This window comes from Mobula birostris, chromosome 5 (assembly GCF_030028105.1).
Source record: "Mobula birostris isolate sMobBir1 chromosome 5, sMobBir1.hap1, whole genome shotgun sequence".
Classification (NCBI taxonomy): Eukaryota; Metazoa; Chordata; class Chondrichthyes; order Myliobatiformes; family Myliobatidae; genus Mobula; species Mobula birostris.
Window position 1 is genome coordinate 75,191,457 of NC_092374.1, and position 144,179 is coordinate 75,335,635.

At 42.6% G+C, this 144,179-nt stretch overlaps 2 protein-coding genes across 3 annotated transcripts in view; one reads left to right on the forward strand and one right to left on the reverse strand.

Moving 5' to 3' along the window:
• Positions 1–6,377: 6,377 nt before the first annotated feature.
• Positions 6,378–106,883, forward strand: LOC140197271 (stabilizer of axonemal microtubules 2-like). The gene is made up of 4 exons (XM_072257193.1): positions 6,378–6,452; positions 93,323–93,502; positions 97,485–97,687; positions 104,933–106,883. Exons 1-4 carry the CDS (start codon positions 6,415–6,417, stop codon positions 105,967–105,969), a joined length of 1,458 nt encoding a protein of 485 aa, XP_072113294.1. The 5' UTR covers positions 6,378–6,414; the 3' UTR covers positions 105,970–106,883.
• Positions 106,884–137,938: 31,055 nt separating this feature from the next.
• The window catches only part of LOC140197774 (ADAMTS-like protein 1), a 568,572-nt gene continuing 562,331 nt past the window's right edge, over positions 137,939–144,179 (reverse strand). For both annotated transcript variants that reach the window (XM_072258217.1, XM_072258218.1), the window contains one exon: positions 137,939–141,718. In XM_072258217.1, coding sequence (XP_072114318.1) covers positions 141,612–141,718 — 107 coding nt within the window. In that variant the 3' untranslated portion in view covers positions 137,939–141,611. The remainder of the gene's footprint in view (positions 141,719–144,179) is intronic.

Genomic DNA, 144,179 nt, shown 5'->3' on the forward strand with positions numbered 1-144,179 from the left:
TAATTTCACTCTTGAGCTCCTTCCTAGTAACGATGTAGTTTTCTAGAGCTCTAACAGTATCGAGTTCCTTGAACCTTTCTGAAGCTTTTCTTTTCTTCTTAACTAGATTTGCTACATCCTTTGTACACCATGGTTATTTTACCCTACCATCCTTTCTTTGCCTCAGTGGAACATACCCATGCAGAACACCACGATCCCTGAACATTTGCCACATTTCTGCCGTGCATTTCCCTGAGAAAATCTGCTCCCAAGTTCCTGACTAATAGCATCATATTTCTCCCTACCCCAATTAAGTGTTTTCCCAGATTGTCTGCTCCTAACCCTCTCCAGTGCTATAGTTAAGGAGATACCAGATTGGAGTCCAATTGGTCATTGTAAACCTAGGATTAAACTGTTGGACTGCATCCACACTTCCGTGTTTGACCACTTTTCTGTGCTCAAGAATTACTGCCAGATTCCTGGTACACAAAATATAAAATCAAAAAATGAAATGAAATCATTAGGAATAGGTGACATAGGATCAGAAGATGTAGAATCCTTGTGGGTAGAGTTAAGAAACTGCAAGAGTAAGAAAATCCTGATGGAAGTTATTTACTGACCTCCAACCAATAGCCAGGACATGGTTACAAATTACAGCAGGAGATAGAAAAAGCATGTCATAAAGGCAATGTTACATTAATCATGGGGGATTTCGATATGCATCCAGATTAGGAAAATCAAGTTGATGCTGGATCCCAAGAGACAGAATTTGTGGAATGCCTCCAAGATGGCTTTTTGGAGCAGCTTGTGGTTGAGCCCACTAGGGGATCAATCATTCTGGATTGGGTATTGTGTAATGAACCGGAGCTGATTAAGAAGCTTAAGGTAAAGGAACCCTTGGGAATGTGTTAGAATTCACCCAGCAAATTGAGGAGAAGCTGACATCGGATTTATCAGTATGATAGTGGTGTAGAGGGAATTACAAAGGCATGAGAAAAGAGCTGGCCAAATTTGTCTGGAAGGAGACACTAGCCATACATGAGGTAGCTTAACAAGATAAGAGCTCATGGTCTTACAGGAAAGATACTAACATGGATAGAACATTCACTGACTGGCTGGGTGCAAAGACTGGGAATAAAGGGAGTCTTTTCTTCCTACAGATGCTGCCTGGCCTGCTGCGTTCACCAGCAACTTTGATGTGTGTTGCTTTTCTGGTTGGCTACTTGTGACTAGTGGTTGTTCCACAGTTGTATGTTGTGACCGCTTCTTTGTACATTGTATGTCAACAATTTGGATGATGAAATTGAATGTTTTGTGGCCAAGTTTGTGGATGATACAAAGATTGGCAGAAGGGCAGGTAGTGTTGAGGAAGCGGAGAGGCTGCAGAAGGACTTGGATAGATTAGGAGAATAGGCAAGGAGGTGGCAGATGGAATACAGTGTTGGAAAGTGTATGGTCATGCACTTTGGTAAAAGGAATAAAAGCTTAGTCTATTTTCTAAACAGGGAGAACATTCAAAAATCTGAGGTGCAAAGGGATTTGGGAGTCCTTGTGCAGGATTCCCTAAAGGTTAATTTCCAGGTTGAATTGGTGGTGAGGAAGCAAATGCAATGTTAGCATTCATTTCAAAAGGACTGAAATATAAAAGCAAAGATGTAATGCTGAAGTTTAATAAGGACTGGTGAGGTCTCGCTTGGAATATTGTGAGCAGTTTTGGGCCCCTTATTTAAGAAAGGATGTGCTGACATTGGAGAAGGTTCAGAGGAAGTTCACCAAAATATTCTGGGAATGACAGGGTTATGATCTGAGCAGCGATTGAAGGCTCTAGGCCTGTTTTTGCTGGAATATAGAAGATCGAATGTTGAAAGGTTGTGATAAAGTGGATATAATGAGGATGCTTCCTTTTGTGGGGGAGTCTAGGACCAGAGGGCACAGCCTCAAAATAGAGGGTCCATCTAGAACAGAGATGAGGAGGAATTTCTTTAGCCAGAGAGTGGTGAATCTGTGGAATTCGTTGCCACAGGCAGCTGTGGAGGCCAAGTTATTGGGTGCATTTAAGGTGGAGGTAATAGGTTCTTGATTAGTCAGAGTGTTAAAGATTATGGGGAGAAGACAGGAGAATGTGATTAAGAGGGAAATCGATCAGCCATGATGAAATGGTGGAGCAGACTTGATGGGCTGAATGACCTAGTTCTGTTCCTATGTCCTATTGTCTTATGGTCTAAAATTATCAACTATGTTTTATAAAAATTGTACATAAGTAATGCTGGGCTGAAGTTTCTGTTTCTCTTTCAGCCTACAATTCTCTTGGTTAATTACTTTCAATTAGTCACAGAACATAATAAGAAATGTACATCACAGATGCTGAGTGGCTCCTTAAAGCCCTGTTGGCAAACATGAAAATTTATTTCTAAATCCTCCTCACTACCAAGGGACTTCCTAAGAAAAATGTTTTCTTTCTCCACTGTGAAGCCCAGAATCTGCAGTGTAACCTCAGGAGATTCTGCAGATACTGGAAATTCAGAGCAACACACACAAAATGCTGGGGAAACTCAGCAGGTCAGGCAGCATCTATAGAAATGAATAAACAGTTGGCATTTTGGGCTGAGGCCCTTCATTAGGATTGGAAAGAAAGTGGGGAAGAAGCCAGAATAAAAAGGTGAGGGCTGGGGAAGAAATACAATGTAAAAGGTGATAGGTGAAGCCAGGTGGGAGGTAATAGGTGGAAAATATAAAGAGCTGGAGAAGAAGGGATCGATTGGAGAGGAGGGTGGGCAATGGGAGAAAGAGAAAAGAGAAGGGGCACCTGAAGGGAGGTGACAGGCAGGTGAGGAGAAAAGAAGAGGTAAAGGGGAGCCGGAGTGGAAAATGTAAGCAGAGGGAAGGAGGAGGTGGGAAATTACTGGAATGTAGAGAAATCAATGTTCATGCCATCAGGTTGGAGGCTACCTAGATGGAATATGAGGTGCTGCTCCTTCAAACTGAGAGTGGCCTCACTGAGTCAGAAGAATAGGCCCTGGATTGACATGTCAGAATGGAGATCAGAATTAAAACGGTTGGCCACAGGGAAATTCTGCTTTTTGCAAATGGAGTGAAGGTGCTCAACAAAGCAGTTCCCCCAATCTACATCAGGTCTCACCAATATAGAGGTGGCCACATCAGATCCAATAAAAGATTTGCAGATGAAATGTTGCCTCACTTGGAAAGACTGTTTGGAGCACTGAGTGAAGATGATGGAGGAGGCGATGGACAGGTGTAACACCTCTGCTTGCAAGGATAAGTGCCATGAGGGAAATTGGTGGGAAGGAACAAATAGACAAGGGAATCACATAGATTGCAATCCCTCAGGAAAGCAGAGTGTGGAGGGGGAAACATAAAGATCTATTTGATGATAGGATCCTGTTTAAAATGGTGAAAATTCCAGAGAATGATGCGGTATTCATACAATTTGCTGCCTTTTGCATGTTAGTTGTTTGTCCATCTTTGTTGTTTCATTGATTCAGAATCAGGTTTAATATCAACGGCATATATCATGAAATTTGTTACCTTTGCGGCAGCAGTACAATAAAATATATAATTTACAGAAAAAAATCAGTGAATTACAGTAAGTATATATACATTTATTTAAAATAGTTAAATTACCTGGAAACAGAGAGGCATCTGTAGTGTAGGTGACCTATATATTAAAGGAAACTTTGCCTCATTTGCGCAGTTACAAGCAGTTTACAATATCCCTGCATCTAGTTTTTTTAGATATTTACAAATTCGAGATTACGTTAGGAAATATATATCTAACTTCGAATTTTTAGACAAACATGAGTCCCTGGAGGCAATAAATAAATTTGATCCTGTTACTGGTAGTGCGGTATCCTATTTTTATTAGATCCTACATAATGGAGCTCGGGTGAATACTGCAGGTCTTAAACAGGCATGGGTGGATTAATTGTGAATAGAACTGACAGAGGCAGTCTGGGATGAGTGTCTAAAGAGTATACATGATTGTTCGGTCAACGTCAGACACAGACTTATACAGTTTAAAACAATACATAGACTTCATTATTCCAAAGAAAAGTTGCACAGTTTTTTACCCTGATGTTTCACCAGTTTGTAATAGATGTAAATCTGTGGACAGTAACTTGTCACGTTCATTCTGGTCATGTTGTAAGCTTTATGCATACTGGAAAAGTATTTGTCACTGTTTCTCTGAGGCTTATGGGAAACGGTGGGAACCAGACCCGCTTATAGCCATCCTTGGAGCAACAAGCTCCCTATCTTCAGCCAATAAGTATGAAAAAAAGGCTGTATTGTTTGGCATGGTGATTGCTAAGAAGTTAATACTGCAAATGTGGAAAATGGACTCTGTGCCTACATATGATCTGTGGCTGAGGGAACTGGCAAATACTTTACATTTGGAGAGATTGAGACTATGTAATGAGGACAGAGGGGACATCTTTGAAAGGATATGGGGTCCTGTATTGGACTTTCTTACGGGGTGAGGACTGAGGTTTTTTGGTGCCGTGCACTTCTGCTGTGTAGATCTTACTTTTGCCTTTATATATTTCTCCCTTTTGCTGCTCAATATTTAATTAGATTTTGTTAAGGTCATGGTTTTTGTAGATGTGCTTTTTTTTGTTTTAAGAATATTAAAAATAGGTAATTTAAATAAGTAGTGCTAAAACAGAAATAAAGAAAGTAGTGAGGTAGTGTCCATGGGTTCGATGTCCATTCACAACTTGGATGGCAGAGGGGAAGAAGCTGTTCCTGAATCATTGAGTATATGCCTTCAGGCTTCTGTACCTTCTTCCTGATGGTAGCAATGAGAACAAGGCATGACCTGGGTGGTGGGGGTCCTTAATGATCGCATCTTTCCTTGAAGATGTCCTGGATACTTGTGTTTCTTTGTACTTACTGTGAATGCCCACAAGAAAATGAATCTCAGGGCAGTATAAGGTGACATATATGTATTTTAATTTTTAAAAACTTACTTCATACTTTGAACTTAAAATTTTGATTTATTTTCCCTCTCAACCCCATTCTCCTGCCTTCCCCCTGTAACCTTTAATGCCTCTAGTAACCAAGAAGTTCTTAACATCCATTGTAAGTATACCCAATGACTTGGCTTCCACAGCAGCCTGTAGCAATGAATTGCACTGATTCACTAGATTCTGCATTATCCCTCATCTCTTTTCTAAAGGGACTTCAATAGGACCAACCAGGGTAGGTCTTACGCAGTGAACGGTAGGACAGTAAGGAGTGTGGTAGAACAAAGGAATACAGGTCCATAATTCATTGAAAGTGGGATTACGGGTAGATGGCATCATAAAGGAAACCTTTGGCACATTGGCATTCATAAATCAAAGTATTGATTACAGTACTTGATTACACTCTTCCTTCAGTTAGTCCTGACGAAGGGTCTCGGCCTGAAACGTCGACTGCACCTCTTCCTACAGATGCTGCCTGGCCTGCTGCGTTCACCAGCAACTTTGATGTGTGTTGCTTATTGATTACAGTAGATGGGATGTTATGTTGAAGTTGTGTAAGACGTTGGTAAGGTTTAATTTGGAATACCTGTATTGTGTGTATTTTGATCACCTGCCTACAGGAAAGATATGAATAAATTTGAAAGAGTACAGCAGAGAAAATTTACAAGGATGTTTGCAGGGCTGGAGGGCCTGAGTTAGAAAGAGAGGTTGAATGGTTTAGGACTTTATCCTTGGAATTGAGGATTGAGAAGAGATTTGATAGAGGCTTACAAAATTATGAGGAGTACAGATAGATAGGCTTTTCTTCCACTGAGTTTGGGTGGGACTACAACTAGAGGTCATAGGTTAAGGTGAGAAGTTTAAGGGGAAGATGAAGGGAAACCTGTTCACTCAGAGGTTCATGAGTGTGTGGAATGAGTCTATGGTGTGGGTGCAGGTCATTGGGACTCAGCAGTTTAAATGTTTCAGCAGGGACTAGATGGGCCAAGGGGCCTGTTCCCGTGCTGTACTTTTCTATGATTCTGCGACTCTAATCTTATTAACCTTGTGCCAATTTCCACATGGCTCAGACAACAATCCAAAGATTATTACTCTTTTGGCTCTGTGTTTTACTTTGGCCCCTAGCTGCTCAAAATCCCTCAGCAGCACCTTGCAATACCTTCTGCGTCTAAAGTTTTATTTTAAACGTGCAAATTTAACGTTCAGATTCTTTCTCAAAAGGTAAATTTTTGCTGCACATTTTAGTGATTGTTTTTTTTAAACGCCTGTTGGAACTGCTGAATTTAAATCTCGGATAAAGAATAGCGGTAGCCATGTGACATGCTGAAGTAATGCGCCGTCAGGGCGTTCCTAATTTATCTGTTACTTGGGCGGGTTCCTTAGATACCCTCCGGAATTATAACCAACACAGAGCGCACGGAATGGGCATACGCCACCGACTGCATCCCACACCATGAAGAGAAAATGCATTTGTGAGATCTGCACCTGTGGGTATGTAAATAGTGCAAATACCTAGGAGCAGAAACAATAAAGCAGTTAATATTCAGACCCGGAATATTCTCCCGGTGGAAGTATTGCTAACTGAGTGTAGAGTAAAAATGGTTCAAAATGTGCACGTACATAAACTGGAGCTCCTGCAACCAAAAGATTTGGGTGTACAGCGCGCGCGAGAATTTAGCCATGTGGGTTACTTGAATACAACATGGGACTCACTTTTGCTTTAACCTGTTTTAGGGTTGAAGGTAAAATCCATTATCCGAGAACTACAAATGTTGGATTAAATAGAAAATTTCGAAAGGGTCCTATCAATGCCTATAAAATGTGGTATAATCCTAAGGGTTATCGTTTAATCGATTTGGATAATATATACTGTTTGGCAAGCAGTAAAACTGTGATGTAAGGAAGTGACTTATAAAACATAATACGTAACTATAGAAACGGTGCTGTTTTTATATAGTGTGGCACTTTCACAACTACAGCAGTCGGTGACTAGGGCAGAATACATTTTCAGATGTTATGTAACTGATCAAAATAAAGCTTCAGAATATCTTCTAGTTTATGCCAGTATGAAATCGACACAAGAATAAAGCAAACTCTCGCTAAGCGGCAAATGCACCCTCCATCTGACCGATTTATCATTAGTGCTGTTGATCCCGGCGACGATAATCACCCCACTGGGAAAAATAAGGTACTTTGATCAAGTGTGCTGCATCAGTTTTTGAACTATCACGACGATAACAGTAAGGTAATATTGTACAGGAAGATCAGTATGACGAGGGAGATAGTGGAATCTGATTACCGACAGATGCTCACCGAGTTACATGGAAGGTCGATTCAGACGTTAACTGACATGCTGAAAATGTGATTTTAGAGAAGACCGCACAGTTACACTAATGCAGTGACGGTCCTTTGAAATTGTTTGATCCTCCCTCACTTCCCAAGATCTGTGGGTGGGAAATAGTGTTGTGTTTAACGGTGTGCTTTCTGTTAGCGGGTGATAATCACCATGCCTGTTACCAGATTTATTTCGGTTTCCATGTTAAACATTTGCTGTCTCTGAAAACTTGGTGATCTTGACATGGATGGAATTTCTTTTTATTTTAAAGGGCATAAAATCCTCAACTGACATCGCAGATTAGAGTTTCTCACAAATTAAAATTTTTTTAACATGGATTGAGATATTTTGTATCAACCGTTCTCTAATTTTTAAGCAGAAGACAACGTGGAGTTGCTGCAGAATTGTTCTGAACCATGATCATAAGAGGAGAAAAAAAATTAATCAGCTCATTGTCCTTGAGGTTTCTATTAGTCCCACCTCCTGATTAAATTGTCATGTCTCTTCAAAAATTGCATCCGAAATTCAACATTATATGTTCCCTCCCGACCCTAGTCATCGTTGCTGATCACCTTAAATTTGCATCCTTTGGCTATGGATCAACTGAAAGTACTTTTCCTTATATTTTTAATATTTTTCCTATTTTTTAAAAAAAAATCAAAACCTCTATCTTTCTTTTCTCTGCTTCACTGAGAACAATGTCAGTTACTTAGTTTCCTGAGGTAACTAGCCCTTGGTACAAGTCAAGTAAATTTCCTCTGCACCATTTTAAACGTTGACATAGAAACATAGAAAAAATAAAATTTACAGCACATTACAGGCCCTTCAGCCCAGAATGTTGTGCCAACCATGTAACCTTCTCTAGAACCAGCCTAGAATTACCCTACCACATGCCCTCTATTTTTCTAATCTCTATGTACCTGTCTCTTAAAAGACCCTACTGTATCCACCTCCACCACCTATGCTGGTAGTGCATTCCACACACCCACCACCTTGTGTGAACAACTTACTACTGACATGCCCTTGTACCTTCTTCCAAGCACCTTAAAACTATGCCCTCTCATGTTAGCCATTTCAGCCCTGGGAAAAAGCTTCTGGCTAGCCACTTATCAATGCATCTTATCCTCTTAAACACCTCTATCAAGTCACCTCTCATCCTCCATTGCTCCAAGGTGTCACAGTGAGGCACTGGGAACAGACCCAAATGCAAGACACAGACACTGAAGTACTAGGAACAGGACTTGACTAGAGTAGGGATGTGACAGGATACAGGCAAGGAACAGGGACAAGAACTCAGACTTGGGCTAGGGAAAACGGGAGCAGGACTAGGAAACAAGGCTTCGACTCCAAGCCTGAGACTGGACAAGGACCCAGAACCTGGGTCTTGCCTTAGGCTTGGATCCCAGAACTAGGCAAGGACAGGACATGGCTGGGGCCTTGGGTCTTGAGCTTGGCTGCAGGCTGGGGCCTTGGGTCTTGAGCTTGGCTGCAGGCTGGGGTCTTCAGGCTTGGGTTCTTGGAGCTTGGCTTGGGATCATCCAGGTTTGGGTTCTTGGAGCAACTCCTGGGCAGGACATGGAAGGACAGACCCAACCACAGGGTAACAGTAAACAACCTGTTTGCCCAACAGAGGCAAGGGACAGGAAGAGACAGAACCAACCACAGGGTAACAGCAATCAGCCCAGCTTACCCAACAGAGGCAAAGACAGGAAAGGAGCTCAATCCAGGGTGGCTCTGAGTCACAGGACAGCCTACAACCTTGGCTGGCTACAGAAATACCCAAATCCATACCATGATGACTGCTCCAACAAGTGGCAACAAGGAGTGGTCCTCCAACCAGGCCTAGAGATCACAAATGGTTTTACTAGCTTTCCATCAGCAGGTTGTTCCAAGGGGGACTGACAAGACAAACCAGCAGCTCACACTTAACCCCAAGGCTGCTTATATTCCAAGCCCCAAGATGGGAATCAGGTGCCTATGATTAACTCAACCAAATGAGGGACAGCTGGAAGACCCGGAGTCCTGAGTTCACGGACCGGACCGTGAACCGGAATGTGGTCTTCATGGACCAGACCATGACACAAGGAGAAAAGGCCAAGCACACTCAACTTATTCTCATAAGGTATGCTCTCCAATCTAAGCAACATCCTTGTTAATCTCCTCTGCACTAACTCTAGGTACCCACATCCTTCCTGAATTGAAACACAGTACTCAAAGTGGGGTTCTCTAAGGCCTTATATAGCTGTAACATTACATCATAGCTCTTGAACTCAATCCCATAGTTGATGAAGGCCAACACACTATACACCTTCTTAGCAACACCATCAACCTGCGCAGCAGCTCTGAGTATCTTATGGACATGGACCTCAAGATCTTGCTGATCCTCCACACTGTCAAGAGTCTTACTATTAATAGTATATTCTGTCTTCAAATTTGACATACCAAAATGAACCACTTCACACTTATCTGGGTTGAGCTCCATCTGCCACTTTCCAGCCCAGTTCTGCATCTTTTTCATGTCCTGCTGCAACCTCTGACAACCCTCCAGACTATCCATAACACCCCCAACCTTTGTAACATCAGCAAACTTACTAACCCACCCTTCCACTTCCTCATCCAGGTCATTTATAAAAATCACAAAAAGGAGGGTCCCAGAACAGAACCCTGTGGATCACCATTGGTCACTGCCCTCCATGCAGAATACAAACAATCCCCAACTACCCTTTGTCTTCTGTAGTCAAGCCAATTCTGGATCCACAAAGCAAGGTCTCCTTGGATCCAATGCCTCATTACTTTCTGAATAGCCTCATATGGAGAACCTTATCAAATGCCTTACTGAAATCAATATACACTACATTCACTGCTCTACCTTCATCAGTGTGTTTTGTTACATCCTCAAAAAATTCTATCAGGTTTGTAAGGCATGATCTGCCCTTGACAAAGCCATGCTGACTATCCCTAATCAGATTATGTCTCTCCAAATGTTCATAAACCCTGCCTCTTAGGATCTTCTCCAACAACTTGCCCACCTCTGAAGTAAGATTCAATAGCCTATAATTTCCTGGGTTACCTCTACTCCCTTTCTTGAACAAGAGAACAATGTTTGCAATTTCCTATCCTCTGGTACTTCTCCCTTCCCTATTGATGAGGCAAAGATCATTGACAGAGGCTCAGTCTTCTCCTCCCTTGCTTCCCACAGTAGCCTGGGGTATATCTTCTCTGGTCCCAGTGACATATTAACTTAATACTTCCAAAATCTCCAGCACGTCCTCTTTCTTAATGTCCATACACTCAAGCGTTTCAGTCCGCTTTAAGTCATCCCCGTAATTGCCAAGATCCGTTTCAATGGTGAATACTGAAGCAAAGTATTCATTAAGTATCTCCGTTACCTCCTCTGGCTCCACGCACATGTTTTCACTCTCACTCCTGATTGGCCCTATTCTCACACGGCTCATCCTCTTGCTCTTCACATTCTTGTAGAATGCCTTGGGGGTTTCCTTAATCCTGCTTGCCAAGGCCTTCTCATGGCCCCTTCTAGCTCTCCTAATGTCATTCTTGATCTCCTTTCTGCACTCTTGTCATTTTCTAGAGCTCCAGCAGTACCTAGTTTCTTGAACCTTTCGTAAGCTTCTCTTTTCTTCTTAACTAGATTTTCTACATCCTTTGTACACCTTGGTTCTTTTACCCTACCACCCTTTCCTTGTCTCAATGGAACATATCTATGCAGAATGCCATGCAAAAGTTCCCTGAACGTTTGCCACATTTCTGTTGTGCATTTCCCTGAGAACATCTGCTCCCAATTTATCTTCCCAAGTTCCTGCCTAATAGCTTTTTATTTCTCCCTACCCCAATTAAACATTTTCCCAAATTTTCAGCTCCTATCCTTTTCCGGCGCTATGGTAAAGGAGATACGGTTCTGATCACTACCTCCAAAATGCTCTCCCACTGAGAGATTTGATACCTGACCAGGTTCATTTCCCAATACCAGATCAAGAACAGACTGTCCTCTGGTTGGCTTATCTACATATTGTGTCAGGAAACCTTCCTGAACACACCTAACAAACTCCACTCCATCTTAGCACCTTCGCTAAGGAGATGCCAGTCAATATTAGGAAAGTTAAAATCACCCATCACGATAACCCTATTATTATTGCACCATTCCAGATTCTGCCTCCCTATCTGCTCCTCGATGTATCTGTTACTACTGGGAATAACACATAACACACCCAGTAGATTTATTGCCCCATTCCTGTTTCTGACTTCCACCCACTATGACTCACTAGACAGTCCCTCCATGACTTCCTCCTTTTCTGCAGCCATGACACTATCCGTGATAGCAATGCCACACCCCCACCTCTTTTGCCTCCCTCCCTGTTCTTTTTGAAACATCTAAAGCCTGGCACACTCAGCAGCCATTCCTGCACATGAGTTATCCAAGTCTCCGTAATGGCCACAACGTCATAATTCCTGTTCGAATGCCCGCAAAGCTCTCTTTTTATGCTCGCTTCGCCACCCTGTGAGTAAACTCTTTGAAGTGCTCTGCTCTTGATGCTGATCGGACCTCTGGAATGTCTGAATGCCCACAAAGCTCTCCTTTTATACCAGCTTCACCAACCTGCGAGTAAATTCCTTGCAGTGCTCTGCTCCCGACACTGATCGGACCTCTGAAATGCCATTAGTCCCAAATTATGATGCTGAAAGTTGGATGCAATATTCCACTGAGACCAACAAATGTTCAAGCAGACAGCATAACTTTCATGATGTTGCACTCTATACCACCATTGATTAATGTCAAAGATCCTTCCCCCTTTTTAGCATCTTCTCAATTTGATCTGCCCTTCAAGTGGATTGGATACCAAACTGTCAGCCTAATCATGCCTGTAGCATGATAACACTGACAGTAAAGTTGTCACCACACAGGGATCAATCCTGAACTCCAGTGCTATCTCTGTAACTGCATGGGTTTTCCTAGCTGTTCAGGTTTCCTCGCACATCACAGAGATTAGGAGACAGACGGGATAACTGGCCACTGTCCTAGTGTTACGTGAATCGAAGGATCTGTGGGGAGAATAAAGTGGGATTAGTGTAAATTGAAACTTGACTCAACTATACCTCTTCCCACCCTGCCACATGCAAAAATGCCATTCCCTATTCCCAGTTCCTCCGTCTCCGCCGCATCTGCTACGAGGATGAGGTTTTCCGTTCCAGGACATCTCAAATGTCCTCTTTCTTTAAGGATCGTGGTTTCCCTTCTGCTGTCATCAATGATGCCCTCACCCGCATCTCCTCCATTTCCCGCACTTCGGCTCTCACCCCATCCTCCCGCCAACACAACAGGGACAGAGTTCCCCTTGTCCTCACCTACCACCCCACCAGCTTCCGGATCCAACACATTATCCTCCGCAACTTCTGCCACCTTCAACAGGACCCCACCACTAAGCACATCTCTCCCTCTCCACCCTCTCTGCCTCCCGCAGGGATCGGTCCCTCCGTGGCTCCCTGGTCCACACGTCCGTCCCCACGGATCTCCCACCCGGCACTTATCTCTGTAAGCGCAAGTGCTACACCAGTCCCTACACCACCATTCAGGGCCCCAGACAGTACTTCCAAGTGAGGCAACACTTCACATGTGAGTCTGTTGAGGTCATCTATTGCATCTGGTGCTCCCAGTGCGGCCTGCTCTACATCGGTGAAACCCAACGCAGATTGGGGGACTGCTTCGTCGAGCACTCCACTCCGTTCGCCACAACAGACAGGATCTCCCAGTAGCCACCCACTCCAACCCTGCTTCCCACTCCCATTCAGATATGTCCATACATGGCCTCCTCTACTGCCATGACGAGGCCAAACTCAGGTTGGAGGAGCAACACCTCATATACCGTCTAGGTAGTCTCCATCCCCTTGGTATGAACATAGAATTCTCCAACTTCCAGTAATTCCCTCCCCCTCCCTTCCCCTATCCCTATTTCACTTTGCTCCCTCCCCCAGCTGCCTACCACCTCCCTCATGGTTCCGCCTCCTTCTACTACCCATTGTGTTTTCCCCTATTCTTTCTTCACCTTTCCTGCCTATCACCTCCCTGCCTCCCTTCTCCCACCCCTTTATCTTTCCCCTTACTGGTTTTTCACCTGGAACCTACCGGCCTTCTCCTTCACACCCTCCACCCACCTTCTTTATATGGCCTCTGCCCCTTCCCTCTACAGTCCTGACGAAGGGTTCCGGCCCGAAACGTTGACTGATCGTTTCCACAGATGCTGCCCAACCTGCTGAGTTCCTCCAGCGTGTTGTGAGTGTTGCTTTGACCCCATCATCTGCAGAGTATTTTGTGTTTACGAAAGTCTACCTATGTGAGTCTTGAATCTCTCATCTGTGGGAGAGAATTCCTTGCATTCACGGTCCTCTTAGATAATGGATAATGCATTATCCTGACACTGCACTCCAGTTCTGGGCTCCCACCCTCAGGACATGTACTCCTTAAAACACCCTAAAAATCTAGTTTCAGTTAGATCACCTCTCTAAGCTTCAGAGAACGTGGATCAATTTAGAATTCCTCCTCATAAGAATTTTAATTATTTGCTGACTTATAGAAAGAATGATAGAGTTGTACAGCATTAAAGCCATCCCTTGGTCCACCATGACCATCACGCTATGTACTGTATACTAATCCCATTGGCCTGCAATCATTCTATACCTTTCTCTGCCTTACTCATTCAAGTACCCATCCAGATACCTCTTAAATATTGTTACTTCCTGCCTCTACCACCTCCTCCAGCAATCATTTCAGCTGTCAGCTATTTGTGTGAAAAATTTGCCTCTCACCTTAAAACTATGTCCTCCAGATTTGGACACCCGTACCGTGGCAAGCAGACACTGGCCATCTCCTCTATACTTTCGATAATTTTATATACCCTTATCATGTCATCTCTCAGCCTCCTTCCCCCAGGGAAAACAGATGATCTCTCTTTATAACTCAAACCCTCCAATTGAGGCAACATTCTTGTGAATCTTTTCCACACCCTCTGTAATTACTTGTGTTTAATCTAATTCCTTATGGTAGGACAGGGGTTCCCAACCTTCTTCGCACTGCGGACTGCTTTAATATTGACGATATTCTTACAGACCGACCGATGGAGGCGGTGGGGGAGGTGTTCAGGTTCAACAGTGCGTGACAGGGAATGAGGAAAGGTGCAGCTGACTCATATCGTTTCATATTGCCAAATCATATCATTTCCTCGTGGCCCGATAGCACATGCTTTGCGGCCTGGTACCGGTCCATGGCCCGGTGGTTGGGGACCACTGTGGTAGGAGAATCACAGTATGCATTATTGTTGCGCTGCACTGACTTTTTATGAGCTTTTTTTTCAAGAGTGCATTTGTCAGGATAGTTAAGATGAAATCAGTGGATGTAGTGTATTTAAATATTCAAAACATTCTATGTTAGGTTTTAGGTTTAGGTTTAGGTTTTAGAAGTAGCGGAGCGATGCGCATCTAGCATTGAGAACTAATTAATTGGCCAGGAAAACTAGAATAATTAATAAGCTCAAAGACCCAGTGTAAAAAAATACATATCTCCTTTAAACACTTTCCTCTCATCTCAAAAATTATCCCTCTTGTTTTTGATATATGTACCTATCAAGCCTAAAGAATTCTGACTATCTACCCTATCTGTGCCTCTTATAATTATACCTATCTCTATCAGGTTATTCCTTAGCCTCCTTCACTCCGGGAAATACAAACTCAACCCATAAACTAAATCCTCCAACCCAGGAAACATCCTGGTAAATTTTCCCTGTGGAGCAAATAGATCCTTCCAACAGTCTGGCAATGAGAACTACATTCAATAATCCCTAAACGTGGTCTAACTATTGCTTTGTTGAGTTGCAACATAATATCTCAACTATTACATTCCAAATCCTGACCTATAAAGGCAATCATACCAAATGTTTTCTTCAACGCCCTACTCACTGGCCCTAAACTTTTTCTAATTCTCTTTTTAACAGACTGCAACTTGGAAGATTTCATTCTACCCACAGCCTCTGCATCCAATCTACATTTGACAGGCAGTCTCTTATGCTTCTAAAATTAGCTTCCCCCGATTTAGGATCAATACTTGAGTACAAACCTTATCCCTTTCTATAACTGCATTGAAACTTATACAATTATGATCACTGTTCCAAAAAGAAGTTCTCCAGTGATACTTTCATCCAGCTTCATTCCCAGAGATAAGGTCAAGTACTGCCCTGTCTCGAGTAGGACTCCACATGTGTTCACAAAAATTTCTCTGAGATGCACTTAACAAATTCAATCCCATCTAAACCTTTTGCAATAAAATAATCCAGTTCATGTTGGGAAATTTAACAGCCCCACCTCACTATAACCCTATTGCATTTACACCTCCTGTGATTTGCAAACAAAATGCTTTCCTCTATTTTCTGCTGACCATTGGGAGGTCTAGGATATAACTAACGGTGATCTCTCTTTGAAAGATCCTAAGCTCTTTAGTGCAATAACTCATTACTTTAAGAGGATAACTGACTCCATTACAATTCTAGGTCATAAAGTAAACTATGAGGATGATGTAAGGAGCTTGCAAAGGGATACAGGCAAGATCAATGGGCAAGAAAGTTGAAAGACAATATAATGTGAGAACATAAGAGGTTAATCATTTTAGGTGAAATAATAGAAGAGCAGAATATAGACTCAGAGTCCAATTTATTAGGTACCTCCTGTACCTAGTGTGTGCTCATGGTGCTCTGCTGCAATAGCCCATCCACTTCAAGGTTTGATGTGTTATGCATCCAGAGATGTTCTTCTGCACACCACTGTAATAAAATGTGGTTACTTGAGTTACTGTCACCTTGAACCAGCCTGGTCATTCTCCTCTGACCTCTCTCATTAACAAGGTTTTTTTCTGCCACCGAGCTGCTGCTAACTGGATGCTTTTTTTTGTTTTTCACACCATTCTCTGTGGCTATAGAGACTGTTGTGCGTGAAAATCTCAGTTTCTGAGATACCCAAGCCATCTCATTTGCACCATCAATCATTCCATGGTCAAAGTCACTTAGATCACACTTTTTACACATTCCGATGTTTGGTTTGAACAACAACCGAACCTCTTGACCATGTCTGCATGCTTTTATGCATTGAGTTGCTGCCATATGATTGTCTGATTAGGTATTTGCATTAATGGGCAGGTGTACCTAATAAAGTGGCCACTGAGATTTTAAGGAGAACATCGATTAAGTATTGGAATTCAGGAAGATTTGGTTAAATATTGGTGTTCACAAAGTCTTGACACACATAGTAGGCCACAAAGTTAATGTACAAGTACAGCAAGCAGTTTAGAAAGACAAATTACATGTTAGATTGTGTTGCAAGGAGAATGGAGTGCAAATTATGTGTTGCTACAACCATCAGGATTTGCTGAGCCACTCCTAGAATGCTGTCCAGTTATGGCCTCCTTAGTTCAGGAAGCATTTACTTGCCTTGGAGACAGTGTAACAATAATTTCCTTCATTAATTGGTTAGGTTGAGTGGGTGATTCCATGAAATGTTGAAAGGAATGTTCACTACCATTACAGGATGAGGAATTATACCAATAAATATATAAAATTCTGAATTGGTTTGCCATGGTAAATGCTGGATCATGGTTTCTCTTAGCTAGAGAGTCTAGAACTAGGGGAATACCATATCAGGTTAATAGCTTAACAATTAGGACTGAGGTTAAATGAATTTCTGCACTCAATAAGATGTACTCAATAAATCTACTGTAGAGTGCTGTGGATGTTCAGATGTTTGAAAATACAGGACACACCATGTGAAATTTCCCATCAAGTCCCGGTTAGCTCCAGTTCCCTTCCTCATAAACTGAGCTTGCCAGCAACACTCATGTCGTGTAAGCTAACATTAAAGATATGTTTAAGACTGAAGTTGCTAAAACATTGGCAGTCAGGGGAAACGAAAGGACATGGGAATTGGGCAGGAAGCAGGGATGAAGCTGAAGATCAACCATGCTTTCGCTGAGTGATGATGTGGGACTAGAAGTCTCATCACCAACTTTGATCTCTGATGGGATTTTTAGCTTTCTTATGTAGAGAAATACGCTTGACAGTCTCTACCACAATAAGCAAAATCATATGAATCCATTTATTCCTTTCTTCTAGATACAGTTTTTGAGAAGGAATATCAGCTGGATTTCTTGGGCCACTCCCTATTCTTTAGATATATTGGGTGGGATCTTAACTATATGTTAAAACAAATTTAAAGGCAACTAAGGGTAGTGACTAAATATAGGACTTATGACTTACAGAGCTACAGTATCTGCTTTATGTAGTAACGGCTCTCTTCCCTAAGAAAAGCAATCAATTAAGAAATTGTTTGACAGTTGGAACAGAGAAAAATTAAGGACAGAATAGAGTTTACTGGTAGTGTCCAAGCAACCGTAAATGTAATCTCAAGGTGCATGACCTGTAGAAGTTTAAACATTGACATTTATAAACAGTATTTAATACATTTGTATTTGAAGGGATTTTAAATGTCTGAAATGATGAAAAGTTTCTAAAATTTATGAGACTTTAAGTGAGTCTTAATTGAGTTAACAGTACCATGGTAAAGCAACTGAAGTCTTCATTGATTTTTAGCTTTAAATGATTTTACATTTTAGCTTTCAAAACATGGATTCTCCTTCCTGAGAAATGGGCAGAAATGTTAGACTACCTGTAGCAGGAAATTGCTTGAATTGCTATGCCCTGAAATAGGCACATAATGCCACCATAAACACAATAGCCCAACAGGCATTTTGGCAACTTGCACCTTTGAATCTACGTTAATTTTTTAAAGGAATAGAGCACAAGCTAAATATTCCATCTCTTGGAGATCTGATATAACTCACCTTTGAGGAAATAAATAGAAACCAATTGCCAAAAGAGAGATATAGATGGAATGGAGAATATTTTCAGAGGTGAAGTGGATTTCTGCTTGCTCTTTGCCTTTTTTATTTGCCAATTTATATTTCAGACATGGTACGAGGCACCCAGGTGCTTCACAAGCAGACTGTCGGATTGCAAATAGATAGTGCATCTTGGATAGGGTATTGTTTATGGGCTCGTTGTCCATTCAGAAATCTGATGGCAGAGGGGAAGAAGCTGTTCCTGAAATGTTCATTGTGTATCTTCAGGCATCTTCCTCCTTGGTGGTAGTAATGAGAAGAGGGCATGTCCTGGGTGATGGGGGTCCTTGATGGATGCCACCTTATTGAGGCATTGCCTTTTGAAGGTGGCCTTCATGCTGGGGAGGCTAGTGCTGATGATGGAGATGGCTGGGTTTTCAGCTTTCTGCAGTTTTCCTGATCCTGTGCAGTGGCCCCTCTGCACCAGACAGTGATGCAATCTCTTGTGTCAGTTAGTGAAGGAGAAATGAATTGCTTGGTATTTCAATTACCCAAGTGCTGTATTGATCTCCTCTGAAGGTCTGTGAGAAGATTACAGAATGATGATATGATCTAACTGAGCAATATTCAATTTGCTGTATCTTTGACAACACACTTCTGTGGCTCACATGCGAATTGCGAAGTTGTAATTCTACAAGGAGGAGGGCAGGTTGTTTAGGAATATGCCATATGATCAAAATCATATGTTAAAAACATAAGATCCACAAGGAGCAAGTGTGTAAGTAGGCCAAATGGCCAGTTAGGCCTGCTCTGCCATTCTCTAAGATCAGAAGTGACTGGGCCTTGGCCTCAACATCACGTTCTCACTGCCCCATTGACTTCCTTGTACTTCAACTGTCTGTCAGTCTTGCTCTAAACATTTCAACAATTCTGCCTTCACAGCTCTATGGGGTGCAGAACTGCAAAGATGAAATTCTTCCTTAGATCCATTGTAAATAGCAGACCTTTTATTTTTCAACCACTGCCCAAGATTATAATAAACTTATTGGGGGAGCCATCCTCTCCACATCCACCTTGGTTAAACTGCCCCTTAGGGTCTTGTGCTTCAATGGGATCAGCTCTTAATCTTTTAAGGTCAAGAACAATCTGCACAATTGTTTTATTTTATATCCATCAGCCCCTGGTAAAACATTCTTGTATCTGCGTTTTGTCTCAAATGCAGGAACATTGCTCCTTAAATATAAGGATCAAAACCATATTATACCATGTCTACCCAGCATCCTGGAAAGTTGCATTACAAATTTCCTTCCTTTGTTCACCATTCTTCCTTGGCAGTCCTTAAGGATCAATGATGATTGCTGAAGGGTCTCGGCCCGAAACGTCGACTCAACTTTTTTGCATAGATGCTGCCCGGCCTGCTGAGTTCCTCCAGCATTTTGTGTGTGTTGCTCGGGTTTCCAGCTTCTGCAGATTGCCCCTTGTTTACCGTTGCTTCCACTCCAGTTTTCTGAGTGCCTAATGGAGATTCTTGCATAGGTGGGGCAGGAGGTGGCTGACGGGCACAGACGGATAGCTTTGTGAGGTGGTATGCTCCTTCCACTAGTATGGGGCACCTCTGCGTGCTCGGACCTGATGTAGGGTTTTGACCCGAAATGATGACTATCCTATTCCCTCCGCAGAACCTGCCTGACCTGCTGAGTTTCTTCAGTAGTTACTTTTTTTGCTGTAGATCACAACATCTTCAGTCTCTTGTTTGTAGTGTCTATATGTGGTCAACGTTCTCAATATCACCCTGAATGTTGCTTCTCCCTGTTGAGTGGAGATGATGCAACTCCTCAAGGAGTCTCTGAGCATTTCCTTTAATCTTTTCATTTGTCTGCATGGCACGTCGCAGGGACGGCACAGTAGCGTAGTGGTTAGCACAAGTGCTTTCCAGTGCCAATGATCACAACCGGGGTTCAACTCATGCTGCTGTCCGTAAGGAGTTTCTACATCCTCCCCGTGATTGTGAGGATTTCCCCTGGGTGCTCCAGTTCCCTCCCAGTTCCAAAGATGTAAGGGTTAGGGTTAGGCTTAGTAAGTTGCAGGCATGCTCGCAGGTGTCACTCTGCTAAGTTATGGGCTGGAAGCACAGTGACACTTGTGATCTGCCCCCAGCACATCCTTGGACAGTTTTGTTGTTGCCGCAAATGACGCATTACACTGTATGTGACAAGGAAGGTAATTTAGCCAATAACGTACTGTATGAATTTGGGAATCTAGTGTAGAGCAGTGTGCTTGGTATTGATCTGCCTGACATGGCTGACTATGTCTAACCAAAACATTGATATGAGGCTGGTAGTGTGGGAGGGAACACTGACGTTGCTTCACATGGCTCCATGAAATCATGCACTGTGGGAGCCATTCATCCTGTAATCACACACTGAGAGACTCAGTCATCCTGTAATCACACACTGCGAGAGTCACTCATCCAGTAATCACAAAATGCTGTGATAAGTTATTCTGTAATCACACACTGCGAGTCTCAGTCATCCTGTAATCACACACTGTGAGACTCAATCATCCTGTAATCACATACTGCGAGAGTCACTCATCCAGTAAACACAAAATGCTGTGATAAGTTATTCTGTAATCACACACTGCGAGTCTCAGTCATCCTGTAATCACACACTGCAAGACTCAGTCATCCTGTAATCACACACTGTGAGAGTCACTCATCCTGTAATCACAAAATGCTGTGATAAGTTATTCTGTAATCATACACTGGGGGAGTCAGTCATCCTGTAATCACACACTGTGAGAGTCACTCATCCAGTAATCACAAAATGCTGTGATAAGTTATTATGTAATCACACACTGCGGGAGTCAGTCATCCTGTAATCATACACTGTGAGAGTCAGTCATCCTGTAATCACAAAATGCTGTGATAAGCTATTCTGTAATCACACACTGTGAGAGTCAGTCATCCTGTAATCACACACTGCGAGACTCAGTCATCCTGTAATCACACACTGTGAGAGTCACTCATCCTGTAATCACAAAATGCTGTGATAAGTTATTCTGTAAACACACACTGCAGGAGTCAGTCATCCTGTAATCACACACTGGGGGAGTCAGTCATCCTGTAATCACACACTGTGAGAGTCACTCATCTTGTAATCACAGACTGCGGGAGTCAGTCATCCTGCAATCGTGCACTGCGGGAGTCAGTCATCCTGCAATCGTGCACTGCGGGAGTCAGTCATCCTGTAATCAAGCACTGTGGGTGTCAGTCATCCTTGAATAAGACACTGCAGGTGTCAGTCATCCTGTAATCACACACTGCAGGAGTCAGTCATCCTGGAATCACACACTGGGGGTGTCAGTCATCCTGTAATCACACACTGCAGGAGTCAGTCATCCTGTAATCAAGCACTGCAGGAGTCAGTCACTCTGTAATCACACACTGCGGGAGTCAGTCATCCTGTAATCACACACTGCAGGAGTCAGTCATCCTGTAATCAAGCACTGTGGGTGTCAGTCATCCTGGAATCACACACTGCGGGAGTCAGTCATCCTGTAATCAAGCACTGCAGGAGTCAGTCACTCTGTAATCACACACTGCGGGAGTCAGTCATCCTGTAATCAAGCACTGTGGGTGTCAGTCATCCTGGAATCACACACTGGGGGTGTCAGTCATCCTGTAATCACATACTGCGGGAGTCAGTCATCCAGTAGTCACATATTGTAGGCGTCAGTCATCCTGTGATCACACACTGCTCTGGTTGATTATCCTGTACTCACATATTTCTGTAATTAGTAATGCTGTGATCACACTCTGCTGCCAGATTCAACTTAACAAAATTACACCTCACATTTTCACAATATTTGTCTTTGAAAAACTGATTTCCAAAATTTTATATGGTTTAAAATTTGACATTGTCGTATAAACTCTCAAGGTCATTTAGAAATAAAAACAAAATATAATTGAATTGTTATGATTTTACGGTCCAGTTATTCTTTCTATGTCCCAAAGGCTGCTCTTATTTAAAATCATGGCTGCACTGGTCTTGCAGGTTGTCTGGTGTGATAAGTACTTCCATCAGGATCCTGCAGTGACATGTGGTGTTACTCAGTCTATTTCAGGCACTGCATCTTTATAATGACTTTACTGACTGTAAAGTAATGATGATCCTCTTACATCAGTGCAGTGTCAGGACTCCTTGGACAGTAGGCGGACCTTTTTGTGCAGTGACATTGTGTTAGATCCATATTGGTGTTAAAGGTGTAACGGCTGGTGCATATCAGGCAAAAAAAAATCAAATGCATTACTTGAAGCTTTGAAAAATCATAAATCTTGTTAACAGGTGATTTCAGTCTTGAGTAATAATTCTTCTCCATCATGGATAGTTTCTCAGGACTGAGAGTGACTTCCACTCTAGAGCAGTGGGCACTGGAGTGACAGATGAGGGTAATGTGGGAACTGGAGAATCTGAATCAGATTGGAAAGGAGGTGCCTGGTATAGTGGGTAGTTATGCTTTGCTGCTTCCGCCACTTAATCAGGGCCTCCATGTGCTGTGCTGCATAGGATTGATGCTGTCAATACCAACCCAATCCAAATGCTCCTTCTGTGCCCTTCCCAGGAGTCAATGGTTAGACATTCATGTCCTCACCTAGGTTTTGATGCATTCATGAAATTTTGCCTCTGTTTATTTGATAATTCTCATGACACAGCTAGGAACAGAGTATCTCTTTCAAGAGCTTGCTGTCAGGAGTGCAAATGTCTGAATTTAACTCAAGCCTCAGGGCTATGGAAGTTGGCCTCCACACAGCACATGTTAATGCTGATAATACCCATCGCTACTTGCTCTTGAGAAGATGCCGGGAAACTGGTTCTTGAACCACTCCAGTCCGTGTACTGAGGGCACAGGACTGAGGGACTCTGTGTTCTACTTTTGTTCATCATTCATGTGTCCTTCAAGCGATTGCCATAGGGTTTTTAAAATAGTAGAGTTTTGGCCCAGTGATGATAAAGAAGCAATGGTACTGGCACAAGTCAGGGAGGGTGTGCCTTAGAGCAAGTGGTGTTCTCTTGCAGCTGCTGTAGTTGACAGAAGCATTGACACCTCATTGTTATTGTGCAGCTTGCAGGTGGCAAACCATTTGTGTCAGTTTTCACAATTTGACACAAAATACAGTATATTGGAGCTTGATAGATAAATTAGCCTTTTATAACTAAATTCAATCTTATGGAAAGATGTGATCAAAGTGGAATTGAAATAGTGTCTACGGATTTGAATGGCAAAGAAGCCATTAGTCATCTTGCCATTTTTTTTAACAATGTCAACAGCAAGGTCCTATTTATATTTCCCAGAGACGTGCAAAGACACGGAGACAAGAAAGTTGAATATACTGGTGACTTTGACATCTACCAATAAGCATAATCACCCACGTGTGGATGGCAACAAGACTTGTGGAAACAAACTGTAAATCTGTGCAACCATCTAAGATAACATCTTGGATAATGGTGTTCCGACATATATCAGAGGCTCAACCTCTGCAGAGATGTGTGGGTATGACCTGTGAGCTGCAAACCTTGTGGAGCGACATGTATCTGGGCAGAAAATTGTTACAGGTGATGGTGGTCATGTAGTGCAATTGGCACCCGACTGTTCAGGCAGACCACTTGATGCCGCAGAGAGTGAGTAACACTAAGGTTTGCAAAGTAACTTTCAGTTCTGGTACAAAAGCAAACACAAATGCAAAGCAGCTGCAGCTACTTGGTATATTGCCTTTTTCCTACTTCTACCCCCCCACCCCCCCACTTTCCCTGCTTTTACTGGCAAGGTCCAAGAAACACAAGATTCTCCTGAATCAATTGAAGCCCAAATCCCTTGAAACCTAAGTCAATGTCATGATGATTGAGCCTACCTCTCCTAAGTGGTTGGCTGTTGTGGTAGACAAGTCACACTTGTCAGTTTGGAGCAAGTTTCCTGATGCCAGATTGAAATCTACAATCAGAGTTAAGTCCACATGATCCTTGAGGTATAATTTCCCCTAACAGTGGCTGTATGGACTCTCCATCCCTCTGCTCCTACATTACTTCATTCAGTTAGAGTGACTACACAATTTAAAGCATCAAATTCAAATCTCCTTTTTCAAATTTATGAGGGGTATGGATACAGCAAGCAGGCTTTTTCCACTGAGATTGTGTGGGACTACAACTAGAGGTTTTGGGTTAAAGGTGAAAGGTGAAAACTTTAAGGGAAATATGAGGGGGAACTTCTTCACTCAGAAGAAGTGAGAATATGGAATAAGCTGCCAGCGTAAGTAGTGCATGCAAGCTCAATTGTAACGTTTAAGAGAAGTTTGGATAGATGCATGGAGGACTATGGTCCTAAAGTGGAATAAGGGCACATAGCAGTCATCAGATTTTGGGGTTAATAGAGGTATGGTTGGAATTTGCTACAGAACAGCCAAATGAAACAGAAAATTTTATTGACAGTCCATGAAACTGACAGCAACTTTGAGATTTCCAGGGCAACCTGATTGACCTTGGAAACCCGGGAATTGTTTTCACCGATGTGCTGCATCTTTGTAGGCTGAACTTCATTGTGGAACTCGAAATGGAGACGAGGCAGCATCCAACTCTGCCTTGTGGCCTACTGTTCATGGTGAAGCTGTCCAATTGACCTGCACCAGATCAGAGGAGGCATGAGAAATCAAAAATGCAGATGTTTGACATCGGAAATAAAATCTGAAAATGCAGGAGTAAAAGTCAGCAGGTTAAAACAGCATCTGTGGAGAGACAGAATGAAAGTTTCAGGTCAATGATGCTTCACCAAGTGGCAGAGAGACCTAAATATTTTTTTTTTAAAAAGACTTGCCTGTGTTTAAATCAAAAGTCAATTAAACATTTTCTGAGGTTTGTTTTATTCTGACAGCTAATCAAATACTTAGGCATTTTCAAATGTTTGAGAATGTTTAAAAATGCTTATTTTTTATAATCTCTCCAAAATCCTGATTATTTTTGAGTCCAAAGTGGAAGCACTTCTTGCTAAATCTGGGCTGCATTTTCTCTGCCTTTCAGTTATTTTCCTGAGTTAACAGATAACGCTAATCTTGGCTAATATACAGTATATGATGCCACTGTATTGTTGGTGAGGCCATGGAAATATCTCCCAGTATTTTGTCCAGGTTGGTGTTGGGAGGATTAGTGAAGGTAAGTCCACAAGTTTCCCTGAGCTCACTCATGTCGTTGAGGTTTGGACTTTACACTTAGTGTTTGGTACAGGGGCCACCCCGTTGTCCTCAATTTATGGAAATGCTTTAACTAAAAGTTCAAATATATTATCAAAGTACAAATGTGTCACCATAAACAACCCTGAGATTCATTTTCTTGAGGATAGACTCAATATATCCACAATAGAATAATAGCCATAACAGGGTCAATGAAAGACCGCACCAACTTGGGCATTCAATTAGTGTGGAGAAGACAACAAACTGTACAAATACAGAAGAAAAATAATAATAACAAATAATAATAAAAAATAAACAAGCAATAAATATCGAGAACTTGGGATGAAGAGTACTTAAAAGTGAGTCCATGAGTTGTGGGAACATTTTGCTGATGGGGCAAGTGAGGTTGAGTGAAGTTGCCCCCTTTGGTTCAGGAGCCTGATGGTTGAGGGGCAGTAATTGTTCCTGATGCTGGTGGTGTGAGTTCTGAGGCTCCTGTACTTTCTGCCTGATGGCAGTTGCGAGAAGAGAGCATGACTTGGATGTTGGGCTTTCTGATGGTGCATGACTTGGATGGTGGGTTTCCAGTGACAATGCTTTGTGTAGATGTGCTCAATGATGGGGAGAGCTTTACCTGTGATGGATAGGGCTGTATCCATTACTTTTTGGAGGATTTTCTGTTCAAGGGCATTGGTGTTTCCATATAATGCTGTAATGCAATATATTCTCCACCAAACATATATTGAAGTTTGCCAAAATTTTTGATGCCATGTTGAATCTTTGCAAGCTGCTAAGGAAGTAGAGGTACTGCTGTGCTTTCTTCGTAATTGCACTTATATGTGCTGACCCTCTCCACTTCTGATTTTTTTTATAATAACATTTGGAATTATAGTAATGCAAATATCAACCCAATGAATTGGCAAATAATCCAACCTTTCCACAAAATTTTAAAGCTACTTCATGAGTGCTAATACTTGTGATTCTACAGACTGGAGAAGATTAAGTCTGACAAATGTTTCTTTATTTCGTAGTGATCTGATGAACATCTTTAATCGTACTGCTTTTAATGATGTATTCATAGACTTTGTGAATATGGATAGCAGACAGAATTGTTTACATCACTTTTGAGGTGTCACTTTTAACTGCACACTGCAAAATTTACTCCCCAAGATGTGAAATAATGACAAGAGGTGTGAGAGTCCAGTGTTTCAAAGCATTTATGCTGAGGTATGGCAGGTTTTAACAATTATGAAAATCCCAAAGCACCTTTTGACTTCATAGTCCATAAACAGTAGGTAATAGAAAGTACGAGAAACAGCCTTAGAGACTCCATTTTGAAGGCTGTTGGGCTGTTCTTGGAATTACAAGGCCAGTGTTTGTGTGAAGAGCCTGCGCTTCGGTATGTTTAAGAAAATAATTTGCTTGCCCTGTCTGAGGAATGCAAATGCTAGCTGAGCTGGAGTCGTAACAACAACCCCACACTCAGTGAGAGAAAGATTAAGCAATTGATTGTGGATTTCAGGAAGGGAAAGTTTGGAGAACACACAGCAGTCCTCATTAGGGGGTCAGCAGTGAAAAGCGTAAGCAGCTTCAACTCCCTGGGTGTCAACATGTTGGAGGATTTATCCTTGGCTCAACATATTGATGCAATCATGAAGAAGGCTCTACTTCATTAGAGCTTGATGAAGTTTGGTATGCCATGTTTTCCGCTGCGGGTCTTTGTTGTTGGAGGGCAGATCCAAATACTGTCGTGGGCCAGGCTAGTAAGACCTGTGTTTCTAGATTGTTGAGTGCAAGGCCTTTATTTTGAATGCTTTCATGAATGAGTCAAGGGGAACTTGGAGTTCAGCCTCAGAATGCAACCATACTCAAGCACTGTCCGATTACTGTAACTTTGTGAAACTGGGATAACCTTGATTTGATAGTGGAAGTGGTGCGGGTTTAATAATTATATTTTGTAGGATAGTTCCACTTCTGTGAGAAGCCTGTTGGAGTTGATCACTGTGATGGGAAAAGTTGATAAAAATGTTGGATGGTGATTCACCCTTGCTTTAACATTAGTCTGCACTAAGATTGTGTCTGTTGAGGATAAATGTTTGCAAGATCAAGATTAATTTCTATTGACAGTAAAATTTGAGAAGAATGTTCCACGTTTCCTCTTGATTGATGGAATCAAAGGATTCTCTGACAAAAAGAGCTTTGCCTTGGTTAACAACAGGCTAAGCATTACTTAATGACAAAGAACATCTCAGCCACCGCAAATAAGGTTGAATGTTTGCAGTCTCATTTGAATTTTTGTTTTTGTGAAGTCTTTGATGTTTGTTTTTAATTCAATTTGCATCAATTATTTTTATTTGCAAAAAACAATGTTCCCTTCTCTCTCTTCCTTTCTCTTTGCATCTGAAATTCACTCTTTTTGATTCAAATTAATTCTGACTCATAATACTGTTTTTGCATAACTTAGCATAATTTAAAGATTTTAGTCATATCATGTGACTTTATACTAATAACTTGGCTGATTTGGAAATAGCTGATGGTTTGATTGGATGGATGACAGGCTCTTTGATTATCTGTGTTCTTTTGAGATGATAATAAGAAGCAATTTGTTTGCATTGGAAGTATTTTGATTTGTTGCTTAGATTAGTCTGAGTGGCTTTGTGATGTTGTTATGTTGAGAACATAATTCTCTTGAAGAGGAGGATCAAATGGGTTGGGCATTGCAAAGCTCATGTTGCAATATACATAAAGCCCTGTTGAGTTCACATCACTGTGGGGGATCTTGAAATTCAATGATTGTCACATAACCACATGAAGATTTATGGAGCCCTGGAGAAATCAACACTTTGAACATAAGAAATGGGGGCAGGGGGTGCCACAGTAGTGTAGTGGTTAGCGTGACCCTATTGCAGGTTGGGGCATTCCAGAGCTCAGCATTCAATTCTGATGCCCTTCTATAAGGAGTCTCTGTTCATCTTCCCCTGGAATGTGTGGGTTTTTCCTGGTGCTCCAGTTTTCTCCCACAGTCCAAAGGCATGCTGGGTAGGTCAATCAGTGATTGTAAATTGTTGTGTGATTAGGTTAGGGTTAATTGGGGTTGTGGGGCTGCTGGGGCTAGATGGCCAGAAGGGCTGACTCCGTGCTGTATTACTAAATAAATAAAAATAAAATATGGTTCCTCAAGCATAACTTACTAATCCTTACTTTGCATCCTTTCGTGTGAATGCTGCCTATAAGATGCTATTTGCCTGCAACACTGCTGCAAGTCTTCCATTGCATTGGCACGTGCATGTACTTGTGCATATGACAATTGTAGCCCCCGGTAAGCCTCAGGCTCACTCAGCTCACTTTCGTCCGGGGGAGCAGCCTTCGGCCCCGCCAAACTGGGTAATCAAGTTTGTGTGGATACTGTGTGATATACCCCACACCGCCAAATAACAGACAATACACCATATGCGATTAAATGATTACACTTTATAGATCTTACTGGAACTATGTAATTAATAGAGATAAAATATAAAAGGAAAGTAAAAGGCGCCAAACATCAAAGTTCAACCACTTCGTGCACAACAGTTGGAGCTCAATTAACGGAGTCTTCTTTCCACCATTCGATCCCCTCCTGCCTCCTCGACCCGCTGCCTGGGACCAACCACGGTGGTCAACCAGATGCTCCACACAAGTCTGTCTCCGTCTCCTCCTGAAAAATCTGGGCCTTGGACTCTTGCTCGGGGCCCGTCCCATCGTCCAGTTTACAGCATCGCGTCTCCTCTCTTTGTCCCCATGGCATTCTGACCCAAAGCCCGTGAAAAACAATAGCTTACAGATGCTCAAGAAAGAATAACATCTATCCCAATTGGTTTGTTCCCTCTCTTATTTCAATAATATAACCCAAATAAGCAGAGAGAGAGAGAGAACTCCTTACATCGCAGTTGTTATTACAGAAAAACCATTTTGTTAGCCTTCCTAGTAACATAAAAGAAGAAACCCCTTACACAATAAACGTTGATCCAAGCAAACTTGTCCAAACCTTTGGTCAGCCCTGAAGTGGTTGAGCAGTGAGGTGGCAACCTCGGGTTGCTAAATAACATAGAACCATAGAAAACCTACAGCACAATACAGGCCCTTTGGCCCACAAAGTCGTGCCGAACATGTCCCTACGTTAGAAATTACGAGGCTTACCTATAGCCCTCTATTTTTCTAAGCTCCATGTACCTATCCAAAAGTCTCTTAAAAGACCCTATCGTATCCGCCTCCACCACCATTGCCGGCAGCCCATTCCACACACTCACCACTCTCTGCTTAAAAAACTTACCCCTGACATCTCCTCTGTACCTACTCCCCAGCACCTTAAACCTGTGTCCTCTTGTGGCAACCATTTCAGCCCTGGGCAAAAGCCTCCACATGATCAATGCCTCTCATCATCTTATCCACCTCTATCAGGTCACCTCTCATTCCCCGTCGCTCCAAGGAGAAAAGACTGAGTTCACTCAACCTATTCTCACAAGGCATGCTCCCCAATCCAGGCAACATCCTTGTAAATCTCTTCTGCACCATTTCTATGGCTTCCACATCCTTCCTGTAGTGAGGCGACCAGAACTGAACACAGTACTCCAAGTGGGGTCTGACCAGGGTCCTATATAGCTGCAACATTACCTCTCGGCTCCTAATTTCAATTTCACAATTGATGAAGGCCAATACATTGTAGGCCTTCTTAACCACAGAGTCAACCTGCGAGTCCTATGGACTCAGACCCCAAGATCCCTCTGATCCTCCACACTGCCAAGAGTCTTACCATTAATAATATATTCTGCCATCATATTTGACCTACCAAAATGAACCACTTCACACATATCTGGGTTGAACTCCATCTGCCACTTCTCAGCCCAGTTTTGCATCCTATCAGTGTCCTGCTATAACCTCTGACAGCCCTCCACACTATCCACAACACCTCCAACCTTTGTGTCATCAGCAAACTTACTAACCCATCCCTTCACTTCCTCATCCAGGTCACTTATAAAAATCACGAAGAATAAGGGTCCCAGAACAGATCCCTGAAGCACTCCATGGTGACCAACCTCCATGCGGAATAAGACTTGTCTACAACCACCCTTTGCCTTCTGTGGGCAAGTCATTTCCGGATCCACAAAGCAATGTCCCCTTGGATCCCATGCCTCCTTACTTTCTCAATAAACCTTGCATGGGGTACCTTATCAAATGCCTTGCTGAAATCCATATACACTACATCTACTGCTCTTCCTTCATCAATGTGTTTAATCACATCCTCAAAAAATTCAACCAGGCTCGTAAGGCACGACCTACCCTTGACAAAGCCATACTGACTATTCTTAATCATATTATACCTCTCCAAATGCTCATAAATCCTGCCTCTCAGGATCTTCTCCATCAACTTACCAACCACTGAAGTAAGACTCACTGGTCTATAATTTCCTGGGCTATTTCTACTCCCTTTCTTGAATAAAGGACCAACATCCGCAACCCTCCAATCCACCGGAACCTCTCCTGTCCCCATTGATGATGCAAAGATCATCGCCAGAGGCTCAACAATCTCCTCCCTCGCCTCCCATGGTAGCTTGGGATACATTTCATCTGGTCCCGGTGACTTATCCAACCTGATGCTTTCCAAAAGTTCCAGCACATCCTCTTTCTTAATATCTACATGCTCAAGCTTTTCAGTCTGCTGCAAATCATCACTACAATCGCCAAGATCCTTTTCCATAGTGAATACTGAAGTAAAGTATTCATTAAGTACCTCTGCTATTTCCTTCGGTTCCATACATACTTTCCCACTGTCACGCTTGATAGGTCCAATTCTATCACGTCTTATCCTCTTGCTCTTCACATACTTGTAGAATACCTTGGGGGTTTTCCTTAATCCTGCCCACCAAGGCCTTCTCATGGCCCCTTCTGGCTCTCCTAATTTCCTTCCTAAGTTCCTTCTTATTAGCTTTATAATCTTCTATGTTTGTAGATCTCAAACAATACCTAGCTCTCTGAACCTTTTGTAAGCTTTTCTTTTCTCCTTGACTAGATTTATTACAGCCTTTGTACCCTACCATAACTTCCCTGTCTCATTGGAACGTACCTATGCAGAACTCCAGACAAATATCCCCTGAACATTTGCCACATTTCTTCCATACTTTTCCCTAAGAACATCTGTTTCCAATTTACGCTTCCAATTACCTGCCTGATAGCCTCATAATTCCCCTTACTCCAATTAAACACTTTTCTAACTTGTCTGTTCCTATCTCTCTCCAATTCTATGGTAAAGGAGATAGAATTATGATCACTATGTCCAAGATGCTCTCCCACTGAGAGATCTGACACCTGACCAGGTTCATTTCCCAATACCAGATCAAGTACAGCCTCTCCTCTCGTAGGCTTCTCTACATATTGTATCAAGAAACCTTCCTGAACACATCTAAACCCTTTGCTCTAGGGAGATGCCAATCGATATTTGGGAAATTAAAATCTCCTATCACGACAGTTCTGTTATTATTACACAGTTCCAGGATCTGTTTCCCTATCTTCTCCTTGATATCCCTGTTACTATTGGGTGGCCCATAAAAAACACCCAGTAAAATTATCAACCCCTTCCTGTTCCTAACCTCCACCCACAGAGACTCCGTAGACAATCCCTCCATGTCTTCCACCTTTTCTGCAGCCATGACACTATCTCTGATCAACAGTGCCACGCCCCCACCTCTTTTGCCTCCCTCCCTGTCCTTTCTGAAACATCTAAACCCGGCACTTGAAGTAACCATTCCTGTCCCTGAGCCATCCAAGTCTCTGTAATGGCCACCACATCATAGCTCCAAGTACTGACCCACGCTCTAAGCTCATCCGCTTTATTCACAACACTCCTTGTGTTAAAATAGATGCATCTCAACCCTTCGGTCTGAGCGCGTCCCTTCTATATGACCTGCCTATCCTCCCTCTCTCACTGTCTACAAGCTTTTTCTATTTGTGAGCCAGCCGCTCCTTCCTCCATCTCTTCAGTTCGGTTCTCCTTCTCAACAATCCTCGTTTAAACTTTCCCCAATAGCCTTAGCAAACCTCCCCGCCAGGATATTGGTCCTCCTCAGATTCAAGTGCACCCATCCTTTTTGTACAGGTCACACCTGCCCCAAAAGAGGTCCCAATGATCCAGAAGTCTGAATCCCTGCCCCCTGCTCCAATCCCTCAACCACGCATTTATCCTCCACCTCATTCTATTCCTATTCTCACTGTCGCGTGGCACAGGCAGTAATCCTGAGATTACTGCCTTTGCGGTCCTGCTTCTCAACTTCCTTCCTAACTCCCTGTACTCTTTTTTCAGGACCTCTTCCCTTTTCCTACCTATGTCATTGGTACCAATATGTACCACAGCCTCTGGCTGTTCTTCCTCCCACTGCAGGATACCTTGGACGCGATCTGAGACATCCTGGTCCCTGGCACCTGGGAGGCAAACTACCATCTGAGTTTCTTTCCTGCGTCCACAGAATCACCTGTCTGACCCCCTAACTATAGAGTCTTCTATCACTACTGCCTTCCTCTTCCTTTCCCTACCCTTCTGAGCCATGGGGTCAGACTCTGTGCCAGAGGCATGGTCACTGTCGCTTCCCCCAAGTCGGCTGTCCCCCCCAACAGTACTCAAACAGGAGTGCTGATTGTCAAGGGGTACAGCCACAGGGGTATGCTCTAGTATCTGACTCTTCCCCTTCCCCCTCCTGACTGTGACCCACTTGTCTGTCTCCCATGGCCCCGGTGTGCCCACCTACCTATAATTCCTTTCTATCACCCCCTCGCTCTCCCTGACCAGGCGAAGGTCATTGAGCTGCATCTCCAGTTCCCTAACTCGGTCCCTTAGGAGCGGCAGCTCGACACACCTGGTGCAGATATGGCCGTCCGGGAGGCTGGGAGACTCCAGGACCTCCCACATCTGACACCGAGCACAGAAAACTGACCTCACACACATATTTCCTCCTTTCTGCAAATAACACCGGTAAACCTACCTCACCTCGTCCCATTACCGCCTAAGCCTGTTGAGCCAAAGCCCTGTCACTCTGCTGCCCACTCCGAACGCTGCCCGCTGGATATGGCGGTCTTCTTTTTAAACCTTTCATGCTCTACTGGCTGACATCACATGCCTGCGCAGTCTTGCCTCTCTTTTACCCCAAGTGGTAAAAACTGCCTTGGCTCTGAAAATCAGCCGCTCACTCGCAGCCTTCTTGCTCTGAATCAAAAACCATTGAAGATTCCTTGCCTTTTTAAAACTTTTGCGTTCTACTGGCTGACGTCACGCGCCTGCGCAGTCTTGCCTCTCTTTTTACCCCGTGGCTCTGAGAATCAGCCGTTCACTCGCAGCCTTCTTGCTCCAAATCAAATGCAAGTGAGCATTCAATGGAGAGAACTGACTAACTCGATGACTGTGGGTTAAATCAAAACTCTGCCATCCTGGCATGACTGCTTGATGGCGGTGAACAGTTTAAAAAGTGAATGGGACCTCCATAAGCATCCCCATCATCAGCGATAGCAGGACCCAGCCAGAGCACAAGAGAAAAGGCTGATACACTTACAACCATGTTCAGTCAGAAGCACTGAATAGATGACTCATACTAAATCCCCGCCATTATAGAGGCAGCCTTCAGTCAGTTCAATTCACTTCACCTAATGAAGGAAGGGGAGTGATACTGAAGACAGTGACCTCCAAAGGAAAAATGCCCTAACATTTGAAATCACATTGCACATCATAGATGATGGTTACATTTACTAGAGATCAATAATCCCAGCCCTATGATATCATTGTGGGTGTAAGGAGTTTCTCAAAGCAGTGTTTCAAGCCCATCTATCTTTAGCTACTTCCATTACTGCTCCATTATTTACAGTCGTTCCCTCAAAATGTCATATGGGAAAAGGGGCAATATTTGTGAATTATCGCACAGTGTTCCTTTCTTTGAAATAGCTCTAAGTGCTCCACCAACTGCAGTGTTATGAATCACAATCAGGTTTAATATCACTGACCTATGTCGTGAAATTCATTAACTTTACAGCAACAGTACAATGCAATACATGATAAATAAATGTAGAGAAAAAACTGAATTACAGTAAGTATATGTGCGGCCTCCGTCGGTCGTGGTCGACCATGGGTTCTTGCGTCTCTGGTAGTCACTGGTTTGTTGAGCAGCGTCGAGTGTGGATATTGGGGCCGATCCTGGAGCGGCAGGCTCTGCCACAGTTGCTGCATGTGTAGGGCATCATGGAATTGTTGTCTGCTGCCCACTGTGCTCTCCGCTCCTCAAGCTGACTCAGAATCACTCTCTCGTCTTGCTCTAGGTGTTGCTGAAGAGTACCTTGCCATTTGTTGCATCATCTGCTGTATCCTCCCAGCACTCTGTGTTGATTTTTAAGGCTTTCGTGTCGCGCTTGCAGAGATCCTTGAAGCGAAGCTGGAATCTACCAAAGTTCCTCTTGCCTGTTGCTAGTTCTCAATAGAGGATGTCCTTTGGCAGTCTACCATCCTTCATACGACAGACGTGGCCCAGCTAGCGCAGTCTGCGTTGTCTTAAAAGCGTGAACATTGTGGGAAGTCCAGCGTGGGAGACGACCTTAGAGTTCGAGATATATGTCTATTAAATAGTTAAGTTAAAATACATAGTGCCAAAAAAAAGAAATTAAAACAAGGACTGAGATAGTGTTCATGGGTTCAATGTCCATTCAGAAATCAGGTGGCAGAAGGGAAGAAGCTGTTCCTGAGTTGCTGAGGGTCTGTCTTCAGGCTTCTGTACCTCCTTTCTGATGGTAGGAATGAGAAGAGGGCATGTCCAGGGTATTGGGAATCCTTAATGATGGACACAGCCTTCCGAAGGCACTGCTCCTTGAAGATGTTCTTGGATACCACAAATGCTCGTACTCATAATGGAGCTGACTCCATTACAAGTTTCTGTGACCCCCTTGGATCTTGTGCAGTAGCACCTCCCCACCCCCACCCCCATACCAGATGGTGATGCAGCCAGTCAGGATGCTCTCTATGGTACAGTTGTAGAAGCTTTCAAGTGTTTTAGTTGACAACCCAAATCTCCTCAAACTCCAAATGAAATATAGCCACTCTCTTGCCATCTTTATAGCTGCATTGATACGTTGTGTCTAGGTTAGGTCCTCAGAGATATTGACACCCAAGAAATTGCAATTGCTCACTCTCTCCACTTCTGATTCCTCTATGCAATCTATTCTCTCCCTCGTTTTAATCCATTGCCACTTATCTACAGCAGTGACAAATGAACCTACCAAGCAGCACTTCTCTGGAATTGGATGGAGAGTAGAGAACCTAATGTAAACTACGTGTTCAAGGAGAGAACAAACTCCTCACAAACAACAATGGAGGTCAGGTTGGAGCTCGGAGACAGCAGCTCTACTTACTGTGTCACTGCAATACCTACAATGCTCTAATATTTCAGTGTACACCTCGTGCCAAAATGCCAGCCTTATCAGTGACTACACATATTTTGTTAAAATTCAATTGAATACGTAATTAATGCAACACTTAAATGATTTAGCTGCATTTCACACTTGCAGTATAATTACAAGTTGGTGCTGTATTATATACTACCACCAGGTGGCAGGATATACTTTAAAATAGGGCAATGTTGCACAACACTTAGTTTCCTTTCATTATTTTCATGGAATTACCTTGGGTTACGGTTCAGGGCTTGTAAATCAGATTATTTTCCTGCAAAGTTTGTCCATTTGTTATTTCTGATATTTGAATTCTATTGACAGATAAAGGGGTTTATTTGTTGACCAGTAGAATTTAGCAATCCATGTCTGCCCTGTAAGTGGTGAATGATTGGCCAATATCCTAAATTTATGGATTGAAATGGCCTTAGGATACAATGATCACTATTGGAAGAGGAGCAGGAGGAGGAGGAGGAGGAGGAGATGTGGAAGGGCAGAGGAAAGAAGGTAATGCGGTACTGATGATCTCTCATTTTCTGAGAAAACATCTTCTCAGTGTTTACCTTGTAGCATGGGCAATTTTGGGACTCCCAGCAGAAGGAAACCCAAGGCATGTCTCCAATATGAAACACTTTCACGTGGAGATCCCAGTGTACACTAGAGATGCTCTGAGATGGCATTAATGGTTCAAAAATGATCCATTGACCCATATATTGATCTTCCATCTTTTATGGCATTAAAACAATGTTGCAAATATTTCAGCTCTTAAAATGTCCTATAAAGATGGCAATATTCAGTGATGAAGTACACACAACAGCATTATCAGATTACCCTGTGTAATGTCATGCTGTGTCAATTTCAGCACGGTCTCACTTGATCTAATTGCAAGATTTTGGAACTCAGCAATCACAACTCTGAAGGGAAGTATTAGCATCCAAGAAGCACTCTTCCAGCTGCTGAGAAGTGTGACGATTGAAGGAATAGATATCATAATGATGGAAGAAGCGATGGCCTATGGCCTTCTAGATAACATTCAGGCATGGGCTACCAAGTGGCAAGATATCTTTGTGCTCTGGAGGTGCAATGATTGATTAGCTCCACCAAGATAGATTCCAATCCCCGTCCCCACCACCACTTTCAACATTCAATGGTGTGACTGTCATTGTATCCTTACCATTAATATCTTGGAGATCACCATTTTCAGCTGCATAAGTATACTGGCTACACTAACAGTCTGGTTATTCCGTGATGTGTGCTGAGTGTGCGCCGAAATACTCTCCGGCTGTTTTGCCAAGAAACTCAAGACTATGCAGAATAATCCTGATCTCTTGATCAGTGCCCCCATCCAATCCTCTTTTTATCAGTGGCAACCAGTCTGTATATACAAATCACCCAGGCAGCTCTGATAGTACCTCCCAAAACTGCCAAAAAGGCCAAGAGCAGCAGGCATGGTGGAACGCTGTCATCTGTCAGTTCCCCTCCAAGTTGCACAATGACCAGACGTAGAAATCTGAGGCTGTGTAATAGGAGCTCCTGTCTCACTGACGGCAAAAACAGTTATTTTGAGTCTTCACCCTGTGAATAGCACAATTTAATAAAGCCAGGTTGTTCCATGTCATTTTTCAGATCAGTGAGGTTAACAAACTTTAAGCATGGCACCACTATCATTAGGAGAGAGTTTATTCTGGAAAACAAACACTCTGCCAGGGAGCTTGGATTGGAATTTCCTGATGGGCACAAGGATGCCCAAAAGTGGGCACAACTTGGCTGACTCAGTTTCTAGCCATACAGACAGTATGAGGCGTGCAAGAAAAGCTTCTACAAAATCTGTGTGAGTCACTCCTCTCGCTCCCGCTCTGTGATGGGCTGCAGTTAGTGGTGTGATGAGAATACACATAAATTAAGATGTTAGCTGGCCTGGGCTGGCACCAGTGGGATCAGCAGTTGGTCTGCCACCTATCTTCAGGAGAGAGAGAGAGATAAGGAAAACAATGGAGCAGCATTTGGAGATGTTAATGAAGGGACGGGAGAGAGTAGCGGAAGGAGAGCTGTCAAGATCGGCTCCCCCTTTGAACCCTGAACTGTTTGAAGTGATGGACAGGCGATACCCCAGCAGGGGGATAAAAAGAGACAGGTTCGCTAAGGCAAGACACGCACGACACCCGAGGTAACGAGACCCTGGAAGCGGTGTGTCTCCCACAAGTCGGTGGGAAGTTTTGGAAGGCCGGTTGCGGGACCAGGCCATAGGCGCACAGGGTGGAAAGGCACGATCAGCGGGAACCTGGTGTGTGTCCGCCCTTGCCTAGGTGCCAGGTTCACCGCAGAGAAACGATTGTATCTGGAAACGGAGGGGTCACGGTTGGTGACCTCAGATGACATCACAAAGGGCTTGCACGAAAGCCGACTGCGAAGAATATCGAAGGTCTGTGTGTGGAAGCCGTTTGAATATTCATTCGTTTTGCTCTCTCTCTCCTTCCCCCCACTGTCCATCTCCCACGGCAGCGATTACTGCGAACTGAACTGAACTAAATTGAACTGAACTTTGCGTCACTTTGAAACTGGTCATTTACCCCTAGACAACGATAGAGCTTGATTGATCCTGTTATCTTAATTCTGTGTACATGTGTGTTTATCATTGCTGAACTGTTGCATTTATTATCCTTTTGATTAGAGTACTGTGTTGCTTGTTTCTTTAATAAAACTTTCTTAGTTCTAGTAATCCAGACTCCAACTGAGTGATCCATTTCTGCTGGTTTGGCAACCCAGTTACGGGGTACGTAACAGTGGACAGTGTTAGAGTGGGGATTTTGAGACTTCAGCTCTTCGAGGCTTCAGTGAGGAGAGGCTTGAGTGAGAGAAGACAAAAAAAGCTGAAGGTAGATTTTTTTTCAGCTTATTCGTTGTTTCCTTTATAATTGCACAGTTAGAACAAGGATGCCAGGCAGGATAGTTGAAAGGTCCTCTTGTGGGATGTGGGAAGGCAGGGGGACCTCCAGTGTCCCTGACTACCTCACCTGCAAGGAGTGCATCCAGCTGCAGTTTCTAATACTCTACGTTAGGGAGCTGGAGCTGGAACTGGATGAACTCTGGATCATTTGGAAGGCCGAGGGAAATAATAGGATATATAGAGCGGTAGTAGTCAGGAAGGCGAAAGGGGCTACTCAGGCAGTGCGGCGTACCTCTGTGGCCATCCCCCTTAACAACAGGCATACTGCTTTGGATATTGTTGGGGTGGATGACCTAGCAGAGGAAAGTCACAGCGGCCAGTTCTCTGGCACTGAGTCTGGCTCTGTGATCAGAAGGGAAGTGGGGAGGACAGACGAGCTGTGGTGACAGGGGATTCATTAGTCAGGGGAACAGAAATGGGGTTCTGTGACAAGAACAAGATTCCTGGATGGTATATTGCCTCCTAGTGCCAGGGTCCAAGTTATCCTTGATTGAGTCCTCAGCATTCTTAAGTGGGAGGGTGAACAGCCCAGAGGTTGTGGTCTACATAGGTACTAATGACATAGGTAGGAAGAGGGATGAACTCTGTGAAGTGAGTTCAGTGAGTTAGGTGCTAGGGTAAAGAACATGACCAACAGGGTAGTGATCTCAGCATTGCTACCCAAGCCATGTACTAGTGAAGCTAGAACTAGGAAGATTATACAGTTTAACTAATGGCTAAGGAGTTGGTGTAGGAGGGAGGGCTTCAGACTTTTGGATCATTGGGCTCTCTTCCAGGAAAGGTAGGATATGATCTCAACCTGAGGACCAGACCTGTCCTTTTCCATAATTACCTTGAAAGTAATGGTATTATGATCACTAGATGCAATGTGTTCATCTACACAAACTTTTGTCACCTGCCCTGTCTCATTTTCTAATTGGAGATCAAGCATTGTGCACTCTCTCATTGGGACGTCCATGGGTGATTAAGGAAATTTTCCTCAACACATTTGAAGAGACGGTTTGCACTTAAAATGGAAAGGAACTAATATCCTAGCAGGAAGGATTGCTAGTTCTGCACGGGGGTGGGAGGGGGGAGGGGTTTAAACTACATTTGCAGGGGGATGGGAATCAGAGTGCTAGAGCAGATAGCGGAAATGTTGTGGAGAGAGATGGTGGTAAGACCTCAGACAAAGTTAGGAATCAAAAGGTTGAGCATGGTGCGACTATTATCCTAAACTGTGTATACCTCAATGCAGGAAGTATTGTAGGAAAGGCAGATGAGCCTGGAATTATGATACTGGAGCCAGTAATGAGATTTAGTTGCAGGAGACGCAGGACTGGCAGCTCAATATTCCGGGGTTCCGATGTTTTGGATAGAGCAGGAGCGATTAAACGGTGTGGGGTAGCATTACTAGTCAGGGAAATGAAATAGCAGTGCTCAGTCAGGACAGACCAGAGAACTCAACTTCCCACACCTCGCACTTCAAGTTTCTACCTCCTGCCCAAGATACACAAACCTGCCTGTCCTGGCAGACCTATTGTCTCAGCTTGCTCCTGCCCCACCGAACACATTTCTGCATACCTCGACACGGTTTTATCCCCCCTTGTTCAATCCCTTCCTACCTATGTTTGTGACACTTCTCACGCTCTTGAACTTTTCGATGATTTTAAGTTCCCTGGCCCCCACCGCTTTATTTTCACCATGGATGTCCAGTCCCTATATACTTCCATCCCCCATCAGGAAGGTTTCAAAGCTCTCCGCTTCTTTTTGGGTTCCAGACCTAATCAGTTCCCCTCTACTACCACTCTGCTCCGTCTAGTGGAATTAGTCCTTACTCTTAATAATTTCTCCTTTGGCTCCTCCCACTTCCTCCAAACTAAAGGTGTAGCTATGGGCACCCGCATGGGTCCGAGCTATGCCTGCCTTTTTGTTGGCTTTGTGGAACAATCTATGTTCCGTACCTATTCTGGTATCTGTCTCCCACTTTTCCTTCGCTACATCGACGACTGCATTGGCGCTGCTTCCTGCACGCATGCTGAGCTCATTGACTTTATTAACTTTGCCTCCAACTTTCACCCTGCCCTCAAGTTTACCTGGTCCATTTCTGACACCCCCTTCCCCTTTCTAGATCTTTCTGTCCCTATCTCTGGAGACAGCTTATCTACTGATGTCTACTATAAACCTACTGACTCTCACAGCTATCTGGACTATTCCTCTTCTCACCCTGTCTCTTGCAAAAATGCCATCCCCTTCTTGCAATTCCTCCATCTCCGCCGCATCTGCTCTCAGGATGAGGCTTTTCATTCCAGGACGAGGGAGATGTCCTCCTTTTTTAAAGAAAGGGGCTTCCCTTCCTCCACCATCAACTCTGCTCTCAAACGCATCTCCCCCATTTCACGCACATCTGCTCTCACTCCATCCTCCCGCCACCCCACTAGGAATAGGGTTCCCCTGGTCCTCACCTACCACCCCACCAGCCTTCGGGTCCAACATATTATTCTCCGTAACGTCCGCCACCTCCAACGGGATCCCACCACTAAACACATCTTTCCCTCCCCCCCCCCCCACTTTCCACAAGGATCGCTCTCTACGCGACTCCCTTGTCCATTCATCCCCCCCATCCCTCCCCACTGATCTCCCTCCTGGCACTTATCCTTGTAAGCGGAACAAGTCTACACATGCCCTTACACTTCCTCCACTTCCTCCCTTACCACCATTCAGGGCCCCAGACAGTCCTTCCAGGTGAGGCAACACTTCACCTGTGAGTCGGCTGGGGTGATATACTGTGTCCGGTGACTGGGAGATGGTTTTGCTGAACACCTACGCTCTGTCCGCCAGAGAAAGCAGGATCTCCCAGTGGCCATACATTTTAATTCCACATCCCATTCCCATTCTGGTATGTCTATCCACGGCCTCCTCTACTGTAAAGGTGAAGCCATGCTCAGGTTGGAGGAACAACACCTTATATTCCGTCTGGGTAGCCTCCAACCTGATGGCATGTACGTTGACTTCTCTAACTTCCGCTAATGCCCCACCTCCCTCTCGTACCCAATCGATTATTTATATACACACATTCTTTCTCTCAGTCTCCTTTCTTCTCCCTCTGTCCTTCTGACTATACCCCTTGCCCATCCTCTGGGTTTCCCCCCCCTCCCTCTTTTCCTTCTCCCTGGGCCTCCTGTCCCATGATCCTCTCATATCCCTTTTGCCAATCACCTGTTCAGCTCTCGGCTCCATCCCTCCCCCTCCTGTCTTCTCCTATCATTTTGGATCTCCCCTCCCCCTCCCACTTTTAAATCTCTTACTAGCTCTTTCTTCAGTTAGTCCTGACGAAGGGTCTCGGCCCGAAACGTCGACCATACCTCTTCCTAGAGATGCTGCCTGGCCTGCTGCGTTCACCAGCAACTTTGATGTGTGTTTAGTGAGGCTTTATGGTTGGAACTGAGGAATAAGGAAAGTATGACCACATTAATGGGCTGTATTATAGACCACCTAACAGTCTGCAGGATTAAGAGGAACAAGTTTGTAGAGAAGTTGCAGACTGTTGCAAGTAACATGACGTTGTGATAGTAGGTAATTTTAACTTTCTTAATCAATACAAAGAAGTCCCAACAAAAGTGTGCACTGCTTGATCTCCAATTGGGGCAGTTGACAGAAGATTGTGTAGGTGAATGCTTTGCATCTAGTGCTCATAATGCCATTAATTTCAAGGTAATTGTGGAAAAAGATAGGTTCGGTCCTTGGGTTGAGATTTGAAATTGGAGAAAGGCCAATTTTGATAGTACCAGAAAGGATTTGGCAAGTGTGGATTGGTACGGTCTGTTTTCTGGCAAAGGTATACTTGGTACAGGGAGGCCTTCAAAAGTGAAATTTTGCAAATACAAAGCTTGTATTTGCCTGTCAGAATAAAAAGCAAGGACAAAAGTCAGAATAAGATGTTTAGGGAACCTTGGTTTTCGAGAGACATTGAACCCCTGTTTAAGAAACAAAAGGAGGTGCATGGCTGGTGTAGGCAAGTAGGAACAAATGAGGCACTTGAGGAGTATAAGAAATGCAAGAGAACACTCAAAAAAGAAATCAGGAGGGCTAAAAGAAGGAATGAGTTTGTTCTAGCAGACAAGGTGAAGGAGAATCCTAAGGGATTCTACAGATATGTTAAGAGCAAAAGGATTGCAAAGGACAAAATTGGTCCTCTGGAAGATCAGAATGGTAATCTTCAAAAAGAGATGGGGGAGATCTTAAATGGATTATTTGCATCTGTATTTACTCAGGAGACAGGCACAAAGACGACAGAAGTGAGGCTGCAGCGAGGTGATGACCCTGGACAGATTACAGAGGAGGAGGTCTTTGCTGCCCTGAGGCAAAAATGGGTGGACAAATCCCCAGGGCCTAACAAGGTTTCCGTTGGATCCTATGGGAGGCGTGCAGAAACTGCCGGGGCCCTCGCAGAGATATTTAAATTTTCCTTAGTGACAGATGAGGTACCAGAGGACTGGAGGATTGCTGATGTTGTTCCACTGTTTCAGAAAGGCTCTAAGAATAACCAGGAGATTATAGGCTGGTGAACCTGTCATCTGTAGTGGGAAAGTTATTGGAAGGTACTGAGATTTGTGAATACAGGTCCATAACTCATTGAAAGTGGCGACAGAGGTAGATAGGGTTGTAAAGAAACTTTTGGCACACTGACCTTCATAGATCAAAGTACCGAGTACAGGAGTTGAGTTGTTATGTTGAAGTTGTATAGGATGTTGGTGAGGCCTAATTTGGAGTATTGTGTGCAGTTTTGGTCACCTATCTACAAGAAAGATGTAAATAAGATTGAAAGAGTACAGAGAAAATGTACAAGGATGTTGTCAGGACTGGGGTGGGCCTGAGTATAAGGAAGGATTGAATAAGTTAGAAAATTATTCCCTAAAGCATAGAAGACTGGGGGGAGATTTGATAGAGGTGTACAAGTTTATAGATAGGGTTTATAGACTAGATGAATGCAAGCAGACTTCTTCCACTCAGCTTGGGTGAGACTACAACTAGAGGTCATGGTTAAGGGTGAAAGGTGAAATGTTTAAAGGGAACATGAGGGGAATCTTCTGCACTCAGAGGGTGATGAGAGTGTGGAAAGAGTTACCAGCATAAGTGTTCAATGTGATTTCGATTTCAACACTTAAGGGAAGTTTGGATAGGTACATGTATGGTAGGTTTATGGAGGGCTATGGTCCAGGTGCAGGTCGATGTGACTAGGCATTTTAAATGGTTTGGACGTACTAGAATGGTCAAAAGGCCTGTTTCTGTGCTGTAGTTTTCTATGACTATAAAACCAACTTATTGATTTCTCTTGGTGTCATCTCTTCCACCCCTGGACAGTTACAAGGCAGACATATCCATACTATTTTCACTTAATACTTAATTAATTTTCTTTTGATCAGTGACACAAAAACTGAAAACCTGGGGAATATTCTGCTAGTTTCACTGCATCTGCAGAGAGAGAAACAGATTTAACATCCATGATCTTTCACCAGAACTGGGAGCAAATCTTGAAAAGAAATTAGGGGCACTCTACTGGTGGTCTGGAAGGCAGGAGAGACAATGTAAAATGAGGTGGTAAGAAGAGACAAAGGAGCCTGGCAGAAGTGTAAGTGTTGAATAATTATTTCAAATTGTCTAAGAAATGTGGAGCAACTACCTCAAATGTTGAACTCAGTGTTGAATCCAGAAACCTGTAATCTGCTCAGTCAGAGGAGATTATTATTTCTTGCACTTAGTTTGAGAGTTATTGAGGCTGTTGAAGTTCCAACTAGGCATGCTTACTTTAAGCAACACACATAAAAGTTGCTGGTGAACGCAGCAGGCCAGGCAGCATCTCTGGAAGAGGTACAGTCGACATTTCGGGCTGAGACCCTTCGTCAGGACTAACTGAAAGAAGAGCTAGTAAGAGATTTACTAGCGTCGACTGTACCTCTTCCTAGAGATGCTGTCTGGCCTGCTGCATTCACCAGCAACTTTTATGTGTGTTGCTTGAAATTCCGGCATCTGCAGATTTCCTCGTGTTCGCATGCTTACTTTAAGGACCTGAAATCAAATTCAACAATTTCCAATTATAATTACTGCTCACATTATACTCAACAGCAGCCACTGGTGTTGATTATGTTTAAGCAAGACTACCCAGCCATTCTTTAGCCATCTTTGTCGTAATTAAATCATTTTAATTGCATCACTTGGTGACTGCCTTTACTTAAAATAAGGTCAGGATTTCGACATTTCAATTGGTTTAGTTAATTCTATTAGCTGTCATTCTTTGATTTATTCATTCATTAGAATCGAAGATGTTGTTAACTCTGTCAGCTTTCAGTTGATCTAATTTCAGAGGAAAGCTGTACTTTGTAGCCTTGATCTCCCCGTGACCACTCCTTGACCCAATAAACCCAAGCGCAGGGGAAGAATTTTGTGAAATAACATGGTGGGGGGTGATCATCAGGGAAATGTCCCGAACATTTTGAACTTACATGCAGAGTATATACAATAAGTGATCCTTATCTTTATGTGTTGACTGCTTTGAGTCAGTGGACTGGACAATATTCAGGGATTCATCTTCAAATCTGAATGAATACACCACGGTTGTCACTGACTTTCTGAAGATCTGTGTGGATGAGAGTGTGCCTTGGAGAATGTATCAGACATACACAAAACAAAAGCCATGGATGAACCAGGAGATTTGTATTCTGCTGCTTTCAAGACCGGTGATTCAGAACTATACAATAAGTCCAGGTACGTCCTACAGAAGACTATTTTAAGAGTGATAAAACAATTCTGATTGAAGTTTGAGTTAGATGCACCTCAGCTTTGGCAGAGTTTGCAAGCCATTACTTGCGACAAGGCAAAATGAATAGCTGTAATGCTTCATCCCAGAGGAGCTCAACACCTTTTATGCATGCTTTGAAAGGGAGAATAAAACCATAGCTGTGTGCATTCCCGCATCATCTGGTGACCTTGTGATCTCTGTCTCGGAGACCGATATCAGAACATCTTTCAAGGGAGTGAATCTTTGTAATGAGTCAGGCCCTGATGGTGTACCTTGTGGGGCACTGAAAACCGATGCGAACCAACTGGCAGGAGTGTTCAAGGACATCCTCAATCTCTTACTGCTGCAGTCGGAGGTTCCCACCTGCCTCAAAAGGGTGACAATCATACCTGTGTCCGGGACTTCACGGAGGTGCCAAGGTAGTGTAGCGGTTAATGTGACACTATTAGGGCATGCTAGAGTTCAGAATTCAATCCCAGCATCCTTTGTAAGGAGTCTGTATATTCCGCCCCCCCCCACCACCCTGTTGAACATGTGGGTTTCCTCTGGGTGCCTCAGTTTCTTCCCACGGTCCAAATACGTACTGGGTAGGTTAATTGGTCATTGTAACTTATCCCGTGATTGATGATGAGGCCTTCGTCGGTCAGAGTCGACCATGGATGTTGCATCCTAGCTGTCTAGATACTGTGACAAGAATACACATAGATTACGATGTAGCTGTCCTGTGCTGGCACCAGTGGATTCAGCAGTTGGTCTGCCACCTGTCTTCAGGAGAGAGAGAGATAAGGAAAACAATGGAGCAGCATTTGGAGATGTTAATGAGGGAAGGAGAGCTGTCAAGATCAGCTCCCCCTTTGAACCCTGAACTGTTTGAAGTGATGGACAGGCGATACCCCAGCAGGGGGATAAAAAGGGACAGGTTCGCTAAGGCAGGACACACACGACACCCGAGGTAACGAGACCCTGGAAGCGGTGCGTCTCTCACAAGTCGGTGGGAAGTACCGGGCCATAGATGCACAGGGTGGAAAGGCACAATCGGCGGGAACATGGTGTGTGTCCACCCTTGCCTGGGTGCCAGGTTCACCGCAGGGAAACGATCGTATCTGGGAACAGAGGGGTCACGGTTGGTGACCTCAGATGATATCACAAAGGACTCGCCCGAAAGCTGACTGCGAAGGTCTGTGTGGAAGCCTTGATTATTCATTCGTTTTGCTCTCTCTCTCTCCTTTCTCCCACTATCCATGGCCACGGCAGCGATTACTGCGAACTGAACTGAACTAAATTGAACTGAACTTTGCGTCACTTTGAAACTGGTCATTTACCCCTAGACAACGATAGAGCTTGATTGATCCTGTTATCTTAATTCTGTGTACATGTATGTTTATCATTGCTGAACTGTTGCATTCATTATCCTTTTGATTAGAGTACTGTGTTGCTTGTTTCTTTAATAAAACTTTCTTAGTTCTAGTAATCCAGGCTCCAACTGAGTGATCCATTTCTGCTGGTTTGGCAACCCAGTTACGGGGTATGTAACATAAGTGGGGGCTCGTCCGGGATTTTGAACGCTAAATTTGGGACGGAGTAAATTGATTGGGTCAAAATTCCCGTAAGAAAGAAAAGACAAACAGCAGAAATGGAGGCTGAGGAAACTATAAAGGCGTCGACCTTGGAGGCATTAGAGGATGCCAGGAAATCGGAATTGGTAGCTGTGGCCAAATGGTTGAATCTTGCTAAGGGGAAGTCGACAATGAGGAGAGAGGAGATACACAGAGCTATCGTAGAGCACTATGTATCTGAAGGTGTGTTTCCTCAAGGTGAGCTGGAGGTGGTGTCTATTGAAAAACCTGCTGGAGCCGTGGTACAGGTGCAGCTTGAAAATCTGAGACTCGAGCACGAGTTCCGGGTACGGCAGTTAGAACACGAAGAGAAGCAGTTAGAAAGGCGGGAGAAAGAGAGAGAGTTAGAAAGGCAGGAGAAAGAGAGAGAGTTAGAAAGGAAGGAGAAAGAGAAACAGTTAGAAAGGCAGGAGAGAGAGTTAGAAAGGCAGGAGAGAGAGAGAGAGAGAGACAGCTGGAGCGAGAGGAGAAACAGAGGGAAAGGGAATTCGAGCTGGAGGAGTTAAAGATAAGGGCAGAACAGGGGCCCGTGCCGAACCAAGGTGGAGGGTTCTGGGTGACCCAGGAGGTTAGGCTGGTTCCCCCATTTGACGATACCGACGTGGATCGGTACTTTCTCCATTTCGAAAAAGTTGCTACAAGTCAGGACTGGCCAAGGGATAAGTGGGCTGTTTTGCTTCAGAGTGTACTAAAAGGGAAAGCCCAACAAGCTTACTCAGCTTTGTCCGTGGAAGATGCCCAGAGGTATGAGGTGGTGAAAGAGGCCATCCTCAGGATTTATGAGTTAGTCCCGGAGGCATACCGGCAGAGGTTCTGGAATGCGAGGAAGCAGTGGGACCGCACATATTTAGAGTTTGCCCATGAGATGCAAACATATTGTGAGCATTGGTGTGCCTCAAAGGGGGTAGAGAGGGATTATGACAGACTGCTACAGCTGATCTTGATTGAACAGTTTAAAGGTTGTGTCCCTGAGGGTATGAGACCCTACCTAGATGAGAAAGAGGCAGCCACATTAGCCGCAACGCTAAGTTAGCGGATGAGTATGCGTTGACGCATAAAGTGAAGTTTGCCCCGAGTAAAGGCTACCAGAAGGGTAGTCAGGACAGCAGGGAGAGTCCGCCGGAAAAGTCAGAAATTAAGCCGGGGACTAGTGAGAAGGATAAGGTAGACCGGGAGCAGTCTGGTAGGAAGTCTCCTGGGGTCGTCTGTTATAATTGCGGGGAAGTTGGATACTTTGCGTCCAGGTGCTTTGCCCCAAAGAAGGAGATGGGAAAAGGAAAAACAGCGATTTTAACTGGCTGTATCGTGCTGGGAAACGAACCACTAGGAAAGGACTGGTCTGCCAAAGTTCAGGAAGGGCGCGAAAAGTTTATCTCGGCCGGATTGGTGTCAGTGAAAGAGGGGTTAAAACCAGTTCCAGTGCGGATCTGGAGAGACACGGGTGCGTGTCAGTCACTAATACTGAAGAGTGTATTAGAGTTTAGCTCAGAGACCCAGACTGGGGAGGTCAAGGTGAAAGGTATTGGGGGAGGGACAGAGGCAGTCCCTTTGCACCAGATACACTTACAAAGCAACCTGGTCTCTGGACTAGTCACGATCGGGGTGAGGTCCGAATTACCGATGAAAGGCGTGGAAGTCTTGCTCGGTAATGACCTCGCCGGGGGAATCGTGTTCGAAGCAGTGAGATTGACAGGTCAGCCTGCCAGCATTGAGGCCCCGCCCACAGACTCACAGGTTCATCACGGGACTGCGGTAGTAAATTTAGCTGAGACGTTTCTGCCAGCCTTGTACAAGAAGGGGGTAGAGAGTGAAAAGAAGGAGTGTAGTGAGACAAGAGGTAGTGAGGGAGCTGGGACAGACGTAGCATTAGCCAGGAAAGAATTTGTGCAGGCGCAGGAGCGAGATGAGGGGCTGATGGTTTTGGCAGAGACAGCTCTCTCTGACACAGAATTAACAAGGGAACTAGTAGGCTATTGTGTGGAGGAGAAAGTGCCAAGGAAGAAAGGGAAACCAAGTACCGTACCCGCAGATGAGGAATGGGGGGTGGTGCAAAAGAGTTATGGCGTGAGGTTTTTAACCTGGCCCCCAAGGTACCCCCCGGTGGACATTTTGCAGTGCTGGAGGAAACAGTTGGTGGAATCATGAAAGAGGTTTACCGGCTGCCCAGGAGGAAGGATGTTATTGATTATGGCCGGCGCGAACTGAGACGGTCACAGGCTTTTGATATGCTAACGAACCTAGTTGGTGTTAGCGCGGAAATCAATGAAGCTAGGGTCCCCCGATAAGAGGAAAAAACCATTTTGAAAAGATGAGTATGGTATCGACCAAATGGGAGAAGGCTATTGTTTTGGCCAGCTCTGCTGATAAGGTCTCTCCCTTAATCCCCGAACAAAGCGACTCTTTAGGAGAAGTAATTAAACGACTCGCACCCGTGTGTTTGATTGTCCCGAGGCGATGCAAAGAACTGGGACGTTGGGTGGTGCTTGTTAACTAGGTCAGCCTAGCAAGCAATATCCATATAGAATGAGTAATTCAGTGACTCAAGGGCTGACGAACACAGAGGTGTATATTGGCGATGTAATACGGCTGTCTGAAGCCAGCTTGACAGTGAACCTTGAAAAAAATGAGTTCAGCCACGCGAAGGTCACTTACCTGGGAATTGTGGTGACTCAGGGGCAGCTGGCAGCGATGCAAGCTAAAGTGCGGGCTATCTCTGACATCCCAACGCTGACAGACAAGAGGGCCCTCAGAAGGCTCTTGGAGATGGTGGGGTACTGTAGGAAGTTTTTCAATAACTCCGCAGTTACTACCCCTCCCCCTCCTACTAAGCCCTTGCGAGAGAAAACTAAGTCGGAATGGGACAACCCTTGTTATTATGGTCCGGGACGAAACCCAATGAGAGGTTACATTGATCGCAATTCATCAGTGTTTTTGGCCACTATGAAGTTTGCTAAGTTGGAGCCTGGTCTAAGGGATTATTAATAACACATATAAAAGGAACAGAAAATGTGATGGCTGACTGTCTGTCAGGTGTTGACAACTTCAAATTCGCTGTATTAGCCAAATAGCTGATAAAGATGTATATTTGTGTGTATCAAATAATGTATTCATGTTTGTAATTTTTACCCCCGGTAAAAATCCTTAAAGGGGGGAAGTGTGACAAGAATACACATAGATTAAGATGTAGCTGTCCTGTGCTGGCACCAGTGGATTCAGCAGTTGGTCTGCTAGCTGTCTTCAGGAGAGAGAGAGATAAGGAAAACAATGGAGCAGCAATTGGAGATGATAATGAAGGGGAAGGAGAGCTGTCAAGATCGGATCCCCCTTTGAACCCTGAACTGTTTGAAGTGATGGACAGGCGATACCCCAGCAGGGGGATAAAAAGGGACAGGTTCGCTAAGGCAGGACACACACACGACACCCGAGGTAACAAGACCCTGGAAGCGGTGCGTCTCTCACAAGTCGGTGGGAAGTACCGGGCCATAGACGCACAGGGTGGAAAGGCACGATCGGCGGGAACCTGGTGTGTGTCCACCCTTGCCTGGGTGCCAGGTTCACCGCAGGGAAACGATCGTATCTGGAAATGGAGGGGTCACAGTCGGTGACCTCAGATGACATCACAAAGGGCTCGCCTGACAGCTGACTGCGAAGATCTGTGTGGAAGCCTTGAATATTCATTTGTTTTGCTCTCTCTCTCTCCTTCCCCCCACTATCCATGGCCATGGCAGCGATTACTGTGAACTGAACTGAACTAAATTGAACTGAACTTTGCGTCACTTTGAAACTGGTCATTTACCCCTAGACAACGATAGAGCTTGATTGATCCTGTTATCTTAATTCTGTGCACATGTGTGTTTATCATTGCTGAACTGTTGCATTTATTATCCTTTTGATTAGAGTACTGTGTTGCTTGTTTCTTTAATAAAACTTTCTTAGTTCTAGTAATCCAGACTCCAACCGAGTGATCCATTTCTGCTGGTTTGGCAACCCAGTTACGGGGTACGTAACAATACATACTGTAAGCCAGCCTCCTACAATATGGAAAGCAACTTGTCGCCTATGTAGCAAGCTCTCCCTCTCCACACATCTGAAGAACCCAAAGTAATGGCAAAGACCAATACCGTTTGGTACCAGCAGCGTCACAGGAGTTGTCTGTCAGCATTAAACTCAACATAGGACTGCCTTCGGGACTCCAGCTCCGGATTTTTTCCTCTGAGTTTATTCCCGAAGCCTCCCCTATAAGTGCCACAAGGCAGCGCAGGTTTCAGATCAGAGTTTCCCTTCTCCTAGATGAGCTGCCAACCATGGCTGACAAGTGACTGGTTTTTCAAAGTGCCAGTAATCTGCCTTTGCCCGTTCTCCTGTCAGTAGAAACAGTTCAGCTGGGCTTAATAGCTAAGCCACACGTGAATGCCAGGAGCTGGGCTTCATCGTCAGAGGCTATTTGAGGTGCACGCCATTGGGAGCATTTAATAGAGAGTGGGAGTTTACCCCACTACCACCCCAGCTGTAACAATCCTAAGGAACCTGTCCCGTGTTTAGGTTAGTGTTAAATCAGTTTTGTTGGGGATTGCTAGATGGTGTCGCTCGAAGGGTCAGAGGCTCTATTCTACTCTGCATATCTAAATAAATGAATTAGAGCTGGTTGAGCTGCCTGAATGACTGTCGCCCAGCTGCACTCACAGCTACGGTGATGGAGCACTTTGGGAGGCTGGGCATGTCTAGAAACAACTTCTGCCTAAGCAAAGACATGCACCCACTGCAATTTGCTTTTTGCCATAGTAGGTCTACAGCAGATTCAGTCTTCCAGGCTCTGCACTCGACCTTGGATCACCCGGACAATAGCAATACCTTCTGTACGTCAGGCTGCTGTTCATTGATTACAGCTCTGTCTTTACCACAATTATGCCCTCAGTTCATATCAACAAGCTCCAAAACCTGGGCCTATGTACCACCCTCTGCAAATGGATCCTTGGCTTCCTCACTGGGAGACCACAGCAGATCAGAAATAACCGCCTCCTTGCTGACGATCGACACTGATGCACCTCAGGGTGTGTGCTTAGCCCACTGCTCTACTCTCTCTACACCCACGACTGTGCGGCTAGGCACAGCTCAAACAGCATCTATAACTTTGCCAGTGACACAACTATTGTTGGCAGAATTTCAGGTGGTGACGAGGAGGCGTACAGGAATGAGAGAGATCAGATGGTTGAGTGGTGTCAAAAAAACAATAACCTTGCACTCAGTGTAAGTAAGACTAAGGAATTGATTGTGGACTTCAGAAAGTGGAAGTCATGCCAGTCCTCATTGAGGGATCAGCAGTGGAAAAGGTGAGCAGTTTTAAGCTACTGAGTGTCAACATCTCTGAAGATCTAAACAGGCTCAACATATTGATGCAATTAGAAAGAAGGCAAGAGGGTGACTATGTTTCATTAGAGGTCTGAGGAGACTTGGTATGTCACCAAAGACTCTCACAAATTCTTATAGATGTAACATGCAGAGCATTCTGACTGGTTGCATTACTGTCTGGTTTGGAGGGTCCGCTGCGTGGGATTGGAAAAAGCGACAGGAAGTTGTAATTTTCGCCAGCTGCATCATGGCCACGAGCCTCCCTAACATCAAAGACACCTTCAAAAGGCGATGCCTCAAAAAGGCGGCATCTACCATTAAAGACCCTGATCAGCCAGGACATGTCCTCTTCTCATTACTACCATCAAGGAGGAGGTAGAGAAGCCTGAAGACACACACTTAACCTTTCAGGAACAGCTTCTTCCCCTTTGCCATCAGATTTCTGAATGAACATGCATCCATGAACACTACCTCACTTTTTGCACTGCTTACTTAGTTTAATTGATCTGTATATATATATTTCTTATTGTAATTTACAGTTTTAAAATTATTATGTATTGCAATGTACTACTGCTGCAAAACAACAAATTTCTCAGCACATGACGGTGATATTAAACCTGATTCCAATGAATAGATCAATGTTTTTTGATGTTCCTTCAGAAAATCCTTTCATAGGTCTGGATTCATGTAAAATGAAACTCCACAGATTTCGCATGAATCATAAAAATCTCTTTATGTGTTCTATCCTGGTTGTGAAACATGTCCTCGGAAAGCTTCAGTGAAAGGAATAAAGAATGGGTCTTTATCTCTGGGTCTAACTTTACGATTGTGGTACTTCTTACATTAGCCAAATGCATTTTTATTACAGTTACAACAAGCTGAGAAACAATTCACACTAAGTAATGGAAACTAATCTGTAATTATCGATATTGAGTAACGCTGGTTCCGATAGCCATTTACTGCAGTTGTTTTCTGTTAAGTGCTGGGACTTATACTATTGGTGGTAGAATTGTTCATCACCAGTAAACCACACTGACTCCATCTCTGATCCATTAGAATTGTTCACCAGTAAACCACACTGACTCCATCTCTGATCCATTAGAATTGTTCACCAGTAAACCACACTGACTCCATCTCTGATCCATTAGAATTGTTCACTAGTAAACCACACTGACACCACCTCTGAATCACTAAATTTTTTCATCACCTGTAAACCACTCTGTCTTATTCTGTTCTGTTTCTGTAGTCTCGCAATTAATTTTATTCAAATTCCAGTCTTGTCTCCTTTGAAAAGCCACAATTGCATTTACCTACACCACCCGGCAGTGTTGAATTTACACCTTACATTTTCAAGCAGTTGCACTGTTTGACTGCAACATTTCCTGATTTTTTTTTATATATATAGTGGCTGCAATGTAACTGACAGCCTATCCGGTCTTAAAATGAGTAAATAGAGTTAGGCACAGCTGCAGCTAACTTGGATTTTAAGTTACATTTAAGTATAGTATTTGGATTTAAAATAAATAAATTGAGAAGATATGCAGACCTGTTCCAGATGTAGACTAAAAATAGATGGAGCATCGGTTTGTAATTATGATATGGTAGGGTAACATAATTGGTGGAAATGTACATAACTCACAACTATCGACACTGAGTTGGGGTTTTCCTTTAAGAGGCTGGTCTGCCGTGATGATGTAATCACGTAAAGAGTTTTTTAGTGTGCTTTTCAGTTTTCTGGAGTTCAATAAGATGTGTTAGGGTTTTTCTTAAACATAAAATGCCTGAAAAATGCAGCACAGACTTTCCAATGGCTGATGGACTCTGTATTAAAAAACCTTAGATTTTCTTTTTGTTGACCTGGGTGACATACTTGTCGCCAGTGTATCCAAATCTGAACATGGATCTCATCTCCGCACACTATTTGAGTGCTAAATGCCTGTTTGGGTTGTCAGTCATTGACTTTCTTGGCCATTGCATCTCCGCAGAAGGTGTGAAACCCTTCCCATCAAAAGTAGCCACTATTACGGATTTCCCACTGCCCTGCACTACTCATAAACTCCAAGAGTTTTGGGGGTTGGTGAATTTCTATCACTGCTTCATTCCACGAGCTGCTGAACTTATGCTCCTCCTATGTAGTGTGCTTAAAAGCAATACCTCTAATCGCGCGTTTGACTGGTCAGTGGACATGATCAGGGCACTTGATGATACTAAACAAGCTCTAACGCTACCCTGGTGGTGCACTTGCTACTCAAACCACCTATTGCCGTTACTATGATGCTTCAGACTATGCCGTGGATGCTGTGCACAAACAGCTGGTCGGAGGTGTGTGGCAGCCACTCTTCTTCTTCAGCTGGCAGCTCTATCCACCCGAAGGGAAGTACAGCACATTTGACTGTCAGCTTCATGGTCCATATCTGGCCGTCCATCATTTTCAGTTTTTTCTGGAGGGTCGCCATTCCACAGTGTTCATTGACCACAAACCAAAATATCAGACCCTTGGCCTGCATGGCAGCAAAGCCACCTGGCCGATGTACACAACTGATATTCAACATACCAAAGGAAAAACTAACGCTGTGGCCGATTGCCTCCCCCAGTCTGCTATTGAGGCCGTACACAAAGGGGTTGACTGTGCCAGCATGGCAGTCAACCAAGTTACTGACCCAGAGGCCCAGGCTTACCGAACAGCGGTCATGGGCCTGTGGTTAGCTGAAAGTAAGTTCGGGAAAGCTGGGGTTTCTCTCCTGTGTGATGTCTCAACTGGTCGCCCTCACCTCATAATGCTTGCAAACTGGAGGCAGACTGTTTTTAACTCCATACAGGCCTTAGAAAGGACATGTGTGATTGGACTGCAGCCTGTGTGGAGTGCCAGTGGGCAAAAGTTAATCGTCATGACAGCCACAATTGGCACCTTTTGAGGTCCCTGAGTGATGGTTTGACCATGTCAATGTGGACCTTGTTGGTTCTCTTTCCCACTCATCCCATGGTTTCACCCACCTCCATACCATGGTGGACCGTACTACCAGGAGGTCAGAGGTCGTCTTCCTAGTATCGACGACAGCCACAGATGTGGCTTGGGCATTCGTCAACACCTGGGTTGCCTGGTTTGGCACCCCGTCTGATATTTCTTCTGACTACGGTCCCCATTTCATTTCAGACCTCTGGGCTGTGATGGCCCAGAACCTCTGTGTTAGGCTACATCACACTATGGCGTATCACCCGCAGTCCAACAGCCTATGTGAGTGGTTTCACCGGTCCTTAAAGGCTGCTCTGAGGATTTCCCTGACCAATGAGTGTTGGCATGATGGTCTCCTGTGGGTTCTGCTGGGGCTCAGAACAGTTCCAAAAGAGGACCTGCAGTCATCTGTGGCCGAGTTGGTATACGGACAGCTGTTATAAGTGCTAGCTGATTTCATTCGTGATGCCATGACTGCCTGGTCAAGTCGACAGCACTCCTCCCTCCTCAGTAAATTCAATTCCTTTGCACCTATTCCTACTTCCCATCATGCATACAGCATCTTGGGTTCCTGTTGACCTACATTTCGCCTCGTTTGTTTTTATCCACCATGATACCCACCAACATCCCCTTAGGCTCCCTTATGATGGCCCATTCCACGTTTTGGAGCAGGGAAAAAAGACTTTTATCATAGATAAGAGGGATGAACCTGAACATATTTCGGTAAATCTTGGCCCACCAAGATTTGGAGGATTCCACCACCATGCCCCTTCCGTCATGACATGACATTGAGTGTGTCAACACACCTCTGGATGAGCCAGAGGAACCTGCTGTTCCTCCACCCATGGAACACAAGGCCTGAACTGGGCAGCTCGTCCGAGCTCCCGACAGGCTCACAATGCCATTTTTAGTGAATTCTTGGGGGAGGGGAGGCTATATAGGGTCATGTAATTTGTGGAAATGTACAAAATTCCTAGTCAACAACACTGAGTTGGGGTTTCACTTTAAGAGGCTCGTTTGATGTGATAACGTAATTACGAAAAGGTTTGTTTTAAGGCATTTTTGGAGTTCAATAAAATGTGTTAGGGCTTTTCTTAAACATGAAACACCTTACTTCATTTTATTTGCAAAAACCTACAGTATGATCTGTATCTCTTCCACTTCGAGACATTAACCCTCAGTTCTGAGGTCTGATAGCTTTGTGACTGGCACTGATACAAGTGCAATAATACATTACGGGAGAATTCTTTATGAATTTAGTTTTCTCTGCTAACTAACAACAGTAGGCAAGGGTGCCTACTGTTGTTGGTCAGCACCAAATGCCGGAATGGCATCTTAATGTAATTTTATTTTCTTGTTGTAGTTCTCAGAATCATTTGTTTTTACTTTTGTGGATTTAGAATATGATTGTGCTGTGGCATATGTGTCTTGTTAATTCATTAATTAAGGGTGTAACTGACATATGGAATTTTCCATTCTAATTTAATGTAACAGTGGAACCTTTCCCAAGTGGTTATGAATGTCTGAAATGTAACAGTTATTCTGTCTGGCCAAAGAAATGCCAATTACAGTCTTGTCTACGGTGAAATTGCAAGCACTGTAAAACCTGTTTGACTGCATGATATATAGGTCAGGTTTATGCTAATCTTGTAAACCCCTTGATATTCTTTTTCAAGGATGTCCAGAATATTTAGATTGATCCAGGATTAAATCAGTCAATGTGGTATATTTTAATGTTTTTTCTCTCTGTAAGAGGTTTATGAGCCAAGGGGAAGATCACCAACTCTCCTCGGTAAGAATTCCAGCCATATCTATGCTCTGCAGGTTCGTCAAAACAAACACCTTATGTCTGGAGCTTTAAACTGATCTATGGGGAGTGGAGCATTTCCCAGCAACTGTGCAAGCAGAATTTGCCCTCATAAAGTACACAAGCTCTTCTGTAATGTGTGTATTTTCTCACCCACAAATATTGGGAAAAGGAGCAAGGAATTGAATAGGAAGGGAATTACTGAGACTAGCTTGACCTATTGAGTAATTTTAATGGGAGAGCTGACTACCTCAGCGCTAAATGTGGCAGTAATTATATTAATGATGGAGAAAGAGAGAGAGAGAGAGAGATTCCAGCTGAAGAGTTACTGGTCAGAGAGAGAGATGGGAGGTGATAGATTTTTTTTTGAAGTGTATAATGGCTTTGGATGATTTTAGTAAGCTTGATTAGGGTATATAATTTATTTTTTAATGCTACCTGAAACAAGCTGAATTTTTTTTTAAGAAGGAACTTGGGTCTGTTAAGAATTGGTTTAGAAGATTGCATAGTGAAGATTATTACTTCATGTCTGGCAAAATGAAGACTGTAGAATTTCAAGATCAGGGATGCAGTGATTGTAGACACTGACAGGTGCTGTGACTGTTTACTGGGGCTCCTGATTTGTGCAGATAACTGTTCTCTATCGTTTGACAGCTTAACCAATAGGAACATGCTCAGGTTAAAAATACTTTCAAGTTAAATGGTCATTCACTCTCGTGCAGTGCTATCATGGTACATTTGCATTTGCCTGGACCAGATTCCGGTGGTCATGTTGTAATTATTGTTGTGAGTTAGGAAGTAGTCAGTAAATAGCTCCGAAGGATATGAAACTGAGTCTGTGATATCCTGTCTCAAGCTTGTCTAAGAGGAATGCCTTACTATTTTCATACTTGAATAGCATTTTCTTACTTACTGACTCATTTACAAGCTCGCTGTTGAATTCTGATATTTTTGATCCAAGGTTCTTGGAGAAGCCAAGAAAGAGGAACAAAACTTGTTGCTTTACAACTGTTTTATCAAAAGTTGATAGAACAAGAACAGGAATGGAACAGTATGTGCAGTAAGTCTACTAGTTGAGAGAGAAAAAAAGAGTCAAATGAATAAAGATGGTGCTTAACATAGATCATTTTTATACCACAGAGATAAGAAAAATTCTATTCAAATCTGTAGATGAGACAACAAATTAGAAAGTGCTCATTCGAATACTGTAGTACCAAGTTAACCAGTGAGTAATCACTTATTCACTTAATGCAGATCAAAGAAGTTTCCAGAGCTTTCCACTAGAAGCATATTAAAATTGATAAAATACAAACAATTACTTGTTAAACTACAAAGAAAACAACAATTAAACAGTCGAATCCAACAATCCGCTCCCCCCTTGATTCTCAAAATCGCCTATGAAATTTCAGAGCCAGAAAAACTTGTGTGTGTTATGTATGAAATAATAAAAAAATGCTTAAGTTCGGAAACATCAAAGCATATATATTCTTCAAAGTATTCATAGGATTATGTTATGGTTAGGTAGATTAGTAGGCACACTTATGCGAGTTTGAACTATTCTATTAATGATCACCTTTAAACAAGTGAAAAAGATGTAAATTATGATAAAGCATATCAGTGTGAATAATATGACTTGTAATATTGAGTAACCCCCAGCTTCTGAGACCTGAATGAATCCAATCAAAGAAATCCTATCCATAGATTGATGTATTTTAGATTAGATTAGATTATGAGAACACTTAGTCCTCTTTTATTGTCATTTAGAAATGCATACACGCATTAAGAAATGATACAATGTTTCTCCAGAGTGATATCATAGAAAACAAGACAGACCAAAGACTAACACTGACAGAACCACAGCTGTGCTTCTTTACAAATATATCTTCAGACTCATCAGGTATGTAAATACAACACTCCTTACCTACAATTGCACATATTTCCCCACCCCTCCCTTAACTGCTAAGAGAAGATCTAATGCCATATGATGGTGAAGAACCATCCTCTGCGTAGTGATCATCTAGAAGCCTCTGCCGTACTTTTCCCAAAGGTTCAGTTATGTCATTACTTACCCTTTCCAAAGCTGCAGCAACATTTGTAATTTCTCTCATACTCCTCATGGCACCATAAAATGGGAGTAAAATTGAAGCAAAGCGATCCCCTTCTGAAATGTTTCATTTACTTCGAGGCTTTGGAGGTAAAGGTAAGGTTGTGTGTATGTTACATGGCAGGAAAACCACACCCTAAGTAACAAGATCCTAACCAATTAAGTGGAAGAGAAGTGTAGGTCCTCTTTCAGCACATAAAGTACTTACTTACTGCCTGTTGTGCTGCTGGCATTTAGGGCAGCAATGAAGTTCCTCTATCTCAGTCTGTATAAAAGGATTCTTCATTGCTGTTTCCGTAACAATTGTTTTTTGACCAGTCGGGTTTGTTAGCTCTGAGCTAAATCTCCAAACCTGAGGCCCGGTGGATCACGCGTAGTCTGGCCTCTACCCTTTGACCTGTTTGGCATGGGCAACCCTTCCAAGGGCTAAAGCACAAGGTCCTGACTCCAGCCAATGTAGCTCTCCGGGTCATTGAGGCATGCAAGCCTCCAAACCCTAAGATGAGGTTGTGGTCCTCCACAAAATAAAGTACCATCCTGTGCAAAAGTCTTAGGCACATATATATAGCTAGGGTGCTTAAGACTTTTGCACAGTAATGGATATTGGTTAAAATAGGAAGGTGGTTGGGAAACAGAAATAAGAGTGCTTAGCTTTGTATTAGCTCAGTAGTATTACACGTTATTTGTTGACTGGTGAGACATAATATGAAGTACTGTATGTATTAGACCATAAGACAAGGGAGTAGAATTGGACTATTCAGCCCATTGAGTCTGCACTGCCATTTCATCATGGCAGATCCATTTCCCTCTCAATCTTATTGTCCTGCCTTCTCCCCATAACCTTTGATGCCCTGACTAATCAAGAATCTATCAACATCCACTTTAAGTGCACCCAATGATTTTGCCTCCTGAACCACCCATGGCAATGAATTCCACTGATTCACCACCATCTGACTAAAGAAATTTCTCCTCATCTCCATTCAAAATAGACATTCTTCTATTCTGAGGCTGTGTCTCCTGGTCCTAGACTCTCCTAACAGAGGAAATATCCTCTCCACATCTGCTGTATATAGTGGACCTTTCAAAATTTAATAGGTTTCAATAAGATCCCCCATCATTCTTCTAAATTCCAGTAAGTAAAAGCCCAGAGCTATCAATTATTACTCATACGATAAGCTTTTCATTCGCAGAATCATTCTTGTGATCCTCCTTTGAACGCGCTCCAATGTTAGCACATCTTTTCTTAAATAAGAGGCCCAGAATCTGGATGATAATGTGGTAAATTGGATCAGCAAGTTTGCTGATGATACAAAGATTGGAGGTGTAGTAGACAGTGAGGAAGGTTTTCAGAGCCTGCAGAGGGACTTGGACCAGCTGGAAAAATGGGCTGAGAAATGGCAGATGGAGTTTAATACTGACAAGTGTGAGGTATTGCACGTTGGAAGGACAAACCAACGTAGAACATACAGGGTTAATGGTAAGGCACTGAGGAGTGCAGTGGAACAGAGGGATCTGGGAACACAGATACAAAATTCCCTAAAAGTGTCTTCACAGGTAGATAGGGTCGTAAGGAGAGCTTTTGGTACATTGGCCTTTATTAATCGAAGTATTGTGTATAAGAGCTGGAATGTTATGATGAGGTTGTATAAGGCATTGGTGAGGCCGAATCTAGAGTATTGTGTTCAGTTTTGGTCACCAAATTACAGGAAGGATAGAAATAAGGTTGAAAGAGTGCAGAGAAGGCTTACAAGGACATTGCCGGGACTTGAGAAACTCAGTTACAGAGAAAGGTTGAATAGGTTAGGACTTTATTCCCTGGAGCGTAGAAGAATGAGGGGAGATTTGATAGAGGTATATAAAATTATGATGGGTATAGATAGAGTGAATGCAAGCAGGCTTTTTCCACTGAGGCAAGGGGAAAAAAAAACCATAGGACATGGGTTAAGGGTGAGGGGGGAAAAGTTTAAAGGGAACATTAGTGGGGGCTTCTTCACACAGAGAGTGGTGGGAGTATGGAATGAGCTGCCAGACGAGGTGGTAAATGCGGGTTCTTTTTTAACATTTAAGAATAAATTGGACAGATACATGGATGGGAGGTGTATGGAGGGATATGGTCTGTGTGCAGGTCAGTGGGACTAGGCAGAAAATGGTTCGGCACAGCCAAGAAGGGCCAAAGGGCCTGTTTCTGTGCTGTAGTTTCTATGGTTCTATGGTTCTAAATGCTCTCAATACTCCAAGTGAGGTCTCACCAGTGCTTTACAAAGCCTCAGCATTACATCCTTGCTTTTATATTCTGTTCCCCTCAAAATGAATGCTAACATTGCTTTTGCTCTCCTCACCACCAACTCAACCTGCAAGTTAACCTTTAGGGAATCCTTCACAAGGGCTCCTTTGCATCTGGGAGTTTTGAATTATTTCTCTAGTTAGAAAACAGTCTACGTTTTTATTTCTTCTACCAAAGTGCCTGACCGTACACCTCCTTACTCTGTGTTCCATTTGCCACTTTGCCATTCTCCTAATCCGTATATAAATCTCTCTGCAGCCTCTATGCTGCCTCAACACTACTTACCCTTCCACCTATCTTCATATTGTCCACAAACTTGGCCACAAAGCCATCAATTTTGTCATCCAAATCATTAACATAAAATGTAAAAAGAAGTTGTCCCAACATTAACCTCTGTGGAGCACCACTAGTCAACAGCAGCCAATCAGAAAGGGATCCCTTTATTTCCTCTCTTTGTCTCCTGCCAATCAGCCAATGCTCTATCTATGCTAGTATCTCTTCCGTAATACCTTGGGCTCTTGTCTTGTTAAGCAGCCTCATGTGTGGCACCTTGACAAAGGCCTTTTGAAGTATGCAACATGCACCATATTGTTCCATGAACTTAGACCATTTCTTATTACTTGACAGGAGTTTTGTTGAAATATAATATTTTTCTGATCATCTATGAAAATTCCAGAGTCATTTACTTATTGAGGACAACGTAGAGTGCAACTAAATAAACTATTCCCTACTGGAATGGTACCGCAGAACTCAAGCAAAAAATAGCTTTTATAGTGAGCACATGAAAAGAAAACTTTGTCATGAACAGTAGATATGGATGCAGTATGTCCCAGGATAAGACATGAATAGGGTCATAAATGATATTCCCTAAATCATGCTGATTATATTTACATAAATGATCCAGTTTAAGACAGTATGTGTGGGGCATGATCATCGCATGTTTATGTCTCCCTTGAGGATAATGAATCATATGCATAATGCCAACACCACCATTGATGGATTGTTTAATAGAGAGGGTGCATATTTGTTTCTGGGTCTGCAGAAATGCCTAGTATTGGTGAATATTTTGAAGTGTGCAGCATATATTGACATACCCAACATCTAGAGGCATTAATAGCATCAGCGAATTCATGTGATAGTTGCAAGTATACATTATGAGTCATCTCAACTGGCACATTATTAATAGGGATGATTGGCAAAAATATAATGACAAATAATATTAGAATAAACTTCATAATGTTCAGTAGTTGTTGACCCGCTTGAAGTTTTCTGATTGGTTAGTGATATACGCACTGTAGCTTACTTGCTGTGGCTGGCACGTGTCCACTTATTTTTATCATCTACCTTCACCACCGGTTTGGTAATTAACAACTCTTGATAAGGACCTTCCCATCCAGCTTCCAGTGGTTCCTTATGTGGTTTCTTAATAAGGACCAGCTCTCTCTCTTTCTGTTAGACCTCTCCAAGCAGGATAAGCCTTTTCAGAAGCAGACTGGACGACTTGGGTTAATTTCATGGAATAGTTAACTAAACTATCTGCCATAACGTGCATAACAGTCTCTCTGAGATTGAGAGCTCCTGGCAATGACATAGGATGTCCTGTTACCACCTCAATTGGACCTAGTTTAGTTTTCTTGTTTGGGGTGTCTCTGATGCTACATAAGACCTTAGGAAGAGCTGTAGGCCGTGGTATGCCTTCCTCGTGATACTTCATTAGGAAGGCGTACCAAGTCAATCATTGTTTAATGGTTCTGTACATTCATTCAACTTGTCCTGATGGCTCTGGGTGATGTGCACAATGAAAAGACCATTCAATGTTCATCAGTTGACTTAATTCCTGACAAACGCTACCAGTGAAACGTGTTCCTTGATCAGAGTCATGACAATCCCCATCTAGGAATATAGTCCTTGATCAGAGATCTTGCTGCATTTGTGGCAGTGGCTTTCTTTGCTGGAATAGCTTCCACCCATCTAGAAAGCTTGTCCACTATTGCTGGTACGTCTGAGTATCCTTGCCACTTTTGTAAGGAAATGTAGTCCACTTGTAAATGTAAAAATGGACCAGGTGGGGCAGAAGCACTTCATTGTGGTAGCTTTTCCGCTGCTTCAGGACTCGTTTTCTGGCATGTCATGCATCTTTCAAATGTTTGTGGAGCTTGTGCCCTGAACGTTGTATTCCACCACCACTGGGAGAATCTGTTGATCGTCTTTTGCACTCCAATGTGTCCTAGAGAGTGTATTTGCTTTATCAGATAAGAACGCACTGTAGTCGGGGCTACCAGGCTATGGCTATTGCCATATCTCCACACTCCATCACTGTTTAACATCACCATTCTCCATTCAGAGGCACGTTTCTTGTGGAGAGCATTGAACTCGCATCTATCAAATATCCTGTACGTACACCTGTGATATTCATCTTTGTTGACACAATTCCAGTTGTCAGGTTCACTGTAGATGTTCTCAGTGCCTTGTTTACTTCTTTTACCTCTTCTGTGCTGTCTTTTTTGCAAATTCATCCACGAATGCATTCCAAAGGCTTTCTATTATAGTCAGTTTAGAGTAACTTTTACAGTTTAATACGACAAATTTTGATGGCTGTTGAGTGACGTCCATAAGTTCTTGTACACATTGGCCATTTTTGATTGGGGTTCCTACAGCAGTAAGAAATCCTCTTTTTCTCCATAAGTTTCCAAAATCATGAGCAACTCCAAAGGTATATTAAGAATCAGTGTGGATATTTTCTGATATTCCTGATACCAGCACTTCAGTTCCAGAACAACCAATCGAATTCCTGTCTCAATCATTGTAGAGCCGTCGGTGACCAGAATCAGATCTTTATCAGAACAATAGCCAACAGGACATCCTCTATCTTCATGTTCCTGAGTTAAAACTGCTATCATGTGTTTCTCGTTGACATACAGGTTGAAAGGTCTACCTGTATCGGGGATTTTTAATGCAGGTGCATAACATAATGTCGCCATTAAAGTTTAAAATACTTTCAGTTCTTTAAGAGTTACAGGGTCGTCTGAGTACTTCTCATCCTTCAGTAGATTGTTGAGTGATTGAGCAATCATAAATGGTTCTGCTACTAGCTTTTCAATGCACTGATTAACATACTTTCATCTTCAGTCCTGTGTGTCTGCACTCCCTTGGTCTTTATTGGAGCAAGCTGTGACATTGCTGTTAATCTTCTTATTTCATCATTGTAATGTGGCAGGTTGCGTGATGCTATTACAGCTCTGGGTGTTTCAGCATTCGGAGTTCAATTCTGGCACCATTCTATATGGAGTGTCTGTATGTCCTCCCCACGGAATGCGTGGCTTTTCACTGGGTCCTGCAGTTTCCACCCACAATCCAAAGATGTACCAGGTAGATTAATTGGTCACTGAAAATTGTCTCATGATTGGGATGGGTTAATCAGGTTTCTCGGGGATCACGGGGTGGCGCGGCTCGAGGGTCCAGAAGTGCCTACTCTGTGCTGTACTACTAAATACAGTCGGCCCTCCTTATCCGCGAGTTCCGCATGCGCGAATTCAACCAACCGCGAGTCAGGAAAACCCAGATGTGCTCTTCCAGCACTTCCTGTTCAAGCATGTACAGGCTTTTTTCTTGTTATTATTCCCTAAACAATGCAGTATAACAACTATTTTACATAGAATTTACATTGTATTAGGTATTATAAGTAATCTAGAGATGATTTTAAAGTACTGTATACCAGGGGATGTGCGTAGGTTATCGAGGATCGGGATCGGAAAAAAACTGCGATCATGATTATTTTCGTGAGCAGAAACACTGCGTATTCAGAGGTCCTCTGCCGGGTCCCAATGCCACCGCACTGAGATAGGTTAAATATGGTCCGGGGTTCCACTGGGTCCTAAGGTCCACCGCATTGAGATAGGTTGAGTCTAAATTGCAAACAATGCAATTCAATTGAATTACTCTGTTGTTTTTTTGCTTGTTCAGTTAATGCAAAGATTTGCTCTTCAGACTTTTTACTGTCTTTATCATGCTATTTTTATGATTTATTGTAAGTTTCACATTTCTTTCAATTAGTAAAAGACTTTATCTGTCCTGTTAAAGGGTTGAGTATTTTCTAAATGGAGAGAAAACACCAAAATCTGAGGCACAAAGGGTTCTGGGTGTCTTTGTGCAGGATTCCCTAAAGGTTAATTTGCAGGTTGAGTCGGTGGTGAGAAAGGCAAATGCAATGTTAGCATTCATTTCAAGAAGACTGGAATATAAAAGCAACGATGTAATGTTGAGGTTTTATAAAGCACTGGTGAGGCCCAATTTGGAGAATTTGAAGACCTTGTCTTCAACCCTCCTAGTCTTCATGGATACCCCGCTCTGGTCTTCTGCCTGCTCTGGATCTCTTTATTGCTAACTGCTGACGGGACATCAACTGTCTCGACTTCACCACACCTTGTTCCAATTCCAACCTTACTCCTTCGGAATGCTCTGCTCTGCGCTCCCTCCGCACCAATCCTAATCATACTATAAAACCCGCCGATAAGGGGGGTGCTGTTGTAGTCTGGGGTACTGACCTCTACCTTGCCGAGGCACAGCGACAACTCGCTGATACCTCCTCTTTTTTACCCCTCGATCATGACCCCACTAAGGAGCACCAGACCATTGTCTCCCACACCATCACCAACCTTATCAGCTTTGGAGATCTCCCATCCACTGCCACCAACCTTATAGTTCCCACACCCCGCACTTCCCGTTTCTACCTCCTACCCAAGATTCACAAACCTGCTGGTCCAGGTAGACCCATTGTCTCAGCTTGCTCCTGCCCAACTGAACTCGTTTCTGCATATCTCGACACTGTTTTATCCCCCCTTGTTCAAACCCTTCCCACCTATGTTCGTGACACTTCTCACGCTCTTAAATTTTTCAATGATTTTAAGTTCCCTTGCCCCCACTGTTTTATTTTCACCATGGATGTCCAGTCTATATACCTCCATCCCCCACCAGGAAGGTCCCAAAGCTCTCTGCTTCTTTTTTGGATTCCAGACCTAACCATTTCCCCTCTACCACCACTTTCCTCCGTCTAGCAGAATTAGTCCTTACCCTTAATAATTTCTCCTTTGGCTCCTCCCACTTCCTCCAAACTAAAGGTGTAGCCATGGGCACCCGTATAGGTCCCAGCTATGCCTGCCTTTTTGTTGGCTTTGTGGAACAATCTATGTTCCAAACCTATTCTGGTATCTGTCCCCCACTTTTTCTTTGCTACATCGACGACTGTATTGGCGCTGCTTCCTGCACGCATGCTGATCTCATTGACTTCATTAACTTTGCCTCCAACTTTCACCCTGCCGTCAAGTTTACCTGGTCCATTTCCGACACCTGTCTTCCCTTTCTTGATCTTTCTGTCTCTCTCTCTGGAGACAGCTTATCTACTGATGTCTACTATAAGCCTACAGACTCTCACAGCTACCTGGACTATTCCTCTTCCCACCCTATCTCTTGCAAAAATGCCATCCCCTTCTCGCAATTCCTCTGTCTCCGCCGCATCTGCTCTCAGGATGAGGCTTTTCATTCCAGGACGAAGGAGATGTCTTCCTTTTTTAAAGAAAGGGGCTTCCCTTCCTCCACCATCAACTCTGCTCTCAAACACATCTGCCCCATTTCACGCACATCTGCTCTCACCCCATCCTCCCGCCACCCCACTAGGGATAAGGTTCCCCTTGTCCTCACCTACCACCCCACCAGCCTCTGGGTCCAACATATAATTCTCCGTAACTTCTGCCACCACCAAGCACATCTTTCCCTCCCCCACTTTCTGCTTTCCGCAGGGATCGCTCCCTATGTGACTCCCTTGTCCATTCGTCCCCCCCATCCCTTCCCACCAATCTCCCTCCCAACATTTATCCTTGTAAGCGGAACAAGTGCTACAAACGCCCTTACACTTCCTCCCTCACCACCATTTAGGGACCCAGACAGTCCTTGCAGGTGAGGCGACACTTCACCTGTGAGTCGGCTGGTGTGATATACTGCGTCTGGTGCTCCTGGTGCGGCCTCCTGTGTATTGGAGAGACCTGACGCAGACTGGGAGACCATTTTGCTGAACACCTACACGCTGTCTGCCAGAGAAAGCAGGATCTCCCAGTGGCCACACATTTTAATTCCACGTCCCATTCCCATTCTGACATGTCTATCCACGGCCTCCTCTACTGTAAAGATGAAGCCACACTCAGGTTGGAGGAACAACACCTTATATTCTGTCTGGGTGGCTTCCAACTTGATGGCATGATGGCATGAATATTGACTTCTCTAATTTCCGTTAATGCCCCTACCCCTCCTTCTTACCCCATCCCTTATTTCTTTCTTTCTTTCTTTATTTTTCCCCTTTCTTTCTCTCTCTTTTTCTCCCTCTGTCCCTCTCACTATATCTTCCTCTGATGCTCCCCTCCCCCTTTCTTTCTCCCGAGGCCTCCCATCCCATGATTCTCTCCCTTCTCCAGCCTGGTATCCCTTTTGCCAATCAATTTTCCAGCTCTTCACTCCATCCCTCCCCCTTCTGTCTTCTCCTATCATTTCTGATCTCCCCCTCCCCCTCCCACTTTCAAATTTCTGACTATCTCTTCTTTTAGTTAGTCCTGACGAAGGGTCTCGGCCCGAAACATTGACTGTTCCTATAGATGCTGCCTGGTCTGCTGCGTTCCACCAGCATTTTGTGTGTGTTGCTTGAATTTCCAGCATCTGCAGATTTCCTCATGTTAGAGAATTGTGTACAGTTTTGGGACCCTTATCTTAGAAAGGATGAGCTGAAGCTGGAGAGGGTTCAAAGCAGGTTCACGAAAATGGTTCCAGGATTAAACAGCTTGTTATATAAAGAGTGTTTGATGGCTCTGTGCCTGTATTCACTGGAATTTAGGAGAATGAGGGGTGACCTAGTTGAAAGTTATCGAATGGTGAAAGGCCTTGATAGAGTGGATGTGGAGAGGATGTTCCCTATGGTGGGAGTGTCTATGCCCAGAGGACACAGTCTTACAATAAGGGGGCATCCTTTTAGAACAGAGATGAAAAGGAATTTCTTTAAGCCAGAGAGTGGTGAATCTGTATTCATTGCCACAGGTAGCTGTGAAGGCCACATCTTTACGTATATTTAAGGCAGAGGTTAATAGATTCTTAATTGGTCAGGGCATGAAGGGATATGGAGAGAAGGCAGGTGATTGGGACTGAGAGGAAAAGTGGACCAGCCATGATTAAATGGTGGAGCAGACTTGATGGGCCAAATGGCCTAATTCTGCTCCTATACCTTATGGTCTAATAAATAGGCAGTTTTTACCACTTTTGTGCGCTAAAAATTCCACTTTCTCTGGGTGATATCTCCAAGTTCTGAATCTTAATCATCCTTCCAGCTACGCCACTTGTTGGATTCTGACGTTTTGATCCAAGGAGACAGGAAAGAGACATAAACATGTTGTTTCATGATTATTTTATTAAGAGTTGATAGAACAAATAGAAATAGGATTAAAACAGTGATATACAGTAGGTGTATAGGTTCAGGGAGAGGGATGAAAAGGATCAAAAATGGTGCCTAACATATAACAGCTATTTTTATACCACAGAGATAAGAAAGAAATTAATTCATATCTGTAGATAAGAGACAACAAATTAGAAAGTGCTGATTCAAATACTGCAGTACCAGGTTAACCAATGAAAAAACAGTTATTTACCTAATGCACAACAAGGAAACTTTCAGGGCTTTCCACAATTATACTTTGTATAGCCACTAGAGGTAAATTAAACTTGCATAAAATACAAGCAGATAATCAAGTGTTAAACTGCAATGAAAATAACAATTAAAAAGTCTAATCTAAGAATTAAACAATCAGATCCAACACTGTTAATAGTTGAAGTGGACACCTTCCCTTATTATCACAGTTTCCCATAGGTCAGATCATTATCAGGTTTGAAGATCTGTACTATCCTTTCAATCTATATCATTTATTGTATACCACCAAATATTTTATATTAGGCTGTTTTCAACATATGAGTTAAAATTCAATTAGAGCAAGTTTTATTATTGCTTTATGAATTCAATTGGGTATGACCCTCAGTTTTCTTTGTCAAACAGCTAGCTCATGATGGGATGTAATAGGCCAGGAAATGTGATTGCTATTTGGCAGGATTCCCAGTGTAATTTATTGCTAGAGTGCGTTAAGGGTTTGCTCCTGAAGTTATGGCAATGCCTACTACATCCACTCGCACACTAATGTTGCCCTGTGCGTGGAGAAATAAAGGGCCTCATTTTGGAATTTAAAACATAATTTCTATTGAGGTTGTTTTGTAACTATTGATATAGGTTGTAACAACCTGTGTAAATTCTCAGTGGTCACATCAACTAGCACAAAGGCATGTTTTCCTATGGAGTCATGGAGCACTACAGCGCAGAAACAGGCTCTTCAGACCATCTTGTCAGTGCCAAACTGTTATTCGGCCTAGTCCTTTCGACCCACACCTGGACCATAGGCCTCCAACTGCTCCCATCTATATACTGATACAAACATCTCTTAAGTGTTGGAAATGAGCCAGCATCCACCACATCTGCTGTCAGCTCGTTCCAGACTCCCAACATCCTCTAAGTGAAGAAGGTCTCCCTTGGGTTCCCCTTAAATATTCCATCTTTCACCCTTAACTTTTGACCTCTAGTTCTAGTCTCACCCAATCGCAGTGGAAAAAGCTTGCTTGCGTTTACCCTATCTATACCCCTTTAATTTTATATACCTCAATCAAATCTCCTCACATTCTCCTACACACCAGGGAATGAAGTCTTAACCTTTTCAACCTTTCCTCAAGTACGGCAACATCCTTACAAATTTTCTCTGCAATTTTTCAATCTTATTGATATCTTTCCTGTCAGTAGGTGACCAGAATTGTACACGATACTCAAATGAGGCCTCACCAACGTCTTATATAACTTCAAAATAGCACAAATGTTTTATACAACTTTAAAAATCATAGAGACGCTTTGATTTTGATTTAGGCCAATGTTGCAAAATATCTCTTTATGACCCTATCTACTTGTGACACCACTTTCAAGGAATTACAGATCTACATTCCCAGATCCTTCTGTTCTACCACATCTCTCGGTGTACTACTGTTCATGTGTATCTACTACCCTGATTTCTACTCTGAAAGTGCACCACCTCACACTTGTCTGCATTAAAATCCATCTGCCATTTTTTGCCCATTATTGCAGGTGGTGCAGATCCTGCTGCAAGCTTTGATAGCCTTCCTTGCTGTCCACTCTGGCCCGTATCTTGGTATCATCACAAATTTTCTGATCCGGCTCACCACATATCATCCAAATCATTAGTATGGATAACAATCAAAAATGGACCCATCACTGGTCTCTGTAGCACACCACTAATCACAGGTCACCAGTCAGAGAGGCAGCTCTCTACAATCACCCTCTGGCTTTTTCTGCTAAGCCAACGCTGAATCGAAATTACTACTTCATTCTGAATGCCAAGCTGAACCTTCTGGACCAGCCTCCCATGCAGGACTTTGTCAAAGGCCTTTCCTTCATCTATTTTCCTGGTAACTTCCTCAAAAATCTCTGAAAGATTGGATTGACATGACCCACAATGCACAAAGCCATGTTAAGTATCCCTAATCAGGCCCTGTCCGTCCAAATAGTTATATATCTGGTTCCTGAGAATGCCTTGCTATAATTTAACCACTACTGATGTCAGGCTCACTGGCTTGTAATTTCCCAGCTTATCCTTAGAGTCATTCTTGAACAACAGAACAGTAGCTATCCTCCAGTCCTTTGGCACCTCACCCTTAGTTAAGGACATTTTAAATACCTCTACCAGGACCCCTGCAATTTCAGCACTAGCCTCCCTCAAGATCCAAGGGGACATCTTGTCAGGTCTTGGGGATTTATTCACCCTAATCTGGCAGAAGACAGCAAGCACCTCCTCCTCTGCTATCCCAATACAGTCCATGACCTCATTACTCTTTTGTCTCAGTTCTATGGACTCTCTGTTCATCTCCTGAGTAAATACAAATGCAAAAAATGAATTTAATATCTTGAGCATCTCTTTCAGCACCATGCAAAGATAACCATGCTGATCTTCAAGAGGGACAATTTTGTTTCTTGCTATCCTTTTGCTCTTAATATACATTATTTGTAGAAAATCTTGGCATATCTCCTTCACCTTGTCTGCCAGAGAAACCTCATGCCTTCTTCTAGCCCTCCTGATTTCGCTCTTCACTGTTCTCTTGCAGTTTTTTTACACTCCTGAAGAGCCTCATTTGATCGTTACTGCCTATTGACTATCATTGATTCAGTTGTATTTCTTTGCTCTGCTCTGAATGCCTGCAAGAATACGAATCTCAGGGTTGAAAATGGTGACATACTTTAATAATAAATTTATTTTGTATTGTATCTGGTGCTCCCTGTGTGCTCTCTACATTGGTGAGACTCAACGTAGATTGGGGAACTGCTTTGTCAAAGACCTTTGCTCCATCTGCAGTAGGGAGGATTTCCTGGTGACCAACCATTTTAATTCTAATCACCATTCCCATACTGACATGTCAGTCCACGGCCTCCTCTACTGTCACAATGAGGCCGCTCTCAGGTTGGAGGAGCAACACCTCTGGGTAGCCTCCAACATGCCGGCATGAGCATTGATTTCTGTAACACAGTAACTTTCCCCTTTCCCCCGGTCTCTTTTTCCATTCTCCATTCTGGCTTGCCTTTTATCCTTTCTCTTCTTCACACCTGCCTATCACCTCCCTCTGGTGCCTCTCCTCCTTTCCTTACTCCCATAGGCCAATCTCCTGTCAGATTCTTTCTTCTTCAGTTCTTTACCTTTTCCACCTATCAATTCAGTTTATTACTTCATCTCCCCTCACCCATTCACCCACCTTCCCCCTCACCTCGCTTCACCTGTGAACTTGTACTCCTTCCTCTCCTCCCACCTTTTTTTCCTGGCTTCTTTCCCCATTCTTTCCAATCCTGATGAAGGGTCACAGCGTGAAATGCCAACTGTCTATTCCTCTCCATAGATGCTGCCTGACCTGCTGAGTTCCTCCAGTATTCTTTGTATGATACTTTGGATTTCCAGCATCTGCAGAATCCTTGCGTTTGAGACCTCTATATATTGATTAAAGAAACTTTCTTGGACACATTTGACAAATCATTTCTTTTACAGTATGTGAGTCCTAGTCAATATGTGGAATGTTAAAATCACCTACTATCAGAAGCTTATTTTTCTTCCAACTTTCTATGATCTCTCTACAGATTTGCTCCTCTAAATCCTGCCGACTATTGGGGGATCCATTAACACTCATAAAACTAGGCATATGTTCATCCAAGCTAAATCAAAATCAGAAATGCAGGGTATACCCTCGGGGTCTATCAGCAAGAGTAAAGAGTGAAACAGGGTCAGTGATTCTGACTTGCTGAAATAGTTCCAGTTTTCTGTTTTTATTTCAGATCTCCAGCATCTGTAGCTTTTTAAAAATTTCCAATTTATCTCAACTGGCTTTGACAAGTGGATTGATTTTATAAGAATACTTCCATATCTAATATCACAATTGAGGAACTCAGAAACCACTGCATGTCTTGCTTCCACCATATTCTTTAGAAAAACATAATCTCAACAACTGAGAAGGTCATGGAGAGCAGATACAGAAGGACACCACCAATTGCAAGTTACCCTCCAGGCCTTCCTAACTTGGAAATGGATCACTATTCCTTTATCATCCCTTCCCAAGAGCCATGTGGGAACACCTTCTGTAGGGAGCAGCAGTGTTTCCATGCAGTGGCTTCCACCATCTTCTCTAGGGCAATTGTAGGAAAGGACATTAAATGCCTGTCATATCTGCAAAGCCCCCATTCCAAGAAATGAAAAGAAGTGAAATGAAACAATTTTGTTTTGCTTCTATCAGAGAGGACTTTGGCAAGAATGGGGTGTGAAGTGTTCTTTCACAATTTTCTTCAGTCTTGTTTCAAAGTATTCCCAGGCCTAGGTGAGGTAATGGAATGTTGAGCAGAAAAGGCAAAGTTTCAAGTTAACATTGAGTGTTTTTAATAATCCATGATCTGACTGAACATTTATATGATGATCTTTATCCTGTGTGCTGTCTGCAAACTATTGCCTCTTTCTAGCACCATTTTTTTCAATGGAACTAAAAATCTAATTGTTGACTTCAGGAAGAGGAATTTGGGAGTCAGCGTGACAGTTCTTGTTGGTGGGTCAGAGGGGCTAGGAGTTAGCAGCTTCAAATTCCTCGGTTTTAGCATCTTTGATGACCTGTCCTGGGACTGCCCATTGATGAAAAGGTGATCACAGAACCACTGATAGTGCCCGTGTTTCTATTTTCTTAGAAGCTGAGGGACATTTGTGATGTTACCAAATACCACAGATGCAGTTGGAAGAATCCTGAATGGTTGCATGTGGCTTTGTGTGCCGATTCTAATGTATAGAATCAGAAAAGATTGAAGTGAGTATTGGACACAGCCCCGTCCATCATGGGAACATCCCTCCACACGATTGAAATCGCCTACATGAGGCAGTGGCTTGAGAAGGCAGTATTATCATCAAGGATTCCCACCATCTGTAGCCCATACCCTCTGATCGCTGCCACAGTTATACAGAAGCTTCAGTATCCTGAAGTTCCCATCACCAGATTTATGTATAATTTATGCATAATTTATATAGAGTTTATGTTCTGAATATTGTCTGAATCCACAAGCAAGGTTTTTCATTCTACCTATACCTCGCTGTACTTTGCATAAGACAGTAAATGTGACTTGACTTGACCTGACTTAATCCATTCAGTTTCCTGGCCATATCTGGAGCAACAGACTATTTGTTGGAGGAATTGAGTGACTTAAGCAGCATCTGTTGGGGGGGGGGCGCGGGGAGGAATTGTTGATGCTTCTAGTCCTGTTGCAGGGTTTTGACCTGAAATGCCAATAATTCTAATCACACCCCCGACAAATGTTCCTACAAAAGATTGTTTGTGGTCTATAATAGTATCTTCCAGACGAGCATTGCATCTCAGAGCAGTGCAGCACAGTTTAGATCCTTCATTCCATGATGCTGTGTCAATTCTTTAACCTACTCCAAGATCTATCTAACCCTTCCCTCCACATAGATCCTCCATTTTCTTTCATCCATGTACCTATCTAAGAGTCTCTTAAATGTCCCTAATGTATCTGCTTCTACCACCACCCTCAGCATCGGGTTCCCGCCAGCTACCACACTCTGTTAAGAAAAAATCTACCTCTGACATCTCATCTATACTCTCCTCCAAACATCTTAGTTATTCCCCCTTGCATTAGCCATTTCTGCCCTGGGAAAAAAGTTTCTGGCTGTCTACTCTATCTATGCTTCTTATCATCTTGTACACCTCTATCGTCACCTCTCATCCACCTTTGTACCAAAGAGAAAAGCTCTAGATCACTCAACCTATTCTCATAAGACGTGCTGTCTAATCCAGACATCATCCCGGCAAATCTCCTCTGCACTCTCTGTAAAGCTTCCACATTCTCCCTATAATGAGGCACTGAAATTGAACACAATACTAAGGTTACGGTCTAACTAGAATTTCATAGGGATGCAACGTTACCTCGCAGGTTTTGAACTCAAACCCCTGACTGATGAAGGACAAGACACCATGTGTCTTATCCACCCGCTCAGCTTGCACTGCAATTTGAGGGATCTATTGGCATGAACCCCAAGATCCCTTTGTTCTTTCATAGTGTTAAGAATACAGCATTAAGCCCATATTCTGCCTTGAATTTCAACCTTCCAAAGTGAATTACTTCACACTTCTCTGGATTGAACTCCATCTACCACTTCTCAGCCCAGTTCTGCATCCAATCGATGTACTGTTGTAATGCATGATAACCTTCTACACTATTCACACACCACCAATCTTCGTGTCACCTGCAAACTCACTAACACACCCTTCCACTTCCTCATCCAAGTCATTTATCAAAAGTCACAAAGAGCAGGGGTCTCAGAACAGACCCCTGTGGAACACCACTGTTGACTGAACTCTAGGCAGAATACACTCCATCTACTACCACCTTCTGCCTTCTGTGTGCAAGCCAATTCTGAATCTACACAGCCATGTTTTCCTGGATCTTAAGCATCCTGAATTTCTGAATGAGCTTACCTTGCAGAACCTCGTCAAATCGCTTACTAAAATCCATATACACTGTTCTTCCTTCATCAATATATTTCGTCACCTCGCAAAAATAATTAAATCAGGCTCAAGAGGCAAAACCTGCCTTTCACAAAGGAATAATATTTGCCACCTTCCAGTCTTCTGGTACAACTCTTGTGGCTAGTGAGGACGCAATGATGATCAACAAAGTTGCAGCGATCTCTTCTTCACTTCACGTAGTAATCTGTGGTATATTCCTTATGGCCCCAAGGACTTATCTATCCTATGTCCTCGTTGTCCATGGGAGGGGTACTGGAGAATTGGAGGGAGGCGAATGTTGTCCCCTTGTTCAAAAAAGGTAGTAGGGATAGTCCGGGTAATTATAGACCAGTAAGCCTTATGTCTGTAGTGGGAAAGCTATTGGAAAAGATTCGTAGAGATAGGATCTATGGGCATTTAGATAATCATGGTCTGATCAGGGACAGTCAGCATGGCTTTGTGAAGGGCAGATCATGTCAAACAAGCCTGATAGAGTTCTTTGAGGAGGTGACCAGGTATATAGATGAGGGTAGTGCAGTGGATGTGATCTATATGGATTTTAGTAAGGCATTTGACGAGGTTCCACACAGTAGGCTTATCCAGAAAGTCCGAAGGCATGGGATCCAGGGAAGTTTGGCCAGGTGAATTCAGAATTGGCTTGCCTGCAGAAAGCAGAGGATCATGGTGGAGGGAGTACATTCAGATTGGAGGATTGTGACTAGTGGTGTCCCACAAGGATCTATTCTGGGACTTCTACTTTTCGTGATTTTTATTAACGACTGGGATGTCGGGGTAGAAGGGTGGTTTGGCAAGTTTGCAGATGACACAAAGGTTGATGGTGTTGTAGATAGTGTAGAGGAATGTTGAAGATTGCAGAGGGACATTGATAGGATGCAGAAGTGGGCTGAGAAGTGGCAGATGGAGTTCAACCCGGAGAAGTGTGAGGTGGTACACTTTGGAAGGACAAACTCCAAGGCAGAGTACAAAGTAAATGGCAGGATACTTGGTAGTGTGGAGGAGCAGAGGGATCTGGGGTTACATGTCCACAGATCCCTGAAAGTTGCCTCACAGGTGGATAGGGTAGCTAAGAAAGCTTATGGGGTGTTAGCTTTCATAAGTCGAGGGATAGAGTTTAAGAGTTGCGATGTAATTATGCAGCTCTATAAAACTCTGGTTCGGCCATACTTGGAGTACTGTGTCCAGTTCTGGTCGCCTCACTATAGGAAAGATGTGGAAGCATTGGAAAGGGTACAGAGGAGATTTACCAGGATGCTGCCTGGTTTAGAGAGTATGCATTATGATCAGAGATTAAGGGAACTAGGGCTTTACTCTTTGGAGAGAAGGAGGATGAGAGGAGACATGATAGAGGTGTACAAGATAATAAGAGGAATAGATAGAGTGGATAGCCAGCACCTCTTCCCCAGGGCACCACTGCTCAATACAAGAGGACGTGGCTTTAAGGTAAGGGGTGGGAAGTTCAAGGGGGAAGTTCAAGTGTCCCAATGGCCTAATGGTCCAAAATTCATGATGCAAAACATTGTCCCTTTTTCTCTCCCCGCAGCTGCTGCCAACTCAGGTGATCACTTTCAACACTATTCTGCTTTTTGATTTGGATTTTCAGCTTCTGCAGTTTTTTCTCTAATTGGAATTATACTTTTGTCTGCAGATCTTCCCCAAAAAAGGATTCAAAATTCCATTGCAAAGTTTGATGTGTATTCACATTTGACTCCTTCCTAAGCAAGGTCATTTTGATTGGCAGTTTGGGGCACAGGGTTTTAATTAGAATGCTAGTGCTTTCGTCATTCACTTGGATTAAAATATATCTTAGGGGCAAGAGTAGCAAAGGATTACTGCTGATACTAAGCTGCTGGCTTCTAAAACATTGGATCTCAGCTGGGAACAGGGAAAGTGTACTTGTAATAATGTATGTTGCCCCTTAAAATGAGACAACTAAATTGAAATTCCAAATCCCAGCTCCAGGGCATGAGGTTTCAATCTGGTAGCTCTCAATTTAATTGCTTTTGATTGATATCCAATTGGGAATTTTCTCATAATTCCCTGTTTGAACTCTCTCATGCTATTTTAAATAATTATCCTATTTGTTTGTCACCTCTGTGGTCACTAACCTTCACAATCACATTTCTTCATTACATTAGAATTCTCACTTTGATTAGTTTCATGCCCCTCCATTTCTATAATCCCTTTTTAGCTCCATAACCCTCTAATTTATCTGCACTCAACCTTTAAGCCTCTGCCCATTCCTGAATTTGCTTGTCTTACCAGTAAATGGTTTTGGAAGAAAGCACGAGAATGACCCCAACTCTGCAATTTCCTCCTTTAATCTTCTGTCTCTCTGTCCCCCCAAAGCACAAGTGAAAGCTTTTTGAACAACCCTTCGATGACTGTCTCATATGCCCTGATGTGCAAATTCAATCAAATTCACTTCTATAATGCATGTGAAATAATGTGTTTTTGTATATAGTTTATACATGAGTGCAAGTTATTGAGCAGGGAAAGTAACGTAATGAATGTGATCTACAGTTGTAAGGTTCATTGTCAAGTTTGCTTGCACAATGCCTTTGCAATTTCTTACAGTTGTTAGAAATTCTAGTGCAATCTTTACAGTCAACCCTTCGAAGTGCATGTCACAATGTAAGTTCAAAGTTCAAAGAACATTTATTATCAAAGTGTGTATACATTATACAACCTTGAGATTCGTCTCCTTACGGGCAGCTACAAAGCAAAGAAACCCAAGAAAACCCATAAAAAAGACTGTCAAAGACCCAATGTGTTTGAGGGGAAAAAATTGTGCAAACAATAAAAAGTAATAAAATAGCATTTAGAATGGAAGTGAGTCCCTAGACACAAAGGCCAGAGCTGCTGGAGCAGGCCTCAGGCTGAGTCTCAGTTCAGCACAGTGATGAGTAAACATTACAATACCCTTACCAGTGTAAGGGGCGTTGCTTCTGAATGAATGGTGACTGCAGTAATAGGAGGGGGTGAGGGAGCACTCATGGGGATTAGACCTTAAGACCATAAGACATTACAGCAGAATTAGGCCATTCAGCCCATCGAGTCTGTACCACTATTCCATCATGGCTCTCATCCTCTCAACCCTATTCTTCTGCCTTCTCCCCATAACCTTTGACGCCCTTACTAATAAAGAGCCTATCAACTCCTGCTTTAAATTTATCCAGTGACTTGTTCCTCCACAGCTATCTGTGGCAGTGAATTCCACAGATTCGCCAACCTCTGGCTAAAGAAAATCCTCACCTCCGTTCGAAAGGGATAACCTCTCATTCTGAGGTGGTACCCTCTGGTCCTAGACTCCCCCACTATAGGAAACATTCTCTCCACATCCTCACTTATTTAGACCTTTCACTATTCAGTAGGTTTCAAAGAGATTCCTCCCTCTTTCTGCTAATCTCCAGCAAGTACAGGTCCAGAGCCTCCAAACACTCACACATTTACCATTTCATTCCTGGAATGATTCTCATGAACCCCCTCTGGACCCTCTCCAATACCTTTCATAGATAAGGAGCCCAAATCAATATTCCAAGTGCAGCCTGACCAATGCCTTATAAAGTCTCAGCATTATCCCTTTGCTTTTATATCCTAGACCTCTCAAAATGAATGCTAACATCGCATTTTCTTTCCTTACCACTGACTCAACCTGCAAGTTAACCTTTAGGGAATCCTGCACAAGGAATCTCAAGTCCCTTTGCACCTCCGATTTCTGAATTTTCTCCCTTTTTAGAAAATAGTCAAGTTCAAGATCAAGTTTCAAGTTTAAGTTTAATTGTCATTTAACCAGATATGAATATTCCTGAATACAGCCAAACAAGACAACATTACTATAGGGTCAAGGTGCAAGGACACATTACCGGCAGTCATATATAGTAAGTACTCACATTATGAGTTCTGAGGCCCCTCCCACACCCCGCGATGCCACCGCTTGATGCATATAAGTCAACAAATCCACATAGAAAATCAGCAAAAATACAACAACACAGATTATGCCTCTGTATATATATGTATATAGACCAGACTCCCAAGCTTACTGATATCAGCTGTTGGCTGGCCCCTGACGCTTGCTAGGTGACACCACGGCTTTTTGAGGCCTAGTCCTTGTCCCGACCCCGATTCCTGCTAGGCAAAGCTGTGGTTTTGAGGCCCAGTGCTCGCCTATGCAAAACACAAGCAAACAAATATATATGAATGTAGTCCAGACTCGTCAGTCCATTACAAATCTTCAGTCACCACAACTGCACCATGCCACCCCTGGGCAAGCGCAACGGTTCAGAGCCCTCACCTCCATCTATGCCTTAATTAATTCACCAAAGTACATGACCACATGCTTGCCTACATTATACTCCAGTCTCCTAATCTGTCTCAGTCCTTCTGCAGTCTCCATGCTTCCTCAACACTGCCGGCCTCTCCATCTATCTTGGTATCATCTGCAAACTTGGCCACAAAGCCTGATTAGGGAGAACCAGACAAGCGTTTTTTTGTGTATGACTCTCCATGGTTACAGCCAGGTGGCACTGTGCTCTTCTCAGGTCTGACCTTGTTGAAAGTATTTGCATTGCTTTAGCGCTTGTTTGGAATTGTTATTTTTTAACTAAGCAATTAACATGACTTTTTTTTTGTGAAACCATTAAATGATTGATGCTTCAATTACTCTGTGAAGCTGGAGATATGATTGTGAAATTTGACATTAGATCTATTGCCAACTAGATAATTCTTCTCTATGCTTTGCTTAATACTTCAATATTACAAATCCCAAGATGGCCTCTGTCGGTCAGGGTCGACCATGGATGCTGCATCCCAGCTGTCTAGATACGCGAGCCAGGGCAGTACGATATGGAGAGCAAGCTGCTGCCCATGTAGCAATCTCCCCCTCTCCATGCATCTGGTGATAAGGGATCCCCCTCCTGGATGAACTGCCAAGCATGGCTGACGAGTTCCATTTGCCTGAAACAACTGGTTTTAAGGCAGCAGTAACCTGCCTTTACCCCTTCTCCTGTCAGGAGAAACAGTTCCTCTGGGCTTAGTAGCTAAGCCACATGTGAAAGCCAGGAGCTGAACTTGACTGTCAGAGGCTATTTGAGGCACGCACCATTGGGAGCATTTAATAGGTAGTTGGAGTTTGTCCCCATTACCACCCCTGGCTATAACAACCTTAAAGAATTACAAGATGGGTTGGACTTGCACAATGAACAGTAGGGCACTGAGGAGTGCTATGTAACAGGGATCTGGGAATACATATCCACTATTCCTTGAAAGTGGCATAACAGGTAGTTAGGTTCATAAAGAGAGCTTTTGGAACTTTCGCTTCCTAAATCAGAGTATTGAGTACAGGATTTTGGATGTTATGTTGAAGTTGTATAAAACATTGGTGAGGCTTAATTTGGAGTATTTTGTGTAGTTCTGGTCAACCTCCTGCAGGAAAGATATCAATAAGCTTGAAAGAATACAGAAAAAAATTGCAAGGCTGTTGCCACTTCTTGAGGACCTGAATTATAGGAATGTTTGAATAGGTTAGGACTTTTTTCCCTGGATTATTGGAGAATGATGGAGAGTTGATAAAAATATACAGAATTATGAGGGGCATGTAAATGCAAGCAGGCATTTCCCACTGAGTTTGGGTGACACTAGAAGTCATAATTCAAGGGTGAAAGGTGAAATATTTAAGGGGCACCTGAGGGGGACTTCCTGTCAACGAGCTTCCTGGATCAATCAGTGGAAGTGGTGGATGAGGGCTCAATTCCAATATTTAAAGAGAAATCTGGACAAGTACATGGATGGGAGGGATATGGAGTGCTATGATCCCAGTGCAGGTCAATGGGACTAGGTGGAATAATAGTTCTCCATGGTCAAGATGGGTTAAGAGCCTGTTTCCGTGCTGTTGTGCTCTATGCCTCCATGGAATGATTTGGGGACATTCTGGGATTATCTGGGATTATTTACTGTGATTATGTTTATGATATTTTGTAGTTACGATAGATGTTCTTCAATATGTTAGCTTCTTCAGTGAACTTTGTTTGACATCTAATGTATTCCAGTTGAAATTGTTCTTTGTTCAAGGCAGTACGAAAAATCCCTGCAAAACCCTTCATGTTATTACACGTGTTTTACAAATCTTTGAAGAAACTTTATATTAATAATGTGCCTTAATTAAATTCCAGAAAATTGTCTATAAAATATACTGTTTTCTTCATATTTTCATGATGATCATTGAGTATCAAAGACTCTGAAGAACAGCTGAAGAGGTAACTTTGCGTTTATTTCGTGTGTTCCATGTCCCAACTATGTCACTGTAGGGTGGCAATCCAGTTCAGGGTTAAATTAATCATCATCATCAGGTGCCATGCACAGTTTGAACTTTGACTGCCATGGCCCACACACTCCTGTTTCAGGTCAAGAGAATTAATTCATTGATATCATTTCCAGTTCTCTGGCTGATGTCTCCATCATCATTTGTCTTTGTCTTCCTCTTGCTTCTTCCCTTCAATCTTTCCCATAATTACCATGCATTCTAACTCCTCTTTCCTAATCACATGTCCAATGAAGTTACATTGCCTTTTCATGATCTCATACATTATTTCTCTTTTTGTGTTTGCTCTGTTCATGACATCCTTGTTAGATATTCGTTTCATCCATGATATTCTTTGCATCCTCCTCAAAAACCACATCTCTGCTGCTTCAATTCGTTTCCTCATGTTACTAGATATTGTCCAACATTCTGAGCCATATAACATAACTGGATAAACGTAACATTTCAGTACTCTGAGGCGGGTTGTCATGCCTAGTTTAGTACTGGTCAGTATGCTCTTCATTCTTGTAAAGGTGTCTTTTGCCATCCCTATTCTTCTTTTGATGTCCATGTCACACCTGCCATCTGATGTCACCCAGCTTCCTAAGTAGCAAAAGTTCTGTACTTGTTTTATGTCTTCCCCATTTATTCTCAGCCTGCAGATAGGATTCTCCTTCTTTTTGGATATCACCATACATTCTGTCTTTTTGCAGTTGATAGATAGGCCCATTTTTTCTTCAACAACTATATCAATTAAGTTTTGTAGTTCTTCCTCCATACTCGCAATTAACACAGTGTCATCTGCATATCTGAAATTAATTGATGTTTTCACCGCCAACTTTGATTCCAAAGATGTCTCTTATTTTTTGTAATATTGTTTGATTGTACACATTAAATAAATCAGGGGAGAAAACACACCCTTGTCTAACACCTCTCTTGATTTTCGTAAACTGACTCACTTCTCCATCTATTCTTACAGCGGCAGTTTGTTCCCAGTACAGAGTTCTGATTAGGCGGAGGTCTTTCAAATCGAGATCTAGAGTTTTCTGTAATATTTCAAATAACTTATTGTGCTTCACCTTATCAAATGCTTTTGCGTAGTCGGTAAAACAAACAAACAAATCTTTTTGCACTTGAATAGCTCGTTCTGATAGTATCCTTAAGATCAATATTGCATTTCTTGTACCTTTGCCTTTTACAAAACCACATTGTTCTTTACCTATTTCAGCTTGTACCTTACTTTTAGCTCTTGTCATCAAAATTCTTAGAAATATCTTGGTGATATGACTCATTAAACTTATGGTCCTATGTAATTCGCATTCTATTGCTCCAGGTTTCTTAGGAAGAGTGATAAATACTGATTTTTCATCTCTTCTGGTATTATTCCAGTCTCATAAACGTCGTTGATTAAATCAGTAAGTTTTTCAATTCCATAATCTTCAAGGGCAATAATTTGTTCTATTACTAACGCATCAGGACCTGCTGCCTTTCCTTTCTTCATCTTATTTATTGCATTACGAACTTCAGATTTTAAAATATTTGGACTTTCAATGTTTTTCTTAATTTCTGGTTTTTTACCTTGATCGTCTTCAAACAATTCCTCAATTTACTCAGTCCACCTGTTCATAATCTCATCTTTTTCCATGACAATGGTATCGTCCTTTGCTTTCAAACATCCATCTGAAGAACAGAGGAGATCTTTAACAGTGATATTCTTGATTTGTTGATGTAACCTTTTTGGATCAGTAACATGGATTCTTTCAATTTGTTCACATTCCTGGTTTAACCATTCTTCTTCAGCTTTTTGACATAAACTTTTAACTTTTATATCTAAGGACTATATTCTATAGGATTTGCTTTCTTCTGTCTCCTTTCTTCCATTAGATTTTTGATTTCATCTGTCATCCATTTATTCTTGGTGCTTTTTTCTTTTTTAGGAATCACTGACTGCTGATTCTAGCAAGGCATCCTTTAGAGAGTTAAATTTCATTTCTACGTGATTGCTATCATCTTCAACAGATTCTATTTCTAGACTTTGAAATCTATTCCTTACTTCAATTGTAATTTTTTGTCTTAAGTTTTCTTTTTTAATTAATTGCAAGTAGTCAAGGGATTGTTCAGGTTTATGCTTCTTTAGTTTTTTAAGTGTTACTTTTTCATGACATACTACTGGGTTATTTATGGTCACTATTAGTCTGCACCTGAATATGTTTTGCATTGAGTCACTGAGTTTCTAAATTTTTGGTTTACAGTAATAAAGTCAATTTGATTTCTAGTGTTATCACTTGGATTTTTCCAGGTCCACAAGTGTCTTGGATGGATTTTAAAGTAGGTATTCATAATGACCTGATTATTCATCTTGCACCATTCTACCCATTTCTCACCGCTTTCATTTCTTTCCCCTAGTCCAAATTTTCCTATGGTACTTCCATCAGCACCTTGTCCTACTTTAGCATTTAGATCTCCCATGACAATAACAATATCTTGAGATTTGCATCCATTCTTTGCTTGTTCAAGCTGTTCATAGAATTTATTTATATCCTCATTTGTTCCATCTGTTGTTGGTGCATATACCTGTATAATTGCTAAACCAAATGGTTGTCCTCTGAATCTAACAAGGAGCACTCTTTCTGATATTGCCCAATGTCCTAAAACACTTTTTGCCATGTTTTCATCCATAAGAATTCCTACTCCATTAGTATGGGATGTTCCACAAGAATAAATTAGTGTTTTATTTCCATTCTGACATGTTCCAGCACCTATCCCACAAACTTCGCTAATTCCCATGATGTTAATCTTTAGTCTTTCCATTTCATTTATCACATTGTCCAATCTTCCTGCTTGATATAGGGTTCTTACATTCCAAGTGGCAATAATTTTCTTTTGTGTTACTTGAATTTTATGAGCAGTAGCTTGATGACAGTTGGGGATCCCCTGCTGACCAGAATCAACCCTACTGAGCGAAGCATCTTCAGAATTGTTTTGAAGATCCTCTTGACGCTGTTGTTGTGTGATACATTTTGTGAGTTTGGTCATGGTTTTCTTAGCAAATAGATTCTAGGAAACCTAGTATCTAGCAATAGTGGTTTGCTATTGCCTACCGTTGGGTGAACTAAAGAAATCACCATTTCTCTTCCCAAGTGTTCATCCGCCTGTACTATAGCCGTTGACATTTGAGGTCGTAGCTCATCTGCCTTCTCCATCATAAGTTCAGTTACTGAACCTGCCGGATCTGCCGTTGGCCTTTGTTCATATCCTGAGCAGAAACCCTTGCAGGTGCTACCATTCGGGGTCAGAGCGGCCCTGGAAGCAATGAATGACTAAGGGGTAACTCCACCTTACCCAAAACTCTGAAAGTCCCCAATCAGAGCCTCATCACCGGTTGCAGTTTAGAGTCATACCCAGGACCACAGGGTTAAATTAGGGAGTTTATTAGCAGTTGATAGGATAGGATTATGGATTTAAATTTTGTCCCCAGTGCTACTTATGATGTGTTATGTGATCCACACAAGAATATATTAGTAGTAGGCTGCCGTCAATCCCGGGGGATCATGGGTTTGTTCCTCTGGTGGACTGTGTCCTCTCCAGGGTGCAAGCCTGGGTGGGAAGATTTGAAGAACTGGCTGTTGCCCATGTAAAGGGTTCCCCTTCTCCACGTCACTGATGTAGTCCAAGGGAAGGACAAGAGCCAATACAGCTTGGCACCAGTGTCATCACAGAGGTTGCCAGAGTGAAGTTGTAAACAACTTCAAACTGCCTTAGGGACCCCGGCTCCGGATTTCTTCCTCAGGGTTTACTCCCGAAGCCTTTCCCATGGGTGGGTATGGCCGCAAGGCAGCAGAGATTTAAAATCAGAGTTTTACCTCTCCTAGATGGGCTGTCGTCCAAGGCTGATGAGCCCCAGCTGCCCGAATATATTAAACAAATAAATATAAATACAAGTGTAGAACATGAGAAATATTATATCAGAACATGAGAAATAAATGGTTAAGACAAATGTAGGTCCCCTACAGACAGAGACAGGTGAATTGATTATGGGGAGCAAGGACATGGCAGACCAATTGAATAACTACTTTGGTTCTGTCTTCACTAAGGAGGACATAAATAATCTTCCGGAAATAGTAGGGGACAGAGGGTCCAGTGAGATGGAGGAACTGAGCGAAATACATGTTAGTAGGGAAGTGGTGTTGGGTAAATTAAAGGGATTAAAGGCAGATAAATCTCCAGGCCAGATGGTCTGCATCCCAGAGTGCTTAAGGAAGTAGCCCAAGAAATAGTGGATTCATTAGTGATAATTTTTCAAAACTCTTTAGATTCTGGACTAGTTCCTGAGGATTGGAGGGTGGCTAATGTAACCCCACTTTTTAAAAAAGGCGGGAGAGAGAAACCAGGGAATCATAGACCGATTAGCCTGACATCGGTGGTGGGGAAAATGCTAGAGTCAGTTATCAAAGATGTGATAACAGCACACTTGGAAAGCGGTGAAATCATCAGACAAAGTCAGCATGGATTTGTGAAAGGAAAATCATGTCTGACGAACCTCATAGAATTTTTTGAGGATGTAACTAGTAGAGTGGATAGGGGAGAACCAGTGGATGTGGTATATTTGGATTTTCAAAAGGCTTTTGACAAGGTCCCACACAGGAGATTAGTGTGCAAACTTAAAGCACACGGTATTGGGGGTAAGGTATTGATGTGGATAGAAAATTGGTTGGCAGACAGGAAGCAAAGAGTGGGAATAAATGGGACCTTTTCAGAATGGCAGGCAGTGTCTAGTGGGGTACCACAAGGCTCAGTGCTGGGACCCCAGTTGTTTACAATATGTATTAATGACTTAGATGAGGGAATTAAATGCAGCATCTCCAAGTTTGTGGATGACACGAAGCTGGGCGGCAGTGTTAGCTGTGAGGAGGATGCTAAAGGATGCAGGGTGACTTGGATAGGTTATGTGAGTGGGCAAATTCATGGCAGATGCAATTTAATGTGGATAAATGTGAGGTTGTCCACTTTGGTGGCAAAAACAGGAAAACAGATTATTATCTGAATGGTGGCCGATTAGGAAAAGGGGAGGTGCAACGAGACCTGGGTGTCATTATACACCAGTCATTAAAAGTGGGCATGCAGGTACAGCAGGCGGTGAAAAAGGTGATTGGTATGCTGGCATTCATAGCAAGAAGATTAGAGTACAGGAGCAGGGAAGTACCACTGCAGTTGTACAAGGCCTTGGTGAGACCACACCTGGAGTATTGTGTGCAGTTTTGGTCCCCTAATCTGAGGAAAGACATCCTTGCCATAGAGGGAGTACAAAGAAGGTTCACCAGATTGATTCCTGGGATGGCAGGACTTTCATATGATGAAAAACTAGATTGACTAGGCTTATATTCGTTGGAATTTAGAAGATTGAGGGGGGATCTTATTGAAACATAAAATCCTAAAGGGATTGGACAGGCTAGATGCAGGAAGATTGTTCCCGATGTTGGGGAAGTCCAGAACGAGGGGTCACAGTTTGAGGATAAAGGGGAAGCCTCTTAGGACCGAGATTAGGAAAAACTTCACACAGAGAGTGGTGTATCTGTGGATTTCTCTGCCACAGGAAACAGTTGAGGCCAGTTCATTGACTATATTTAAGAGGGAGTTAGATATGGCCCTTGTGGCTAAAGGGATCAGGGGGTATGGAGGGAAGGCTGGTACAGGGTTCTGAGTTAGATGATCAGCCATGATCATACTGAATGACGGTGCAGGATCGAAGGGCCGAATGGCCTACTCCTGCACCTATTTTCTAATGTTTCTATGTTTCTATTATTAGAGTAATTTTCGAGAACATTACAGACCTGTTACAAAGATGATGTCTATTTTAGCTGGTATTTCGATTTGACCTGTTGACCATTACTGAACTATTGGATTGTAACTGATTATTAATAACACTCTACATCTTGTTATTCAAATATCGTATCAAATAAGTTTGCTGATTACACTAAATTGAGTGGAAAAGCAAATGGTGCAGAGGAAGTGGAGAGTCTGCAGAGAGGTATAAATAGCAAGGGTCTAGCAAGTGGAGTACAATGTCAGACCATCCACTTTCAAAGGAGAAAAAAACAGAAGATGAGGTTATTATTTAAATGATGAAAGATTGCAGCTGATGTACAGAGGGACTTGTAAATACCTGTGCATGAATTGCAAAAGGCTGGTTTGCTGATATTCAAGAAAGCAAATGCTGTTAGGTTTTATAACCCTAAAACATTAAATTAATTGAAATGAAAACAAGGAGCCGGGAGATAACCGTGTGTACTTGATTTCTTACTTTACATAAGGCATGCCCATATCACATGGTAGCATCGTGACATATGCAATTCACATTTGTACATACAACTTGTAACAATTATTTAAATAAACAAGATTGCTATATCAAACAATGTATCCACAATATTACTCAAATATTACTGAAATATTAAGTACATAACACTCTGCCCTGCTTAGCTACAAAAGTTCAATTCATTACAGAATGCATCTCAATTATATACACAATATACCATATAATACAACTACTATACAGACAAACAGAGTATAGGCAATTTTTAAATTGCCCTATTCAGGCCTAAAGATTTAATTGCTGTGGAGGCTTTCTTACTTCTGTGAGTTAATGTCTTTCCTGACAAGGGAGATCATTCTGCTTGGCAGGTGAGACTTGCAGCTATGAACCAGTATCAGGTTTTGGGGCCTCAAGTAGGATTGTTGTAGGAGTTGACTCTGAGACTGCAGGAAGTGGTTCTGACAGCGGTAGCCACCTTTCTTTTTCTTCCTTTTTCTTCTAGTTTGTGCAACTTCATTTTGGGAAGGTGCATTTAGTTCACTGGAGTATTTTCTTGTTAATCCCTGTATTGCTCCCTATACAACTTGATCTCGCCTCTTGGTTTCCTCACCCACAACAGCATCTGACACTTCCTCTCCATTGACACCTTTCTTTTTGGCCTTCCATTCATCCAGCAGGGCCTTAGCCTTTGTATCTACTTTTACAAGCAACCTTTGTCTCCCATGCATGCAGAATAGATTCTGGTTCTTCATACTCACAAAAGCTGAATGCTTGTAACTTTCCTGAAGCTCCTTGAACTCCCTTCCAGCTTAGAACAAAGCTACACTTCACAAGTAACTGCCTGATAAAAACATCAGAAGCTTTTTCAAATATGTTGCCTACAAAAACTGTTGTAGTTGGCCGACTGTTTTCATCACTTTCGTGATTCCTCTGAGCAGAATGGTCCTTCCCTGGTCCAATATGCTTTCTAACCAGAGGCACCAACATCTGTTTGCTCTCTGTTGGCCAATGATTCATGGTGTACAGCATGGAGACAGATGTGGCATCATCCAGTAACTTTCTTAATTCACTTTCAATTGACTCTATTGCAGTCGATGTGGCATGCAAATGGTGGATGGATCTCCAATCAAGTTCTAGTAGTCTCAGCCAATCACACTCCACAACACTGGCCTTCTTGTTTTTACCACATACAAGCCCAATGTGACTTGTTGGTTGTTGAATTTTGCTGTTACGAATGTCATTCCCCCAGGAATTATCTTTTCTCCACTGTAAGTTCTTATCTGAATATCTGCAGGCTTCAGTTCAATATCTTTTATCTGCTGTTCAAACTCACTTTGTGGAACAACTGAAACATGTGTTTAATTCCATTTTAATTAGTTTTCCATTCACTTCTGATGTAAGCCATATGGCTTGGCTATTGTTAGTTTTTGCATTATAAATCTTAAGGCTACTTATTCCTGAGTCACTCTCTTCATCGTCTTCAGATTGTTCATCAATATCATGCAGATTATTGCTCTTTCTAAAACTGCAACCTGACTTTTTATCTTTTTCTCTTCTCTGTACCATCCATTTATTTTTGTATGCCTGACATACTCCTTGTTTAGGTCCTATTTTGTTGCATTTTCTGCAAGTTTCACCTTTAAACTTGAATTGATCTGGTGTATGTGATCCCTTGCCACAACAAAAATACAATTTGTTTGGCCAGGCCACCTTCTGTTTAGATGTTCCAATTTCGTTCATGCTTACTTTCCTTCTTGACTGCAACTCAATTGTGTCTCTGTCTGCTGTTTCTATTAGTACAGCTATTTCAACTGCTTGTTTAAATATAAGTTGTGCTTCAGTGAGGAGCTGTTTTTGAATGCTTTATTGTAAGACTGCACAAACTAACCAATCTCTCAGTGCACATTAAGCCTATAATTGACAGTGCTGGGACAATTTCTTCAGTTCAGCCACATAAGCTAAAATGGAGCCACCCGCCCCCCCCAATTCCGCTTATAGAACCTAAAGTGTTCTGTGATCAACAATGATTTTGGTTCAAAATGTTCTTGCATTACATTCACAAATATCAGCAAAACTCATTTCAGCTGGTTTAGTTAGAACAGTTAAATTTCTAAGCAAACTGTATGCCTTTAAATCCAATACTCTCTGTTACTTATTTCTCATTTGCTATTCCATTTGCTTTAAAATACTGCTCAATTAGCTGAACAGATATATTCCAGAATGTGCTATGTAATCGAATGCTTCAATTTTTCCGATGTAGCCAACTATTTCTGCTCTTTTTTATGATTATTATCACCTGGTACACAGTGTTCATGAAAAGATGAATTCTTCTATTTTCTGCTTTTTTTCTTTTAAACTCCACCATTTCTCTCTCTTCCACAGGTAGGTAGTCATCATGAGTTTGTTTTTAAAAATACCTCGTCACCATTGTTCTAACTTGTAACTCCAAATCATTACATGAATTGAAATGAAAACAAGAAGCCGGGAGAGAAACTTGTGTACTTGTTTTTTTAACTTTAAGCGATTCATGCCCAATTCATGTATTTTTGCATATAACGTGTAATGAATTATTTAATCAAACAATATATTTGCAATATTTCGCAAATGCTACTGAAATATTCACGATACTCACTGGATTCAGAAGAATGAGAGGGGATCTTTTAGAATCATAAAATTATGAAAGGGTTAGGTAAGTCAGAGGTAAGAAAATTGTTCCCACTGGTAAGTGAGACAAGAACTAGGGACATAGCTTCAAGATCTGGGGGAATAGATTTAGGACAGAAGTGAGGAGGTATTGTTTTTCCCAGGGAGTATTAAATGCCGAATTTCTGCTTCATTAAATATATTTAGGACACAGTTAGAAAGTCTGTTGCACAGCAGGGGAATTAAGGGTTATGGGGAAAATGCAGGGATGTGGAGCTGATTCCACGGCCTGATCAGCTATAATATAACATATATATATATATGTAATTAAATAAGTAGTGCAAAAAAGGAAACAAAAAATAAAATAGGACATAATGAAATGACTGTAAAGGCCTTACAGTGTAGGATCATGATGTCACTGAGTCTAAAAGTATGGATAATGGAAATAAGATATGCATGATACAAAGAGAATGTGTGTGAATTACATTATTAGAAACATTTTGGATTAAATAGATTAAATATTCCCTTTAATTTATTTCTGTTTATCTTTGAGGTGAGCCTAACTAGCAATAATAGATTGAAAAGTGTAAAATTGAATGTTTAGTTTGAAGGCATCCGTTAGTCTCGCGAGACCATGGATCTGCACCTGGAAAGTCTTCATTCTCCAGGGCACAGGCCTGGGCAAGGTTGTATGGAAGACTGGCAGTTGCCCATGCTGCAAATCTCCCCTCTCCATGACACTGATGTTGTCCAAGGGAAGGGTATTAGGACCCATATAGCTTGGCACCAGTGTTGTCGCAGAGCAATGTGTGATTAAGTGCCTTGCTCAAGGACACAACACATTCCCTCGGCTGGGGCTCGAACTCACGACCTTCAGGTAGCTAGTCCAAAGCCTTAACCATTTGGCCACATGCTCACACGAATATTTAGTATGTTCTGATATTAAGTAGATCAATTTTTGTTTTATATATAAAAAAACATAGTCACAAAATAATCTAATCAGGGTAAAGGTTCCTCTTTTAGGAATTGATTTGAACTATTCCTAAAAATACATTTGAACAGTTAACATTACCACCATCAATCAAGTTGGATTGGTGGAGTTACATTTAATGAGTATTAAATTGCTATAAATTCCTTTTATCATCCAAGAAATGAGAATTATCATTGCTATTTTACTTGCCCTCCAGGAATTGGGATTCATTTTTTTTAGAAGAGGTCATGAAGGCACATTGACATTAACTGGACATTCAGCTGCCATGTTCACTAACTGATAAACTTGTGAAGCAGGATCAGGAACAAGCCCTTGGCTCTTTTCACTCTCCTTCTCTCTTTCTCCCACACCCATTCTCTCTTTTATTCTTTTTCATCACTGCTCTTTCACACAGAGTAATTGCAATTTAGAACTTCAATGGTTCAATTTAGTATCAAAGAGTGTATACAGTATATAATCTGAAATTCTTACTCTTTGCAGACATCCACAAATCAGAAAAAAACAAAAGAATAAATGACAGAAAATGTTAGAACCCCAAAGCCCCCTCCCCCTCCCACGCACATGCAGCAACAAAAGCATCAACCCTTCCCCACTTGCTCCATCACCCACCATGCAAGCAATAGCAAAGCATCCAGAGACCATCAAAACTATTGCTCATCCCAACATTTCACCATCTTATCTAGTGAGAGAGAGAGAGATGTCACTCATACACCAACGAGAGGGGAGACCAACAGTTCACTGTTTCGATGTTACAACCTACTGCGTTGCTTGTCCGAGTTCCCCAACTCGAGGACCCACTGCAAATGCCAATTACTGCTATATCCATTGTTCATTTTGAATTTGAATGTAATAGAATTTTATTAACTCCTTGAGAGTTTTGATTAAAGCTCATCAACCTGAGACATTGAATCTATTTCTTTCTCATCAGCTGCTGCCGGATCTGCTGAAACTTCTCAGCATTCTTTGCTTCGGAAGCTGCTGCAAAAGTTAGCATTGCATTATACAAACGTAGATCAACCATTATGCAGTCGAGGTTGAATTTCTTTTCTTTGCCCACATTTCTCTATCTAGCGTGGAAGAACAATGAATACATATCTTTTGAAATTCAAAGAGCAGTGGAGATTATTAAGCTGAAAAAGTAGTGACTTTTTGTGTATTACTTCTGACTTGAGCTTGAATGTTGTCTCGTCATAGGCGCCATCGCTGTCCGCACCTTCCCACTGCAACCTACGAAAAGATTAACAAACCATGCTTAATTACTGAGTATGTGGAGAAATTTGCTCCGTATGGAATCATTCAGCCTAGAGAATCCTACAGACCACGAGAAGGCTATCAGCGGCACCCAGGCAAGATGGAAACCATGACCACATTCAGGTAGTATCTACTCCAGATGAGAATTCATAAATCCTCATTACAATGTGCAGTACAGAGGCAGGGGGAGGGGGGAATTAAATACATTTTCAGTTTCAACTATTTTTGTTCTCATCCTATAAATCAGTGGGATATGAAGTGATGGAAATCAAACATTTATAATTTACTTCTGGAATTTATGGCATGCAATTTAAATGGAAGTTTGAATATTATTAACCAAATTTGTTACTGTTCTGCAGCATCAATATATTCGTGAATACTGAACATATTGCTGCTCTTCATTTTAGTTCCCTTTCTATTAGGCAATGAGGCAGAACAAAATCTGAATGGTTAGCATATATGTGTATAGTGGCTGCACCAGAAACTACAGATGCTGGAATATGGAGCAAAAAAGCAAACTGACAGAGGAACCCAGTGGACTGAGTAGCGTCTGTGGTCTCAGAGGAATGGTTGAGGCTCAGTTGACCTGTAACCCAATAATATGACATTGAACTTTTGAACTTCAGGTGACGAACACCTCCTGTTTTCCTTTCCCACCCCTACTGCTCCACCGAAGCTCTCTCTTCCTTTGTTTACCCTTCCCAGTTCCCATTCCTGTTTTCCTTGCCATGTGGTTCCATCTGCCCATCATTCCTCCTCTCACAGGTTTCCTTCAACAATCCACCTGATTATTTTCCTTAACTGGTTCCACCTGTCATTCACCAGGCCCTGTCTCAAAACGCCCCCCGCTGGCCATCATCCCCTGCTTTACCTGGTTCTACTGTCATCCACCTCTGCCGGCTGGTGGCGTAGTGGCATCAGCACTGGACTTCCGGGCGGAACGTCCCGAGTTCAAATCCAGCTGGCTCCCGTGCACGCTTTCCATCCATGCTGGGTCCAGCTAGCAACTTGATCTCATAAAAAAGAAATTGCCTGCTACAGAAACATCAACAGCAAAAAGTTGATGGCCTATGCTGTCTTGTGAGTTTAAAGGCAATTTCTCTCTTCATTTCTCTTCACTGTCATCCACCAGGCCCTGTCTCACCCCCCCACCATGTCACCTCTTTATGCTGGCTGCAGTTCATCTATGCATACAGTCCCAATGCTGGATCTTCTCTGAAAACTCAACGGTCTCTCTGCCTCCCCAGATACTGGTTAACCTGCTGTTGTCTCTTGCACCTTCTTTGCATACTATTCCTGTAGTTTTTGACAGTAAGTGCACTGGGGATGTAGTATGTATTATGTGTTTTAAATTGTAGCTATTTGCCAGAATTATGTCAGGGCATCTTTTCCTGAAGAGTATAAAATATTTTCTTTGCCAGGAGAATGGGTTCAGGAGCATTGTGCAGAGACCATGGCCTGTGAAAGCCCCTGGATTGTGCAGGATTCATTTTATTGTAACTTCAGGCCAGCAACATTGTGGACTGTTCATTATAGAGCCAGAGGTGTTTCCAAGAGCCTAGGACCAGGGATCACAGGCTCAAAATACAAGGACTCCCCTTTAAAACAAAGTTTAGGAGGAATTTCTTTAGCCAGAGGGTGGTGAATCTGTGGAATTCATTGCCACAGATAGTGGTGGAAATCAAATCATGGGTATATTCAAAGTGGAGGTGATAGTTTCTTCACTAGTGAGGGTGTCAAAACTAAAGGGAGAAGGCAGGAGAATGGAGTTGAGAGGGAAAATAAACCAGCCATGATTGAATGGCGGAGCAGACTCAATGGACTGAATGACTTAATTCTGCACCTATGTCTTGCAGTATAAGACCATAAGTCCATAAGATATAGGAGCAGAATTAGGCCATTCAGCCCATAAAGTCTGTTCTGACATCTCATCATGGCTGATGCAATTTTCCTCTCAGCCTCAATCTCCTTGCCTTCTCCCCATATCCCGTCATGCTCTGACTGATCAAAAATCTATCAACTCCTGCCTTAAATATACTTAAAGACTTGGCCTCCACAGCCACCTGTGGCAACAAATTCCACAGATTCACCACCCTCTGGCTAAAAGAATTCCTGCTCATCTCCATTCTAAAAGGATGCCACTCTATTCTGAGGCTGTGTCCTCTGGTCATTGACTCTCTCACCATAAGAAACATCCTCTCCACATCCACCCTTTCAATATTCGATAAGTTTCAATTATGTCATCCCTCATTCTTCTGAATTGCAGTGAGTACAGGCACAGAGCGATCAAATGCTCTTCATATGACAAGCCCTTCAATCCCGGAATCATTTTTGTGAACTTAATGTATGAATCTATTTCTTTTAGAGGAATGACCCGACCCTGCCCCTCCTCCCTTAGCCCTACATATTGATTTGTTGTCTGCACATGCACATTGACCTGTTGACTAGGCAAACGATTTCTCTCTCTCTCTCTCACTCTCACTCTCATAATGCTGGCTTTGATGTGCTAATCCCATCCATTGCAACAACCCCTCCACTAAAAACGTTGGCTTGTCCCCATCCCTTCTTGCCCCACTTCTTACATAATCTGACCCATGCTTACCTTCCAGGGATCGTCATCAGAAGAGGAGGATCCATCAAATACAAATGTCTTTGCCTGGCTAAATTTTGGTTGTTAAACAGCTGGTGCCCTGCTACTGGCCGACTGCATTCTAGCATGGCCTTCAGTGGAGAGCTCTACCTGTCTGTAGTTGTGATGGGAATCTGTGGTGCTGGAAATCCCCCCACCTCACCACTATTCCTCCCCAAGCTGCTAGGGTTGGGGATTCCAGCAGTGGCTGATTGTAATTTGGTTAGGAGTCAGCAGTTCAAGTTCAAGTTCATATTTGTGCCATTTAACTATACATGAATACCCATGAATCCAGCCAGATGAAACAGCGTTACTCCTGGGTCAAGGTGCAAAGTACAGTACCAAGAATCTCTCTCTCTCTCACACACACACACACATACACACACACACACACGCACACACACACACACGCACACACACACACAAACACACACACACACACACACACACGCAAACACACACACACGCAAACACACACACACACACACACAAGCACACACACGCACACACACACGCGCACACACACACACACGCACACACACACACACGCACACACACACACACACGCGCACACACGCACACACACACACACACACACACACGCACACACACACACACACGCACACACACACACACAAAACACACGACACATATAAGATAGCAAGCACGTATAAGATATCAGTAATATACAGTCACTCAAAAAAAATACAGTCCAAGACCCTGAGTCCATGAGTGTTGCAGCAGTCTACAGCTGAACAAAATACACCTTCTCTCCTATCTCGTGAACACTGGGAGGCTGCACCAACTCCAGCTTGGATGCCGCAGCACGTTGCCTCCGGCACCCCAGTGGTGCGCACTGACTCCATCGCCTCTGCCCTGGGCGGCTGTAAACAGGCGATGCCACAGCTTGAGGCTGAGTCCTCGGTCCGACCCAGGCCATGCAACTCTCCCGCCGAGCCACCAATAAATCAGTGAATCGGACTTCCAGCATTCCACATTAACAATGTCAAACAGTGTCTTGTGATCAGAAGAAAAACGATTAAGACGATCACTTGCTGTTAGACTACACACCCCCTTTGTGAACTGACACCTCTCTGACCCAGGCAGCAGCACGAGGAGTTGCTGGGAGTCTCTAGTTCCTGGGGTGTGCTGGGGTCAGGGGCAGGGATCTTCCCCTCCACTTCCTTATCATTAGTTTTGTCTTTCAAATAATTTTTTCTCCCCATCACAATTTTGGCTTTTGCGCTTGTTTGTGCTTGGATTAATCACATCATTTAGATAGGAATCTCTAGCAACGTGCAATGCAGGCTTCTGTACAGAATGATTACAACATGTCTTGTCAAAGCAAAACAAGAAGTGTTGTTAATTGTTGGTGCTTAGCATCGTTTGTGCAGATAAAGGAGGAAATCAGACCCCCATTGGCTCTTTGCACCAGTTATAAATGGTAACTTTGAGCATATTCTCCCCCCTCCACAGAGCAGATTTTATTCCACATGAAATACAGCCTAGGCCGATGATAATAACTGAAGAATTCAGGCAACCCCACGAGGCTATGAATCTGGATACTACTTACAAACGGGATTTTAACCTCCATCCAATCCAGTCAGTCCCGCCAGCACGGCCAGCAGAGCAAACGCATGGCTCCACAGCAAAGATGCTGACAATTCCAACTTACAAAGGTAAGTCATCCTCATCGTTATTCAGCAGGTAAAACCTCACTGCTGAAATTATTTGTGTGTGTGCAGCAACACGTACAATCTGTATGTGTGTGTACGAGCATGCATCTGCATCGGTGCACACACTTGTGTGATGCATTTGTGCATCTGAGCTGGTTTGTCGGTGCATGATTTGCCATGTCTCAGTATATGATAGTGATTGTTTACATAAATGCAGTGTACAGATTGATGATGCAGTATGAATCTATTTGTTGCACTTGAATGTTCTGCATGTGTGTACATGATTATCAGTGAATGTGGGGTGCAATATACTTGACTGTATATTGGGAGAAGGCGCATGTATGCTGTTTTGTGTGATAGTGCCTTTGAAAACCTGTAAGAGGACTAAGTGGGATAGAGTTTCTCAAAAGTATTCAGGAAAGTTTCTTTAACCAGAACATAGATGTCCCAATGAGAGAGTGCGATATTTGATCTCCTATTAGGGAATGAGACAGGGATGGTGACAGAAGTTTGTGCAGGGGATTGCTTTGCATCTTTTCATCATAATGCCATTAGTTTCTATAATCACCACTATTTTGTATAATAATCTTGTAAAAACCAGTTCCTCCTGCAGAGCATCTGGCAGTGCTAAAGGAGGCCAGTTTTTCCTTGAAAGTGGTAATGTGGACTTCTAGCCCACTTTTCCTCCATTTCCTCTCTGATACTTTGCATGACCTCTTGGGTTTGAGAACAAAATTCGGGTTATTTTACCAAGTGATTTGTTTCTAACCATATGGGGCCACTGTGTTTAATACGTACAGTATTTGTCAAGTTATTGTTGAATGAATCAACCATTTCATTTACTGAGCAGGTTTAGGTGGCATGGGTCGGATAAACTAGCCAGCTCCGAGAATTTGAATTCCTTTGCAGCATCAAGAAGCCATTTTTAACTGTAATTTCTTTCATGGTCATGGTTACAGGCAACAAAAGATACACAAAAATAGTCAGTGATTGTGGTTTCAGACAGAGAGACATTACTTGGTCATTACTAAATCAAGTTGAGTGGTGGGCTCAGTGACGTGCTGGGTAAGTTCTAGGCTGTCATAGAGCTTGCAATTGAGAGATCATTAATATGAATATTGAAATCACCAGCGATGACAATTCTGTCATAGTTCGATATAATAGAAGATAAGAATTCTGAGAGAAAGCAGGCATTGGATATAGGAAGGCAATAAATGGTAACAAAGAGGACAGGATTTGTACCACAACCTTTAAATGTATGCACCTCAAAACTTGAAAAACTGTTGACAGACAGTAGATTGTACCTCAAATTCTTTTTGAACATGGTGGCAAGCCTGCCACCTCATCCACTAGGCCTTGGTACACTGAAACTGTCAAGAGTCAGGGGACACAGTTCAGATAACTGGCTTTAACTAGGTCTCAGTTAAGAACATAAAATCAAGGTCTGTAGAGGTAATACAATCATTTATGATAAAAGAATCAGAGAGGACAGGAAAATTTTTAATTGGGGAAGGGCAAATTATGAGGCTAGAACTTGCGGGTGTGAATTGGGATGATGATTTTGCAGGGAAATGTACTATGGATATGTGTCGATATTTAGGGATCTCTTGCAGGATGTTAGGGATAAATTTGTCCCGGTGAGGAAGATAAAGAATGGTAGGGTGAAGGAACCATGGATGACAAGTGAGGTGGAAAGTCTAGTCAGGTGGAAGAAGGCAGCATACATGAGGTTTAGGAAGCAAGGATCAGATGGGTCTATTGAGGAATATAGGGTAACAAGAAAGGAGCTTAAGAAGGGGCTGAGGAGAGCAAGATGGGGGCATGAGAAGGCCTTGGTGAGTAGGGTAAAGGAAAACCCCAAGGCATTCTTCAATTATCTGAAGAACAAAAGGATGACTGGAGTGAAGACAGGACTGATTAGAGATAAAGGTGGGAAGTTGTGCCTGGAGGCTGTGGAAGTGAGCGAGGTCCTCAATGAATACTTCTCTTCGTTATTCACCAATAAGAGGGAACTTGATGATGCTGAGGACAATATGTGTGAGGTTGATGTTCTGGAGAATGTTGATATTAAGGGAGAGGAGGTGTTGGAGTTGTTAAAATACATTAGGATGGATAAGTCCCCGGGGCCTGACGGAATATTCCTCAGGCTGCTCCACGAGGTGGGAGAAGAGATTGCTGAGCCTCTGGCTAGGATCTTTATGTCCTCGTTGTCCACAGGAATGGTACCGGAGGATTGGAGGGAGGCAAATGTTGTCCCCTTGTTCAAAAAAGGTAGTAAGGATAGTCCGGGCAATTATAGACCAGCGAGCCTTATGTCTGTGGTGGGAAAGCTGTCAGAAAAGATTCTTAGAGATAGGATCTATGGGCATTTAGAGAATCATGGTCTGATCAGCATGGCTTTGTGAAGGGCAGATTGCGCCTAACAAGCCTGATAGAGTTCTTTGAGGAGGTGACCAGGCATATAGATGAGGGTAGTGCAGTGGATGTGATCTACATGGATTGTAATAAGGCATTTGACAAAGTTCCACATGGTAGGCTGATTCAGAAAGTCAGAAGGCATGGGATCCAGGGAAGTTTGGCCAGGTGGATTCAGAATTGCCTTGCCTGCAGAAAGCAGAGGGTCGTGGTGGAGGGAGTACATTCAGATTGGAGGGTTATGACTAGTGTTGTCCCACAAGAATCGGTTCTGGGACATCTACTTTTTGTGATTTTTATTAACGACCTGGATGTGGGGGTAGAAGGGTGGGTTGGCAAGTTTGCAGACAACGCAAAGGTTGGTGATGTTGTGGATAGTGTAGAGGATTGTCGAAGATTGCAGAGAGACATTGATAGGATGCAGAAGTGGTCTGAGAAGTGGCAGATGGAGTTCAATCCGGAGAAGTGTGAGGTGGTACACTTTGGAAGGACAAACTCCAAGGAAGAGTACAAAGTAAATGGCAGGATACTTGGTAGTGTGGAGGAGCAGAGGGATCTGGGGGTACATATCACAGATCCTTGAAAGTTGTCTCACAGGTAGATAGGGTAGTTGAGAAAGCTTATGGGGTGTTAGCTTTCATAAGTCGAGGGATAGAGTTTCAGAGTCGCGAGGTAATGATGCAGCTCTATAAAACTCTGGTTAGGCCACACTTGGAATACTGTGTCCAGTTCTGGTCGCCTCACTATAGGAAGGATGTGGAAGAATTGGAAAGCGTACAGAGGAGACTTACCAGGATGCTGCCTGGTTTAGAGATATGCATTATGATCAGAGATTAAGGGAGCTAGGGCTTTACTCTTTGGAGAGAAGGAGGATGAGAGGAGACATGATAGAGGTATGCAAGATATTAAGAGGAATAGATACAGTGGACAGCCAGCACCTCTTCCCCAGGGCACCACTGCCCAATACAAGAGGACATGGCTTTAAGGTAATGGGTGGGAAGTTCAAGGGGGATATTAGAGGAAGGTTTTTTACTCAGAGAGTGGTTGGTGCGTGGAATACACTGCCTGAGTCAGTGGTGGAGGCAGATACACTAGTGAAATGTAAGAGACTACTAGACAGGTATATGGAGGAATTTGAGGTGGGGGGTTATATGGGAGGCAGGGTTTAAGGGTCGGCACAACATTGCGGGCCGAAGGGCCTGTACTATTCTGTACTATTCTATGTTCCTTATGTTATGTACCCCGTAACTGGGTTGCCAAACCAGCAGAAGTGGATCACTCAGTTGGAGTCTGGATTACTGGAACTAAGAAAGTTTTATTAAAGAAATAAGCAACACAGTACTCTAATCAAAAGGATAATAAATGCAACAGTTCAGCAATGATAAACACACATGTACACAGAATTAGGATAACAGGATCAATCAAGCTCTATCGTTGTCTAGGGGTAAATGACCAGTTTCAAAGTGACGCAAAGTTCAGTTCAATTGAGTTCAGTTCAGTTCACAGTAATCGCTGCCGTGGCTGTGGACGGGGGGCGGGGGGGGGAAGGAGAGAGAGAGCAAAAGCGAATATTACACAGACCTTTGATATCCTTCACAGTCAGCTTTTGGGCGAGCCCTTTGTAATGTCTTCTGAGGTCACCGACTGTGACCCCTCCGTTCCAGATACCATCGTTCTTCTGCGGTGAACCTGGCACCCAGGCAAGGGCGGACACACACCAGGTTCCCGCCGATTGGACCTTTCCACCCTGTGCGTCTATGGCTTGGTCCCGCGACAGCCCTCCAAAACTCCCACCAACTTGTGGGAGGCGCACCACTTCCAGGGTCTCGTTACCTCGTGGTGTCGTGTGTGTCTTGCCTTAGCGAACCTGTCCCTTTTTATCCCTCTGCTGGGGTATCGCCTGTCCATCACTTCAAACAGTTCAGGGTTCAAAGAGGAGCCGATCTTGATAGCTCTCAGATCGTGTCTCCTTCCGTTAAACTCTCCCGTCCCTTCATTAACATCTCCAAATGCTGCTCCATTGTTTTCCTTATCTGTCTTTCTCCTGAAGACAGGTGGCAGACCAACTGCTGATCCCACTGGTGCCAGCACAGGACAGTTAACATCTTAGTCTATGTGTACTTTTGTCACATATGAAAAGGATGTCACATTTAGAAGAGCTCGCTTAAACAGAGTTGCTTGGAGTGGTGCAACAGGGGAGGTAGAGTAGAAGGTTATCCCTGTTGAAACCTTTACAGGTAGTTCAATTCAGGCGCCCTTCCAGTGACAATGGTCTGAATAGGATGGGTAACATTTACTGAACTGCTGGACGGTGAGGAAAGATCTCACAGCCCATTGAGAGAATAGGTTACATGTGGATTTGGTGGAGTGCAGTGGACATGGTTGCAGACAGCGAAGTCTATGCATGAAGTGTTCACGTGTGTGTGTATCTGCTAGTACAGAGACATGTCTATGTATGTTAGTGCATGTCTGTGTCATGTGTGACTATTGTCCTGAGCTCATGTTTCCATGCTGTTTGAATGTATATGTTGTCAAGTATATGGCTACATGTGTGCATGTCAGTTGTTCAATGCATGTACATGTCTATGTGGATGTTTCTGCAAGCATATCTGTGCTATGTTTGTATATCTGTGTGTGTTCACATATATTACTGCTCATGTTCACATGTATGCGTGAGGCCAATTACATTTCGGCCTGTAGATTCATGTGGTGGTGGGTGTCTGTGCCTGTGAGTGTCCCTCACGCATACATAAATGTGCAGGCATACACCTAAGGACACTCTGATTGACAGAGCACACACAGGCACGCACACATGATGGGGTTAGGTTCAGTGAACCAGACAGGCTTGAGAGATATTGAAAAATTATTACAGTACTATCTCCCTCAAGTGGACTGGCAAGCTGTTGTGTAAGGAGTGCCTTGTGCCCATATCCAGCCAAGTTTTTCCTATTTAAGCGCCTTTCAAAGCATCTTGTTGTACCTGCCTTTATCACCTCCTCTGGCAGTTAACTACAGATAATTGCCAGCTCAGGAAGTTTGGAATAGAAAGGGTGCAATCACACTGATATGATTGTATTACAGATCCCCCAATAGCCGCAGGGACATTGGAGAACAGATACGTAATCAGATAAAGGAAAGGTATACAAATAATAGGATTGTTGACGTGGGGGATTTCAACTTTTCTTATATTATCCGGGATCTTCATAGTGAAAGGGGTTTAGATGGGGCAGAATTAGTTAAGTGTATACAGGAAGGTTTCTCTTACATCAATATGTAGACAGACCAAATCTGTGGCCTCTGGTTCTAGATTGCTGTCCTGAAATTGCCTCTATCTTAATCAATAGAAGGCAGAGAGTTGGGATAAATGGGTGTTTCTCTGGTTGGCAGTTTGTGGTGAACAGAGTGCCATATGGGTTGGTCCTGGGCCCAAAGTGTGGCATATGCTGTAAAAGTTTGCTGAATTGAGCAGAAAAGCAAATTGCACAGAGGATGAAAACAGTCTTTAGTGGGACATAGATAGATTAAGTGATTGGGTAGTGGTTTGGCAGATGGAGTACACGATTGTTCACTTTGGAAGGAAAAGTTGAAGATTAGAAAATTATTTATATAGCGAAAGATTGCAGTATGCTATTGTGCAGAGGGACTTGGAAGAACTTGTGCATGAATCACAAAAGGTTGGTTTGCAGGTGCAACAGGTAAATGAAACACTGGTTAGAGGGATTGAATTCAAGAACAGAAAGGTTTTACTGCAACTGTACATGATGCTGGTGAGGCCACACCTAGTGTACTACATGCAGTTCTGTTCTCCTTACTTGAGGAAAGGCTTTGAAAATGGTGCAGAGGAGGTTCACATGGTTGATACCAGTCATGAAGGAGTTAGCCCCTGAGGAGAGCGATAGCTCCTGGTGACTCAACTCACTGGAATTCAGAAGAATGAAAGGGGATCTTATTGAAATATATAAAGTTATAAAAGGGATAGATAGGATAGACACAGTTATTTCCACTGGTAAGTGAAACTAGAACATTAACCATAATACATTTAGGACAGAGATGAGGAGAAACAGTTTTTGCCAGACAGAGTGAATTTTTTGCCCGGGGAGCAGTAGAGGTGACCTCATTAAATATATTTAAGACACAGATCGATTTTTACATAACAGGGGAATTAAGGGTTATGAGGAAAAGACCCTCCATTCTTGGCATTATGATACAGCCCTCCATTCTAAGCAATATCATCATCAATCGCTTCTGTGCACTCTGGCATATCCTTCCTGCAGTGAAGCTTCCAACTGCAGTCTTACTGATGTTCCGTATGGCTGCAATGTTACATTCCGACTCTTCGACTCAGTGTCCTGACCTATGAAGGTGATCATACTCTATCCACTCATGTTGTCACTTTCTGGTATCTAATAACATGCACTCCATCTACCCTCTGTGCTTCAACACTTGCCAGGTCCCTGCCATTTATTCCATTTGTCCTGCCAGAATTTGGCTTCCCAAAATACCTTACCTCACACCTGCCTGGATAAAGTTCCACTTGCCACCCCTCTGCCCAACTTTCCAGTTTAATTTATGTTCTGTCGTATCTTTATATCTATTATTTTTGTTCATATTTAAAATTGTTCACAATCTGAAGAGAACAACATCAGAGAGAGAGAGCCATTAGAAAATTCTGGTATAGGTAAGATGGTTGCAATTTATATATTCTTAGAGATTTATAGAATAATTCAATGCAGTCCTCATCTCCACTGATCTGAGACAGAGACGTCAATTTCTGATTTTTTTCCCTCTGTCCCGAATATATCTGAAAGAAAACACAACTTCTTTTTATTCTAGATCATTACAAACAATGGAAGCTTTCAAAAAGAGAGACAATGAAACCAGAACACACTTTCAAATTTGGAAATCCAACCGCCTTTGAGGGTGATGATTCCTTTAAAATTCCTGTTCCCAATCGGAGTTCTAAACCTCCAAATGCAGCAAGGCTGTCAGATGCGCCCTTTGATGACAAGACTAATTATCGGCAGAATTACATCCCGTACAAACTGGAGCCCCCTAAAAGACGTGATCCAGAACAATACAAGCCAAGTGACAAACTTTTTGATGCTCCCACTGTGCACAGGAGGGATTTCAAGGGTCAACCTGGAGAGGCCACAATGCCCGTTAGGCCCCCTTTCACCAAACTCAACTCCAATCAGCCGCTTTACGATGTAACTGAATTCCGTGACAAATACAGAAGTTGGATTATAGATCGACCTCGGGTGCACAAGGCTGTGGAGCCCATTAGTTCTCAGGGTAAAATGCATCTCAGCACAACTACTCAGACCGACTTTGTTGAGCACAAGCTCCAACCTTTTGTTCCCGTCCGACCTTTACAAGTAACGAGTGGGCACAATATTCCCTTTGAAGGGCAGTCCACTATGAAGGCAGACTACAAGTACTGGGATGCCACACGGGAATCTCTTATCAAGCCTCGGCAGGAACTGAAGAAAGCAGCAGGACGATTTGATGACCTGACAACATTTAGAGCTCATTATGTGCCACACCAGATTAACCTCGCACATTCCTACAAACCTCGCAATTCTTACATTCCCAGCAGAGTACCATTAGATAATGGAACCACGTATCAAATCAGTTATACATCAAAGGGTGTGGAGGTGTGTCCTGCCTCATTTGCAGTGCCTCCTGGTTACGAGTATGTGGAGACTGATGTCCGAGGTCATAAACTATATCAACCAGTAAATGAAGAGGAATGTATTCACCCCACATTAGCAAGTAACTCTGCAGATATTACTTCAAATACACCTGACCCTCAAAAGGCTGCCAGTGATTTGAAAGTAGGCCTCCCAAATGATGCAATCATTGCAGCTTAATGGAAAAGCACGTCATTACCCTAAATGGAAATGTTTTTTTTTTCGGGAAGCATTAATTGCAGATTTACTTCTTTTTGATCCATTTAGAAGCAGCGGTAAATACATAAGCTGTTTATTTTGAAGATACAAGGGCCTGCTGTCTGGGAACCAGGACCAACACGATAGCTTTGGGAACAATGAATGTTAATCGTTTTAGTCCATGTCGTATTGGATAAGTCTGATCTGCTCCCTGTAGCTCAGACTGATAACAGTGAAATAAACTTGAGGCTAAAACCACTAACATTGCTGTATACTTAATTCCTGGGATGAGGAGTGTTTTCCATATGTTTTCTTTCTCTCTAGTCTAGAAGAGCTGATCTCATTGAGATGTACAGTATATTTCAGGGAAGATTTTACAGGGCGGGGCGATGAGGATGATTTTTCTTGCCGGAAAATCTAGAACTCTGGGTGATAGTTTCAGTATGAGGGGTCAATCTTCGAGGAGTGAGTTGAAGAGACTGTGCGGGTAGCTATCCTGGAAATGAGTGGCTTACTGAAACATTTCAAAGAGCTGTTAAAAGTCACTCACGTTGTTGTGAGTCAGGGATCGTGTATAGAGGAGTTAAGGTTTGGAACTTCCCTGAGAGTAAGGGGTAAGATCATTGAAGTGTTGTAACTTTATGAAAGGCTAACTTCCTTTCCCTGTAGTTGAGGATGGGGAATACATCACCATTGATACAATATTAAATATAAAGGAATTCTGGAGAAGCCTTGGATTTCGAAGGGTAGAGATTTGCTTTCCAGAGCTGCTGGATGAGAAATAGAGGTTTTCAGCCATTGTCCATGCCAGCCATGGACTTGTTTCATAATTCCATTTTATTTGCCCCAGATTTCCAACAGCTTCCTCCCCTCACCTCCCCCCACCTCCCCCCACCTCCCCCATATTCAAAGCTTCTAAATTCTGGTGCCCATAACCATTCTCTTTGCAATCACACTAGGTAAGCTGGTCAACTCTCTACTCCCTTCCCCTGACACTGACAGCTATGAGTTGACCTCCCCAGATCTCACATTCTGAGGTCCCCTGCCTCCTTTCTTCTTTCCTCCTTTCTCAAGCTCTAAGAAACTTTGATCATTCTGGTACTAAGCAGCTTCATTTCCCTGACTGCATTAAACGCAAGAATTCTGAAGATGCTGGAAATCCAAAGAAGAAAAATTTCCCTTCCCCTCCCTTCTTCTATTCCCCACTTGGCCTCTTACCTCTTCTCATCTGCCTACCACCACCCTCTGGGTCCCCTCCTCCTTCCCTTTCTCCTATGGTCCACTGTCCTCTCCTATCATTTTCCTTCATCTCCAGCCCTCACCTTTTCCACATACTTGGTTCTCCTATCACCTTCCAGCTGTCTTCCTTCCTCACCCACCCCTACCTTTTAATTCTGTTGTCCTCCCACTTCCTTTCCAGTCCTGAAGAAGGGTCCCGGCCCGAAACGTCGACTGCTTATTTATTACTAAGGATGCTGCCTGACCTGCTGAGTTCCTCCAGCATTTTGTGTGTTACCTGATAAGCGAACGGGTCAGGCCTTCGTCTCTCAGACAGCCTCAGATTTTTCTAATGTTCTTAAGCTGAATGAAACACATTTCCTTCAGTGCTAAGCACATGAAATAAAAAAAACTGATTCAAATTTCAAAAAATTATCTTACATAGGTGAAATGCTAAATGCAAGCAAAGTATTTAAAAAGGCACTGTGTTACCAGATTCAAGATTCAAAGAGCATTTATTATCCAAGAATGTATAAATTATACAATCTTGAGATTCGTTTGCTTACAGGCAGTTGTGAAGCAAGGAACTTAAAAGAACCCAATTAAAAAAAGTAAGAATGTCCCCACCCCCACCCCCGTGCCCCGTGAGAAAGAGAAAAAAAAACACCAACTATATCATGCAAACAATAGAAATGAGCAACAACAACATTCCAAACCAAAATGAGTCTTTAGATTCCAATCCCGAGAAGGCCCGGAGTAGGCCCAAAGCCTCAGTATTCAGTTCATCATATTAGCAGGACAAATCGCTGCAAAGTTAGCAGACATGAAGCACAGCAGCCGGAGGCACTCTCACAGCCTTAATGTCACAGAGAGAGTAGCCCACAGACGATCTTGAACGGGGTTTAAATTGTCCGAACCGCGCACTGGGACCTGGCCCTGCCACGGCGAATAACTCCAGGCCTAGATTTTGCTGCTGGAAAAGACATTCTCAACCTCTCCAAATCAGCTCAGCGCCCAGAGCGATCCATCCTCGCCCCAACACCCTGCCTTCCAGTCTATCAGATAGGTTGTCCAAACAGCGTACCTCGCATTAGGACCCGGCCCTTGCTGTGGCGAATCGTTCCAGTCCTAGAACACGCCACCCAGTGATTCACTTTGGACCTAGATTTCGCTGCCAAAGGAGCTGTTCTCAACCTCTTCAAATTGGCTCAGTGCTTAGAATGATCCACCCTCGCAACCGGGCCAGCTGAACAGGCATCAGAGCTCCTCCGTCCTGCTCCTCCCCTCCGAATCGTTCACTCCAACCAGCACGGCTCCAACTCCAAGTGCGCTGATCTTGCAGCGCACCAGCAGGGCTCATCTCGCAAAGTCACTTTGCCTTTGTTTTGCATATGTTTCTTTGTTTCACGGAATTGTTCAGTTTACAAATATCCAGTAACACAACTGACAAAGCTATATTTAATGTTACAATTCCATTCCCCTTCTGAACCCAATTCAAAAATAGCTGATAATATTTGGGACAATGTGCCACTCCATTTTGCAATTGTCAAACAGGAGTGCCTACAGGATCTCTGTTCCATACATGTAATCTATGTCATCTTGTACATTATTTAGTAACTTGCAGAGTAATGTGCAAGAAGGGCTCTAAAAATTGATTCTGGTTTATTTAAGGTTCTCATGCCATGCACATATGCTACAAATGATACTATATTTACATATGATACAGTTTTGAAACGGCAATTTATAAAGTAATACTGATACCTCAACCTTGTCCTTTCCAGTCCACCCATGTGTGTGCCTCTGTCAATAACAGCACTGTTAGGGTTATCACTACATCATTAGTGTGGCAAAGTCCCCTCTTCAAGGTGTGGATACTCTCCATCGTGCTCTGTGACAGGGCAAAAGTGCTAAATGCAAAGGCTCATTAGATCTGGCAGTGGTGGCATGGAAGTGTAGAGTCAGCACAAAGCTATTGCAGTGTCAGTGACAGGGTTCAATGCCTGCATGGGTTTCCTCCCACCACTCTGGTTTTCTCCTACATTCCCACTTGGGTTAATAGGTTGTTTGTTCACAAATGTGTAAATGCACAGTGTGTCCTCATTGAGTTGGAAGAGCTTGTTACCATGCTGCATCTTTAAGTAATTAAAAAATCCCCTCAAAACTGGGCATGATGTCCTGCAGACCATTGACAGTGTAGATATGTACACAACACGTTTCCCCTGCACAATTACCTTGTTGTATCATTACTGTCTGGCCATGTATTCAACCTTGGTTCAACATTTCTACAGGCATGATAAATAGCAATAGAGACAACCAAGTGATCTCAAAACCCATGGGGAATATCAGAGTAGTGCATAGTTGCCACATTTGTTTGTAGACAAGTTAACAGCTAATTAGAGGAGGAAAGCCCAAGAAGCTCACTCTCTTCGGTGGTGGCAAGGCCCAACAAGCTAAAGGAAAGGCTGAAATGTCAAAAAATTGACCCGTTTTGCCAACTCCCGAGAATCACACCATTCAAATGCCAATCTTTAGTTCATCCAATTTACTCCACTTGATTTCAAGAAATGGTTGTGGCTGCTGGAAACAACAAAGGCAGTAGGGCCAGAGAACATTCCAACTATAGGACTGAAGAGTTGTGTTCCAGCGCAAGCCAAGTTGTCTCAATACACTTACAAAACTAGCATCTAATAGATGATACAGAAATATCCTCTGGTACTTTGTTAACAAAAAATCATTTTTGTTATTCTTTGCAATTCTAGTCTGGCTGATTTGGGATGAATACTCTTTAGTCAATCAACAGCAAAATAACAAGAGGTGCCATTGTCAGAGCAACCAAGCAGCACTTCATTACCAGGATTATTCTCACCTGGGATGGTGGGTCTGTCTTTTGGTTCAGGCTGAAATAGATTTGGCTTGTGCTCTTTTGACTTTAGAAAAAGTAATGAAGTGGCTTGACAGGAGATGTGTGAGGTTGAAATTCTCCCATCAGGACTGCCTAGAACTGGAAAGATCAGGGAGTGAGTCACTATGTTCAAATGAGGTTCAGCTTATTACAATGAAGAAGACAAACTTCATGCAGATGTGAGTGAAGCTTGAAGTGCTATGAAGAATTGGTCCAGAGTAAATTCAAGGCAGATAATTTTAGCTGGTAAGAGGTTGGTGCACTAACATTGAAGATTGTGTCTGCAGTCAATGAGAGGATGGAGACCAGGGCGGTAAAAGTCAAATTACTGCTTCTCTTTCTTATGATTTTATGTTCACCCATGCCTTGTCTGGGCTTTACAAGAATCACTGAGCTCCAGATTTCATTGTAGGCTCAGTGCAAATGTGGAACCAAGAGCAATGTGGTGAGGATAACTATTTTAGACATTATGGCAATATTTCACAGTGTGGCATAAAGGAACTCAGGAAAAACCAAAAGCAAGTAGGCATCAAGGCAAAAAATTACTAGGTGTCCTTGCACAAAGGTAGTTATGGTTGTTTTAGGTTCCTCCTTGCTGTCCAGGACACCTTAGTAGAGCTCTAGACTCAACCCTTTTTGGCTGCTTTGCCCTCTGAGGGCAGAAGTAACGATGACTGATCGTGACTGCGCGAAGTTCGATTTCAGTTGCCACTGGTCTGGAGGCCAAAGCAGACCAAAGCACAGGCTTATAAATGGCAAGTCACATTCATGCCATGTACTGTGTCAGGCAATATTTACTTCCAGCAAAAGAGTCTATCCACCTCCTCTTAACATTCAATGATACCACCAACACAGCTCTCTATCATCAACGATCAGAAAAAAAAACAGATAGGCCAAGCACAATAAATACTGCAAACACAGAAGCACATCAGAGTTTAGGTACTCTATAGTCAGTGCCTCCCCTCCTGGCACTCCAGCATCTACAAAGTTTAAATCAGGATTGTGTTGGGAACATAAGATTTAGGAGCAGAAGTACCATGCAGTGAATCAGGATCATGGTTTTGATCTTCTGCCCTTGTGTTAGTTTTTTGTACTTTCCCCAAAATCATTGATTGCGAAATGAAGTTTCTCTCTATCTCAGTCCTCAATGATTCACCCATTGTCCCGAGACTGTAACCTTCAAATGAAGGCTCCTCAGCCAGGTGAAACATCCTTCCTGCATTCAGTATGTCCAACCCTGTTAAGAATTTTCTAAGCTTCAGGGAGAATCCTCTCATTCTTCTGAACAGTCATTTCTCACACAACAAGCCTACCAACTCAAGAACCATTCTCATAAATCTTTGCTGCACTTCCTCTGGAACAAGTGCATCTCTCTTTAAATAAGTGTCAAAACTGCAATCCTACTTATATAATCGCAATAAGACCTCTTTACTCCTGTGCAAAAATACTCTCAAAAGAATGGATAACAAGTTCCTTCTGCTCCTGTGTGCCATTTTCAGTGACTTGTGCAATACACACAGGTATAAGAACACTCAGGTTACTAACATGAACATTTCTTAATCTTTCAACATTCCCAAAATACTCTGCCTTTCTCTGTTGTGCACATTTAGCCACATTATTTGCCATATATTCTTTTGTTCACTTGGCTTCTCCCTACACCCTCTTCCCTGTTCACAACCCTGCCTAGCTCAATATCAACAGCAAATTGGGATGTAAGATATATAATCACCTCAGCTAAATTGTAGATATAGATTTGGAGCCAACTTCACTACAGTCTCTACTTGTCTAGAAAATGCAGCTTCATTACAATACTAGATCAACACCATCAGGAACAAAGGAACCCACCTGACTTGCACCCCATTATGCCCTCAATACGTTGGCAGTGAACAGAGTGCGTACTGTCTACAAAATGCACTGCAATGATGCAGGCTGCTCTGACTGCTCGTCCTAAACTCACTGCTTTCACCACCAAGAACAATCAGTCAGAATGTTTCATACTTTGACTAATGTTTTCTGAATATTGAGTTTTCATAACCTCTAATCTTTTACACATCATCACAAGTTAATCACACCACAAAGAAAAAAAAAATCGGACTACCTAACTTTTTGTACATGTATTGGGTCTCTACCCGAGTACTGGGAGGATCAGAGTACGGTCATTCTAAGCTAGAAATGATGAATGAAAATAGTATATTTTATAATTTTTTAAAAATTTTCTGTGCTAAACATGTTACATGATGAATTAGAGAAAATACTTCGAAGCTTTACAAAGTCTTTGGTGGATCAGGTCTAACTGCAGTTGATGAATTATTTTAACTCAGCACACTTTTTCAGCTTTAATGGAAATAATGTAACTGTCACTTCTGGCAAAGAATTATCTTGTTGCATTTTTTATATGATTTTTCTTAGGAATACTTGTAATGTTACGTTGTATTCTGCCAGAGTTACGGCTGAAATTTTTTTTTGAAGTGTATTCTTGATGTACAATCTTTTGAGAAGTTATATCAGGTTTTCTTGTACCATTGGATGATTGTTTGGTACTGTGCCTTCTGCAGATCTTGGACTGAATGTTTAATTGTGGCTGAATTTCTTAGCTTAAGTGACTTGTAAAGCCTTGCCCAACCTCAGTCAATGCATGCAGATGTGCTGCTACAGGTTGTATAGGTTCAATCAAAGCAGTTAAAAATAATATGGGAAAGATTAATTCACTTGGGTGGTGAAATAAATGGTTTCAAATTCTATGATGTATCATCATACAACTTTGTTTTATTGTTGTGGTGGAATCAAAGTTTAATTCAATAAATAGCAAATAAATGTCATGTTGTGAAGTCAATATTGTGATATTCAAAGCTGTTATAATTGCTGATTTCTAAGTAGCAATACACATAGCGGAACACTTTGCAAAAGCCTGTTATTAACCAACTCTTAAGATATTCTTCATTGAAAGACTACTCCTGCGCTGAGAGAGGCCATTGCATCATATACTGTATTAGTGTTATTTTCTTCACATATTTCTCAACAGAAGTGAAGCATTTTCTATTTTAATTTCATCCTAATAGCCATTTGATCAAATTCCCTTTGAATAGAAATACTGGGGATCAACTCAGCACAAGAAGACAGGAGAGGTGAAGACTACCAGGCCTTCAAGGTTACCATATCATTCAATATAATCATGGCTGATCTCTGCCACCTTTAACTCTTTGTCTGTGCAGTTCTCCATAGCCCTCAAATTGTCAATCTTTTATATTTTTATTTATCGTCACAAACTTATGTAATGATCTGGCATCGACTACCCTCAGGGACAGAAAACTGCAGAGATCCACTACCCTCTTAATAGAAAATTTCTGTGCACCTTGATTTTAAATGACCAGCCCTTATTTTGTCCCTTACTGATGACCCTCCTATTGGTGAAAACATCTCAATATCTATCCTGACAAGTCTCCTTACAATCTATGAATTTACCTCACACTAGGGAGCAGTCGCATGCATTTTTGGATGGATTTCTTCCAATATGTCAGGCTGCTAATTTGTGCACCAGCCTCTTATGTGGCACTTTATCAAATGCCTTTTGGAATTCTTAATATTCTGTACCTACAGTACAGGTACCTCTCTATCCATTCTACTGATCAGATCCGCAAATAATTTTGAGCAAATTTGTCAACTATGTAGACCTCTTTTGCTTATATTCAGCTTAATTATTTATTGATTGATTACTTACTCTTTTATAATTGAATCTGGCATCTTGTTAACATTAGATGTTAAACTAACTGGCCTATAGTTCCCTGCTGTCTCCCTTTTTGAACAAGTAAGTTACATTGGCTGTTTTCTTGCCTTCTGATACCCACCAGGTATTTAGTGAGGTTTGACAACATTCAACTAATGGTCCCACTATCTCTCTGGTCACTTGCTTTAAGACTTTTGGGTGCAGGCCACTGGATTGCAGTGATTTGGCCAAATTTAGCTCCATCAGATTCTCTAACAATTTACCCCTTATGACGAGAGTTTTTACAGATTTCCTCTTGTTATTTGAAATTAACCATTCAATAACCTCAGGGACATTTATGTCATCTTCACTGAAGACATGCAAAGATCTGATTTACGATATAGCTTTGTTTGCTGTTATTAAAACACCAAGCTCATTCTCCAGAGGTGTGTTACATACCTTAGACAATCTTCCTATTTATATATCTGTTTAAAAATCTCACTAATTGTTCTGATGGTTCACCTAAATTTTCTATCAAAATCAGTTTCCTTCCTCTTATGAACTTTTTAGTCTTTCACTGCTGGATTCAAAATACCGTGAATTCTAGTTACTTGGGCCTTTGGTTAATCAGATCAACCACTTATCTGGGCAACTGTTAAAGAAAAAAAACTAATCAAGAAAATAAATGGGATTTCCTTTGCTTCTTTGTAACAGTTTCCAGGATTTTCCCTTGTTCCTTTCTTAAAGAGTGTTATAACAATAGCCACTCGCCAGTTCTCCAAGACTTCCCGTGTCTAGAAAGAACATGAAGATACTAGTCAAGGCCCTAGCAATCTCATCCCTTGCTTCTCTCAATAACCTGGGGTAAATCCCATCAAGCCTTGGGGACTTATCCACTTTAATACTCATTAGGAGATCGAACACTTCCTCCTCCTCGACCTCAAAACACCCTAAAGTATTTATGCACTCAGCATTGATCTCCTGGCCATCCATGTCTTTTTCCTTGGTAAATACTTAAGTAACATACTCAGTAAGTACCTCACTCACATTCTCCTTATCTAACCAAATGTTCCCCTCTTTATCCTTGAGTGGTCCTACCATCTCCCTAGTTATCCACTTGCTCTTGATGTATGTATAGAATGCCTTGGGATTCACCTTAACCTAACTTACTAAGAGCTTTTAATGGCCCCTCCTGGCTATCCTAATTCCCTTGAGTTTTTTTCTGGCTTCTTTATAATCCTCATGTGTTCCATTTGATCCTAACTTCAGAAGCTTTACATAAATTCTCTTTCTCTTCTTGACTAAATTCATTACCTCCCTGGACATCCAAGGTTCTCTTATCTTTCCATCCCTGTCCTTCCTTCTAACTGGAACATACCTATCTATGCAATTGATCTTTAAATACCCTCCATATGTCTGATGTGGACTTGCCAGGAAAACAGTGTTCCCAGTTAACTTTCCTTAGTTCCTACCTAATACTCTCATAACTTTCCCCACTCCAATTTAAGACTTTCCTGCAATAACCATACCTATCCTTATCTATAGCTATCTTGTAAATTAAGGAGTTGCAGTCACTGTTCCCTAAATGTTCACCCACAGAAGGTCAGTCACCTCCCAGGTACATTACCCAACACCAGGTCTAGTACCACCTCTCTTCTCTTTGGACCATCTACATGTAGATTTAATGAACCCTTCTGGATATACTTAACAAATACTGTCCCATCTAAACCCCTTGCACTAAGAAGGTCCCAGTTTATATTAGGGAAGGGGAAATTTCTCATGCAGCAACCATACTATTTTTACACATTTCTGTAATCTGTATACATACCTGTCCCTTAATACCCTGGTGTATATTGGGGGTGGGGGGTTGTACTATAATCCCATGAGTGTGACTGCACCCTTCCTATTCTTCAGCCATACACCAATGGATTTAGTGTCTGAACCCTTTGTTTCTAACGAGCATAATTGCACGCTCTTGAGTGGCCATTAGACCCTACACTGTGCTTAGAGCAAACAGTTTTCAAATAGCATCAGTCGCATGCATTTGTGTTCAAAATCCACCGATTTCTGTCATTGATAGTTGGCAAGAAACAAGTAGTAAGATGATTTGTAACTGTTTAGCTCACTGCAGTTTCAAGTATTCAGGATTGAAGATGCCAGAAAGAGCCAGGCCAGAAAATGAGTTAGGAACTATGAAGAATTTGAAAGTATCAGCAATCATCTTGAATTTTACAATGAAAATTAAGATTTCAAGGATTCAATCATCAGAAGAATTGTATGAAGACAGTACATTAACTCCAGCAGGTGTTTGTGCTGATTTGTTCATTTACAATCAATCAAAACAACATGGCGGCATGTGTACACTGGATAAATTCGTCCATCGATTACTGTTAACAACTACAGTTGTGTAGTACTGTACTAGAATTGTTAGTGCTCTAATTTGCTCTGTATTTAAATACTTTAGTTGTTATTCAGTTGAACAGTAATTTGTCTTTTTTTTAAACTTATTTCCATGAAACTTCAGCTAACTGGGCAGTTGCTTCATTAGGCCAAAATGTACTGGTCCTGATGTGTCCCAACTAACCAGAATCCACTTCCTTTTCTTGTCCCAATATTTTTAGCCTATCACTAACCCTTCCACTGTGTGCCCCGCTTTTCAATTTAACATTTTCCATATTAACCACAGAATTTGCCTCTTTCTCACAGAACTGGTAGAAATTCCTGTTGAATTTGATGGACAAGCTGTTTGAATTGAATATGAGCGAGTATTCATCAACTGACCTGTCTCTTTGGTTATTTTTCCAGTCTGTCTTAAATAAGGTGAAGAAAGTGGCTTGGTTCTATAGGGTTCATCCTCAAATTTCATCATGTGGGATCTTTTACCACGAGGTCCCTTATCAATCCTTTTTCATTACTGATGGTGAAGTCAAAATATAAAATAAATATAAATAGATACTGTAGATAGATAGACAATTTTTGGGTAGGTTCTATAAAATACAGTTCCAAGAAACAATCCCTGACAAATTCTTCCTTTATGTTGGGTTATTCCAATCAATATGTAGGTTAAGATTGCAGTATTTTCTCATTCATGCTCCACCTTATAGAGCGTTCACACTTTTGAGGCTTATAGATCTTCGTTCTGCTGCTATTCATGACTTTAAACCAAACCAAATCTACTCTGCTATCCACTGCCTATATATTGTGACTGAATACTGCTCCAATACCTGCCTCGATTAACAATGCTACCCCACCTCTTTTCCTTAAAGGCTAAATCTTTTGGAAGACTGTATAACCTGCGAGGCTGAGCGCCAGGTCCAGGTCACACTGTGATAATATTTCCTTAACAGCCATTAGATCAAACGCAAATGTTGCTGAATGTGCTGCCAACTCATCTATCTCAACATAAATGCTACATGTTTTCAAACACAGGATGTGCTGCCTCCACCACCACCTCTGGTATCTCATTCCAAAAATCAATCTGCATGAAAAAATTATCCTTCAGCTATCCTTGATAGCTCCTCTTTCTCACGTTAAACCTCTTTCCTTTAGTTTTATACACCCCCAATGACAGGAAACAGACACAGACTAACTATGCCTCTGTAATGTTATAGATATCTATTATGTCAGTTGTTTACTTTGCTCCAGGGAAAATAGGCCTAGCCTATCTAATCTCTTGCGATAACTCAAGCCCAATCCAACCAATGTGCTTGTAAATCTTTCCTGCACCCTCTTTAGCTTAATTGTACCATCCCTGTAGTGTGGGGATCAGAACCACAGAGAAAACTCCCAGTGTACCTGAAACCCATGTTTTGTACAATGGTAAGAGGACCTGAAGAAAAACGAATCACAAGATGATCTTTGGTTTGGATTGCATTTTCCCAGCCTCTGTTGCATCAGTGCTGTGAGATCTTCAGCATCCAGCAGCAGGTGAGACATCAAACAAGCGGAGAAGCCAGCAAACAAAAAAACACCATTAGGTTTAACTGATGTTTCTCAGGGGGGCATAGTGATTGGAACATACATGAAGTTAAGGTAAAACCAGAAATACCATAAACATTTAACTATTATATTTTAATGTACATAACAGACTTCTACAATGTACAGCTGCAGAGAGCTGTAAATTCAGCCAGCTCCATCGTGGGTATTATTCTCCATAGTATTCAGGTCATCTTCCAGGAGCAGTGCCTCAGAAAAGTGGCGTCCATCATCAAGGCCTCCACCACCCAGGACATGCCCACTTCTCATTGTTACCATCAAGAAGGAACTACAGAAGCCTGAGACAGGAACAGCTTCTTTCCCTCAGCCATCCAATTTCTGAATGGAATTGAACCCATGAATACTACCTCACTACATTTTTAAATTTCCCATATTTTGCTGTACATATTTAGCTATTTAATATATATATGTATTTATTGTAATTCAAAGTTTTCTTTGTTCTCTCTATTATCATGTATTGCATTGTACCGCTAAGTTAACATTGTTAACATTGCAAAGTTAACAAATTTCACCACAAATGTCAGTGATATTAAACTTGATTCATAGTATTTTTAGGACCAACAAGATTTTTCAGCAGCATTTATGGATTGGTAGTCCATTATAAATTTAGTTACATGTGAGGGTGAAGCAGAACTTCAATGTGGATTTGAGGCTTCAGTCATATTAGCCAAAATCTTACTAAATGGTTTCAAAGGTTTCATAGGTATATTTAATGTCAGAGAAATGTATACAATGTACATCCTGAACTGCTTTTTCTTCACAACCATCCACAAAAACAGAGGAGTGCCCCAAAGAATGAATGACAGATAAATGTTAGAACCTCAAAGCCTCCTCCTTAACTCCCCCTCCCATGCATAAGCAGCAGCAAAGCAATAATCCCCTCCCCCACCTGCAGAAGAAAGCATCGGCCGCACCCCACCGAGCACTCAAGCGTGCAGCAAAGCATCAATAAAGACACAGACTTGCAGTACCCCAAAGACTACTCATTCACCCGGTAATTCGACATACCACAGGCTCTCTCTTTCCATTTCGCAGTGACAGGGGAGACATAACAAACAACTCGCTGATTTATGATGTTAAAAGTCCGTTGCGTCACTTTTTCAGAACTTTGTGCCCAAAGAACTCGGCTGTCTGGGCACACAGCCAGCATCCATCTTGCTGCTTTTGACCCTCTGTGTACTCCCACGACACTCCAGATTCCTGCAGAGGCATCGACCTCGAGTCTGCCCGCCTCCAAAGCCACGAAATTGTGAAACTCCAAAGGTGAGCTAATCTTCTAGGCTGCGTTCTTGGTATATCTAATAACAGCTAGTCATGAGACCCCGAAAGCAGGTCCCATTCCTGCAAAGAACCGAAGTCAACATGTAATTCCAGGTCAGGATCTTCAAAAGAACCCTGAAAGGAAAAATAGAAATATTAAAAGATAGAAATGGAGCTGCTTCCGAAGATGCAAGCAAAGCAGTCTCCGTTAGGTGCCATTGTCTCCTAAGAAAGCAAAGTTGAGCGATTGTGGTCTGCAACCACTCCTAATTTCTAGGTTCATATGTGTGGAAGATACATTTGCAGCAGAACAGCCCTTGGGAGGTCACTGATTTCTGTAGATCATGCTGGCTACGTAAATCACGACAGCAGCTTTGAGATTACTCATTTATCTGTGCATGGACATTCTCCAGCACAACTGATGGTGAACTCCAGCAGTTTTCTAAGAATTTTAACTCCTAAATATGGGCTGTTGTGACATTTGCACTGAGCACTGTTACACTAAACCTGCTCTAGAAATGCACTGCATTTACGTAAATACCTGACTGAGTAACAAGTTTGAATTCAGGGTCACTGATTCACATGATCATGTTACCTGTAATGAAGCACTTTTCTTCGGTCACTTGTAGACTGAAGCACAGGAATCATGAAACCATAGATACTCATTGACTTTCTCAGACTATGAGGTATAAATGAATCATCTGTTATCAGTGCCAACAGTTGCTTCTGAACTTGCATTGATAACAGTGATTTTCTATATCAGAATGAGTGACAGGTAAACACCTTTCTTATATTAACCCTTAGGCTAAAGTAAGTCATTGGAAGGTATTCTAATGGACCAGATGTATACAGTGCCTATAAGAAGTATTCACCTCCCCCGCCCCCGGAAGTTTTCCTGTTTTATTGTTTTACAACGTTGAATCACAGTGGATTCAATTTGGCTTTTTTTGACACTGATCAACCGAAAAAGACTGTTGCATGTCAAAGTGCAAACAGATCTCTACAAAGTGATCTAAATTAATTACAAATATAAAACACAAAATAATTGATTGCTTAAGTATTCAACCACTTTAATATGACACACCGAATCATCACTGGTGCAGCCAGATGGTTTTAGCGGTCACATAATTCGTTAAATGGAGATCACCTGTGTGCAGTCAAGGTGTTTCAGAATCAGAATCAGGTTTATTATCACCGTATGTAAATCATCAAGCATGTGACATGAAATTTGTTAACTTAGCAGCGGCAGTTCAATGCAATACATAATTTAGCAGAGAAAAAATAATAAATAAAATTAAAAAGAAATAAATAAACAAGTAGATCAATTACGTATATTGAATAGATCAAAAAAGTGCAGAAACAGAAATACTGTATATTAAAAAAAGTGAGGTAGTGTCCAAAGATTCAATGTCTATTTAGAAATCTGATGGCAGAGGGGAAGAACTGTTCCTGAAACACTGAGTGTGTGCCTTCAGGCTTCTGTACCTCCTACCTGATGGTAACAGTGAGAAAAGGGCATGCCCTGGGTGCTGGAGGTCCCTAATAATGTATGCTGCCTTTCTGAGACACCCGTCCCTAAAGATTTCCTGGGTACTTTGTAGGCTAGTACCCAAGATGGAGCTTCTTTCGGTCCTGTGCAGTAGCCCCTCCATACCAGACAGTGATGCAGCCTGTCAGAATGCTCTCCATGGTACAACTATAGAAGTTTTTGAGTGTATTTGTTGACATACCAAATCTCTTCAAACTCCTCATAAAGTATAGTCGCTGACTTGCCTTCATATAACTACATCGATATGTTGGGACCAGGTTAGGTCCTCAGAGATCTAGATACCCAGGAACTTGAAGCTGCTCACTCTCTCCACTTCTGATCCCTCTATAAGGACTGGTATGTGTTCCTTCGTCTTACCCTTCCTGAAGTTAACAATCAGCTCAATTGATTGGAGTAAAAGTACACCTGTATCTGGAAGGTCCATCTGCTGGTGAGTCAGTATCCTGGCATAAACTACACCATGAAGGCAAAAGAAACACCAAGCATCTCCATGAAAAGGTTATTGAAAAGCACAAATTAGGAGATGGATACAAGAAAATTTCAAAGTCACTGAATATCCCTTGGAGTACAGTTAAGTCAATCAACAAGAAATGGAAAGAATATGGCACAGCTGTAAATCTGCCTCGAGCAGACTGTCCTTGAAAACTGAGTGACTGTGTAAGAAGGGGACTAGTGAGGGAGGCCACTAAAGACCTATGACAACTCTGCAGGAGTTACAAGCTTCAGTGGCTGAGATGGGAGAGACTGTGCATACCACAACTGTAGCCTGGGTGTTTCACTAGTTTATGTTAAAAAAACACACATGAAATCTCGCTAGAGTTCATCAGAAGGCATATGGGAGATTCTTAAGTCAGCTGGAAGAAGGCGCTATGGTATGATGAAACCAAAATTGCGCTTTTTGGCCATCAGACTAAATACTATGTTTGACATAAGCCAAACACTGCACATCATCAAAAGTGTACCATCCCTACCATGAAGCATAGTTGTAGTTGCATCATACTGTGGGGATGCATCATTGCAGCAGGCCATTGAAAGCTTATGAAGGTAGAGGGTAAAATTAATGCAGCAAAATACAGGGAAATCCTGATGCAGTCTTCAAGAGAACTGTGACTTAGGAAACAATTTGTTTTCCAGCAAGACAATGACCCCAGGCATAAAGCCAAAGCTACAACAGGATTGACTTAAAAAACAACAAAGTTAATGTCCTGGCATGGACAAGTCAGAGTCCAGACCTTAATCTTATTGAAAATTTGTGGCTGGACTTGAAAAGGGCTGTTCACTCACGTTACCCATGCAATCTGACAGAGCTTGGGCAGTTTTGTAAAGAGCAAAGGGAAGAATTGTAGTGTCCAGATGAGCAAACCTATCCACAAAGACTAAGGCTGTAATTGCTGCCAAAGTTGCATCTACTAAATACTGACTTAAAGGGGGTGAATACTTATGCAATCAATTATTTTGTGTTTTATAGTTGTAATTAATTTAGATCACGTTGTAGAGATCTGTTTTCACTTTGACACAAAAGAGTCTTTTTCTGTTGGTCAGTGTCAAAAAAGCCAAATTAAATCCACTATGATTCCATGTTGTAAAATAATAAAACGTGAAAACTTCCAAGGGGGCGGTGAATACTTTTATAGGCACTGAAATGTTTCGAAGGACAGGGACTGATTATGGACAGTTGTCATGGCTTTGTTCGTGGTAGGTTATGTCCAGCCAATGTGATAGTTTTTTGAGTCAGTCGATGTTGTGTACATTGCCTTTAGCAAGGCATTTAACAAAGTCCTATAAGCTGGGTTGGTCAAGAAGGTTAAGTCACTTGGCATTCAGGATGAGGTAGTAAATTGGCTCTGTGGTTGAAGCCAGAGAGTGGTAGTAGATGAATGCTTCTCTGATTGGAGACCTGTGACTAGTGGTGTGCTGCAGGGACTGGTGTTGGTCTGTTGTTGTCTGTCATCTATATCAATGACCTGAATGATAATGTGGTAAATTGGATCAGTAAATTGGACACGAAAGAGTGGGGGGCGTAATGGACAATGAGGAAGGCTATCAAAGCTTGCAGTAGGATCAGAACCAACTGGAAAAATGGGCGGAAAAATGGCAGATAGAATTTAATGCAGAGAAGTGCGAGGTGTTGTTTCCTTTGGGAGGACAAACCAGCATAGGTCTTGTACAATGAGCAACAGGGCACTGAGGAGTGAGGCAGAACAGAGGGATCTGGGAATACAGATCCATAATTCCTTGAAAGTTGTGTCACAGGATCATAAAGAGAACTTCTGGCACATTGGCCTTCATAAAAGTATTGATTGAGTAGGGATTGAGATACTATGCTGAAGGTTAGACATTTGTGAGGCCTAATTTGGAGTATTTTATGCATTTCTGATTTCCTATCTACAAGAAAGATATCAATAAAATTGAAAGAGTGCAGAGAAGGTTTGCAAGGATGTTGCTGCTTCTTGAGGGCCTGAGTTATAGGGAAAGGTTGAATAGGTTAGGAATTTATTCCCTGAAGTGTAAGAGAATGATGGTTATTTGATAGAGGTATACACAATTATGAGGGATACAGGTTGGGTAAGATGCTATCATGAGAAGCTGGATCAACTTGGGTTGTTTTCTGTGGAGTGGCAGAGGCTGAGGGGAGATCTGATAGAGGTTTATAAGATTATGAGAGGCATAGATCGAGTAGACAAAGAGTATCTTTTTTCCAGGGCTGGAATGTCTAATACCAGAGGGCATGTATCAAAGGTGAGAGAGGGTAGGTTCAAATGGGATGTGAGGGGTAAGTTAGGAGTGGTGGATGCCTGGAGTGTGCTGCCTGGTCTTGTGGTAGGGGCAAATACATTAGAGGCTTTTAAGAGATGTTTAGATAGGTACATGAATATGAGGAAGATGGAAGGATATGGACATTGTGTAGGCAGAAATATATTTTTTTTGGAGGGGCATTGATTTATTTTTAGCTGATTTGGCTGAACATTGTGGGCTGAATGACCTTCTCCTATGTTGTATTGTTCTATGTTCTAAATGCCAGCAGGTTGGGTGTGACTAGAATTGGAGGTCATGGGTTAGGGTTTAAGGAGAACATGAAGCGTAACTTCTTCACTCAGTGGGTGGTGAGTGTATGGGATGAGCTGCCTATGTAAGTGGAGAATGCAGGTTCGCTTTCAATGTTTAGAGAACTTCAGATAGGCACATGGATGGAAGGGCTATGGTTGGGAGCAGGTTGATCAGACTAGGCAGCATAATAGTTCAGCACAGATTGGATGGGCTGAAGGGCCTGTTTCTGTGCTGTAGATCAAAATCATAGAACATTACTCCACAGTACAAGACGTTTGGCCCATGATGTTGTGTTGACCTTTTAAGCTAATCTAAGCTTTCCTTTCTATACAGCCCTCTATTGTTTTTATCAGTCATCTACCTATCTAAGAGTCCTGAAGGACTCCACCCTCCTTCCTGAAGAACTCAGAGCTCCTGAAGGTCTCGGCAAATTTAACTCTCAGGAATGATGTGGATGATGGTCAGCCACCCCTGAAAGTAAGAGCACTGGGACAAACTTCAAGCCAAATTAAAGTGTTGAGGTATAAGGATATGTTCTCCTGTAGTCAGGAGAACAAGACAGAAGAGCTAAGGGCAAGATTGCTGTATTGGAGGGATAGATTCACCGTAGTGCACGGATGTGGTGGTTCTGTCTCAGTGCTGCTTACCCATTCTGGAGTATCTAGAAGTTAAGTGTCTTGCATTTAATCTGCTGAGGTGGTTTTCCCTAGTCATCCTGGTAACAGTGTACATTCCACCTCTGACCAACCTTAGGCAAGCACTGGAGGAAGTGAGCACCATGATCAGCAATCACAAAACTGCACACCCCCAGGCCTGCCCTATACTTGCAGGGGATTTCAACGTGGCCAGCTTGAGAAAGTCTCTGACCAACTACCACCCACTTGTCACCTGTGGAACCAACACACTTGACCACTTTCGCAGCACTATCAAGAGCACTTACCGTACTGTATTACACCCACACTTTGGTAAGTCCTATCACCTGGCTGTACTTCTAATCCCAGTGTACAGGCAGAGACTGAAGACTACAGCACCAGTGATGAGGACCAGGAAGGTATGGTCCAGGCAGGTGGAGGAGCACTTACAGGACTGCTTTGAATCGGTGGACTGGCCAATATTCAGGGAATCATCTTAGGATCTGAATGAATAAGTTGGTTGTCACTGACTTCATCAAGAATCAGAATCAACAAACTCATTCGTAAGGCCAGTGATGTTGTGGGGATGGAGCTGGACTCTCTGACGGTGGTGTCTGAAAAGAGGATGCTGTCCAAGTTGCATGCCATCTTGGACAATGTCTCCCATCCACTACATAATGTACTGGTTGGGCACAGGAGTACATTCAGCCAGAGACTCATTCCACCGAGATGCAACACTGAGCGTCATAGGAAGTCATTCCTGCCTGTGGCCATCAAACTTTACAACTCCTCCCTTGGAGGGTCAGACACCCTGAGGCAATAGGCTGGTCCTGGACTTATTTCCTGGCATAATTTACATATTACTATTTAACTATTTATGGTTTTATAACTATTTATTATTTATGGTGCAACTGTAATGAAAACCAATTTCCCCCGGGATCAATAAAGTATAACTATGACTATGACTATGACTATTGACTAAGACCTGTTTGGAGGTGCATGTGCTTTTGAGGACATACCAGACATACATAAACCATAAGTATGGATGAACCCAGAGATTTGCAGTCTGCTGAGTGCTGGATCAGTTGCATTCAAGACTGATGATCAAGAAATATACAAGTCCAACTAAGTTATACACAAGGCTCACAAGAGTGAGAAACAATTCTGATTGAATTCAGAGATAGAATTGGATGTACGTCAGCTTTGGCAGGGTTTGCAGGTCATTACTTTCTACAAGGTGAAACCTAACATCATGAATGTCTGTGATGCTTCACTCCCAGATGAGCTCAACGTCTTATGTGTGCTTTGAAAGGGAGAATGAAACCATACCTGTGTCAATCACTGCAGCATGTGGTAAGGAGGAGCCGTTGCACAAGATCAGCAAAATTGCTTATCTCTGTCTCGGAGTCTGATATCAGAATGTCTTTCGAGTGGGCGAACCTTCACAAGGTGTCAGGCCCTGATGGTGTACCTGGTAGGGCACTGAAAGCTTGAGCCAACTAAATGGCAGGAGTGTGCAAGGACATCTTCAATCTCTTACTGCTGCAGTCTGACATTCCCACCTGCTTCAAAAGGGTGACAATCATACCAATACCAAAGAAGAGAAGAGTGAACTACCTCAATGACTATCACATAGATGCACTCACATCTACTGTGCTTTGATAGGTTGCTCATAGTTAGAATTGCATCCTGCCTAAGCAAGGGCCTAGACTCACTGGAATTTCCCTATCACCACAACAGGTTTACTAGGGATGCAATCGCACTGGCTCGCCACTCGGCCTTGAATCACCCGAATAGGCTTCTGTTTATTGATTTCAGCTCAATGTTCAACACCATGAACTATTGTTGGCAGAATTTCATCTGGTGATGAGAGGGCATACAGGAGTGAGATAGATCAGCTGTTTGAGTCCTGTCACAACAATAACCTTGCACTAAACATCAGTGAGACCAAGGAATTGATTGTGGACTTCAGAAAAGGAAATTGGAGGAGACACGTACCAGTCCTCATTGAGGGATCAGCAGTGAGAAATTTCAAGTTCCAGGTTGTCAATATCTCTGAAGACCTAGGCCCAGCATACTGATGTATTTACCAAGAAGGCATGACAGTGGCTAAGTTGCAGTAGGAGCCGAGGAGATTTGGTATGTCACCAAAGACTATCAAATTTCTGCAGGTGTACTGTGGAGAGCATTCCAACTGGTTGAACCACTTTCTGGTATGGAGGGGTCACTGTACAGGATTGGGAAAAAGCTGCAGAAACTCAGGTAGCTCCATCTTGGGCACTAGCATTATCCAACATTGAGGACATATTCAAAAAGTGACGCCTCAGAAAAGTATCATTCATCACCTCCTTCACCAAGGACGTGCCCCCTTCTCATTGCTACCATCAAGGAAGAAATACAGGAGCACAAAGGCACATACTGCGTTTTAGGAACAGCCTCTTCCCCAATCATCAGATTTCTAAATGGGCGGTGAATTCATGTTCACTACCTGTTTTATACCTCTCTGTTTGCAGAACTTGTTTAATTTAATTAATTTATATATATATTTCTCACTGTAATTTATGATGTTTTCATTATGTGTTGCAATGTAATAATAATAATAATAAAGGCACCCATTAGTCTTGCGAGACCATGGATCTGCGCCTAGAAAGTCTTCACTCTCCAGGGCGCAGGCCTGGGCGAGGTTGTATGGAAGACCGGCAGTTGCCCATGCTGCAAGTCGCCCCTCTCCACGACACCGATGTTGTCCAAGGGAAGGGCAAGGGCCGATACAGCTTGGCACCAGTGTTGTCGCAGAGCACTGTGTGGTTAAGTGCCTTGCTCAAGGACACAACATGCTGCCTCGGCTGGGGCTCAAACTCACGACCTTTCAGGTCGCTAGTCGAATGCCTTAACCACTTGGCCACGTGCCCACATATGTGTTGCAATGTACTACTGCCATAAAAGAACAAATTTCACAAGATATGTCAGTGATATTAAACCTGATACTGATTCTGATTCTGAACTCATTGTGGTATACTGATGTACTGGTTTTGTTGCGATCTTGTTCTCCAATTCCTGAAACATTTAATTATTAAGTGCCAATGTTTGACTTAACGGCAGTTCTCCGCTGTGATCCTGACCGCAGTTTACATACCACTTCAGGCGGATTTTGAGCAAGCACTTAATGAATGCCAAAGTTAGCAAACAAGAAACAGCCTACCCTACTGCCTTCCTTGCTGGGGATTTCAATTAGGCTAGCTTGAAACAATCTATGCCCAATTACCATCAGCACATCACCTGCAGCACCAACTGTCCCAACATACTTGATACTGCTACGTTACCATCAAGATGCATACCATTCCATCCTTCGATTGCACTTCAAGAAATCTGATCATCCTGGCTGTCCTCCTCCTACCGCTGCATACAGGCAGAGGCTAAGGAGCAAGGCACCAGGATATGGACAACAAAGAGGTGGTTGTGGAGGCAGTGGAACGGCTAAGGGATTGCTTGAATCAGTGGACTGGGTCATGTTCGTGACTCATCTTGTACACCTCTGTCAAGTCAATGCTCATCCTCCTTCGCTCCAAAGAGAAAAGCTGTAGCTCACACAACCTATTTTCATAAGACATGCTCTCATATCCAGACAGCATCCTACTAAATTTCCTCTGTATTTCTCTCTAAAGTTTCCAAACCCTCCTTAAAATAAGGCAACCAGAACTGAACACAATATTCCAAGTGTGGTGGAGGTAGGGTTTTATAGATCTACAACATTACCATGTGGCTCCTGAACTCAGTCTCCAGGCCACCCTATCAACTCGCGCAGCAACCTTGAAGTATTTATGGACACGAACCCCAAGATCCCTTTGTTCCACTACATTGTTAAGGATCCTGCCATTAAACCTGTATCCGGCCTTCAAATTCAATCTTCTAAAGTGAATCACTTCACTCTTTTCAGGTTGAACACCATCTGCCACTTCCCAGCCCAGCTCTGCATTCTTTCTATGTCATATTGTAACCTACGACCTTCTACATGATCCACAACTCCACCAGTATTTGTGTCAACCCAACCTCATTCAAGTAATTTATAAAAATCACAAAGAGTAGGGGTCTTGGAACAGATTCCTGTGGAACACCACTGGTTACTGACCTCCAGGCATAACATGCTCTGTCTACAACCATCTTCTATTTTGTATGCACAACTCAACTCTGTATCCACACAGCCAGGTTTCCTTGGGTCTTATGATTCCTGTCTTTCTCAATGAGCCCACCTTGGGAAACCTGATGAAATGCTTTAATAAATTCAATGGCACCACATCCACTGCTCTGCATTTATCAATGTGCTTTGCCACATCCTCAAAGAATTCAATTAGGCTCGTGAGGCATAGCATGCTCCTCAACCATGTTGACTATTCCCCAATCAGACAATGCTTCTCCAAATACTTATAAATCCTGTCTCTAAGAACCTTCACCAATAACTTGCCCACCACAGAAGTAAGGCTCTTTGGTCTAAAATTCACAGGGTTACTCCTCCTCCTTTTCTTGAACAAAGGAATAATATTTACTGCCCTCCAATTATCTAGCCAGTGTGGTTGCAAAGATCTTCTCCAAAGGCACAGCAATATCTTGACTCACATCCTATAGTAACCTTTGGTACATCTTGTTCTTACCTAATCAAAAGATTAAAATCTTCAAAGTCCTTAGATAAGAGACTTACCTCTCCTAAAGTTTTTCAGAAGTTCCAGTACCTCCTCTTTCTTTACATCAACATGTTCTAACGTATTAGTCTGCTTTATGCTGTCCTCACAAATGTCTAGGTTCCTCTCACTGGTCCATACTGAAGAAAGTATTCATTAAGGATCTCCCTGCCTTCTCCAACTCCAGGTACATGTTTCCTCATTAACACTGACTGGTCCAACCCTCAAGTCATTCTCCTGCTAGGTGTTGACTGCCTTGGAGCTTCCCTTAATCCTACTCACCAAGGCTTTCTCATGTCCCCTTCCAGCTCTCTAATCTATTTTTTTCAGCTTCTTCCTGGCTACCTTGTACTCTATTGAGGCCTTGTTGATCCTTGTTTCCTGAAACTTAAGTAAGTTTCTATCTTCCTCTTGACTACATCTCTTCAACCATGGTCCCTTCATCCTTCCATCCTTTCCCTGCTTCAACTGGATAAACCTATCTAGAATCTACACAAGTGCTCCCTGAACAACTTCCACATTTCTGTTGTGCATTTCCCTGAGTACATCTGTTCCCAGTTTATGCTTTGATGTATATGCCTAATTGCATCAGAATTCCCCCTCACCCAATTAAATACTTTCCCATACCATCTGCTCCTATCCCTGTCCAAGGCTATGGTAAAAGTCAGGGAGTTGTGAACATTGTCCCATCTGACCTGGTTCATTGCCTAGCACTAGATTCAGTATGGCCTCTCCTCAGGTCAATCTGTCTACATATTGGGTCAGGAATCCTTCCTGGACATACATAACAAGTTCCACTTTACCTAAGTCTTTTGCAATAAGGAGATGCCAATTGCTATTAGGGAAATTGAAATCACCCAGGACAACAACCTCACTGGTTTTGCACCTTTCCAAAATCTGACTCCTGATCTGTAGCTAAATGCTTGTGCTAACTCTCCTAATCTTTTCAGTCAATTTGCACTTTACTCTGACAATAATCCAAAGATTAACATCTTCAAAGTCCTACTAGTTAATTTTCCAATTGTGGAATCAAAGGTGGTGATGAATCATGTATAGGACGGTGATGAAAATCTGGCTGAGTGGTGCTAATACAACAACCTCTTAATGTCAGCAAGACCAAGGAGCTGATTATTGATTTCAAGACAAGGAAACCTGAGGTCCATGAGCCAGTCTTCATCAGAGGATCAAGGATAGAGAGGGTCAGCAACTTTAAATTCCTTGGTGTTATTATTTTGGAAGACCTGTCCTGGGCCCAGCACGTATGTGCAATTATGAAGAAAGCATAGCAGCATCTAAACATAGAAACATAGAAAACCTACAGCACAATACAGACCTTTCAGCCCACAAAACTGTTCCAAACGTGTCCTTACCTTAGAAATTACCTAGGGTTACACATAGCTCTCTATTTTTCTAAGCTCCATGTATCTATCCAGAAGTCTTAAAAGACCCCATTGTTTCCGCCTCTACCACTGTTGCCGGCAGCCTATTCCGTGCACTCACCACTCTCTGTGTAAAAAATGTACCACTGACATCTCCTCTGTACCTACTTCCAAGCACCTTAAAACTATGCCCTCTCGTGTTAGCCATCTCAGCCCTGGGAAAAAGCCTCTGACTATCCACACAATCAATGCCTCTCATCATCTTATACACCTCTATCAGGTCACCTCTCATCCTCTGTCACTCCAAGGAGAAAAGGCCAAGTTCACTCAACCTATTCTCATAAGGCATGCTCCCCAATCCAAGCAACGTACTTGTAAATCTCCTCTGCACCCTTTCTATGGTTTCCGCATCCTTCCTATAGTGAGGCGACCAGAATTGAGCACCATACTCCAAGCGGGGTCTGACCAGGGTCCTATATAGCTGCAACATTACCTCTTGGCTCTTAAACTCAATCCCATGATTGATGAAGGCCAATGCACCATATGCCTTCTTAACCAGAGTCAACCTGCCCAGCAGCTTTGAGTGTCCTATGGACTCGGACCCCAAGATCCCTCTGATCCTCCACACTGCCAAGAGTCTTACCATTAATACTATATTCTGCCATCATATTTGTCCGTGATGGGTTAAAGTACCAGCAGAGGTGGAAAACAGCTTTGGAGTCTGGTATTGCTATTAACTAATGATATTTATTAGTAACTACGCAATGTAGTAATATAAATGTAGATAAATCAAACAGGTTAGCAAATGATTACATATAAGTAAGTGTGGAATATATATGAAAACGAAGATTCTTCAGGTCTAGGGGTAAATAGGTAGTCTTACTCTGATGAGTAAAGTTCAGTTCAGTTTGTGGTATTGAGTTGAGTAGTGATGGAGAGAGAGTGAGGGAGAGATTTGAGTCTTCAGGTGAGCTGATGTCGTCGATATTCCTGTTGTCCTCCGAAATCCGTTAAAAGTCACTGACTGTGACCACAACAAAGGGGACCGTTCTTCTGTGGTGGAGCTATCAACCCAGGTGAGGGTTGGACACACAAATAACTCCCTACTGGTCACGCCCTGTCCACGCTGCAAGAGCCACTGATCGATCCGCCTGATCGATCTTCCAAAAACCCACTTTTTCTGTGGGCACAACAAAGCTCATTCAGTGTCCAAAATCATGTGTCTGAGGTCTATCATCTGACCTTCTATTTATCTCCCCGTACTGAGTACCAACTGTCACTCAAACAGTTTCCACCAACGCTCTGTACGCCAGAGAAAGCAGGATCTCCCAGTGGCCACACATTTTAATTCCACATCCCATTCCCATTAGACATGTCTATCCACGGCCTCCTCTACTGTAAAGATGAAGCCACACTCAGGTTGGAGGAACAACACCTTATATTCCGTCTGGGTAGCCTCCAACCTGATGGCATGAACATTGACTTCTCTAACTTCCGCTAATGCCCCACCTCCCCCTGGTACCCCATCTGTTATTTATTTTTATACACACATTCTTTCTCTCACTCTCCTTTTTCTCCCTCTGTCCCTCTGACTCTATCCCTTGTCCCTCCTCTAGGTTTTTCACCCCCCCCCTTTCCTTCTCCCTGGGCCTCCTGTCCCATGATCCTCTCATATCCCCTTTGCCAATCACCTGTCCAGCTCTTGGCTCCATCCCTCCCCCTCCTGTCTTCTCCTATCATTTTGGATCTCCCCCTCCCCTCCCACTTTCAAATCTCTTACTAACTCTTCCTTCCGTTAGTCCTGACGAAGGGTCTCGGGCTGAAACGTCAACTGTACCTCTTCCTAGAGATGCTGCCTGGCCTGCTGCGTTCACCAGCAACTTTGATGTGTGTTACTCAAACAGTTCCTCCCTTCTCTATCTGTAAGAACGTGCAAGCAGGCGATGTCCTTGGGAAAGTATAAATAAACTATGAGCAGTCTTTGTCTCTCTCTCTTAAAAACAAGATGCCGCTGTTAAATAACTCTCTCTTTTTAACAAGGCGTTTGTGTTGGACACCTCTCTCTCCCTCTTTTCAAAAACACAGTTCATAGTGGTAATTCAGGACACCGTCACATTTGGGGGTTGAACTGGGTTGAACTCCATCTGCCACTTCTCAGCCCAGTTTTGCATCCTATCAATGTTCTGCTGTAACCTCTGACAGCCACACTATCCACAACACCCCCAACCTTTGTGTCATTAGCAAATTTACCAACCCTCCCTCCACTTCCTCATTCAGGTGAATTATAAAAATCACAAAGAGTAGGGGTCCGAGAACAGATCCCTGAGGAACACCACTGGTCACTGACCTCCATGCAGAATATGACCAGTCTACAACCACTTTTTGCCTTCTGTGGGCCAGTTCTGGATCCACAAAGAAATGTCTCCTTGCTTTCTCAATAAGCCTTGCATGGGGGACCTTATCAAATGCCTTGCTAAAGTCTATAAACACTACATCTATTGCTCTACCTTCATCAATGTGTTTAGTCACATTCTCAAAAAATTCAATCAGGCTCGTAAGGCACGTCCTGCCTTTGACAAAGCCATGCTGACTATTCCTAATCATATTATGCCTCTCCAAATGTTCATAAATCCTGCCTCTCAGGATCTTCTCCATCAACTTACTAACCACTAAAGTACGACTCACTGATCTATAATTTCCTGGGCTATCTCTACTCCCTTTCTTGAATAATGGAACAACATCTGCAACCTTCCAATCATCCGGAACCTCTCCCATCCCCATTGATGATGCAAAGACCATCACCAGAGGCTCAGCAATCTCCTCCCTCACCTCCCACAGTAGCCTGGGGTACATCTTGTCCGGTCCCGGTGACTTATCCAACTTGATGCTTTCCAAAAGCTCCAGCACACCCTCTTCCTTAATATCAATATGCTCAAGCTTTTCAGTCTGCTGTAAGTCATCCCTACAATGGCGAAGATCCTTTTCCGTAGTGAATACTGAAGCAAAGTACTCATTAAGTACCTTTGCTATCTCCTCCGGTTCCATACACACTTTTCCACTGTTACACTTGATTGGTCCTATTCTCTCATGGCTTATCCTCTTGCTCTTCACATACTTGTAGAATGCCTTGGGGTTTTCCTTAATCCTGTCCACCAAGGCCTTCTCATGGCCCTTTCTGGCTCTCCTAATTTCATCCTTAAACTTCTTCCTGCTAGCCTTATAATCCTCTAGATTTCTATCATTACCAAGTTTTTTGAACCTTTCATAAGCTCTTCTTTTCTTCTTGACTAGATTTAAAACAGCCTTTGTACACCATGCTTCCTGTACCCTACCATCCTTTCCTAGTCTCATTGCAGAACTCCACACAAATATCCCCTGAACAGTTGCCACATTTCTTCCGCACTTTTCCCTGAGAACGTCTATTTCCAATTTATGCTTCCAAGATCCTGCCTGATAGCCTCATATTTCCCCTTACTCCAATTAAACGCTTTTCTAACTTGTCTGTTCCTATCCCTCTCTAATGCTATGGTAAAGGAGATAGAATTATGATCACTATCTCCAAAATGCTCTCCCACTGAGAGATCTGACACCGACCAGGTTCATTTCCCAATACCAGTTCAAGTATAGCCTCTCCTCTTGTAGGCTTCTCTACATACTGTGTCAAGAAACCTTCCTGAACACACCTGACAAATTGCACCTCATCTAAACCCCTTGCTCTAGGGAGATGCCAATCGATATTTGGGAAATTAAAATCTCCCACCACAACAACCCTGTTATTATTACACCTTTCCAGAATCTGTCTTCCTATCTGCTCCTTGATGTCCCTGTTACTATTGGGTGGTTGATAAAAAAATATCCAGTAGGGTTATTTACCCCTTCCTGTTCCTAACTTCCACCCACAGAGACTCCATAGACAATCTCTCCATGACTTCCTCCTTTTCTGTAGCTGTGACATTATCTCTGATCAACAGTGCCACACCCCCACCTCTTTTGCTCCCTCTCTGTCCTTTCTGAAACATCTAAAGCCTGGCAATCGAAGTAACCATTCCTGCCCCTGAGCCATCCAAGTCTCTGTAATGGCCACAATGTCATAGCTCCAAGAACTGATCCATGCTCTAAGCTCATCCGCTTTGTTCATAATACTCCTTGCATTAAAATAGACACCCATCGGTCTGAGCACATTCCTTCTCTATCTCCTGCCTATCCTCCCTCTCGCACTGTCTCCAAGCTTTCTCTATTTGTGAGCCAACTGCCTCTTACTTCGTTACTTCAGTTCGGTTCTCAACCCCCACAGCAACTCTTCCCAAAAGCCTTTGCAAACCTCCCCATCTTTTGGTCTCCTTGGGATTCAAGTGCAACCAATCCTTTTTATACAGGTCACACCTGGCCCTAAAGAGGTCCCAATGATCCAGAAATTTGATTCTCTGCCCTCTACTCCAATCCGTCAGCCATGCATTTATCCTCCACCTCATTCTATTCCTGTGCTCACTGTCATGTGGCACAGGCAGTAATCCTGAGATTACTACCTTTGTAGTCCTGCTTCTCAACTTCCTTCCTAACTCCCTGTAGTCTGTTTTCAGGACCTCTTCCTGTGTCGTTGGTACCAATATGTACCAAGACCTCTGGCTGTTCTCCTTCCCACTTCAAGATATCGTGGTTGCGATCAGAAACATCCCGGACCCCGGCACTTGGGAGACAAACTATCATCCGTGTTTCTTTCCTGCATCCACAGAATCGTATGTCTGTCCCCCTAACTATAAGCCTCCTATCCCTGCTGCCATCCTCTTCCTTTCCCTACTCTTCTGAGCCATAGGGCCAGAGGCATGACCACTGTTGCTTCCCCCGGGTAGGCCATCTCCCCCAACAGTACTCAAGCAGGAGTACTTATTGTTAAGGGGGATGGCCACTGGGGTACTCTCTAGTATCTGCCTCTTGCCCTTCCCTCTCCTGACTGTTACCCACTTATTTGTCTTGTGAGGCCCTGGTGTGACTACCTGCCTATAGCTCCTCTCTATCACCTCCTCACTCTCCCTGACCAGACGAAGGTCATCGAGCTGCATCTCCAGTTCCCTAACCCAGTCCCTAAGGAGCTGCAGCTTGACAGACCTGGTGCAGGTATGGCTGTCCGGGAGGCTGGGAGTCTCCCGGACTTCTCACATCTGACACTGAGCGCCGGCCTCACACACATACTTCCTGTCTGTATTCTACACAGTTAACCTACCTCGCCTCAACCTGTTATCGCCGAAGCCCCATTGAGCCAAAGCCTTCCTACTCTGTCTCCCTCTATTCTATCACCCGCTCCCCTGACACCCACTCTATAAGGCTGTCTTCTTTTTAAACTCATCTCATAGTCATAGTCATAGTCATACTTCATTGATCCTGGGGGAAATTGGTTTTCGTTACAGTTGCACCATAAATAATAAATAGTAATAGAACCATAAATAGTTAAATAGTAATATGTAAGTTATGCCAGTAAATTATGAAATTAAGTCCAGGACCAGCCTATTGGCTCAGGATGTCTGACCCTCCAAGTGAGGAGTTGTAAAGTTTGATGGCCACAGGCAGGAATGACTTCCTATGACACTCTGTGCTGCATCTCGGTGGAATGAGTCTCTGGCTGAATGTACTCCTGTGCCCACCCAGTACATTATGTAGTGGATGGGAGACATTGTCCAAGATGGCATGCAACTTGGACAGCATCCTCTTTTCAGCCACCACCGTCAGAGAGTCCAGTTCCATCCCCACAACATCACTGGCCTTACGAATGAGTTTGTTGATTCTGTTGGTGTCTGCTACCCTCAGCCTGCTGCCCCAGCACACAACAGCAAACATGATAGCACTGGCCACCACAGACTTGTAGAACATCCTCAGCATCGTCCGGCAAATGTTAAAGGACCTCGTCTCCTCAGGAAATAGAGACGGCTCTGACTTTTCTTGTAGGCAGCCTCAGTGTTCTTTGACCAGTCCCGTTTATTGTCAATTCGTATCCCCAGGTATTTGTAATCCTCCACCATGTCCACACTGACCCCCTGGATGGAAACAGGGGTCACCAATACCTTAGCTCTCCTCAGGTCTACCACCAGCTCCTTAGTCTTTTTCACATTAAGCTGCAGATAATTCTGCTCACACCATGTGACAAAGTTTCCTACCGTAGCCCTGTACTCAGTCTCATCTCCTTTGCTGATGCATCCGATTATGGCAGAGTCATCAGAAAACTTCTGAAAATGACAAGACTCTGTGCAGCTGTAGTTCTCGCTGTTCTCACTGGCTGACGTCTCGTGCTTGTGCAGTTGTGTCCTGATTTCTACCTCCTTAGGAGTTTGCAAAGAGTCGGTACGACATCTGAAACTTTGACAAACTTTTATATGTGTGTAGTGGACAGCATATTGACTAGCTGCGTTGCAGCCTTGTATGGAAATACTAATGCCCATGAATGGAAAATCCTACAAAAGATAGTGGATATGGCCCAGTCCATCATAGATAAAGCCCTCTCCACCAATGAGCATCTGAAATGATGTCGCAGGAAAACAGTGCCTATCATTGTGGACCCCCCACCACTCAGGACATACTCTTCTTGCTGCTGCCATCAGGAAGAAGGCACAGGGCCCTCAGGAATCACACCACCAGGTCCAAGAACAGTTACCACACCTCAACTATCAGGTTCTTGAACCAAAGAGGATAATTTCACTTGCCCCATCACTTTCAGGGACCCTTCATCGCACATCCTCGATATTTATTGTTTGTTTGTTTATTTATTTATTATTATTTCTTTCTTTTTGTACTTGCACAGTTTGTTGTCTTTTGCACATTGGTTGAACACCCCAATTCTAGTGGTCTTTCATTGATTCTGTTATGATTATTATTCTATGGATTTATTGAGTATGCCTGCAATTAAATGAATCTCAGCATTGTGTATGAAACATATATGGGCTTTGTTAATAAACTTACCTTACTTTGAATACACTTTCAGCAGGACCTCCTCAACAAGCTAAATATTCCTTTCCAAACTACTCTCCAGTTTCCTTGAGATATTGCACAAATTGGCATCAGCATAAAGAAAGCACATTCCGCAGACTCCCATTCATGGTTGAGGAAAATACTACTTGTTCGAACTTTACAGCTGCCTAGCCCTGCTACAGCATTTTCTGCTCTTGCCCCATACTAAACATTTCACCGTTTCTCAGCACAGGTGGAGCTTTGCAGTGTGGTCTGGGGAGGAAGCATTCTTGCTCACGGGTAGTACTGAAAAGTTACTTACCGAGTCACTGAACCAATCTTTGCCTCGTTTTCGCTGCTGTTTTTCTGATAGCCTGCAAAACAGAGTATGCCTGATGCTACCAGCTTCAAAATACTATGTAATTTTCCAACTTGCCTCCTTGCCAGCAATCTGGTTCCCAGCCTCTTTCCCCACTCCCTTATGCAGGTTAGGGTCCAGGGTTGAAATATTAAACATTTTAACTTCAGACTCAACCCTAGCTCAGCTGTTCTTTGTTTTTTTTTTGTGGATATAGAGTGCATTTATTTTACTTTGAACAATTAATTTAAAGCTGATTAAACGTGCATTTTTAGTATTAGGAAAAGCACAGAATGAAACATTGTACATTTAATAGATTTGATCTCAAGATGGCTTAGTACAAAAAAAACATAAATAGGCTTCTTGTATGCAATCTCAGACTTTATCCAGCAACACTGACATTAGAGAAGTGTCACTGGGTCCTTGTCACAGGATAAAACTAAAGTACATTCACAAGGAATTCAGTCAACTGATCTGGAAGCTGTAACGGCACCTGTGACCCATATTTGAACTTAGGAACATAAACCATTATCAATGAGATACCTAATCCATGTTTCCTCTGAAGTTGGTCATGGAGTAATACCTGCTCCAATGAAATCCAATGTCATTTAATCAAATGAACAAATTCTTCCATCATACCAAGTAATGTTCTCTCGGTATACTGTTTCTGATGAGTAAATATTTGCCCTAGAGAAAACATGGGATTATGCACATAACAAGTCTGGCAAACCAGTTATCAATAGGAAAAAAGTTAGAAAAATAACAGCCCAATAAATTGAGAATATATTACATATGAAACTTCAGCAGTGAAACATTAAACAAAGACTACAAATGTACTCATTGGAAGTGCTATTAAAATGAAAAATTCAAATTTTCCAGCAAGTAACAGAAAAGGCTTTGGTAATAATAAAACAAAAGTTCCACAAAAGTAGTACTTTCTGGACAAAGTAACAGAGTTAAAGCATATTGCACATTGTCAACAAGACTTTCTAATAAATAGGTACAAAGCTTATTTTACAAAGGTCTGATTTTAAATTATACATACATTTAAACAGCTAGCTAGCTTAGACGACAGACACGCACATAGCTGAAATAAGAGCTGCTCTTCCAAGTGTGGAAAGGGATGATGTGATAATTGCTATACACACCACAGTAACTGGCCTGGCACATGATTGTAAGAAGCAGTATTTTTAACAAGTCGTACAACTGATATTCTAATCTTGGACACATGAAAGTGATGCTGAAATGAGGTTTTCATTCACAATAATTGTAAATCTGCTTGTGAATTACACTGATCCAATAAAGGGCACTGTTTTTAAAACGTTTCAAAGTGCCTATATTTTTCAAGAAGAAAAAGAGCATAACACAGAGTCAGAAACCATTCATCCAGCTTGTAGTATTAGTTGAGACATTTGATCATGTATAAAGGCTGTAAACCTATCTCAATGAGGACAGAAATGATAATAATGTGATGCATTTCACTTCTCAATGAAGTGATGCTTTCACAATATTGAGTTCCTATTCTGCCACTAAGTGATGAGTGAAAATAGAAGACTTCCTTGTAGAGAATCAAGGACAACTTTCCTGGGCCACTCTTATGCCAATGTAGATATTAGCACCGATTTTTAGTTGGAACAATTTGTGGCTTGGGGAGATCTGTGTTGACAAGAATATGCAAATATATTTTCATCATAAAGTGTATTAAAAATCCAGCTATTTAGAAGCTGATGTATAATTCAGAATTTTCCACTGTTTTCCCCAGAGTACGTTTGTTTGGGGGGGGGGCAGGAAGGTTTCATTTATTTTCGGTTTTGAACATATGCTGAAGTACATTGGTGCTCTGAATTGTGAGGCAAGTTGTGCAATACTGAAACTGAAGTTGTGGCTCAGCTGCAGGTTGTAGTGAGCTGTCTCAGAGCCTCTAATGCCATTTTGCCTGCAGTCTTGGTTGGCTGGGAAATGGTCAGGCAATGAAAAGAAGAAACTGGAGGTAAAATGATCAAAGCAGACCACCAGGACAAGAGATTGGTTCAGATAAATAAGTGCAGGCATTTTAATATAACTGACTAGGGCAAATCAAAGTCAGGTGCTACAACAGCCCTTCTCAATTTCTAATGTAGAGTATTGAAATCAAAACAGAAAAGATGGGAAAAAAGAGGGAAATTAATTCAATGAGGTCATTTGAACTTAACCAGTGATGGCAGGGCTATTTTGTTAAAGCTCTGGGTGGAACGCAATTTATTGTCAAAATGTTTTTCAAATTTCCCATTGACTGCTGAGGCATGCCACATGTTCTTGAGGTGGAGGGACAGATGTTGGTACTTTCTGCACTCTCTGTTCCTCCCACTTGCCTTTTAATCATTGAATGTTTAGTTTTCACAACATTTTGCCAATATTCCTTTGAGTTTATATGTGCTATTCTGAAATTTTGGATTTTTCCATAAGTTTGACCTGCTTTCACTGTTGCATAGTTCAGCGTATTGGAATCCAAGCTCCTTGAAAGTGGATACGCAAGTCGATAGGGTGGTAAGAAGGCTTATGGAATGCTTGCTTTTATTAGTCGGGGATTAAGTTCAAGAGTCAAGAAGTTATGTTACAACTTCATAGAACTCTGGTTAGGCCACATCTAGAGTATTGCAACACACTCAAAATGCCGGGGGAAGAGTTTATCCTTTTCCACAGATGCTGCCTGGCCTGCTGAGTTCCTCCAGCATTTTGTGTGTGTTGCTTAGATTTCCAGCGTCTGCAGAATTTCTCATGTCTGGAGTATTGCATACAGTTCTGGTCGCCCCACTATAGGAAGGGTGGAGATGATGCCGAAGAGGTTTACCAGGATGCTGCCTGGTTTAGACGGCATGTGCCATCACAAGATGCTGGATAAACTTGTTTTTTTTTCTCTGGAGCACTGGAGATTTGATAGAGGTTTCCAAAATCATGAGAGGCATAGACAGAGTGGACAGAAAGTATCTGTTTCCCAGGGTCGAAATGTCTAATACCAGAGGGCATGCATTGAGGGTCAGAGGGAGTAGGTTCAAGGGGGATGTGAGGGGTAAGTATTTTTACTCAGAGACTGGTGGATGCCTAGAATCGCTGCCTGGTGTGGTGGTACATTAGAGGTTTTTAAGAGATGTCTGGATAAGCACATGGAGGGATATGGACATGGTGTAGGTAGGAGGGATTAGTGTTTGGGTGTTTTTGATTTGCTTTCTAGCTGGTTCAGCACACCACTGTGGGCTGAAGGGCCTGTTCCTGTATGGTACTGTTTGATGTTACACCAGTAAGATAGATTTCACCTCTAACCCTAAGAGGATCGGGATCCTTGATCAAAAATTGCCGTGAAGAAATATTTGATTAGTCGTTAAGATCTGTGATAGGTGTAAAAAGAAAGTAATAAGCCGTTGCCCTCTCTCTTTCTCTCCAAAATGCTGGATTTCTTTCCCAATGCAGCTCAATACCATGAGTTATCTTTTGGTCCATTTACTCCTATCATAGCTTTGTACCTAGCCAGTGTCTTTCTATAATATGGTTGGGTTTCTTTGCACAATTCCACAACAGGCCTGAGCAGAAATTCCTACAAAACAGCCAAACAGAATGTTAATACATTTTCCTTGGGCATTGAGAGGAAAATTAGGGAAGGTGGTCAATATCTTTCTCAAAGTCATACAGGTGCTGTTGTCCAGCGTCATTGTCAGTGCAACAAAAGCACTCACTCAAAAGGCTAAAGCCCTCCTCCAAAGCACAAAGGCAATAAAGGAATGTACAGTGTGTCTAAATAAACTGTAACAGCTGTATTGGCAGCAGACAGATTCTTGTCTATTTAAATGTCGACACACTCTCAAATGATCATCTGTCCTTCAGAAATAAAAGCACAAGCAGCTCTTCTGAAATTTCAAAACAATGAGACAAGTTCAAGTTTATTCTGCCCGTCACTTCATTGTTTCAGATGAGTTGTAGTGTGGCGCCATCGTCAGATTCCACTGCAGGATTCACAACAACGTAGTTTGTACTGAGGTAAGAGACAGAGTCTTAGCCGCTTTACCATTTCACAGTATCGGGTTGTGTCTCTGCATTCCGCTGTGAGGGAATGAAACCATAAATTATACACAGTTACAACCACTCTTTCTCACCACAAATAACAATAAATCACTGAGTTTGCAGAATAGTAGTACATCATTTGTAGTGAGTTTCCAAAATTGCTTTATTAATCTTTTTATTAATTTAAAAGGAACATAAATACAAACAAGAGGAGAATTATCTCAAATATATATATCAATAACAATATAAACTGAGATTGAGATAGACATTATCAAAATCATACATAGTGTTAAACTAGTATATAATATACAAATGTTTGTATAATAAAAGAAGAAAACAGCAATTCTCCTCTTATCAGTTCATAAAGAGGAAAGAAAAAACTTTGAATTCTAAATGAAGAAAAAAAACCATTGCGCTATACAAAAAAAAAGGACTGGGCAGCCCATTCTGAGGGTACAACCAAAAAAAAAAGGCTTTCTAATCAAATCTAAAACTTCGAAAAAAAATTGGAAGAGTAATAGATCAAATTAAATGAAAATATTGAATAATAGGTCGCCAGATTTGCTCAGATTTAAAGGATGTATCAAATGTTCGACTTCTTATTTTCTGTGAAGGAAAGGATTGCAAAGGAATTTATTAACAAAATTCTGAAGGACCTGAGACTAGCATGTTCAACCCGTCTCTATAAATGCTGCCTGATCTGCTGTGTTCCTCCAGCATTTTCTGTGTGTTGCTCATGAGGATAGTTATTATTGCTTGAACTGAGAAGACTGCAACAGGGGTCAGTTTGGGAATTCTTCAGTTCTGCTCACATAACAGGATTTGTCTTCTGTATGTAGGTGAGTGTTAAACATAGAATTGGGTTATGTTGTCAATTCTCCAAATTGAATTGCTTTAAACATTTGTACAAAATCTACAGTTCATTTTATAGTCTGTAATTCCAGGTCTGTCACTTTTAGACCATATGACCATAAGACATAGGAATAGAATTAGCCATTCAGCCCATCAGATCTGTTCCACCATTCCAAAATGGCTGAATTATTATTCTTCTTAACCCCGTTCTCCTGCCTTTTCCGCATAACCTTCGGTGCCCTGTCTAATCAAGAACCTATCAACATATGCTTTAAATAAACCCAATAACTTAGCCTCCATAGCTATCTGTGGCAATAATTTCCATAGATTCATGATCCTCTGGTTAAAGAAATTTCACCTCACCTCTGTTCCAAATGTACATCCTTCTACTCTGAGACTGTGCACTCTGGTCCTAGACTCACTCACCCACAATAGGAAACATCCTCTCTACATCCACTCTATCTTTGCCTTTCTATATTCGATAGGTTTCAATAAGAATCACCCTCATTCTTTTAAACTCCTTCGATTACAGACCCAGAGCCAGCAAATGCTCCTCATACATTAACCCTTTTGTTCCTGGAATAATTCTTGTGAACCTACTCTAAACTCTCTCCAATGCCAGAACATCTTTTCTTAGATAAGGAGCTGAAAACTGCTCACAGTACTGCAAGTATGGTCTGGTCTGCCCAATGCCTTAAAATCCTCAGCATTGCATTTTTGCTTTTATATTCTAGTTCTCTTGAAATGAATGCTAACATTGCATTTGCTTTACTTACCACTGACTCAACCTGGAAGTTAACCTTTAGGGAATCCTGCATAAGAACTCCCAAGTCCCTTTACACCATAGATTTTTGAATTTTCTCCATGTTTAGAAAGTAGTCCACATCCTTATTTCTTCTACCAAAATGTATGATCATACACTTCCCTACACTATATAATGGACTGCAACATCTTTCCAACTACTGAAGTCAGGCTAGCTGGCCTATAATTTCCTTTCTCCTGCCTTTGTTCCATCTTAAAGAGTGGAGTGGTATTTGCAATTTTCCATTCCTCTGGAACCATTCCAGAATCTAGTTATTCTTGAAAGATCATGACTAATGCATCCAGAATCTCTTCAGCTGCCCCCTTCAGAATGCTGGGTGTAGTCCATCTGGTCTAGGTGTCTTACCTACCTTCAAAACTTTCATCTTCCCAAGTGCTTTCTCCTTAATAATAGCAACTATACTCACTTCTGCCCCGCCCCCCGATACTCCGGCGTACTGTACATGTCTTTACTCTGGTATACTGTACATGACTTATGCAAAATACTGAGTTTGTCTGCCATTTACTTGTCCCCCATTACTACCTCTCCACTTTCTTTTTTCCACTGATCCGATATCCACTGTCACCTTTCTTTTACTCTTTCTTAACCTGAAGGAACTTTTTATATCAATTCCTAGCTTATTTTCATATTTCACCTTTTCTCTCCTTATAGCTTTTCTAGTTGCCTTCTGTTGGTTTTTAAAACTTTCCCAATCCTCTAGCCCCGCTATGTTTTGCTCTATTATATGCTTCCTCTTTTCCTTTTATGCTATCTTTGACTGGCTTTGTTAGCCAGAGTTGTGCCATCTTGCCATCAAGAATACTTTGTTACCTTTGGGATTAATCT

Coding starts and splice junctions, on each gene's coding strand:
- LOC140197271 (XM_072257193.1), top strand. CDS start 6,415: ATGAAGAGAAAATGCATTTGTGAGATCTGCACCTGTGG. Junction 93,503..97,484: donor GAAACCATGACCACATTCAG/GTAGTATCTACT, acceptor CCCCCTCCACAG/AGCAGATTTTATTCCACATG. Junction 97,688..104,932: donor GACAATTCCAACTTACAAAG/GTAAGTCATCCT, acceptor TTTTTATTCTAG/ATCATTACAAACAATGGAAG.